A 105,512-nucleotide genomic window follows, 5' to 3' on the forward strand; every position below is an offset into this window, starting at 1 on the left:
CTTCCAACCCAAACCATTCTATGATTCTATGGAATATTTCTAATGGATGATGCTACTTATATCCAGAGTCCTCTGGTAGCACTGCATATTAAGCATTCACTAGTCCTTTGCAGCTGTACCTGAAGACAGAAAGACACTGAGAACCTTGCCCTAAGCACCAAACTGAAGCCGAGCAAGACTGAGCTTGAACCTCCTCCCGCCACATCAGTTGTTGGTAACAGAGAACAGGTTTCCTCATTTCGTTGTTTTAAATCTTGGGTGGGAGTGAGTACTGCTCCGTCCCTGGTTGCACACCAAGTGCTCTGCCTTGGAAAGGCCATTTACCCTTCTGATGGGTGGATTAGCAAATCTCTCCTCACCTGGGGGACAGCCAGAGGGGCAAATCTGGGTGTGCTGATGGTTTGGGTGCTGCTTCTCAATCCGTGCTGAAATCTTGGAGAAGCCCAAGGGAATAAAACACTTGACTCCCATCAGACTGAAAAGGAAGTCACGTGCCTAATCCTATTAGTGCCTGTGAAATTCCCAGACCTAATATTAGCTCCAGAGTTTGCTTTGCTGAGAGATCCCTCTGAGAGTAAGGGGAAAAAAAAAAAAAAAATTGCTTCAGTGCAATTTGTTCTCCCTAACCACGTTATCGCATTGGAGTTAACAGGAATAATTTATGTTCCATTATGTGCGGTACTTAATTTAGCTAGGCCAACTGCCTTCTTGTACGGATGCCAGCAAAAGAGTGGATAGTCTCAGGAAACAAGAAGTTTGCAGGTTTCCCATCTTGCTGCAGTTCTGGGCCAGGGATGGTGTGGGGATGCTATTTGTTTGTTCCCATCCAACAGGGAACTAACCCCGCTCTGGGCAAGTTTCCCTCCCCTAAAACACAGGGTTCCACTCCGCAGCACATGGTTGTGTCTTGTCCACACCTCACAGCTGCAGAATATTCAAAAGCCCTTTCATGGAAGCATTTCTCAGCAGTCGGATAAGGTCTTTTCCACCCACTAACATTAAATTAATCCTATAAGAAATATGGGATTTGCCAGGCAAACTCTTCTCTCAGTGTTCCGTTAGCAAGACTTGCTCTGAACTTCCCTGCTGGCAGAGACAGCGCGCAATGCCTCCCCTTCCTTCTGTACTGCAGAAGAGGCAGATTCCTCCTTTATAACCCAAATAAATGCTCTGCACTGAAAACCTTCGATTTCTTTAAAAAAGGAAAAGAAGGGAAAAAAAAAGGTAAATATAGACCTTTGAAATACCAGAGATTTGGAATAAAGCTTTGTAAACGATGAAAATTACATGATTATGTGCTGGGTGTAACATGGGAAGAAGAAAGCAGCAAAACAGGGAAAAAAACCTAACAAAGAGGGAGAGCTTAGTTCGCCCATTCAGCATCAATTGCATTTTCCTTATGCCTCATTTTTGTGCAGTTGTGCTTTAAGTAACACCTTACAGCTGGAAGAAAGCCCACTTGGGCGTAAAACGAGTTGGCCTCATTTGCTCAAACATGACGCTTGCAGAGGTGGTGTGGAGTATCCGCAATGGGAAGGATTTTCCCCTGGGAAGCCTCAGGAGAGCAGCTCAGCTCGGTGGACCCCACTTCTGCAACCTGCAAACCCGGCCTTGCTGTACAGAGGCGAAGCACAGAAGAGGGTGGCTGTTAGGTCTGAAGTTCTCCATCCTCTGTCCTCTCTTGCCTACAAGGAGGTAAGAGTAGCTGTAGCAGCTGTACGGGGCTCTTCACTGGCTGCAAATCTGTAAGGAGACAATTACACACACCCCAGTCACTGCCATGGTCTGAACAGGATTTCACTCTAATAAACTCAGCATCCTAAATGTCACCACACCATGGAAATGTCTGATGGCCAAAAAAGCTGCAGAGACCATATTCCGCTCCACAAGTCCTGCCTGGCTGGATTAGAAAGTGGAGAGCTTTGGCCAGATGGAATAGGGTGCAGCGTTATCCTCCTTTCTGAAAACCACCACGAAAGGGCTCACGCTTCCCTGGAGTGAGGGGGAAACACGAATGCCAGGGGAGAGCCCGGAGCACTGCCATGAGAGCTTTCTCTCCACAGACTGGAAGCAGCAGCCTTCTTTCACTGTATCTGCATGGTAGAAGTCTACAATTAAAAGATGCAGCTTCCAGCCCTCACATATATATAACTTCACTACAGCTGAATTAAAAGATGGGGAAAAAAAGAAAGTGTACCGCTTCCCTGCCTTTGCCAAGGAGCTTTGGGCTAATGGGAAGCTTACAAGAAATAGCGTTTTCCAGAAAATACTTGTAGAGTTTGTATTTCATTGCAGCTAAAGTAAGAGATGTACACACATTCTTAAACCCTGCCTAGTTTCTCTCTTCTGCTGATTTTCTTCATAAAGGGAGCAATGACTAGCATGTAGCTGCTTGTCTCATCACTGGACAAGTAAATAAGAGAGTTGTAGATGAAAAGCTGGACATGAGCCAGCAATGTGCACTTGCAGCCCAGAAGGCCAATCGCATCCTGGGCTGCATCAAAAGCAGCGTGGTCAGCAGGTCCAGGGAGGTGATTCTGCCCCTCTACTCTGCTCTTGTGAGACCCCACCTGGAGTACTGTGTCCAGCTCTGGAGCCCTCAGCACAAGAAGGACATGGACCTGTTGGAGCAGGTCCAGAGGAGGGCCACGAAGATGATGAGAGGGCTGGAGCACCTCTTCTATGGAGACAGGCTGAGACAGTTGGGGTTGTTCAGCCTGGAGAAGAGAAGGCTCCGGGGAGACCTTATAGTGGCCTTCCAGTACCTGAAGGGGGCCTACAGGAGAGACGGGGAGGGGCTGTTTGCAAGGGCATGTAGTGACAGGACAAGAGGCAATGGTTTTAAACTAGAGCAGGGCAGGTTTAGATTAGACATTAGGAAGAAGTTCTTTACAATGAGAGTGGTGAGACACTGGCACAGGTTGCCCAGAGAGATGGTGGAGGCCCCATCCCTGGAGACATTCAAGGCCAGGCTTGATGAGGCTCTAAGCAACCTGATCTAGTTGAAGATGTCCCTGCTCACTGCAGGGGGGTTGGACTAGATGACCTTTAGAGGTCCCTTCCAACCCAACACATTCTGTGATTCTATGCCACGAGGCAACTAGGCCACTGCTGAATTTGACTTTTGCAAAAGTTGCCCTACATCATCAAGATGAAAAACAAAGGCAGTTCACATCACAAGTCACAGTGAAAAGACAAACAACCTGTCAGTCAACTGTGCTGTTTGCCATGTTCACAATCACTCCCTGCCCGTTATACCCTGTCAGTTACGTGCCTGTGCCCCTGCAGAGGCATTTCACACAGATGGCAAGGTGGTGTCTGCTTTTGGTGGTCTGCTTTCTAGCAACTGGCTTGGGAAGCAACTGATTAGCCTTTCCAGTGGTGAGCAGGAATGCCTGCACCAGCCATGCCACTGCCGGCGGCACAGCTCGAGCCCCAGCAGGCTCACCATGTAGCCCACCGCAATCCTGCCCCTTTGGCACATACCTTTATCACAGCAGGAACATAATGATGTTGGCATTAGAGGGGATATATCTATCTATTATACAATATATTGATCTCACACCATGTATCATGATACACTGATATCATATATGATGTTATTGCAGCTGACCAATAAACCCCTAGAAGGGAAGGCGTTTCAGTGGAGATGGGCAAGGGTGATACATCTGTGAAGCTCAGGGTATCACAGAATTGTTTGGTTTGGAAAGGACCTTAAAGATCATCTAGTTCCAACCCCCCTGCCCTGGGCAGGGACACCTCCCACTAGACCAGGCTGCTCAAAGCCCCATCCAGCCTGGCCTTGAACACTTCCAGGGATGGGGCATCCACAACCTCCCTGGACAACCTGTTCCAGTGTCTCACCACCCTCACAGTAAAGAATTTCTTCCTCATATCTAATCTAAATCTCCCCTCTTTCAGTTTGAAACTGTTACCCCATGTCCTATCACTACACTCCCTGATAAAGAGTGCCCCCCATCACTCCTATAGGCCCCATGGGCGTGGGATGTGACTGACCGCAGCCATTGCAAAGCAAGCTGACTTTAGCTCAGCACGAAGGGGATGGGAGGGCGGCCTTTGTTTCAGATAAACAGCAACCAACAGTTGAGTGGATCAACTGGTCGTGTAAACATCTCCCCGAGTTAGGCAGACCAGCATAGGGGGAATGAATACATAGCTCAGCCCCACGTAGAGTATAAAAACTAAATAACCAATAAAAGGATTTCAAGGTGAGCAATGGGCTTGAGCTGGCTTCAACCCATCTATTCCTTACCAGTGACGAGGGATGCCCAGCATTGTGACCATGAACATATTACAGGGACTGGTGATGGAGGTCACGCTGGCATCATGCTTGAGCTGTGTATTGCAATTGCTGTATTTTGCTGAGCATAACTTACGTTTGTATTGTCTTGTGTTTTCAGTATAATTTGTATCACGCTGCTAAATCGGAAATCCCACGTAGCAACTATCTTCAAATATCTTTGATATTAAACATTACGCCCTCCACATGTGGGATATCTAAAAGAACCCAGAGCGTATTGGACTCTGACACACACACACACATATATATAGAATAGGTTCATGGATGTGAATCCATAGGGTGGCAAAATCTACACGAGTATTTCATTAAGCCATATCACAGTTATTAAGATTAGATCTACCCATAAAAATCTGTTGTACTTACACAGTTTTGTTTCCTAGATGCACTCAGTCCGTCAAGCCTCTGGGAAACAGATGCCAGTTTCAGCAGTATGTAGAAAATGGAATCACCCGTTCCTGCCCCCCAAAAGCCCCCTGCCCAACGTAACTGCAGTCAGGAGCGCAGCACATCTGAAACATGAACTCACTCCCAATGCAGCAGCTCATCGTGTCTGCTGTTGAGGACACGGCATTGCTTTTGTGGAATTCCAGGCTGTTTTCCCAAATATATTAAAGCAGTATTGGAAGAAAAAGGGTGGGATAAGTGAGATTGAGGAATCTAGAAAAGCTACACCCAGAGCATGCCACCACCGCCACCAGTCAACCATCTACCGTGTTTGCGATTTAAAGAGAGGATGTGCAAGAAGCTCCCACAACCTTAATACAGAAGCAAACCACTGAACAACGTCCCCTCTGCCTTCATTCAAGTAGCAGAAGTTTCCTTCCACTTCCAAAGCTACCTTACACAGTGCTGCCGTGACGTGCCGCCCCATTAACCTCCCCGTGTCCATACACCCCACTGCCCGGCCGCTCCTGCTCCTCCAGTACGTGTACTTGTCACCACTGACACTGGCTGGTTCAACCAGAGAAAGCAGCTCAGGAAAGAGGACTTGCAGAAGGGCAGCAGACATGCAATGAAAGAAGACAGGTACCTCTGAGGACAAGAATTAACAACAGAAATGTCTCTTCCGTAGCGCATGGCAAGGCAACAGACATTAAGGAACAGAGCTCTGCCATCAGCCGGGGCTTTGCTTTTGCATGCCTGTAACTAAGGATCATACCGTCTTAATCAAATGAATTATTTATTAAATGCTGTAGCCATAAAAACTTCAACCCATATTTTTTACCTTAAAGCTGAAAAATAATAGTCCTGGAACAGAGCATGAAAAATTCCAGATCAAAATCATCGGCCTTTAAAAATGAATTATGGATCCGAGGAGATTCAATGGAGGCACACAGATAAGGAAAGCTGTATTTGTGCAAACTAGAAAAGGAACAAAAAATAAGTTGCTGCCTGTGTACTCTTAGAATCAGAGCCCATTCTCTCCACACAAAGGTCTGCCTGTGCAGTGCCACATGGTGCAACCGAGCTGACATTTTAAGGCAGCTCAGAACAACCTAGAACATCCAAAGGAGCAAAGGGTCAGGGAAGGGAAAACCTCCAGGAGAAAACCTCGGTGCTTGCAGTCTAGCAAAAAGATGACAGAGGAACACAGCGTTGTCACACGCCTGTCATTTGTTACAGGCACAAATATCCTAAAGAAGCGCTGCTGTCTTAGGGGCCGAGCAGGTACAGAGGCGGGCCAGGGATACACTAGAGGTAGAAATTGTAAGTCTTACTTCGGTTGGGCACCTTCTGGTAAACAAAAACGCCAAGTGATCTTCCAGTGGGTCTTGGCAGCTTTCAGGTGGGAGTGTCTGACGCTGGCGTACAGCTGAGGAAGGGGGAAGGTCTTTATCGTCCAGTGAAAAATAGAAACTTAAAAAAGATGTCAGATTTGAAAAACTGGTTTAATCTACAGCAATCTATCCGTACAGCCAGCCTTACCCTGCTGGCGTCTCAACTTCTTAGATCATACAGCTTTGGGTTTACTTTGGAGGATTCTTCAGAAAAGGAACATCCCTCCCCCCGCAATCCCCGTCATTTGGAGGAACCACACAGAACTTTATATACTGCTTCTATAAATGCTACGGAAACGCACCGTCCCTCCGCAGCCCTCAACGACTGGCTCAGGGCGGGGAACAGCCGCAGGGTTAAGCTTGTTCTTTACTCCCAGCCCCCACAAAACGATCCACCCAGATTATGGCTGCAGACACGTGGCACGGATCACTTTGCAGGACCGAGACCAAAAAGCGTAAATGGAAATACAACCAACCAAAGCAAAAAGAAAACAGCCCTCAGTGCATCTTGAGTTACAAAAAGCAGAGCGGCAAATAGGAAAAGGATGCAGATCTCCCAGTACATTATCGGCTACTTAGTCAGTACCATTGCAAATAACCAGATGCTGGGCAGTCACCCTTTTTCATTCAAGCACAATTAAGAAGCCCTCTATGCCAGCATATTACGTACAAAATCACGCACAGTTAAAATAAGCAATTGAAAGCGTGAATGAGATTCTAATATACAGTACTTTCACACAGCCAAAGCTATTTTATTTTACAAGATGAATCTTTTGCGTCAATCTTTTTCCGAAAGCCCAGTAAAAACAGCGTGAACTACTTAAGCAAAATTTAAGAGACAACTTACAAAGTAATATTTGCATAGCACTGTAAATCTGCGTATTCGTTTGGGCACAGTTCTTAGTAGAAACTACAGCAGGTGACAGGGTTGGGTTTTCTTAATAGCTTCTTGTTTTTAATCAGATTCAGACGCATCTCCTCTGAACGTCATAAAACCAAGTGTAGGAAATAACTGTAAAAATGTACAAAAATATATATACATGCACAGTAAATGTGTACCCTGTCTACAGTTTTATTACTCGTTAGATTTGGCTAATAGTGATCATCTGGTACCTACACTTCCCTCCAAATGAGAGGTCTGTGACAAATCAATCGGGTTAAGGATGGTGAGTTTTCTGAGAGAAGGTTTTCATTAAAGCTACAGAACTTGCTGGTGATCTTTAGGAGCGAGCGACACGCCAGCTGACGGTGGCAAGTAGCATTCAGTTGTCACAAGGTACAGCTCTGACGAAGCTGAAGCAAAACAACGCGACGGGGCACAGCTTGGCCCTCTGCACGGATGCACATGCACGTTAATAAAGGAGGCATACAGACCCAGTTCATGCCTTGGGAAAGCAAAAAATTCATTCCCGAGTAGCCTTGGCTGCCCACTCTTCCTCCCTTTGCAAATTAGGTTTTCGTGTGACTAGTAAATCTGCGTGTTTTCCTTGAAAATACACCCTGGCCAAAATAAGAAACAAAATAAAACTTGCAGTCTAAGACTGAAAATTGGTAGCCATAGCCCCCACACTAAAGAATACTTCCAATTTAGATTTTAAAAGTACTAGTGTATTCCAGTTTCTGCTAAAGTGTCTATTTTTAAAATACATTTTCTCTTAGGATAAAATGTTGCTTCTGCTCAAGTTTTCAGAAATAGACAATCGGCAACACTCAGCTTCTCTCAGAAGTGGAAGTGCACAAATTAACTCTCTTCCAAGTTTCAGAAACTGAAGAGTGGCTTGTAACTATGGGTATAACACTTAAAGAAATACAGGCAGCTTTCCATAAACCTTGAGAGGCCAAGGACAAGAGAAACACGATATATTTGGCTTACAGATGCCAATCCACCGTCTTCCCAATTCCAAAGCGTAAAATATTTTCATGACATTTTCTGGTGGCTACCGAACGCGGCGCAGGCCCCGTAACACGGACTTCCAGAAAGTTTTCCCTCAAAACCGTAGCAGGTAAAAAAACCCACAACCAAAACCCGACAATGATCTTGACGCAGAGATTGCTGAGACAGTCAGATAAATTAGTCTTCCGGATAAGGAGGGGGAAGTGGGGCAGAGTAAGAGCTGCCATCTGTAACAAGGAGATAAAGCCCTTCAAGACAAATTCTGACCCCAATCACGTAAACATGGCAAGGGTTATCTTGTAAATTGTCACAGGGAGGTTTGACATTCGTTATTAGTGTCAGAGTTTGCCTGCCCACATACACGCTTATCTCTGGTTTGCAAAGCTCCTGGCAATCGCTCGATTTTCTCAGGGCAAGCATTTGGCTGGACCCGTCGGTGTTCCTCCTCCTTCCAGTGATGCACCTTGCAGTGTTCCGCCTTCCCTCAGCCATGCACCTTGCAGCTCTCAGCACGGCTGTTACCCGCTTCAAATCCCGGCTTCACTCAGCACTGGCAGCCCCGGAGCAGCACATTATGGATCAAAAGGTTCAGAAATACGGAAAAGCGTAGCTGTGAGTAGCAAGTTACAAATTCAGCATTACCATTATGGGGATGGGCTTCTTTCCACAGGCATAAACCAGAATGTGTAGTAAACGTCTGCTGTGAACCAGAAACTTCACACCAAGTGATGTAAGTGCACAGACATCCAGGAGATGGCGTGAGCTCCACCACTGCATCCGATTTTCAAAGGAAATCTAGGAATGGATTTTTCACTTTTATCTGCATTGGCCTCCAGCATCTGAATGAAACACGCTTTGGCCAGGTCTGTCCAATCCTGCCCTTAGACTTAGTTAATACATACTTCTCCAAGATGCCAAAATATGTGAATATTATCTGTCTTCAATCTGGAACACTCTGCATACTGTGAACTTAGCATTATTAAAAGCCTCCAACCCTACATTTCTTTAATCAAAACCAGATTTTGGGGTAGTCCCTAACAAAAACTGTATCTTTAGCAGTTATCAGACATTACAGCGACCCCTGCTTGACAGTTACTCCAACTGTTAGAGAAGATCTTGTCCCGTCCCTCTCTTATTGGCTTCATCAATGTCAGAGGGACCTGTTACCAGGTAGTAATGGCCTACGTGAGCAGGCCCGGGAAGGACTCCTCTTCCCTAAGAAAATATTGCTCTGAAGCAGCAAAGCTGCGTTACCGCTTAACACAACTATGCCACTGCAGATCTGCTGAGCACGCCAACCAGCACCAAAATGCAGGAAGACAAAACCCCAGCTGTGCGAGACGATTTCTATAGGACTGGCTGAACTGGAAAGCTCCAAGTTCCAGCTAAGAGGTTGTAACTGAACCATCTGCAGAAAATACAGGCAAGCAAATATACAGACATCAGTAGACAGAGACGAGTGGTATCATGTGGAAGTGAGCAGACACACTCACTTTTTCTGTGAACACTAGGCAATTAGGACAAAGGTAGTAGTTATATTCATTGGTCATCATTTAAGTGTAGAGCCCTTCAAGATAAGTTAAAGCAGAACAAAGGAACGTTGCCCACGCTCTTCGTGCCAGAGACAGATATTTTGCTCAGTAACACAAAGTCAACTGCAAGAGCAAGAGCTCAGCCCACAATGAGCAACAGAGAACTATGATCCCTACCGAGCCAAGACCTCCGGATACCAGTTATCTGGTTCTTCTTCAGCATCAGCTTTTTGTGCCTTCCTAACTGAGAGATGCCCCAATGCCAGCAGTCTCTGAGTTCTCCCACCAGGTTCTTAGATGTAGGTCAAGATGATGCTACCTTGGAACTGCAAATCCCACTTTGAGAGCAACATCGTTGATCTTCACGACAATGACAAGCGCTGCCAAGGCCAAGAGCGTAGCATCTGTCCATATTAGTCTGAGAACCATTCGTCTTCAGAGTCAATGCTGAACTCCGTGGCAGTCAGCTTGCAAGTCCATACTGGAGAACATGGCATTTAGTCTAAACAGTCAAGCAGTAAATTAAAGTTTTGAAAAGTGGAGAGAGAAAACGCTCCTATAGCTTTAAGTTTATTAAACCTAGCATGGTTGAAAAGCAAAAGACGAAAAACATGATATATTTTTATTTATTATTGCTCGTAAAGGGCTTGGTAGTCAAATATACAAGCTATGTTCTATTAAACCAGAAGAAAATAAGATATAAAATCTATGCTCACTTTTCCAATCCAAGCCACCTGCTAATCTTCATTAGTGACATAAACTTCAGCTATTTCCAGTCATTTTAATTTATACATACTCTGTGTACGTGTGTGCGTGCGTGTGTATAAAAACCCCTATTTGAGGAGATAAAATTCAAAATGCAGAGATTTGTGTTGGTTTTGTACTGTTTTGTGCATTGCTGTATATTCCAGTTTTCCAAATAGTTACTGATATGTCTGTTTAGAAGAGCAAAATTTAGGTAACGGATGATGTATTTATTATATTTTCAAAAAGAAAGCATGACCAATAAGTTATGATAAGAAAATATGAAATGTTGATTATTCTCCCCTTGATGTACATGCACTAATCCCATGATTCCTAACAGGGAGTTACATGCACTAAGAGGAGAAAAGGATCCCGTAAAAAGAAAGGCTATTAATTCCCTTCTCCTTTAAGCATCTCCCCTCTTAGCATTAAGAGGAGACTTATTGTGTGAAATTTTTGTCATGCCCATTAACATACTGCTCAAAATCTAAGTATAAAACATAGTCAATGGTCAGCCTGCTTTGCAAGCCTCACTCTGCTAAGCCAGTACAATTTATACATATTTAGTATCATCTTCAGGAAGCAAGTGTACAGCACCTGTAACATCTTTCTAAGAAGCAAGAAATATATCCATTACTGAATTACTTAAGGAAAAAAGAAAAAGAATAAAGAAAAGAAAGAAAAGCCCACTGCTTTTAGTCCTCCAGTTAAAAAAACAGGGAAAAGCCAGAGAGCTGTCTCTATCAGCATTTGGAAGCCTAACCATATTTAAGGACAGAGTACAAAAAACATCCAGCAAGGAAAACCAGAGTCACGGCTAGGCTCTGTTCTCCTCAATCCCAACGCATATTCCAAATTCCACTAACATTAACAACAGTGTTGCATCCCCTATCTTAGGGAAGATTTATTCCGGGGACAAAGATGACATACTAACGCTGGGGCTACAGGTACAATGATTCAGTAGAGGATGAGTTTAACAGGAGACAGACAACATAGGCCATCCTTCAAATCCTCCTGTTGAAAAGACCACAAATAAAAATCAAGTGCATGACAGAACAGCGCTTAATGACCCCAAGTAAAATATTTTTCTAAGTTACAAAATTGCTCTTCCAGTGTTTGAAAACAGAAAAATCTGTGGGTTACATTCCGACAGTTAAAAGTAAATATGAAGAGAAGGTAAATTATTACTCTCTTATCTTGGTTACTAGAGCAAAGATGAAAATAACGACCAGTGCTTTGATGAGATCTGCTGTTTACAGAAGTGAGATAAACATTCTAGTGGCAGCTGGGTTAAAAATACAGACCCCGAGGGTCACCTTCTGCCCTCAGCTGTAGATCTGCAACCCATTTCACCAACTTCTGAGTGTAGCCAAATGCAGATTGTGGCCTTCAGCCTTGACTATACAGGTAGTTCCCATCTGTTTGCAAATAATTCTCCAGCTATGCATGCAGCAGCAATCTACAAAACTCAGAATGTGTGTTTGTGAAAAAGAAAAAAAAGGAAAGAAAAAAAACCAAGCAAGAGACAAGTACAGCCATGATTCTGATCTCTAATTTTCAGTGAAAAAAACCCAAAGGTCAACAAGCAAAACTAAAGATATTTAAAATCCCTGAAGAGACCCCGTACTCTTTCTAACGCTTAACAGCACAGCTTACCTTGCAATATATTTCACATTAGCATCTAAAGCACGACCAAGTACAAAGTGCAGCACACTTTATCATTACAGCACACAGGGTAAGATCCTGGCCCCATTTGAATCAATGTCAAAACTCTTATTAAAAGTTCAAGAGATGCCAGTATTCGAAATCCGATCGATACAGACCTCTCCCTTTCAAATTCTTGTAAAAGAAGACATTTTGAAAACTATTGTGCTGGTTTCTGCTGCTGCCTCCCACTTTACTGAGAGAGGTTGGCTGAACTGGACTTTGGTGATGAGAGACGTGAACAGAAATAAAAGGAGAAAACGTCAGGAAAACTGAATAAATTTCCTTCTTTGCACAACTCCAAATCCCACTGTCAGCATTAATTCAGAAAACAAAACACGTCCAAACAGACTATTCAAGATTATCGTACCTGTATGATGTGAAACAGGGCAAACAACAGTCAAGACTGAAGTAATATTTTGAAATTAAACAGCCTTGAGCAGTTAGCAGGAGATATGATAAGAACTTTATACTGTTTTAATACTAGTGGATCTGTTCTATAGTTTGTGCTGATCAATAACGCACTGCTTCCAAACTCCACTATCCATTCGCTCGCATTACAGAAGTTTTAAGACCTTGCCTGAAAATAAAAGGATCAGTGTAACATACAAATAGGATTTAATCTGTAGCCATGACAACACAGCCTTTCCAAAAATGACTCTAACCCAATGAACATCGGTCAATTAATTTAAGAAGGGTTGTTTTTTCCTGGCTCATTAATAAAAAAAGTTGGAAATCAACAAACATTACATTGGCTTTAGCTAGAGGAAACATTCAATGGCTCCTGTTGTAAAAGTGAGTGTAGTGCTCTTGACAGAAACCAGTGTATTCAGTCATCTGAAGATGCACGTGGCCATGGCCAATGCCCTCGTTTCTCCCCCACCCCCAAGTCCCGCAACAAAGCAAGAAAAATTAGTTTCTTCTTACACCCCACCACAGATTTTCTCCCATAGTTTGACTACAGTAATCCTTAAACAGGCAGAAAGTTGATGTGTTCTCTTCAGTTGATGCCTCCAACTTCTTCATTCTTGGCTCAAGTTTTATTCATTAATATTAGTCATCAGTTATTAAGAAAAAGATAGTTTCTAAGTGTTTGTTGTTGTTTTTTTAACTGAAATTAATCGGATACCATAGTCTGGTTATATGTGCTGAACTGCAGCTGTCAGTTACTCCTTTTTCTTGAATTCTTGGTTGCCATAGCTGGAGCCTTTTTCTATTTCAGTTACTCCTATCAGTCTACGAACTCCAAAGGAAGCTTTAAAATATAACAGAGAAATGGGAGGCATATTAAAACCAGTTCAAGGATTTAGGAAGTTACATGTAAACACACAAGCAGAACCAACAAGAGTTAACCCAGTCCTGAAGACAGTACTGACTATAGACCAACAGTGAGGCTATAGACTATATTTTATATATTGACTATAGACCAAGTATGAGGCCACACACGGATCACAGGTCAGATGGCACTAAAAGAGCAGGACAATCCAGATTTAAAAATATAATTAATGCTTCGATGTTGATTCACAGGACAGGTAGTATGCACGCTGAAGCATATGTCCTCCCCCCCACCCTTTGGTTTTTGGGTTGTGGGTTTTTTTTAGGGTTTTTTGTTTGAAGGGGGAAGGTTGAGGGTTTGGGTTTTTTGTATTTTGTTTGCCTTTTTTTTTTTTTTTTTTTAATTCACAGATAAAGTGCACAGTAAAAGTACTTTCTCCTTCAGGCACCATAATAATGGGCTACAAGACTCAATTGCTATTGATTGCTATACATATTGCCTAAGATATGAAGGCAAGCCTGTCTGCATTAAAGCTCTTGAAATAATAAGAACGCTATACAACATAAAGACTACAAGTAAGCTCCAAGTACTCTTCTGCAAGCCCCATTCATATTAATTAATTAACATACAGAATTTATTGGAGGTAATGGATCCTGTTACATGTCATTTTGGGTGTAGCATCTTCTCTGCTTTTATTACCTGCTCCAACAAGTCCCAGGAATGCAAGGATAAGGAGAGGTGATCCACTTGCAAAAACTCCAAAGCCAAATGTGAAGAGAGGAGAGAGGAGAACTGTGGCCCAAAAAAGAAAGTTTAGGAGAGTCCATGGTCTCCTAGGAGGTTTAAACTGCTGGCCAGGAAATATGCCTTCCTGATTATACATCTCTTGCAAAGCATCCTGGGAGAAAAAGAAAATAGACGAAAACATGTTCATAATGTTTGCACCAAGCAATCCAAGAATAGTCAACTCCAGGACAACATCAAGGACAGTATCTGTAGTAAACACCCATCAAGAGTTCACAGCATCGACTTCCATCTGCTGTCATATGTTTGGGCATTTCTGTTGACTGCCAAGGCTACCATATTAACCCTCTGAAGGCAATCTTGGCCACCATCAGAAACTGAAACCATATCAGCCTCTCCACTGCCAAATACCTTCATCTCTTCTCTTAATTGCTTAGGAATATTAGGGCAGCGTCAAGGCCAGAGGCCAATTCAGGCACTACCTGCCTCTCTTCTTTTTCTTCCCGCTTTCACTTCCAATAAGGTCAGCATGGTTTAGCAAAGGACAGCAGAAAAATCTGTATATACAGCCAGAAGAGGAAGGCAAAGCACAAGCTAACCAGCAGAGACATGTGCCAGCCATAAGCCCAGGACTTCAACAGAGTAGTTGTACCCTGATCTCAGCCTGCAGAGAGATGCAATCACGAGACACATGAGCCAAAGGAGCAGCATGCCCACAGTCTTCCCTCAGTTTGTAAGAATGTTTTGTAAGGTTTCCAAGCCATTACCAAGGATGGCTCAAGTTTGGCTGCTTCTTATTTTTCCCCAGTTAAGCTGTTTTTCTTTTACCTTCCCTTATAAAGGGCTGAGGAGCACAAGGCGTTCCTTGCCAATAACACAGCCTTTTGAGGACATACCCTCTGTGCGGGAAGAGCACTTTAAGGAATCCAGTTACAACATATTGCTAACACCATGTCGTGGTTTACGCTGGGCTGGCCACTAAACAAATGACAGATGCTCTCTTTTAATCTCTGTCTCTTCCCAGAAGAGAAGGGAGAGAGAATAAGGGAGAGAGACTTACGGGTTGAAAAGAAACTAAAACTACTTTAATGAAATATTAATAATAAAAAGACAGCAATATTAATAAGAAAATAATTAAATATATACAATATATACAAAACCAATATCGAGCTCCTAGGATGACAATCACATCACCAACAGGCACTGGGAAAGTCCAAGCCTGGACTCAGTGACAGGCAGGAACTGGATTCAGGAACGCACAGATCAGGATGAAAGGCAGACGAACAGACAGAGTCCTCCTCAGACGTCAGCCACTGAAGAAAAGAGGCTGATCCCTTTGACCCCTCAGCTTTTATACTGAGCATGAGGCAGATGGGATGTAATACCCTGTGGGTCAGATTTGGGTCACCTGTTGTGTTCACTCCTCCCCACATGTGCGACCCTTTACAGGAGGTCTGCTTCCAACCCTCCAATGTGGCACACAAAAAAGTTAGCTGACCTTGGCTGTTATAGCAATGAGTATAAACAAGAGCCTCTCTGCATACCATTCTTTGGTATTAACCGTAAACATCAGACCTTATCACTCTGTAAGCAGCAGACACTGTCTGAAAAATATGCCGTTAATTTCACTTAGTTAAAAGAGACTTAACTGAAAAGTAAAATTACTGAACAGAAAATTGGTTCTGTTCTACCTCAAACCAGGACACACTATAAGATCAATATATAAAATACCTACATATGTAAGTAATACCTCCCCAGCAACACCTCACACCAAAAGTTGAACAGAGGTACAACTGACACAAGCAAGGAACACCAAGCCGTCCCTCTGGAAGCAAAGCAGAGCATTCTGCCCAAAGAATGGCACCGAGCGGAATGAATGAATGCTCTGTGCGCCATCTGCTCTAGCTCTGCATTCACTATTTAACAAAGCAGGAGCCAAGCAGAGAAAGACCACACCTGGAACATACACCTTAACGTCTGCTCCTCCAGCCAGGCAACGTCAGAAGGAATTCTTACGTCCAGGAGCCTTTTCACAAGGGAATTACATGATGGCGTGTCCCTGATAGCAGGAGACAGGATTCAAGGAGCCCAAATTTTATTTGGGGTTGTTTGTTGGGTTTTTTTGTTTGTTTGTTTGTTTAAAGGTATCTAATCCCATATTACACTAACTGACCCAACAAGCTAGTTTGATACACCTGCTAATGGGAGGCACTGGGAGAAGATGATGATAGCTACCATTTTTTGTAAGATAACTTCACTCCCCTTAATTGAATTAGAGCTTAGGTATTCAAACAAATTAGGTTAAAATGAACCAAATGAAACTCAGAACAATCTGCTGCCTACCTACAGGCTAAGCATAACCTTGGAAATGCTGCAGCACAGGTCAACACAGCAGAAGAAAGCCCAAGACAGTTAAAGTTTCCGTGCTCCTCTGTTTTGCCACAAAGATAAGCAACACAAAAATCAAGATACACATTTCAAGTTCAACAATCCACCAATTAGGTCTGGGCTACATTAATTACAGTTCTCTCCTCCTCCTCCTCACAGAACTGTTAAATCCGTGTTGAAGAAATTAACCATCTAAGGTAAAAAAGAAAAATACAATACACGAGAAAAAGCTTTGAGCCGTTTGAAGGCATGCTGAGCATGTGCTACATCCGTCCCTGGCAGCAGATCCCACTGCAGAGGTATTACCAGGAGGCAGAAGAAAAGTGACAGTGGAAGAAACATGAAAGCGAAGGACAATTGCAGCTAAGAGCTGGACCGGCTCTCCCTGACATACAGTTATCACTCTTGTTGAGTGCCTAAAGACACCCACAGGGAAAATGAAGCTTTTAGAAATGTATGAGAGACCCAAGAGATGAAGAATATAAATAGACAGTGGATTGCTATTAGTCTTCTGCAACTCAGATATACCTCTGAATCCCATTGTGTTTCCCAGCAATTTGAGACCTATTCACTCACCAGCCCACTGTGGCCAAGGGGCTCTTCTGTACCGCTCTTTTCAGCGGTTAGAGGGATGGCTGCCAAATTATACATGATATTTCCATCTCTTCTCTCCATCCAGTGGAATAGTGTGCATTACTCAGTGCCTTAATACACTACCACCGTGAAAGTCCCAAAAGAGAGAAAAGAAAGCAAATCTGTTTACCTTTTCCTGGTAAAGCTTATGAAGCCAGTTTGCAGCTTCTTTTTCATCTTGAGGGATATCTTCCAGAGGAAATCTCCTAGTTTAGTAGAAACATTAAAAAAGGAAAAAAAAGAAGAGTTAAGGGGAAATCCAGGTATTTGACTTTAGACCTTTACTAGGGAAGATCTTCTATTCAGTGAAAGGCATAAGCTACAGATAATACTGTCACTGATGGCAGAGGTCTGAAACGCAGAGAACTGGGACTTAAGCAACACCTAAAACTCAAGATTCCTGAGAGAAAATAAACTGTACAAGCTCCTATCAATTTCAGAGCGCATCAGTAAAACAAGCATTTCCCATTCAAACACTGTTCTTCCTTCACCAGAACCTCACTGGTTGATTCCCAGTGAGCTCAGACTGAGGCACCCAGCGCTGGGAAAAGATAAGCAAGTGGCAAACCGCAGGATAACTGTTTGTTACTTTTTGTTAGTGAAAACCCCATTTTGGAAGGAATGGGAGGGGTGGTTAAAAATTCACTTCATACCAACTCTAAGGAAAGCATCTTCTACAGCAACTGCACTTCTCTCTCCTTGCCTCTCCAGCCCTACAGATTGAGGCATGCCGTTCCGGGTGCATGCAAAAATTACACCCAGCTCCAGGTACTGACCTGACCTGACCGAGAACAGGCACCTTTTAAGAGCCTCTTTCTAGTGGTGAAGAGCCAACCATTTTCCTGCATTCTTTTATTTGCCAAGAGAGGCCACTAACATGCTCACAAATGTATCATCTCTTTTCTCAGTGGCACACATCTCAGTCCTGGATCAATTTAGAAAGTTGCTCAGTCTGTAGAGGGCAGGCACAGACACCTTACCCTCAGCTTGACCATATTTTGGCACCACTTGGACTGTATCATTGCCCTCTTATAGCAGGGCAATAAGAACAGAAGGGTGACCTCTTGGAGGGCTCCAGACTCAGTGATTCCAGATACAACTTACTTGCTGCGGTTCAACCAGGGAATATATTTCTGCAGTATGAACTAAAGCCTTCAAGTCTGCAGCAGCAGAGGGAAGGCATTCTAATACATTTCTAATAATTTCTGCATCCCATAAACAAATTTAACACCGGATTTTACAGATTTACTTTCATTAGCTCTAACAGGAGAAGCCGCTCAATTAATATAAATAATGCTCAATAAAAGCTCAGTAAAAAGTCATTTGCTGAAAGCTCTCTGGTAAATTTATCGCTGTATTGCTATCACCACTAGAGGGTACTCACAGCAATAAATAACATTTGGTAATTTAGCTGATTATTTTCTCTGGAGCCAGTCAGGAGAAAGACTGGATCCTCTGCAAAGAGCTAAGCTTCGTACCTCTGCACAGGTAACTGCATATGCATATACGAAGAACAAGAGCTTATATTCTTCCTTTCTCTGAGCTAAGCAAAGTCTGCTGGCACATTAAGGACATGTTCAATTTTCAGCATAAAGACTGTAAAAATAGTTTCCTTATTCTCACAGCTTCCTCTCCAAGATAGAGAAAAAGCTTCAATCAGCTTGAGATTGCTGATTCAGCCCACAAACATCTTTTAAATCAAAATTATCTGAACAAAGTCATTAGTTTCTATAATAGGGTACAATTCGTAATTTTACCTGGCAACATCATCCTCAACAGAATTTTATGAACCCAAACCTTTTCTAATGACTATTGAAAACTACATTTTTCTTTCCTCCCGCTACCTCACCAATAAATAAAACCAACTTGCATCTGCATTAGCAATCCATAGGATATTTAACTGAATGCAGCTGCTCTTCAATGTCTAATTATAGAGATGTACATCCATGCATGTGTACCCCAGATCTCGCTAGACATGCTACATGCATCTGCCATCAGTATGGCATTACAGGTGGCAGCCACCTGACCAGCTGTTTTGCTAGCTGTAAGTTGTCTGCTCACTTTCCTCATCAGGAATATGTCTGGCAAGTGTAAATAGCCAAAATGAAACCCCTTGCAAACGAGTGACCTCACCTCTCCCCAGACTTCTGCGGCCTTCTTTCTAACTGAAGGCTAAAATGTTGTGGAAGTTGCACAACTGGAATGCACGTCCTTCCCTTCCTCACTAGGGCTGCAGCACTCTCCCCTCCCCTGAGGGAGCATTTGTTCCACAAAACTGTTGCTGCTATACCTCCACACAATGGATCATCAGTGTGATTCCCTACAAAGTCTTTCACCCTTGGAGGCTCTGGCAAGACACACCTGCCCTGTAGAAGGACAACGTATAGAGCCAGTACCACACATCTGCAATGCAGACCCATGGCCACAGGGGAAAGGAGTGGGGGTAGTAAGGCTTTTTTATTTTCCTTTTTTCTTTTAAATACCAAACACCAATCTCATCACCAGAACGTAGCAATGTTTTCCAAAGTGTGGGTGATGTGGGTGAAGTCCCCAGAGAAGAAGTGAACTGTCAAAAGAACTTTGGAGAGAACCACCACGTCATTTGCCAGGTGCAAACATAAAAGGGAAAAAGAAGAAATTCAACAGGGAAGGGTCGGTAGTTCTTACGATCACAAGGAAGCCTTAAAAGCAGAAGACAACACGGAGAAAGCAACAAAGAGAAAACGTGTGTGTACGTGCATGTGTGTACATGCTGTATGGAGTTAGGTGTTAGCAGTTACTCTTTCAGGTAAAAGAGTAATGAGAAATGTGAGGAATGTGCCACCTCATTCATACGATGTCAGAATTTCAGCATGATTGAACTTCTAATCCACTAATCAAACCATGTGAGAGAAGGAGAGAAACTGGCACAGTAAAGAGCTTTACACCATTTACTACAAGAGACTACTGACGTTGGACAGGCTATTTATACTATGCATGTGCTCGCAGGAGACCGGGAAGAGAGCAGAACAGTTGGTTTTCTGTTCCCATCAGAGAAAGGAAAAAAAAAATGTGGACTAGTGTCCTCACTGCACAAAATTTGGGGAAACCCTGTAATGACAATGCGGTCGTACCCAGGCTTAGAGTCTGCTCAGAGCTCTCTGATTTGCTGGGTGATATTACGGAATCTCACACATGAAAGCGAACTAAAGCAAGGGGGAAACGCAGAGGTCTTTGTAGCCTGCAGAGAAGCTTCAAGGACAAGGAAAAGGGACTACAGCAAAGGACATTACCCTGTAAAATCTGAATACAATTCAACATGCCAAAGCACGCACCTTAGGGCTCACCTCCATCATTATATGCTCACCTTACACACATATCTGCTTCATATTTCTTTCCATAAAGAATTCCTAATAAAGACGGGTTCTTGTTTCCTCTGAAATTTAGTGTTACATCATACACTGCTGAAACTGTTACAAAAAAGAAAATACGGTTGTTATATCAGCAATTCTAGCAACCACGTTGCCGGCATCCTTACATTAGACAGCAACAAGGCCTTGTGCGAGCCTTGCATTAATGACATCAGGTAGCAGGGTCCTTCACTACTTTGTGTTTACGTGTTGTATTTATCTCTATCAGCCACATGACATTCCCATCTACATAGTATATGTGTTACCAAAACACAAGACAACTTGATGAACTAAGCAACGATGACATACATGAAAGGTTTATTATTTTTTAAGACTGGTATCTGAGAGTTATGTGGCACAAATTAACGGCTGACATGCTAAACGCTTATTCCTGCCAACTCACTAATTGTAATGGACGTAATGAACAACGGTGTATACTACACTGTGCTACACAGGAGTATACTAAACAACACACTGCAATTAATGCAAAGAAAAAGTAGTAGTTGCAAGTACCTGTTCCCCTGAGACACTGGACAGCAGTGGTGAAACCTTTGGTTCTGGGCAACAGGTGGTATTTCAGTTTAGGCAATCCCTTGGATTCAGCTACCTCCATACTGATACGATGCTTGGTCTCTGTAAAACGAGTTCCTTCACAGTACAGGAGAAACTAGTACAACAAGACAAAAGGCAACAACGAGGACAACTTGAGATCAAAAGAAACCAAGCAGAATACTCAAAATTTGTGTAAGATAAACATACATCCACGCACGTGCACACACTTCAACTGTCTCACTTGATCATCAAGTATTAGGCATAAGCACCACCTCACAACTCATTTACACTTATATTTAACAACACCGGTACCAAATTTAAGGTGACAAAAAGTCTAAGTGGCTATAACTGAAACCTTTACTTAAAAAAATATCTCTGAAGGCTTTGGCTCGCTAACGGTGGACTAATCTACAAGTCAGAAAAAGCAATCCAAATACCAGTACACAACCACTTTAGGAAAAATACATATTAATCACTCGCTACCTCACTTAAAATGTGTACTGTACAACCAGAATTACTCATCTGAAGACAAACTTGTTTGTCTGAAACCTTTTCTGATTTTCTATTTCATTTGTATCATTTGTGTTCATAAAAAATGGTGCCTTTCCCTAAAACCCGTACCTTGTTCATCTTGTAAGGCACCAATCTGACTGTGGTATTCTAAGTGACTACTAAAGCCTTGAATCCTCCCATACTGACTTCAAGCAGCACAAAAGATCGACTTGTCCTTCCTCCGGCATCTATATTACCTTTGCTCTAGTTGAGAGAGAGAGACAGACCAGAAGCAATGCAAAGCCAAGAGAAGACAAAGCCCTTCTGAGGGCCCTAGGGCACCATTCCCATTGCACCAGCAATAGAAAACATTGCTGCATTGGAACACACAAACCTCTGCATCCCTGGCAAGCGATGGAGGGGGAGAAGGGCATGTTGCTACTACTGTCTCCCAGCAGTATCATGCAATGCTGTAACATTGCAATTCAAAAGAAAGACTTGTCGAATGCATCGCCAGGTATCTGATGTTTGTCAGTATTGCGGTTGCTTGACTTTTTCTCTGTAGTGTATCCACATACTGTGCACCACAAAAGGTAAGTTAAATGAGTGTTAAGACCATAAAGCCACAGACACGAGAGTTAGACCTGTTAGTGGGAGAACGGGAGATGGTGCTGCAATCTTCATTTGGCCCTTGAGAGCACATCCATTATGACAATCTGACCAACCACCACCAAGTGGTGAGGGCGGCACAAGATTCAGAGCGTAACACTGCAATCTCAGCCCCAGTCTGCAATGCAAGCTCTTTCCTCTATACCAAATTCTCACCCTCTTCTAGTCAATGGCCCGGTGATCCTTCTGGACCAAGTAGGCGAGGGAGGTACAGACTGCGCTGCAGTGCACATGTGAGAAAGACCTCACGAAGGAAGGGTGCACAGACAGCCCTAATTGTGGCACTTACAATGCACAAAAATTAGGAAATTGATTTACTCAAGTCAATTTTAATCATCATTTAAATTACCAAGCAGGAAGTCTTGATTTAAATAATCAATGCTAACTGCACTTTGCATTTATATTTTCTACTTGTTTTCCCCAGAGACTAGTCCTTGGTTCTCAATCGTAGAATCATTAAAACATATAGGTTTGCAACTAAAGTGCAGTCTTGAGATTTTTTAATTGGGCGGGTTTTTTCTTATTTTCTTTCCCCCACACTAATCAGGATATTTTAAATGTAGTTCACATCCATATATTCAAGCAATTATGCAGTTTAAAATACATTCTCCAGGTTCTTATTTTTTATATCTTTGTAATGACAGAAAATCACAAATGACGCATTCACAATGTGCTAGTTAAGGCTTACTATTTCACTATTCATTTTAACAAGCTATGCTGGATAATATTGAAAAATCACTTAAAATGCACAAAAAGCCTCTTAAAGTGTTTTATGAGCCAAATTACATGTGCTGCTGTAAAAGCAAACCAGTAAATTTATCAAAACGTTTGCATTCAATATTAAAAGAAGCTTAATAGGTTGATTATATTACTCTGTTGCTGCAGTAAAATCTAATAACGTTGCCCATAATGAAACATAGATGTTTCACCCTTGACTTCAAATAATATCAAAATAAAAAGGAAAAGCATAATTGCAAAAGCAGATGTAAGCTTACCATATACTCTCATAGACCCTTTTTGGGAAACCCGTCATTTCATAGATCAATGAACACACTAACAAGAACTTCCTATCAAAGCTCATGGTCTGTGTATTTCCACATCCCAATTCACTCACTTCTCCAGAAAAGACTTTTGTGTGTATGTGTCTTTTTAGCCTACCTCAGAAAACGTAGCTTAGGGTTATATAGATTTGGCAGTCGAATATAGGCTGTTAGTTTTTTTTTAAAGGTAAAAATAAGATCAGGCAAAATTAACAAGTATTATACAAGCCTGATTTACAAGCTTCTAATTACCTATGCAAGCTTCTGAACTGTTTCCCAAATGACTTCCCTTACCAACAGGCAAACAGAGCAACACTTTACCAGCGCACCCAAAAAGACCTCCTGAAACAGAGCACAGGTTTTCCTTGACAACACTTGAAGATGAGCAGACCTTTTCCTGATATATAAGGCTACAGTATCACATGAGCATCTCTGTCATCATTTCACTTCTAGCAGTCAATACTAGAGGAGGAACTCGGTACTTACCCACATATATTCAGGATAATCAGCCAAACGTTTTAATCCTTCAATAACCGTATCTCTATCTTCTTCCCATTTCCTTTTGCAGAAAACAATCTCAAGGAAGTACCACGTCCAGCCAATCAGGGGCACATATAGTAGCTCTCTCTTAGCAAGAACTTTGGAACTCTTGGAGAAAAACAAAAATAACAATCCAAAAATGTCATTTGCTGATTGGAACAATGAGATCAAACAAAGACATTAAAGTTGACAAAGAGTTGATGGACACTCAAATGCAAAGAAATTGTATGTGCATGGGTTTTAAATAGACCTATAGTCCTCCAGATGAAGGGAAAGCTCATGGCCTCACGTACCCCTAGCACTCCAAAGCGCTCTGTCATAGTCCAGCCACACAAGAAGTCGATTTCAAAGTTGTGATTCAAGATGATGATGACGTGTTCTTTCCCAAAGGTGTTCACCGTGGCCTCGTCTGAGAACAAGGTGCACTCTGTGCCTGACCACCATTCCAGCAGCATTACCAACTCTGACAAACATGATGAAGACAGAGAGAGGAGTTAGGGGTGCTGCTTACAAAAAGCATTTAGCGTTTCACCTCCAGCCCCATTCAGTGCTTACTCTCTTCTGACTCCAAACAACACTGCCGCCTTTTCAATCCAATCCACTAGAGATGAAATGAGAGCTGAGACAGGTATAGACCAAATAACATCACCACCCTCAAGCAGTATTTAGCACACTAGATATATGCATTATAGATAATTTAACAAGTTTTTAACCATGACAAGTTTGGGCATTATATTATGAATGTGAACTTTCATGATCACTGACAGAAACTCCAAAACTTTGTGCCTGAAAACAGACAGTTAAGCCGTTGATTGCTCCACTAAATGAGCACAGTTTCTCCCAGGTGGAATACAAATTATGCATAGATGCAGCCTAATGCTTTTACTCAACATGAAACAAGCTTTATGGAGGTAAACAGACCAATAAAGAGCTTTTAAAGGGACACAGTGCCATAGATCTTCTGCAATAGATTTTAATATTACAACACAGGACTCTAATCGTTCTGTATTATGGTCATCAACACAGAGTCAAAAGCACCACAGAATTGAGCTAATTTATCAAAATACCCAGGCAAAGCCAGGAATGGTAAATTGTGTCTTACTGCAAAAGAAAGAATGAGCCCTTTCTCGTCTGTCTTGTCCAGCTTTCCAATATCCCAGCATCTCTCATACTCCACCCTGAACATTTCCTTCATCACCCACTCTTCTTATTTTCCACCTCCCCTTTTTTCATCTTATAAAAACCCCTCCACTTAAATTCAGTACGCACTGAATGTAGATGCTACGGTTAGCCTATTTCTCTCATTTCAGTACAACCAGGCAGACGGAAGGCATTGCTTGTATCATGGGACAACTGTAGGAAGTATGAGAATAGTTCACCCTCCCAGTAGGAAGATTTGCTTCCATGCGAACTGTAGTCATTGGTATTTTCTCATTTCAATGAGATATGGATGCAATCAAAATTTGGTTGCACAAATATGGCAGTTAAAAAGTTCAACTCTTCCTGCACTACTACAACAAACTTGCAGGGTCAAAACTGGAAGGCACCCCCTCAGTTCTCTACATCAGGTTCTGCCACTCAGTATTTCAGCTTTCCATCGAGAGGCCCTGGTTTTGCAAAATGGAGCAGCGCTTTCCTGCAAAAGGGCTTCTGATCAGCAGGATCACGACAAGGTAATCTGTCCATACTGCCAAATAAGAGTGGGTCCAATTTTGGAACCCATCAGAGAGAAGGCAAACACAGTGTTTGAGTGAATGATAGGGAAAACCAATCCTGGTCTGCTCAAGATACATAACTTCTCCAGCAGTAGTTTTTTCATGTATATTCCCCATGTGACCACTTATCCACCACATTATTCCCCTGTGTCATTTCCAAGACTCACTCATTTGGAGGCACGACATAGTTATGCAACTTGCTGATGAAGAGAGTGTGACCCTGGTAAACTGGAAATATAGCAGAGGAAAGACAGAATAATAGTTTATACCAGCTAGAGGTTTCTATCATTGCTTTCCAGCTTTGTCTCCTTTGCAAAGGATGTGATCACTTACCTTTCTTGCTCTGGTTATCCTGGCTCAGTAAAAGGGAAAAGAGGACAGCAAGCGTGTCCTCAGTTGAGAGCTATGCTCTTCCAAGCAGGTGGCCGGCAAAATGGAGTAGTGGTACCAAACACAGTGTGGTACTCTGAGTGAGTTTCCCTTTCCATTGCTGTCTATGTTCTAAGGAGGAACATCTCCAGTACCTGCTACAGTTGCTGCATTTTCTTACCAAAAATAAAATAAAATGGGTGTGTTTCTTCTTCAAATTCAGAAAAAAAATTCCACAGAGCCAGGTGTGGATGATTTTCTGCAGAGCTTTTCTTCTACCGTTCACTCTAAAATAGCAGAGGACGCTTTGCTGAGAGATTTGCCAGAGTTCATACTGAGAGAGGAGGGTTGATGAGCCGGAGAATTAATACGAGGAAACAGATTGTCCTTTACAAGCGTACTGATAAATGATGTAATTATAACCGGGAGTGGGCTCATTTCCTTTTATTTGGTGTGTGGGTTACAGCTATTTTGCGTGGCACCAATCCTGCTGATGCTACAGCAAGCCCATCCTTCTGAATGAAGGGACAGGAACACTTGTGCTACTTGCGATGCTTCCTGCAGGGGACAAGCAACACCTCTCTACAACAAACCCCCTCCTGTAGCCGGGGTTCCCACACGCCAAGGCAGGCGGGTTTATAGCCTTGCAAGCCACCCCGAAACAAAGCAAACAAGAGGCATAGCCCACCTCTCAGTTTAAAGTACTAACATTTGAGAGATTATTTTTGCAACCGGACTAAAACAAATGTGCTGAGCTCTCCAAAGGCATAAGTCATCTAAAAGGAGCTGATGTAGGAGAGAGAGCTTGTAGTACAGGCTACCTGTTGTGAATTACATGCGTTGCAAAGGGTTTACGTTGAGCCCAGAGCCCAACAGACTTTTTTCCCCAAACGTCTGCCACAAACACCGGATAGAGTCTATCTCCTTCCCCTTCTGAAGGGGTGCTTTATGTATTTGAGAAGAGACAGGGTAAGAACAGAGCGTGGTTTTCAGCGGGCTAGAGTACATAGCCAGATACACAATCACCGGTGTACCAACCCCTGCACACCGATCCTCTGCCGGATGGGCAGAGCAGCTTCTGTTACAGACAGCTCTGATGAACGCCCTCAGCTTAAAACTAAACAGCTTGGAGTAAGCGAGCAAAACATCGCATCCAGAACAGAAGACCAACCTACAGGTTCATTGCCAAAAGGCTTCCACATAATGAAATATATTTCATTATGAATGGCAGCATTTGAACTGCCGCATTTACACGGCTTACTTAATTTGTTATAAATCAGAATTGAAGTGCATATTCTGTCAGCTCTTCCATTACAGGCCATCGACACTCTGCAATCCCATATAACATTTACATTAATTTTCATAGTTTAATTTCTCAATCATTTAATTTATATTAGGCTATACATGAGGGGTTATCCTAGGTACAACCCAATTATCTACTCAACTCCTCCAAACCTTTTTGAACAATAGTGTAGGTTATTTCCAGTGTATACAAAATAAAAGGTAACAGCATTTAAAATGTGATTTTTCCATGCACAATGCTAACTTGGTAGAAAGCAAGCATCTGAACCTACAAGCCTTAAAGGCACAAGCAGCTCATACCCTCGGGAAAGCCAGACTATTACTGCAACAATAGTTTTCAGGATGAAATGAGGTTCTAGATTATTAAAAGCACATTAAGAAATTCAAACAAGCAAATAAAAAACCCCCATTAATTTCCCATATACTCTCACTCCCCTCCAACCAAGCTAATTTTGAAGTTTCTACCTATAAGGTCTTCTATTACAATACCTTTTCTCCTGACAGTTTGCCTGCCACTCTCTATTTAATTTCCTTTCTCCTGTGCTTCACAGACAACATTCTCAATAGGCAGAACAAAAAGCACAGAAAGGACAAGAAGCTTAAAAAGAAACCGAACTAGACACTTTGGAGAGTTTTTGTTGGTAGTACTTCACATCAATGATTTAAGAAATGTGGGTGCCTGTCAGTGGACCGCTCAACTCTAAGTACTCATTTCGGTGACTCATTTACCCAAAGTGGGAGTTGGATGCTGAGCTGAGCACTAAGGTAAGTGGCCATGCATACTGGGAGGGGATGGAGAATGGAAACAAATTAGATGATTCACTCCTGAAACAGGAGGTGACATTTGGACTAAGGAGCCTTCTAAACATTGATTTCAGAAATCTAATCCCCTGTTAGGCTGTATGAGAAGAAAAAGAAAAAGCCAAACACAGGGAGGAAGTTTTGCAAAGGTCTGAAAGAGGAGAGCAACGCAGCTGCACTCACTCTAAAGCAATCCCATGGGTAGAAGAAGAAGAGAGTGACAAATTGCTCACAGGAGGAGACACTGGCATCACAGATGGACACTGTGGGGTGTAAGAGGACTCTGAAGTTGTCACACAGTTCAGCTATAGAGTCATCCACACTAGACGCTTTAAAGACAGACATCTCTCTGCAGATCACACAGTCAACTTGGGCTCCTAAGTAAGTGGTCAGTATCACACGTATGCTCACTATCTGAAGCAGTCTCTGTGAACTCCCCCTTCCCCATCACTTAGTACAGGCTCTGGCGCTGGATGAAGATGGTATTGAGACAGAATCAGTAATAGCTACCAGTCAAAATAGGGTTGGGGGTGGGTGGGAGGAGCTTCACTTCTCACATTTTTGAATAACAATTTGAATAATTTTTGAGTGACAGTACGTATCAGTCCCTTGACTTTTTTATGTTTTCCCAATATTTCAGAAAAGATGGCTGCTTTGGACTGCTCTGTGTCTAACTTACCACTTCTCTCTCGCGCGTCTGTGCACGTATACATATATGTGTGTATATATATTTTCTTTAATTAACAAAAAGAGAAACAAAAAACACTCCCCTCCCCACCCCCAGCCTTCACATCCCCTTCAAGCATACTCACGGCTCCAAAGTGAATAGGCAAGGCGGCAGTTTACTCGGCGATAAAACTGCTTGTTTATGGGCCAGAGGACTAGCGTGCATAGTTGAATGAAGTTAATGATCAGTCCACTCACAACAAAGACAAACCCAATGAGGAGGTGAACTATGAACTGGGTCTTCAGAAAGGCAATGAAGCCCATGATAACCACTCAGAAGCGCGTGCAAGGGCCGTCACTCAGAATAATTGTCCTGAAAGAGAAAGAAAAGAGTCAAATGGAGACTGGATTTACAAGCCCTAAGGAAGGGCAAAGCGAGAGCCCTGAAACAGCCCACGCAACTTCAGCAACAGGAACCCAATCCAATAAACACTCTGCTCTCCAAGCCTGCGTCATTCAGATCTTCACACAATAAACTGTTGATGGTGCAAATCACTTCCAAAAATAGGAAGGAATCATTATTTACAATTTACAGCCCGCTAAGAAGGTTATTGCTTGCTGAAGATGAATCTCGCACCTCTCTTCAAACAAAGACCATACAACTGGACTTAATGCTGGGAGGAAACACAGAGAGCCCTGCACTCACAAGTCAAGCAGTCGAGCCCCGATCGGTAACCAAGCTGCACCGTGACTGCTGTACCTTCAGGGGCTGCCGTCCCTGAACTGCAGCAGGAGCCTGAGGCCCCCGCACCCAATAAATGGCATGCCCAGCCTCTGGGGCTGCGTAAACCAACCCATGCCTTCAAAGCCACCGCTCTGTACACACTTCTCCCGAACAAGCACCCCGTGAGGGCTGCCGGGGTCTACAGAGACTTCATTACACATTTGCTTTGACTAGAATAGTACAACAGTCCACCTGGGGAGCAGGCTCTTCATCCCGCAGCGGATTTCAGGATGAAGAGAGCAGGGCTGGCCACACAGAGCGTCAGTCTGGCAAACGCTAAGCCATGGAAATGGAAATTAGGTTGCCCCACAACTGAAACCCATGCTGGAGCAAATTTAATAACTTCTCACTTTGTCAAGCCACAGTTCTATGATCAAATATACCTGTTAGCATGGGGGAAAAGAGTAAAATACTAGAAAAACCTTAGGCTATGTAGCAGTACAAACTTGATCTTGAAAGGGCTTTGGTGCAGGATCTTGATTCCACTGAGTTAGCCAGAGCACTTAATTCTGAGCACATGCCATACTTATACCAGGTGCAGAAAGATGAGTGATGTCTGAGCCAGCAAAAAGTCACAGTAACTTAGACAGACAAGTCTGATTCAATATAAATCCTGCCAGTACAAAGTTAACCCAATAGAATGTACTTACCAAGCCACCAGACTGAGTTTATTCCAAACCCTGCACTATCTGGCACTGGCCTTTTTGACCCATTGGGTACTAGAAGCCCTTCAACTAGGCCAGCCAACCTGTCAAACCACAGCCTCAACATCTCACCCAAAAAATAAAAGCACGACCCTGATTTTCTGCCAGAGCCAAAGCTTGCTGACAATATTTATGCTCAGCTTTTACAAGTATTGCAAATGACTAGACCAACCAGTAGATGGTAACAAATACTTCTGACAAGCCAAGCATATGAAGGTGATGCAGAAGTTACCCCATGCCCAGAAATAACGTCCCTGCCAGCTGTGAGGAACCAGAACATTTTCATTTGCCACCTGCTTACAGTATGGTGCTATTTATAAAACTCCACAGCAATTTTACTTGTGAAAGCTTGTTTTCTACCATCTCTTCTACAAATCAGGTACTGCCTTTCAAGGCACAGAGTGTCTAGCTTTTGCACAATTAAAATCTATTTGCATCGTTAGTAACTTACCTACTTCAGAAGCACATCACAGAGGAAATAAGTCAGTTTCAATACAGCCACTATTGTGCCTACCACAGAAAGCAAAGCAAGTTGAATAAGCCAATACTGAAGCTTATGATGAATAATCTAAATTCTCACATTGTTTTCCTGTAAGAATGGAAGAAACATTTCTTCCACTAGTAAATTACTTTAAGAAGAGCTGTTGGGAAGCAGAGACTTGTGTTTAAACAGAAATAAGTGGAGTCCTCCTTCCTCTCCCCTTCCCAAAGGGTTGCAGGGTACAGTTGTCTCATACAGACAAAACACTGCACCAGCATTCAGATGTATGGGAGGTAGCCATGGTATTCGGTGCTTGATTCCCTAACACAACAATGGGCTCATTTATCTTTTCTACAGGCAAGTTCTTTAAGTCATTGTACTAAGTACCACCAAACATTAAACACCAAGTTCTTCACTGCTAAGATCAGTCATTCTCTTCATCTGGTCTCTCTCAAAAAACAGTTCAAACAAAGCTGAAAAGAACAGTTGCCCTTTCTCCCTCTCCCCACACAACTGTTTCTTGAATCCCTACCTGCCTTCCATACAGCAACGTGCAGGCGGCTTTGCTGATGACTGTGTCTGTTGTACTCATTAGCCTAGTACTTATTGCCTTTCAATGTGCAGCTTGGCCCATCCTGGACAAGGGCCCAAAGTGCATAAATGGCATAAGGAAGAATAGAAATGTCAAATATTATCCTTAAATAAAATCGTTTGGCTCCACTTCCATGGCCTCTTTGCTTAGAGCAAAGTCTCGAGCACTGTGGTATTTCTCCCTTACATTAAAGATGCTGCCGTATTACAGACCCAGAAGGACACATCCCTTTTTACCAGACAGAAAGCTGGAGACATTGCAGCATGTTGCTTCTCCCGCTTCGTTACGCGTGGAAAACAGGATTTATCACTCATGCGCCGATGCCGTGCCCCGTTCACTGGGCATCGTCTCACTCTGGCAGGACTCCAGAGCCGCACAGCTCTGGCTGGGGACACGGCACAGCCGGCCCGTGTGCCTGCACCGGGGCTCACTGTGCCCCTGCGCATCTGGGGACTGCGAGTCTTACCAGTATTGCTACAGGGTAAAGAGAACAGCAGCCAGGGCACAGCTGGCTCCCCTCTGGCACCTTACAAGGGCAGCATTTGCCCAATTGCTCCCTAAAGCACAGCTAGTTTACTTGTACTTCCTCTTAAAATGGACAGGGATCAACTAAAAAAATGGGTTAGTCTGGTTGTCTGATCCTTCCAGTTTCAACGCTGGATACAGAACCTGCCAGCGTCCCTTTTGCCAATCCCCCACTTGATTGTATTTGACTTTTCAGACAATAAGAAGTTAATCTTAACCCAGGGATTTTTTACTTTTCTACATTCCTGCCCACGTAGGGCAGCCAGGCAATTCAGGGACAGGCCAACAGGCAAAGAGTGGTCAGCAGCTGTTTTGATGAATCCCACAGTTGGGCTGGGGAAAGGATGGGGAAATCGGTATTTGCTGGAACGAGGAGAAGCAACACTTCTTCATGTGCCACATACATTACGATAGCTAAATGACGTGTCTTGAAAGTAAACATCTGCCCTAGCTTAAGACAGCAAGTCTCAGCGCTATTCATTTTTTTCTTTTTCAAAGTATACACCTATCATGTGCATATTCAAAGACCTGCTGTCCAAAAATCTTTTTTTTTTCCTCCTTTCTTTTCCTAAAGCACCCTGTAACTTCACAACATTGATCTTCCACCACAAAACCTCCGTTTCCTCCTGTGCAGCCACACTGAGAACCGCAGGCAACTTTAGTACTCTTCATGCTTTCACATCCTCATCGAGTGCCTGCTTTTCACAGCCACGCTGCAGGGCAGCGCTAGTGTAAAGCCCAGCTCAAACCAAACAGCACACTCCCATTGCCTCTTAATGCCATGCCTTATCTTGGAGGGTCCCTTGACTTTCATAAAGTCAGAGACCGCACCCCATAGTATTGATCTTTATCTTCACTGATGAGAAAGTTCTTAAACACTTTGCATGCTTCTGGGCTCCCTCCCTTATTTATGTATCTCTCAAGTAAAGCAAGGGGGCAGATGTTCTACGGATTTCTTGGGTACAGAGTTGCATCTTGAGGCTCCACGTGCACATGGATTCCTTGGTATATAAAAGATACTATGTGCCTCTCAGTAGAAGGAGTAATATGATCTTTTTCCTTTACCCAGTTTTCTACGTTCATGAAAGTCCTAATGATTAAACTGCTTCGAAACTTCTACCTCTCTGTCAAACGCCACTGGAACGTGCCACCAAACTCAAAAGCCATTAGAAAGGAGAATGACAGAGATAGCGTGATTGCATCGGCCTCATTTCCTTAAGAAATCAGGTTAAAAATCACAGATGCACAAAGTGCACTAAGCATGTTAGCTGTTTCATGAAACATGTAGTTATTTATGAACTCAAAATTAAAAATTAAGCCATTAATCATTCTATAATATAGTATTTCCAGCTCATATTCCAGGTTTTAATTAATTTATTGCTGTCATGTGTGTACAATTCCTCTGAAGATCATGAGGTTTGCATGAATATGAGCATGAAATTAGAAACTGGTCCACTGATTCTAATATTCCAACCCAGTGAGAATTAATGTGCTCTACAACAACAAAAACTGCAGCAGCCAGTACTTACATCTTTAGCCTTTTGCCTTCCGTTTTTCTGAGCATGCTCTGTTCCCATTTTCCAGCTGCATCTGTTCTACTGTACAATATTTATCTCCACTTCGGAAACTAATCACCAGCATCTCTTGCTCTGAATGTGTTGCCCCCACCCTGAATTCTGGTGTTTTATCTACCTCATAACATTTTTGCTAGTTGGGGAATTGAGTGAAACCTTTATAATACTCAATTCTACCATTTACTCTCATATTTTAAAATACTGTATTTTCAGATTGAGCTTGGTAAGCCCCCTTGATCTGTATAAACTTAGCAAACCCCGTCTATGAAAAAAGACTAATAATATTGCAAGTTAAAAACATACAAAAAGGCATTCTGTTGGCCAACCTCATCAAGAGTTTGCCTGCCATTTTTCAGAATTCTACAAACTCTGCTCACTGAAAGCACACAAGGGAAATTAAAACCTATTTTTTATCCAAAGTGAGAACTATCTATTCGATGAGCTGCTTCATGTGCATGAGGCAGACAGGCACAAATGGCAGCAGCCAGGAGCTTCAGAAAATGCCTCTCCTGTCAGTATATCTTCTACCCTCCAGATTTCTCTGATGACCCGACTCAGGCTACTGGTCTTTTAAAACCAACTACGAAAATCACTAGCATAATCGTCTTTTCCCTCACCTCCCCTTACAAGATCAGAAAACCCAAGAATACTAACCAGCTAACCAACAGTCGAGGCAGAGACATGAAGGAAAGCTTTCAATACCACTGCCCATACCTGTTCGGTGTATAAATAAAAGTACAGGTCCCAGTCTGGTCATCCTAGCTTCCCTCAGAAGTACTACATTGCCACAGAGGTAGCAGATTATTTTCCTGGACATTTCTGGGACATACCACACAAAACCACATTGCTCATCTTATGAGTTGCGTTCAATGCTTAGAAATAATTACCTCAGTTACCTCTAAGAAATATTGTTTCCTTGCAGAATATGCAATACTTTTCTAGCTAAAAAAAGTACAGTGGCTATCCAGCTTTTAAAAGCATAATGATATATTCATAGCAAATACCCCTGATACAGGAAAATATTAGGAAGCAAGTAGATAACTGATGGTCTTCCACTTCCCGCACTGTACCGCATCTCTTTCTGGGATGAGGAATTTGGAAGCCCAACCCACGTGATGCAGAAGCCACATAAAACAAACAGACAGGGTATTTACCCAAGGCTTTGCCCCAGACTTCAAAAAAGCAACCCAAGGCTCCTGCCCACACTGCCATGGCACCACTAACAGCAGTCTCCACTCAGGCCTGATTTATTTAAGAAGTATAGTTTTAGAAGAACCACTGGCAACCCCACCTGTCTAAGTAGGCTAGAAAACACAGCTTAGATCAACAGCAATGAGTCAGTATAGCTAATAAGCAAATTAAAGGAAATAAGGTCTAACAACAGTTTTGGTATCCATTTGAACAGTCTGTACTCCAGATATGCTGTAAAAATAGACAACTATTCAATCGCAGCCCACACAGCATTACAAACTGTCTACTACAGACCTAGCCTTTTAAATCTAAGCATGACAGGAAGATTATCTTAGTTTCTCACACAATATAGGTCTAATTTCCCTGCACATCTCTCAGTGAAATTCTAAGCTGATTCAGAGTTCATTAAAAATCCGCTTGTCATAACTTTCTGAAATTGAAGTGCATGGAAGAGGACCTTAAGCCAAACTTAGGTCACAAAGATGCAAATTTGTTTCTGAGTTGTGAGAACTAGGAATATGATCTCAAAAAGTGTTACTGAGTTACCATCATGGAATTAGATGAGAATTTATTCCTTGAAGTTTTGTCAATCTTGGCTTTGAAACAGCACCACATCCAGTTTCTAGAACAAGTCAAGTCTAAAAGATTATCACCACTATCTGTCTGAAATATATTCATTATTTTGGTCTTGATCTAAAGCCCACTAAATAATAGAATCTTCCATGAATGTCAATAGGTTTAACTCAGTATCTGTAGGAAGTTTTTATGAGATTAGTCTATTTCCATCAAATAGGAAGCCTTTTGCTTGACTCATCAAGGATTCTAATAAGAGGTCGATACTTCAAGGTTTAAAAAAAAAAAAAAAAAGAGCTGTGCACATTGCTCCGACATGCATCATCATTTAATAGGCATGGAGTATGAGAGGTCCTAAAGAGTATTTAATTTTCTTCTACCATAGGTAAAGTGTAGGCTTTAATTCTAGGCATGATATGGTGGTCACTCAGAGCAATGACAACATGAGAAGCAAACATCCTGGACAGAAACACTAGTCCCTGTTCATGCCTCCTCTACTCTTTAGAAATCTTTAATTCTATTATCACAAAACTGTAAGTTTACCAATAAACTTTGGGAGAGAGGAAGTAACAAAACCCATACATGAATAGCTTCTGCGTACCAGCGAGCCCTATTGGCAAGTGACCACAGCAAGTCATCCTACAAATGCTGTGCTAGGGCATGGCCCTGCTGTGGGGAGCCCTATATGTGCTCAGGACACCTCCTGCCACAGCAACACCCCCCCACCCTAGGAAGAACACCCGTAACAGGTCCACACCCTACCAGGACTTCAGCCCCAGCACTCCTTCCATTTGAAAATGTGGGGAAGCTTCCTATCAAAATATGGGTTGCTCTAAAAAAATTAAATCAAGATAACTGGTTGTTTAACTCCTATTTTGTAGATAGAAGACCACAGAATATGTAAACAAAGCAACATTCAAGCAACTTGACAGAACAAGAAGGGGATAAACCAGCTCTTGATACTACCTATCACTGCACTTGAGGGGCAGTTTTCCCTCTTCCCTGCCCTAAATGAAGTGTTACTGACACGATTAAGCCTCCTCGCCAGCTGCAGAGACCACTGTGCTTATGCCTCTGCTAGAGATGAAATTATATTTTTCTAACTTGTTACTACAATATTACAGCTGAAAACACAAGCAATATTAAAATGGCTATTTTCCGAATTTAATTTCAACCATTTCCTTTTATCATACTCGGCACACACTAAAAGAGCAAGCGTGCACAAATTCAATTTCTTCTCAGCATTCAGTTAGCTCAGGCTCTATTTAAACAAATGGATCAGATAACCAAAATGAATCCTCACTTGCTTAGAAATCTGCCGGCTGCAAGGCAACCAACACAAGGAAGCAGAACTTCTTGAAAGACCTCCCTCACTGCGAGCACCTCTTCATCAATGAAGAAAACAATGGTATTTTCATAAAGATCCTCTGTGCGCAACAGGGAAACCAGAGAGATTCTGTCGCGAGTTCACTGGGTAAAACCAGCCCAGACACGGCTGAATTTCACTGATCTAGGCTGACATCATTTCTTCTGTAGAACAGACTCTCCCTACTTGCAAAACACTGCAGGATTCTGCGTTGAGCTTTCCAATGAAGGGGTTCCACTACTTCGAAACCCCGTTGTGCATGCGTGTAGCTTGTTTTTATTTCAGGAAGACAAACACTGCCTTATGGTTTAGTAAACTTAGGATAGCTTCTATTATAGTATGTCATTTACAACTGCTTGTAGGTGTTTGCATGCTGTTTCTCCCCTGTATACACGCACACCATTTGTCATCATTCAGGCTGCAGTCTGGCACTTTTGCTTCAGTATAAACAACACATAAAGTTGATTTTTCCTAAAGTTATAATTAAAAAAACCTTAATTGCATATTAAATTTAGCTTAGATAATAATTTGCAAGTTTGCCTCACTCCTCGTACATACAGATGGGTTTTGTGGGTACACACATATTTACAGAAACTTGGGAGAGGTCTCGTAGAACTCAGTCTTAACAAACCTTGTCCTAAACTTGAATATTACTGATTACAAAGATCTACCCAACTGCAAGCATTTGAGCTCAAGTTCTTTCTTTGACCTGCTTGCTAGCAAGAGGAAAAAAAAAAACAAAACCCAACCTCGTAACTTATCTTACTCTACATGGCATACAATTAGCCTCATTTTGAAAACCAAAGGCAGGTAGACACACGTTACTCCTGGTTTCATCTTTAGTGGAATGAGGAAAACTCAACAGTTAGGGGCAAAAAATAAGAGCTTTTCAATCCTGGTCTCCGGAACCAAAAAGAAATTGCACTTGAGTAAGCCTTACTGCAGCAGAGCTAAGCTAAACCACAAGTTAACGTGCACATTTTAATGCACCAGCTTCCCAAAAGGGTGCCGGTAACCCCAGAGCTCAACGGGGGTCCCACATCCCTCCCCAGTGCTGACTGCTCTTCCCGGGGGCTAATACAGGGGCTATGTGTTTGCCTTTCTTTGCAGCACTACAGAAGTCAAACCCCCCACTGCAGCCATACAGAGACATCCGCCATCGACCCAGGGCAAGGGGGAGCCGTCTTCCCACCATCCCGCTGGCACAGCAAGACACTGCAGGAACAGACCTGGCTCTTACATGGAGAGGGAGAAGATAAGCAAAGAAAGAGGGATGAAACCAGGGGAAAATACCAGCCCACAGCAAGACATTTTACGCCGAAATGCATGAGCTGGAACACTGTCATGTTCTGTATATTTTAGGAAATAAATAGGAACAATTATCCAGTTTTGCAAATTCCTTGTGGCTCCAGACAGACAGTTAAGCATGACTCACTCAGAAATGGCTGTCAAACACCTTCTGCCAGTCTTGCTCCTTCTCTTGGGAGCTTTTAAACCTCCCCCTGTCCCTTTTTCTTTGTTTGGGGGCAGCTATTCTCCCTCCTTTGCCAGTCTAGATAAAACTCTTTCAAGGGAGAAGCAGGATGCTAATCCTTGCTAGCTCCCCAGTTCCCTATTCCTTCCCTCATGTTACACACTTCTCTCTTTGTCACACACGCCGGTGACTTTCCAGGCCTGTGCAAGAGGCTGTGTGCCACAGCGGATTTATGCTATTCAATCATCGTGCACAGCGTTACAGGCATTGCCTGCCCATCTGGTATTCAGTTGGTATGTCAACCCCAAGTTCTGAAAAATGCTGTCAGGCTTCCAGCTTGCACAGGCTTTGAGAGCGGAAGCAGGCTGGGAGATGCTCTTGGACAACTAGGCACGCTCCAGCAGGTCTAACAGGTCCGCTCCAGTTCTCTAAAGGACAGCCAAATATTTTTCTGTCCTGCTAACTGCTCTCTGCAATTTCACTCTGAACGCCAACAGCAGGGTGTCCTGCCCGATTTCAAGTGTGGCAGATGATGGGCAATACTGGGATGCAATACCTGCCAAGCAGTACTAGGATGCTCTTGGTGCTAAATGCTCCCTTTCTTTTCCCAGCCAGGTTCACTCATCGGCGATATTTAAGAAAGGACTTCAGTGGCACCTTTGGTAAACGCTGTGCATCTCTGTACCCCTACATGCAAGGGAACGGATACTTGCGAGAGCCACCAGCTAGATGGAGCTTACTGCACAGCCTGGCAGCAGCTCACACATCATTTAACCATTGCACTTGCAATGAACAAAATCGCCACCGGCACCACAAGACAGTTAAGCAGTTTTGAATGCTCGTCATGAAAAATAAGCCAACAAACCTCTAATAACCACTGTATCTGCGTACTTCTGACTTAGTCCCAAAGTTACCCTGCAGGCACGGGAAATCTTTTTTCTTAATGACAACACACAGCTTTAGGAAGCTGCAGATGTAAAGCACATCCCCACAGGCACCTGTCGATTGTCCGCCTGCCTGTGCTGCTGCTCCCTAGGCCGTGACTTAGGAGTTTGTGTGCAGCACCACAGTGATGTGGCTTTACAGCTCCTGGGTCTCAGCTGGCCAAAGTGGGGGGTGGACAGAGTGGGGCAAGAGCCTACAACTGTCCACAGAGCTTTGCTTTGATACTCCCACCACCACCTCTTCCTTAAGCCTCAGGAGGAGCTGAGAGACCTCCCTCTCTCACAGAAAGGAAAAGATATAAAACACTTCTCCACTATGCAGCAGTAGCATTAATTGGCTGAAAGCAAGCATTCCTGCTCCTGGGGCTGAAAAAAAATAATCTCCATTTTCCCTAGGGCAGGAGACCCCAGACCTCTGGGCAAGGGAACAGGAAGCAACAACTTCTCCCTGGAAGGACAAGGATGGAGGGGATGACCCATTTCAGCCAGGTGTAGTGCTCACAATCTGGGTGCTCGGGAGGTCATGTAGATTTGGTGGGTAGCACCATACTGACACCCCCAAACAATGGTTCTCAGCTGACAGCAGGTCTCAGTACAGTAGAGCAGAATTCCACACAGGCATGGTTTTGAAAATCACCTTGCTTATACATACACGCACATATATATAACATGCACCGGACATATCAGCAATTTCCAGGATAGCAGTTACAAGCCTGAAGGAATTTCATTTTAGCACACTAGTTATGCTAGTATTTGTAAAGAAATGATCCGTAGAAAATTGGCATTGTCATCAGAGAAAGGGTGGGAAGTGGAAGCCAGGAGAGCGTGGACTCTGTGATTTACAAGTAATGACACAAGGCTAGGCTGGCCATAATCAATGTTTTTCTCAAATCAGCTCATTATTTATTCCGTCCCACTGCAGTTTACATACCTATGAAATTGCTACACAGTATCTGTGATCCCACAAATCTATGATAAAATTTGCATTTTGACAGAAGCATGAATCTTCCTTTTTCAGGCAACGTGGCAAGAATATCAAAACTCTTCCCTCTCCACTAAAGTAATTGATGCCAGTAGAATTTTTCCTGTTGAGCTACGACATAGATTATGCAAAACAGAGTAATAAGAAAATCCAAATGAACATTTTTTTTTATACTCTTTTCAAAAAGGACAGACAAAAAGAAGTAATTCCTCCCAGTTCTTAGCTGGCTTGGAACAGATTCTCACAGGATGGTAGGGATTGGAAGGGACCTCTGCAGATCATGTAGTCCAACTCCCCTGCCACAGCAGGTTGCACAGGAACGCATCCAGGCGGGTTTGGAATGTCTCCAGAGACGGAGACTCCACCACCTCTCTGGGCAGCCTGTGCCAGTGCTCTGCCACCCTCAAAGTTAAGAAGTTCCTCCTCATGTTTAAGGTGGAACTTCCTATGCTCAAGTTTGTGCCTATTACCCTTTGTCCTGTCGCTGGGCACCACTGAAAAGAGCCTGGCCCCATCCTCCTGACACCCACCCTTTAAGTATTTATAAGCATTGACAAGATCCTCCCATAGCCACCTTTTTTCTAGACTGAAAAGACACAAGTCCCTCAGCGCTTCTTCATGAAGAGTCGCCTAATCATGTCCGTAGCCCTTTGCTGTATCCTCCACAGCAGTTCCCTGTCCTTGTTGAACCGGGGAACCCAGAACTGGACACAGTACTTCAGATGCGGCCTCATCAGGCCAGAGTAGAGGGGGATGATGACCTCCCTCGACCTGCTGGCCACACTCTTCTTGATGCACCCCAGGATGCCATTGGCCTTCTTGGCTGCAAAGGCACATTGTTGGCTCATGGTCATCCTGTTGCATTTAACTTCACAAATGCTTAAGAAATTCTATTTGTGGTAGTTCTTTGGTTTCTCTGCAGGTTACTGTTATTGCTTCACAAACACCTTGAATACTGGGGGGCACTGTTGCACCCACCAGCCTGGGTGCTGGCACTGTTCCCATGGCTGCGACAGGCCATGAGGAGCTCAGAGAGCTGGGGACAAAGCTCAGTAACCCACCTCACACCCGGGCTGGCCCCAGACTCATCTTTACTTTATGTGAAGGTAGACATATTGTGAGACAGAAACACAACCCAGGTTTCTAGTTTGATTAAAGGAAAAAAAAAATTAAAAAACCGAAACACTCCAGTTGCTTAAAATTATGAAAGAGGACTGAGATAAAAATTTAATACTTATACGTATATACATACATGCTATATAATTACAAACATGTAATTAACCACAGAAATAGCTGAAGCTGTAAATTGCCTCAGTGAGTTTTTGCAATATAGCCAAAAAAAAAAAAGGGCATTTTTATTATTGTGAAGAGCTCAGGACTTTTGCCCCACCTGACTGGAGGTCAAGTCAATATTTAACCACCAGGAAATCACATTCTGCATCTAGCAGGTCTATTATTTTCAGCCTTTCCCATCGAGCAAATGCTGATATTGGCATTTTCCCCTCAAATGTAAGCATTTTCAGTTCCTCTTGCGAAGAAAGACTTTTTGCCTTAATTACTTCTGGTTTCGATAGAGCTAGCAGGTGTAGCGAGACTATTTTCTTCATTTCAGCTAGTTCATTCAAAGTTGAAAACCCAACTGGGAGTTGAAAAAGGAAAGAACCTCTTGGAATCTCTGAATAAAAAACAGGTGGGAGAAAATGAGGTCTGAATTTTAAATGGGGCCAGACTTTCCCTTGTACTCACATCTTGTTTTGTCCCTTGTAGTAGACTTCTGCTCTGAAAGGGAACACATTCTGGCTGTGGCTACTCTCTTTAGTGAGAAGAATACTGTCCAGAGTGGATTTTCTGAGTAATTCAATATCCCTCCAAAGCCCTTCATTCTTTCTGAAGTTATTAAGCCAGATAGTTTGCCTTCACAGGTGAAAATGCATTTTTTGGGATACAAAAATCTGAAGCTACTACAATTACGACTGGTACCGTAAAACAGGATTTGGTCAGCTTTATGTCTAGATGCTGATAGAGGCACTTTTTAAGCATTAAACGAATGCTATGGGGAAAACACTAACAAATATTTAAAGAGTAACACACTTAAATAGTTTGTCATCACTGTGACTCCTACTTTCCAACTTGAGATGAACATCTGCTTTGTAGCTGATAATTAAATCTCTCATTAGGTCCCAAATTCTGAAGTCTAATCAGGTTAAAAAAAGTTTTAATTGTTTTTTTTTAAAAAAAAAACAGGTTATAATATATTTCTGCGAGAAACTTTAGTATTTCTATATTTCGATGCAGGGATTTACAATTTGACATTAGTTGGAACACCCTTTCCTGGATCCCCTGCTCTGATTTGTACAACTTCTAAGTTGCAAAAACATTTCAGAGTGTCTCCACCCTCATTGAAGAGAGAGATCCACTGACAGCAAGTGGCCAGAGTGCTTGCCAGCTAGCAGCTAGCTGAAGCGGCAAATAACAAAGTAATCAGCCACAGTGACTTCTTTAAAATATTAGGAATTTTTTCCTAGATAGCCCAAATAGATTTCCTAACCCCAGTAATCCAGCACTTTTCAGCAAACAGCAAATGGTCAAAAGAAGTACAAGGTAAATATTGTATAAAAAGGCATCATTCAGTCAATGTCGCCTGTTTCCAGATCAGTGTATGGTTTTCTCAATGACGAAAGTACATGGCTCACAGCTGTCCCTTGGAGTCACTTCCCTGAATGGAGGGACGTCTTCCAAAGTGAACCATGCAACTGCAAAACAGAAAGCCTGACACATGGGACCGCCACTACTGAGGTCAACAGTAAGTTCAGTTCAAGAATTGCACAGGGGAGCACAAACCTCCCTCAAGATGGCAGCTTCTCCACATCCCCATGGAGCCAGGGGCAAGGGGGATGCCCAGAGTTGCAAGTGCTCAGGTAGGTAAGAAAAGGGGAAGATAGCAACCTTGAAGTGCAGAGGGCTGAAGAGCTGAGAGGCTAAGGTGGAGCGCAGGAACAAAGCAGCACAGGGGAGCAGACGTCACCACCAGACCATGCTTCCCCCTCCAACCTGTATGTTTGAATTCACAACATGTACAAGTCTTCCATCCATCACTCTCCACCTCCATGCCAGTATATTTAGCATGCTGTTTCCCTCCCCTCACTACCTGCAACTATAGGAGTTATTTGTATGTCAGAGAAAATGCTCATCACTTTAATTTTTCCCCCTACTAGCTGAATCAGCAGAGTAAAATGACAATCTGCGTGTTCTGGCATCAATTCGATAGCTACCTACTACCGTGCCACAGAGACACAGTTAATGTCACCACTACAATGCTTTGATTTAGTCAGGCAGGAGGAGCTTACTACTTGCCAGAAAAAGCTCTCAACTGGGCTATTTGTTTCCTAACTCATGGGGTGCAGGAAGGAAGCTGCATCCACACACATCACATCGGTGCAGCTCTCTTCAGCTCTGCCCCATGCATCAGCTTCCTTCCACCAGCTCCGCTCCCAGTGGATGAGCAAAGCAATCACTGGTCAATCCAAAAATTTCTCAGACACATCAAGAAGATAGTAAACCTAAAATATCCCTGACTGACTTTGTCTCCTTCTCCACGTAAATGTCTATTTTCAGAACTGTAGCTTCTATTATTGATCTCCTGAGAACAACAAAGGTTTTGTTTTTAATTCTCCCCTTGCCATGGCAATATATGTACCAAGTAGAAAGACGGTCTCTTTAGTAAAGTGCATTTGATGCTATTTTTGAACACAAGATACAAAACAGTATCCTAATGGTTCGCAGAGTTTTAGTTTTACAGTAATCTCCCAAGAACTCAAGTTCCCATCAATTTTTTGTCATTACAAGCCACTTCCTCAGTTGTTTTCTGCTAAAAAAATTTTGAACAAGGGCTGTTATATTTTAAGAACAACATTTTTTTTCTGACATTTCATTTCATACTATCATTTCTAGTTAGTTTTCTCTGCAAAGCTGCTCCCTGTCCTCTGTGTTAATGCATTCTTGATATCTACACTTTGACAGCGTTTTTGTCATCTTACCTACTCCCATATACACAGACAATTAGTCTCCTCAGTCTTTCCTTGGATGACAGCTCCTGCAAGCACTTTATGATCTTGTCTGCACATCCCAAAATCTTCCTTTCAGCTTCTAGCTTTATAAATATATTGTACTATGCAAAAGTGAACAGAATACATGCACAACAGTGATGTCGGGGAAATGATCTTTGAACAACTACCGATGAACACATATTTTGGACCATAGGGAGAAGGAGAGCAAATCCAGCTGCTGGTAACTTCTATTTCGCTAGCAGATTCCTAACACAGGATGAGAAATCAGCTCTTTATACAGACAAGGCCAAACTGCGGACACCTACATATGGTTTGATTCTCTCCTTTCCAGGCAAAATGGTCACCAATGAAGAAAACCCATGGGCTGCTTCCAGCTTTCAAGGCCACCAAACTTCAGATGTTAGCTTTGCATTGTGAACTGGCCTCTCCCAAGAAGTAGCCTCCAGAAAAGGTGACCTATCGCTCACCTTTGCACACGGACTAATAAGAAGGCATCTCAATTCCTGAAATTTTGGATATGTATGAAGTCATCTTGGAACATCATATCACAAAGCCCAACCACTGACACGGCTTCTCTGGCCACTTCACCCTCTGTTTGTCTGTCCTACCTGAACATGGCCAGTGCAAAGGGAGAAGTACTGGATCCACCCCACAGACATCACGTTGGGCACGTACAGGACAGCCATCACAGGCACACTCTCTGTATTAGGGGCCCAAGTCCTGCCAGGGCACACACATCCCCAGTGACAGCTCACAAGGGTCTAACTTAAAGAGCCCAAACACAAACATTGGGAAGATCAAGACCTTCTCACTGACAACAGCCCTTCACATTCCCAGAAATTACTCCAAAAGGAATTAACAGCAAAGCCTGCTCCTCACCAAGGTTTCCTTCCTTTCTCTCTATCCAGACATAAAAAGATAACACCGATTTGTACTACTGCTAGCTGCATTAACAACACACATACAGTGGCTCAGCACTCAAACAAGTTGCCCAGAGAGGCTGAGAAAACTTCATCCTTGGACATTGTCAAAACCCAACTGGACAAAGCCCTGAGCAATCCAATCGACCTGTGAAATAAGCCCTGCTGAAAGCTGCCTCAAACTCAAATGGCACATTCCAGAGGTCCCACCCAACTATGGTCTTCTATATTATTTATTTTTATAATGAATGCTTGTAAAATTACAAGCCCTCAATTACAACCTCCATAGAAAAAAGGATGCTGAGACCTCATATTTGACCATGGAAAACCATTCTGAGATATCTTTCCTCCTTGAAACGTCATCAAGTGAGCTCTACAGGAAAGCAGGCAATGCACTTTGAACAATAATAAAGTCCAAACTGCCTGAGTTTTCACTCCACTTCCCAGGTGTTTTTTGCAGCCTGCAGTGAGCTGTATGTTGCCATGGTTACTCTTACAAACGTTTCACCCCTCCTTTAAAACTAATCACTCCACTGCTGCAGTATACACATGTCCTAACAGGTAACTAAGCCACAAATTAATTTTTTCCTCTACCACCTCTGCAAATCTAAGATTTGATTTAAAGCAAGTTTATCCTTATTAAGACAGATGCAAGTTTAAGTATTACTTAGAGCATTTGTTTCACTAGTCTTAATCTCTTTGCTAGCATTCTCCTCATGGTATCTTCCAAATTCCAGTGTTAAGTCACATCTCTTTCACATCACAGTCTGACATCGTTTGTTTGCAAAGGGCATCCAAATCAGCCACTGGGGGCCAAGTGCCTGGGAACTGCATGCTGCACATCCCAGTGAAATGGGAACAGTGCTTGCCTCTCCGGAGTAGAGGTCTGCGGCAGAGCAACCACTGCAATGGGCATGATCATGATCAGCAAAGTCCCTGAGGTCAACTCTGTTTGTGTTCAAGAGTGAAAAACGGTCTATGTGGTGCTGACAGCTGCTCTTCCAGACTTTCCTCCAGCCTTTAATACCTCATCTTTTTCCTAAGCTCCAGCGCTAACCAATATATAGGATTCTCCATTTAGTTAATGCATAACAACTGCTCTGGTTACAGAGAAGAGCTTGAGTAACCAGATACTCATCATTACAAAGCAGCCTGCTAAAGAAAGGAATTTAACAAGTAGTTCCAAAAGCCTGGTTCCCTACAAACTTGTATTTTAATGTTGACTGACGCTAAAAGCTCACATCTGTGTAGAGACCCGGATATCAATGAACACCCAACTTTAAGTCATAACATTTCCCTAAATTGAGACCCTTAACAGCCCCTTTTTCCTCTCCCCAGCAACTTTCATGAAACTTGTAGGATTTCAGTAATTTTGGAGACACTGTCGCTGCCACCCACCAGCCAAGCATGGCTGTAAACCTCTCAATGGGTTAAAAACATATGGCTAAGCAGAGGGACACAGATAAATGTATTTGAACAGCACAACACTAAGTGCATAGCGAAGCAGGCTGGAATTCTGGCCAAACTCAACCTCTTCAAGTCATCAAATTTAAATGCACAGCAATGCTACGTTAGCCTGGATAAACTCATGGTTTATACACATGGGCATGGTCATAAAATTCTTTAGGTAATGATTTTTTAAGATGTTCAAGATTTGCACACTCGCAGATCCACGAGCGGCAGCCACAGCACAGAAAAAACGCCCTGAAATACGCATTGAGAACCCAAAATCCACATTGGGAACACTGCTCAAAGCTTCAACTTCTCTGCAAACTCATGATTCATTTTACTCTACACTCTTAAAATTGCATTGTTTGGTGCTACGGGTGCGTTAGGAAGACATTGGCTGTTTTAATCTCTACGCACTTATCTCATAGACAACTATCGAGTCAATGGGGGACACCCGCCTTCTCAGTGCATCAGTTTAACCCTCTAAGTAAAGCAGTGGAGCCTACAATGGCTTTTACACAAACGTGGTGACATTTCAAGCACAGCAGCCCATAGATTATGGGCACATTATCCACAGATAATAGATGATATATATATATAAATATATCATGTCGTGCTTTGTGTGTTGAGTGATAACCTGCACAGATGCCCCCCGAAAACTGAACTGCTCCTCTACCAAGCTCAGGCCCGTTCTTCCTCAGCCTCCCTCCATGGTGGCACAGAGAGCTGCGCTCCACAGGCCTGACAGAGAACGTGCCAGCATAACGCTCCTCTCTCCCGACATTTTGAGAAAAGCATCGGTGAAGTGGACTAGCATTCTGATACGTGAATAATATACTAGAGTATAGATGAGGCATGTATTTTTTAAATCTCCGTCCCAAGAGTCCCCCCACCTGTGAGAGGTCCCTCTCTCCCCTTCAGCCAGCATGGAGGGCAGGGCCCGCCAGCGGAGCGGTGCTCTTCAGCCGCTCTGCTGCTCCCCTCAGGGCTGGGGAACTGGTGCAAGAGCACCAACGGATGGCCTGGCTAGTCATTTTTGCCTGTTTATCTCCCTCAGAAGTCAATCTTGCTTTAAAACAATATTTTAATAGGCAGTCACTATGCAGTCTTTTGCTGCGCGACTCCGAAGAAAAACACAAACCAAGCACTAACTTGACCGGAGCAGGGCTTAAAGCTCACTTTTGACCAGTTTAGCATTTACATTGCAGTACTTCCCAGGGCGCTCAACCATCCCCAGGGCTTAACCACCCCACTGGGATCCCCGCCAACACCGAGAGACCTGCCCCTGGTGTGTGCAAATCACGCCTCCAGCACGTACAAATGAGGAACCTCCAGCTTATTCTGCCTAAAACAACAAACAAGACATTCACTGCAAAAATACAATGATGGCAAATACTAATAAAACCCAAGTGAAGATGAAGATGGACATCATTAGCAATCATGTGGTAAACTATTGCTTCAAACACCCAAAACCAAGAGAGCAAAGCACAATTACAGTCAATATGCAAATAAAATAAACGGGCAGTGAAATTACACAGCTCATTAAAACTGCTTGAATATACACCCAAGTCTGGCATAGGCCTCTCCTCTCTCAGTCTGTCTCAAAAAATCCTGAACTATTGCAGTACAAAATACAACAGTAGCCAAAACTTTGTCATCAAAAGTATTTTGCTCTTGACTCAAAGTGCATTAATGAAATCACAACATTCACGGCAAGTTCAGGTGTTTCGATGCATCACTCAAGCTACCGGGCTGGCAACATGGTAAAATCTCAGAGTTAAATTACCTTAAATTCTAATAAAAAGTATACCAATTAACCAAAGTAAATACATGTTAGTATTTTGATCTCCTTTGGTGACCGGAAGCTGAAACTTATAGGGTAGATTTGGGAAGGGGAAAAAGAAAGGAAAAGGCATTTGTTTCAAATATTTTGTAGCTTGGAATGGGTCAATTAAAAACCACAAACAAATTAGAGCAGAGGATTCTTATGAGTTTATCCTATATATTAAGTGATTACAAGAACAGAGAATGATAAATCCATTATTTATGTGCTAAGCGATTCGTCGATTAGTGAAAAAAGGCAATTCTTTTACGGTGTCGTGTTGGGGGGAGACTTTCACCAAACTCCCTGACTGACCAAAGGAAAAAACGTGATGTCTCATGCTCTGATAATTTCTGTGCACTTTAGTTTTGCGCTACGGGTTATACAATCTGTATATACACTGGATTGCTGCAGCGTATCTTGTGAGGCATTCATACCTGAGAGCAGAACAAGCTGGTATGTGGAGACGTAGACGGGTAGATGCCTTCTGGACTATTTCCTGCCTGTAACTTCATGAGACTGTAACTGTGGTGCCTGAGCACCAGCCTTCACATATCTGCACAGGGGTTTTTTTTGTTGTTGTTGGGGTTTTTTTTACGTGGTGGGTTTTTTTTTTTGGGCAGAGGGGGCGTGGTGGATTTCCTAGGTCATTTCTGAGGCTGGTGGCATTCTTGCATCAGACCCGCAGCAAGGGAGCAAGCCCCAGGCCTGCAGGGTGCCACGTAAATCCCAGAAGAACAAAGACCCTTCTCTTCCTTAGATGAATTCCGTAGACAGTACAAACTAAATTTAGCCCAGAAGGTGACCAATTTACATCCTGTCCAGCAAGCTAATAAGGGTGCTTCAATCCAGGAGAAGAAAAAAGATCACAGATGGAATTACAGAAAAAGCGGTTAATCTCTCAATATGCAAAGTTGATTCCCTGCTGAACTGGTGATCTCTGATCTTAATCACCCCAGCTCTGTCTGAGGATGTTCGGAATTGCAGCAGCCAAACTAGCACATTTAAGAAAAAAAAAAATAATTAGTCTTTCTAGTTAGTTCCTACAGAACAGACATACGTTAAAAAATGAATATACTAAAATATTTATCAAAGTCAGCTTTCTTTAAGCATCAACAAATTAAAGAATTAAAAGGAACCAAAACCAACAAAGCCAAAAAAGCACTCTGAGGTACTCACACTAGGTCTCATGCATATCTAATCAGAGAGGCTTGAATGAGCTTTCTTTTCACAAACAAATAGATGATGTCATTAATTTTCTCCTGAACCTTGAGGTTGTTGAAGAAGAGGATCTGACCTAATACCAGTTAATTCCTGCTGTGTGCAGAATTGTAATCTCTCCTGCAAACCAGATCTGACCTGGATTCAAGTAAAGAATTTTAAGAGTGAACAAAATAAGGGGGGGTGGGAAAAAAAAAAGAATTACAAGAGATGTACATGCTACGCCTATGTATAACATTCACACAAATTTATATTTGTGTCAAAAGCACAACTGATATCAGATGCATATACTGTACCCCATTATTGAGTCAAAACATGCAGAATTAATTAAAAACTACACTGTGTTCATATATATACCTACCACATGTACTTTCTTTGGTAAAAAACAAAAACATGTAGCAGGACAGCTGTTCAGTTATGTCCCATTTTCTTGATCATTTTCAGGACTAAGGAGGCTAGTAATCACACATATTGTAATTTTGTGCTACTGCACTGTATAGCTGAAAGCTTGTATATCCGCAGATATTCACTGTAAAGCTTAAACATAAATAAACTCATTAATACTAGAAGTGTGTGCGTACACACACAGAGGACTGTAGGCTTGTAAATAGCACAAGCATAATTGCCTGGAGCAAGCACTCGGCAATAACAAAGCCAAGGAGATCACCCCACAGATTTTATTTGTCTCTTCATTGCCTTATAAAACAAACAAACAAAAGGACCCACACTTTACGCTGGAGACTTGTTCTCAGCAACATCACACCCCTTAGAAAGTTTTCCAATCAGAGCCATATTAATTACAACTCCAGCAGGCTTTTTCCTTTTACAGTTGAAGTGACATGTAATTTTTCCACCACAACTAGTCAACAGATTGCACTCGGGTTTCTAAAAGTTGCTGTTTGCTCCAGACGCAGCTCTAAGAAGTTCCAAGATTTCTTTTGGCTGAAAGTCTTGGACATATGTAAAGACACGTAGAAAGGAAGCCCGCTCAGAAATCTAGGGCAGCCCTGCACTGCTCTGTCTTTCCCAAAGCCCACACAGGACCCGTGGCTATGTGCTGCTCCACAGCATGGAGAAAAACCCGGGTACACCTGGGCTCCCATCCCCACTGCTCCCTGCCACCACCCTCCCAGGGCCCCAGCTTACTCCTGAAAGGAAACAACCTGCTGAGCTCCTAGTGGGGAAAAAAAAACCTATGGCAGGCCTTAATTTGCGCCTGTCTGAAACATTTCTTTTGAAGTGCTGAAGACACGGGTGTCCCACAAACACCCCAATGCATTGTGAGCCTGTCGCAGCCTAATTTCCAAATTGCATGTCAAGAGAGACAGCCATGCAAACTCTAAGCAAGAGCATGAAATCAGAGTGAAAGAAGTTTTAAAAGGCTCTCGCAAAAAAACTGGGAAGACACAATCACCATCTCACCCAACGCATGCTGTAGCATCCTTAGCCACTATGCTCTCAGCTGAATAAAAACATGCAAAGAGTCAAGCAACAGCAAAACTGAGTCCCACGACAACTAAGACGGCACTGCCACGAATGAAGGAAGGTATTTACCCCTGGCCACATGCTAGTAAGCACGTTAGCTTCAAGAGCATTTCAAAAGGACCACCACCCTCCAAGCCCACCCCAAAAAAAGCATTTTAAAGGACAAGCCACCACTGCAGTAACAACTGCAAAATCCAACTTACCAATACAAATAATAGGCTAAAGCCAGGGCGATGAGCGTAGCACAGATTCCAGCTAGCAAGCATATACCCGACTGGTTTACCAACATCTTCCCAATTTGTTATTGATTAATAAAACCAAAAAAAAGGAAGAGGAGAAATGGAACGGCAAAAATGGACGATGCGAGTCTTGGCTAGGAAAGGAAATCAGTCTTGACATGGAGGAGGGATTATGATGACAAAAGCACATCGAGGTAAATCTGGAAGCGCTGCAGCTACTAAAACTGCCTGCTCAGCATCAGAAAAAAAAAAAGAAAGGTGTGTGTCCTCTCCGTTATGTGGCTTCATAAAACACCAAACTAAAAAAGCCCCTCTCACCTCGAGAATGAAGGTATGATTGGGGCATAAGTGGACTAATATTTAAAATAGGTAATACTTCTCAATCAATATCACTGTCAGGTGGTGTTGCTGACAAACCAAGCTTTTGCTCTAATCCAGTAATCTTCTTACAACAAATTACCAGGCTACAATCAACTGGATTCGCTCGCGCAGTGAGGTACGTATGCTCAGCCCTGCTGCTTGACACTTTTTTTTTTTTAAAGAGCTGACAAAAGATTTTAACAAAATCTAGATTTTTAACACAAAGGAACCTCCTGCCCCACCAAAGCCCGTCTCTTCTCCACGAAGAGCAAACATGAGGCTTGAGAGAACATCACGGCAGAGAACGGGTTTGGTCTGCATGCATAGCGCAGCCCTTGCAGCGCAGAAGGACCACTCGCCTTCCTGGTGTGATGAAGGGACACCTTTGAACCGCACAGACTGAAGAAAGGGGCCCTGCAGGCAGCGGGGGAGCAGGCTCCCAGGGCCAGGGACTTGTGACTCCACTGCCCTTAGCCTTTCTCTGTGGGTCTCTCTTTACCCAACTGAAGACAGTGGTATATTTTCTCTCTTTTCCCTGCACCAAATTCAGGGCTTTTGGGAGGCCTGAGTCACAGCGGGCACACTCCAGCGGCTTGGTTAACAAAAAGGAGATACCATACCCTAAAGAGGAAAGAAACAAGGTGGCAGTGATTACGCCCTACCCAGGCGGCGGGAACACAGTGCCACTGGAGTGATTAAGGCTCAGGGGCCCATCCGCTGTTCTGCGCCATAATCTGGACAGCCCAGATAAAGAGAGACTCGGGGCCACGTCCGCACAGGGACACAACAGTCAGACCGAAGAGTGGGATTCCCCTTCACCTACCATTACCCCAACACGGCTCTACCTGCAGATACAGTTTTCACTGGCATAACTGATCCTCACCTGGTAAGAGTTAGGCCTCTAAAAGAAACAAGAGGAAGCAAAGTCCAAACAAAATCTAGCCTTAAAGCCAAAGGGAAATTAAAGTGGTAGTCACAGCCCCCCGACGCTCCCATTTTCTGAACAAACTTTAACAGCAGCACTACAGAAACACACAACATGCTTGAACCCTTGGCTGCCCTCTAAATGAAGTCACAAGAGATTTTAGGAGATTTCAGTAAAGTGTAAAGAGTGTACAAAAACACTTAAGATACAATAAATAGAAAGTTTTTACAATCAAAGAAACAGACAATACTTGGAACTATTTGGCCAAAAAGGAAACAAGGAGGCTGCGAATTTAAAAATCATAGCCAAATAGGAGATTTTATCTGGTATGAAGTTCATCAGAGCTGGGTGGAAAAAGAATAGAGGAAGCTGCCTCTGAGTTTAAAAGCACACACAAAATAAATACGACATACTCCAGTAAGGGGTGAATAGGGCCCAGGGGAAACCAACTTCTCAACCAGGACACAAGCATCACAGTACTGATGAATTAAAGGAAAAATCTGGGTGCTCTCTATGCACCAAGTCAATAGGTCCTCCTGCCCTCTTATATCCTGCACAAAGTCCAGGTTTATTGTAAAACCTTTTCCTATAGTTCAACCTCATTTCTCAAGTGACTACACAGATAAAAGTCTTACTACCATCTACATCTTTGTTAGAGAAGGAGATAGCTTGTAACTAAATTCCTTGCTTGGGAATAAACAGTTTCTGTGGAGTCAAAAGGAATTTTTACTGATTGTGCTCCCCAATCCCATTTTGAGACTGCTCATGCTGTTTCTGTTCTCAATTACAGAAATAAAGTTTATGAAATTATATTAAAATAAACCCCAAAACCCAGGAGACAAACACGCATCTAGTTCAAAGCTGACAGGAGGGTTCCAGACGTGCAAAGTCTGTAAACCTGTAAAAGGGCACTTGCAATGTTTTTGTAGGTGAAGTTCAATCACTAGCTTCCAGGTCTGCTGATCAATGCATTTCCAGTGCAGAATATATATTCATTACAGAAAATGCACAGAAAGGAATATGGCTGGGCACAGGACAGCCTCAGGATTTTGTAAATAAAAACAAAAACCAAAGTAGTCATTATCAAGAGGCCTCATTTGGAAAAAAAAAATAAAAAAATTAGGATATTGCAATAATTGCCTACATTTGGAGCAAGGCTTACTTGGTATTTCTATTATAAAAGCAATTCTAAAACTATAGTGCTGGTATTCAAACACTGATTCCATAATACCAGCCCTTACATAACAAACAGAAAAGGAGTTATCTAACAGAAGCCCTATTAGCACAAAATTATTGAGTAATAGGCCTCTTGTATTGTATAAAATAGATCAATGTTATGTAATTATACAATGTTGCCAATCTTAGTCTCTGATGATTAAGAAAAACCTCAGTAGTGTCTACTCATCTCTAAGACTACACAAAACACTTCACTCCAAGTGGTTGAATTTTCAAGGGAAGTGGGAATTCATCCTTTGTATTCACATAAACTATGAAAGAAATTTCAGGAGTGTAAGCGCATCTACGCACCAACCTGTGAAACCCAGGAACCCGACTCCTTCTAGATGCATTGTGTGAATCTGGAAAATGCTTTGTGGCATAGTTTCCTTACTTGTTAAATCCGGGATGCAAAATAAAGGATAAACAAGAAAGACTCATCTGTGATCATCTGAGATAAGTGTTATAAGAAGACCGATATACTTTGCTTTCTGTATGGAAAATTATGCAAAAAAAAAAAATCCACCCTCAAACATCAGAAACAAAGAGAGCCAACAGGAGATATCTGTCAACATGCAAACGTGCTGTGGCTGAACAAGGAGAAGCTTCTGGCTGCTGCTAAATGAAGTCTCAGCAAACACCATACGCATGCCTACAAGCCCCTACCCAAGTTCAAAGCTTTTCTCTGACGTACTGCATGCTAATTGGGAAGAAAATGAAAGTCTGTCTTTTGAGAACTGCTGAGCTGCTTTATGTTTTCAGTATAAAACACTACCTTCTGCAAAGGAGGAGCAATATGATTTATTCTGTGATTGCATCCACGGTAACGTGTGATCAGTGGTGCAAGTGAAGCGTGAGGAGCAGGCAGGGTCTGGGGGCTGTCTGGTAGCAAACCCCCCACCTCCCTCCTCCCAGGAGCAGGCCAGGAGACACAAGACTCGGCACATCAGCTTCGCTTGCTTATGCCTCATGCTTCTGCTCCAGCATATGCTACCACAATCTGAACTGCCAGGATGGAAAAGCTTAAATAAATATAATTATTTATTATTATTAAATAAATCAGTAAATGAATAACACATAAAGCGAAGGCCCCAGGTGACACCTGAGCTATCCACACACTGTAAGAATCACAGCTGCAAAACCAAGGACAGACAGTGGCAAAAGTTTTCCCCCGCAAGTGCTCTGCTATACTAAATCCAGAAATTCCCCAGAAGAGCATTCACATTATTTCACCCTACAAACGTACCTCAAAACTGCAAACTGCTCACAGCTTACCACTGAGGGAGAAAGGCTGCTCTAAAAGATAGCTGAGAATCAGAATATATGCCACTCAATTGTAACTTTATGGTCCCCAGCCTTCTTGACGGATCTGTGACAAGTGAGAAAGACCAACCAGCCTACTGTCACCAGACTGACATTTGTCACATGGATACCTCCTCTAGACAGTTCTTTATAGGAAGTCTGTGCTTCCACCAGCAAATCTTGCAGGGTTTGACCTGGGAGGGAGGTGGAGGCCATGTGGAGGGGGAGGGAAGATGAAAGCCACTGTTCTGAAGTATCTGGGTTTGGAAGATCTCTGTCACAGAGGGGACAGAGAGAGAGAAGTAAAAATACTAAATTCCAAAGTGGTAGGTGTTCTGCTGGGTGACTGACACTCACCGAGGCAGCTTAAGACAAAACCCCACTGTTTTGCAGTCAGAAAGGAGTAATAGGTGAAAGATGTGGCTTGGAAAACCAACAGGTACACAACCCAGACAGATCCTCAGTCAGTTCACATGAGCCGAACTGTCAGCCTGAATTGCACCAGGGAGCTTGATCCTGCGGAGGAAGGAGGTGGTGGATGTTCAGTGCAACGCTGCTTCATACAGTGCTGTGTGCAGCCTCCTGTTCACCACCCAGAGGGTAAGAACGCAAGAAAGGCAGAGCAGTACAGCAGGGCAGGGGCCCACATCACCCCCTTCTTCCTTGTATGGGATCCAACTTTTATCCTCTTTCCTGCCACCTCAGCTGCCGTCAGCAGCGTGTTCCTACCCAAACACAATGGCTATACTTCTTTTGGGTTATTTCACTGACAAATATTTCGCAAGGCTGTTATCAGTCTGAATTCGTAATTATCCTTGTGGTCAGATCTCTTTTTGCATATACACAAAAGCAAGGACTTTTCTAAAAAGACAGGGCAGACTACTATCAAGCAGACTGATAGCAAAAACAAATACCTGCTGGACAAAGTTTTTTGTTCTGTGTTTTCAGACAAGATTGTACCAGCTCCTTCTGGCCTGAATACCAATACTGGCAGCAACCACACAGCACACAATCTTTTCAGTGTAAATGGAAAAAAACCCTCCACTCTGAACAAGAAGAAAAAAATATCCCAAACAAACCACCATAAAATGAAAAAGCCCTTCTCTACTACACAAATTTGAAGATCACATTTTGAACACAAAGCTGAATTCCATGCGCATGAATATGTGCTTGGGCACATAGTGAAATCTTTGTAAATTACAACCAGAACACTTTATAAATACAGTATCCCAGTCATTCAAAAAATTAACTTGGAAGTGGGAAGCCTGTGTGCTGTTACAGTTGAGGCTCTTGTTGGCCGTTCATCCGTGAAACTGAAGGGCAGCCGCTCTACGAACAGCCCATCTATTTTAAAATCCATGAGAGAGAAAGACCTGGAAAGAAAGATCTAGCGCTCTCCCCAGTTCTTGAGATCTTCCATCTCCTCGTAGCTTGGCATCCTATTGCTAAATAAGCCTCTTGAGTATATATAGTTAATTCAAACCATTTTGAATTCTGCACAGCAGGGGACCCTTGTGTGGTAACATGCAGTCTTTGAAAGATGCTGCCAACAAAGATCAGAAATCCAGGACTGGCTAGCGTTGTTGCGATTCAGTTTCACTTGTTCAGCTTCTTCTGAACAGTAGCCTTTTAACACAACGTTTGAGAGGGAGGTGACCTAAATATCCTTAGAGTGAAGGCTGTAGGGATCCTGGAAATGACCGGCCCATTAGAAACGCATGCCTGCCTTGCGCCAGCAAAATTCAGACAGCTACTTTGTATGAGTGCTGCTCCACAACTGACAGCAAAAGCACGGGAGTTTTCAGAGGCTCTCTGCTCTTTTTATCATGGTCTCATGTAAACTGGCTCTGACTGGACCTAGACAAAAGAACATTAAAATAATTCTGACCCTGTGAGCACCTTCTCAGTCCTACAGGTGCCACAGTACTGATACTAATCTGACTGTGGGATACTTCTCAGTGACTTAACTCGAGCCAGGTGGGCATCTGCCTGCATGGAAATTTCTACATCTCTGTACATCCCACTGCATCATTTACAGTTCCGTCAGAGATGCACAAGATCACTGAAGCAGAGGTTGTTTTCTGTTACCTGGCACAGTTACAAAGCTGTGAAAGAAATGTGAAATTATAGTATAAAAGTGGGCACCCGTTTCTCTTGGAGCTCGCAGCGTTTCAGAACAGTTGGACTGCCAAGTCAAAAACTGCTCCCCATCATTTGAAAAATTAGAAGCCAATTAGTAAAGAGAGGTGTTGCAAAGATTGTTGCAAAGCCCCATATCCAAAAGAGCCTGTGTGCCATATTTGAATTCTGGATGTCACCGCTGCTAGCTTGGCACTGCTCTTCAAAAGCTCCTCAGCCAGGCAGAGCAATGGTTTGAGAAGCAGTATTTGTGCTCTTATGATTCATTTTTATCTGCCAGAATAACCCTTAGCTCATCTACAATTATATGCCAAAAAAATAAGATATTCAAGGATATTAAAGACTGTCTGCAGTTCAATGCAATGTGTTAATATAGACCACATTTATAGACAATGAGTCTAGCAAACCAGGCTAGCTTCGTTTAAAATAAACAAACAAGCAGACTGGTCTAATTACCAGAACTAATCTAAAAGATTCAATATTTCTCCAATCAAGACACATAACAAGAATCTTCACAGTATTTACTCAGCAATGTATAATTGCTTCTTGAGTCTGTAGTCAGTGCTGTTCACTTTTAAGCCCATTAAACATGAATTACTTCTTTTGATTCATTCTATTTAAATTTCTTTTACCTTAACTATAGTAAGCCAGATTTTGGAAATACCTATAATAATTGAAACCTCACTGCATTAATAAGTATTTTTCTGTAACTAAGTTCATTACTTCCAGGCGACCGGGAGCTTACCCATTACTCCCAAGCACTGCTAAAGGCTTACTCTTAACTCATGCTTAAGGTCAGCACGTCTTGAGGTTTGCTTGTATAACTGCTTTTACAGTTATTACTCATCCCCGGTCTGTACCAACAAGATATATCTTAAGCTAAAATGTTTGGGTTTTAAAAATATTTTTGTTTAGAACTTTTTAGCCAATAGATAATTTCTGTAGACTCGCTTAGGGAACAGTTAACCTAGCAAAGCTGAGAAACTGGTAGTGGTAGGCACACAGGGACAAAGAGCCTTAACACAGTAACACCTGCAACTGGGCTGTAAGTTTATGTTACAAATATCCCAGCACTACACTGGCCCATGTTTATGAACGGTGAAGATGTTTTCCTTCTGGTGCGCACTATAACAAGTGGCATCGCTATACCGTCAGTACAGGAAAAAGAACTACACGAGGAGACGCTTAGGGCTTTTGCTCCCATCTTGCAATACAGATCTGAAGTACCCAGATGATTTCTGACTGAACCAAGCAAAAGCTCACAAATCCAGGGCAAGGTGAATCTGCCCTGACAGTCACGCAGAAGGGACCTGCAAAACAAGCTGCTGCAGCCAGGCCCTGTGGTGTGGGATGAGCAGCCCACACTCATAGCCGGCTGCTGTTCACCCGTCTGGCTCCGACACACATACCTGTTTTCCACCACAGTACAGCACCAGCAGTTGCCACAACAGTCCAGCAGCTGCATCACCTGCTCACACCGAACTGAGCTTCCTTCTCGCTGTTGTTCTCCTTACATAATGGCAGAAGCGAGGGTTGTTCTGGTTTTAGAGGGGTGTCCTTTGTTTGCCAGCTGTTTTAAACCACAAATGTATTTGGTTGTGTGATCTCCTCGGTCTCAGGTCAAGCCACTCATGTGCATCAGGCTACTTGTCCCATTAAACTTGAATACCACAATAGGTTGATGGTTGGACTCAACCATCTGAAAGGCCCCGTCCAACCTAGACAATTCTATGATTCTAAGTTGGAAAGGGAGGCTCTCTTAAGGAGACACAGGTGCAGAGATTGGGCAAATGAACCCTTGATAGAAAACTAGTCTTGCTAGTAAGGCATAATACTACCCCGAATCACATGCTGTGACAGCATTCGTATTCCCATCTGTACTTTGTGCTGCTTTAGAAAATACTGTCAAAGGTCCTGAATGTGTGGCCTTCACAATTTAAAAAGCATGTGAAAACAATTGCTCCCATGGCAACACTGACATTTTCAAAACAATTATAAAGGAGTTAAGAGTAAATGCCATTATAGCTTCTTATAAAGCTCTTTCAGTTTGGGGTTTTTTTTTTTCTTCTCAAAATAAACATCCCTAGGAGATCCAGTTTATAGGTCCTTGGTCCTTGATTTGTACTGGCTGATCCCCCCGGCTACAAGTGGTCCCTGTGCCGGGACACAGTGACCACCTTGGCTGGACTGAACAACGCTGGGTCCCAGGCACGAGCGTAGCCTGCATCTTACGACAAGGCTGCTCTTTCCCTAAGCTTTCTGGGGCACGTTCAAGTGTTTTCAATGTTTTCAAAGATCGAGAGGACCAAGCGCTTCACGGAACACCGATGTCATGCTTGCTTCTTCCAAATAAAAATAACAAGGAGAGCTGATCTCCTGGTGCCTGCCTCTTATACACAGCTGAATAGTTAGAGGAGATATACTAAAGTAAGTCAAGGACATGGAAACAATATTCGCCCCGTCCTGAAGAAGTTCAGAACCACGCTTTCCACCTTGCAGGAGAGTGCTCCATCCTATAACGCACCTAACACACCCAGACGTTCTCGAGTGTTTCTAGACTACCAAGAAAAACTAGTCCTTTCTCATTTTCATAGTGTCACGACCCAGTGCGCTATCTATTAAAAACTGATAGGAGAGAACATTACTTCTGCATGTTGTGCAAAATTGACTCTTACCTTAAAAACCACACTGCACCAGACTAATGGTGAGCATCATACCTCGGGTAGCAGCTTTTCAGAAAACCAGTCTGCCAGCGAAGAGGCCTCTGCCTTACAGGCTTTGAAATAGCCTATTACCACAGCCTCCACATTGGTAAATTAAATATGAAAGCACAGAATGTAACTGGTTTTCCCCATGTACTGTACACTTCTCCTTGCATGAACTATAGAAAAATCTTGAAATTGTGATTGCCATGACTGCTTTTGTGAGCTGCTTTTTGGTCTAGCCTGCTGGATCTTTATGTCCACAGGTGCTTTGCAAAGATTTTTTTTTTTTTTATTCCCCTCTCGGTGGCCCCCAACTAAGTTTATATGAAAATTGAAAATACCAGCAATTGTTACAAATTTTAATACTGGCAAGTCTGAAAAAGAGAAATCCCCTTGTGAAGACACACAATAAGGACAATAGCAACAGACGATACCTATAGGGCCTCTGCCCACGCATAAACCCCAACAGGAGGGGACAGCTGCTATGGCAAATGCTATCAACATTTGGCCTTCCCATAATTCAGTCCCTCATCTCCTTTCCTTGACTGTGTGCCTGTTAGTACCAGTTGTGCTTTGGTTCATGAAATGGAGATTTGTTCCACAGAAGAAGCATCCACTGGGACGCTGAAAAGCTCTCAGTACTATTTCTCTAATCCATATTAATATCCGTTGACCCGCTCAGGATTTATCTTAACAATCAAGAGGGTGAAGGCTGAAGGAATTATTCATGGAATTATTCAACCCATGCAGCTTCCAGCACGGCCATCCACTTCATTCAGAGTATTTCATTTCCAGATTATTTCTCCTTGCAGGTTCTAGCGACATGAGATAAGACACCCAGGCACACACTACAGGAGGGGGCACATGCACTAGGCTTGGCCGCCTGCAGGGCTGCGTACGAGAAGCCCAAGTTCCCTTTTCTCCAAACAGAAGCAGAGCTTGAAAATTCAAGAGCTGTGCACAATTCAAAAAATCCTGCCCCCCAAGCATATTTTAGCTTGTCAGTAACACACATTAATGGCCTTTTTAGGCCTCACACACAAAGAAGAAAAGCAAAAATTGCAGCCATGTAAGCTGAAAAATATGCTACAAAACAGCAAAAGCATAAAAACGGACTTCAGTGTATTTCTGGGGCATTGCTCTAACACCAATGGCAGTGAGCCCAGGCAAAAGCATTTTGCAGAACCGGTTTTGAAGTAGCTGGTCACCACGACACTGTAACAACGCTACTTTCATGAATCAACCTGTCGGATTTCCCTCCACCCACCAAAGATGCAGATGGTCAGTATTAACCAGATTCACCTGCAATAACTGATTTTTGGGGGTAAAATTTTGATCCAAGAATATTTGGGGCTCGCAGAGAGTGGTTATTTGCTCCCCTAATATGACCTGGGATAAATGCTTTAGCTTCCTCTATAGCAGGAAAATGTACATCTTCAGAAGGTATGTAACTTTGCGTGGGGTCAGAATACATGCCCTGAACGCAGACTGTGGCTGATCCATTACGTACTGCCCTGTGAATCAGAACTTTGAGAAATATCTTACAGAAATCAAAGTTTTTTGGGACACTACTTGTCCTATAATAGACCTTGAAAGGTTACAGAATACGAAAGGAACACTCTGTGTCTTTGCAAAATCACCAACATTAAATTACTTTCCTATAAAAAAAAAGCTACTAATAGCCCATGAAGGGGCAGGATATCAGAGATCATCATTAAAATGTCAACATCTGACACTAACCACTCTGGGGTTTTAAGATGCTGTCCTGGAAAAACCTTTCCTACTGCTGTTGTGTCAGTGGGGTCTCATCAGCTTTCCACTTTTACTGTCACTGTTTGCAGGAGAGACTACAAAAAAAAGGCAAGAAGGAAGTTTGCTGCTATAACTTAACATTTCTATATCTGGTTACTGGACAACGTTTAAGGATGTTGGGATTAAAGGAAGCCAAAGATGACCCCAGAGTCAGCATTCAAGAGATTTTTAAGAACTCTGCAAAGGAGGTCCTTAAAGCATTGTAAGGCCACAGTTCCCCTTCTACATTTAAGGGGGGAGGCAACAGTTAAGTATTTCTAGAGTCCTCTGGAGGTTTATTTGTGGTTAAGTCTTTGCTGCAATGATTACCAACAGATAGAGCATATGCGAGAGAGCAGAAGCAAACACTACAGAAGCAACAGGCCGAAGCGTTAGTTCTGTCCCTAAATTAAAATTCTCAGAGTGGGAGACTTCTGACGCCTCTCCCAGCAATTCATACAGCTCTATGAAAAGAACAGGATTTGCACCCCCATTTTTTTCTAAAAGCATCTTATTGCTACAGACAAAACGGAAATACAGAAATGTGGGGGAAGATTTCTTTCTTACCACCACTGGGGACCACTTCTGGCACCTGGCAACACTCAGAACAACAGGAGAATCCCCATCTCCTCCCTCCAGGGAAGTACCACTGTTTATGTTTCAAGAGATTTGCTTTCTCATTTGCCTATAAGCAAAAAAGACATTCTTCAATGAATGAAGGTAAAAATATTTTGTTTAGAAGCAAAATACAATGCAAACAACATGCAGCTGCCAACCCAGGCCACAAATACTTTAACTCAAAGTCTTCTTATTAAAATTACCCATCTTTCTCTTTTCTTTGGGGAAAAAAGCCCTACTTAATCCTTCTTCCCATGTACTAATACTACACTCCGCTCCACAAATACAACTACTATTGCTTTCAGATGGTCTAACTGGAACTTATCTATGAAATTGAAAGCAAGTGTTCTCAACTTATATTTAGTAATGAAATTGCAGCTTCTATTCAGAACAGAGAAAGGGTTTGCATACTCAAGGACCAACCTAGTTTTCCTAGCTTCACTAATCAGCATAACAATAGGTATTTCTTTTACCTACAAACCTTGTCTTGATAGAAGTCATTGAAAATGAAGCAGAAGCAATTATGCACTCTCAAAACACACACTTAATCCCTATATTTTATTAAGAGTCGTTTTTATGATCCTGAAGCAATTAAGTTAATCATTATTTAATTTTAGATTACTGAACTGGAGATTTACTTCAGACACAAGCTCACTTTCCACATAATTTAGTCACAGTAATTAGAGATGTACTTTACCCAGAGGTGGCTTGTTTAAAGTGTGTTATCTGATTTCACAAGCCTTATGCCATGGAAGTTTCATGCAGAAATCTACAACCCAAACTTCAAAAAGAGAAAACTCCCAAAGAAACTAAGATTTACCAGACTGCAAAGCTTTTTTTTTTTTTTCCTTTAAAATAAAAAAACTGAAGAAAACAATATTCTTCAAACACCTGCCCAAGAAGTCAGATGTATCTCAATAGCTAATATAAAACATTTCTTTAACCTACCACTACCTTTAGTAAAGTTTAAAGCCGTAAGAACAAAAATAGGCTCTTCTCACACAAATCGCCTCATTTAACTTATTTTAACCAGGATGTAAGGTCTACAGGAAAATGTACGTGTCTATTAGATGCCCAGCAGGTATCTGCCACGGGATGTAGCCAGTACTGAATTGTTGAGACACTTAACAAAGACTTCTGCGATGGTGTTACCAGAGGAACAGAAAGACAGACCAGGCACGTAGGTTCATACCGTAAATACACATTTACCCTGGATATCATACCATTTGAAAACTGCTCAATTCCAACGTACTTCAGACAAATTTGTGTAACCGTGTTGCTGAAACCAAACCATACCAGGAAAACACCAGTTAGCCATTCAGCTAGCTACTACCCATCTAGCTCAGCTTTACGTCTGTATGCATCACTAGCTGCTGGTCTGTCTGGGCTGGCACATTGCTCAAGGCCAGTTTTATGTCAAAACACATTTGCTGTTTTTTGGAACAAAGAGTATCATCTTCCACCGCTACCATTAGAGAAAAGAAAACAGATGACCAGGCAAGCATTTTAAAAGTGTACACCACTTTTTGCAACTCTTTGTCTTCAAAATTGTCCAACAAACACAACACATGCAATTGTTCAACACAATTAAAAGTCAACTACATTCAAACCAATAGAGAACTACCTCTATAAATGTGGAAGATGTAGACTCATTTCACCTTAGTGTCAGTACTTGCATGATCCGCTTTGACTCGCCGCATAGAAGAAAGGCTACAGAACTCATCAAAAGCACGTAAGATTTCAGCAAAGACTGACAAAGAGGAATAAGGATGTGAAGCTACAAAGAGATCAGGACACAACGGGTTTGCTATAGGGAGTTTACACAAAAATAAATGTAGGTAAATCTCAGCTATCTGGATTTTCAACAAACATTACTTAATACTTTTCCATGTGGTATCACATTAAACATGAAAAGTTGGAGACCAGTAGAGAAACTGTGACAGCAGCAAAGATCCTGCCCAGAAGAGATGATGACAGACAGCACAGGAAGAAAAAGCTGCAGACACCTCGGAAGTTACTAATGAAAACACTATGCAAAACCCAACAATCAGTCTTCTGCTTCATTTTTAACTGATTAATGGCTGGCTTGCATACAAAAAAAAAGTAATTATGGCAGCTGATGACAAAGTTGGGAAGCAATTTGAACATGAAAGTGTACTGAGTTGTTATACAACAGGCACCATCACCTTAAAGACGGGAGCTGTAAGACTGGGATGAAAGTCACTAATATACAATGCACAATCACATATATAAAATAAACAAACAGGTAGACACTGGAGGATGATCAGTGCCTGGAGCAGAAGAGCCTGGAGGCGCTCGCCCATCCTAGCACAAAATGGCTGTGAGTCACCGCTGAGATACTGCTGTGAAAAACGCACATGCAACCCCAGGATATATCCAGAGCAACATTTCCAACAGAGATAGGAAGTACAGGGAAGTACATAAGTGGCACTGCTAAAATCCCATCTGGAACACCTCACAAGAGAGGCTACCCCTGTTCAAAAAGGAGGCACAAGAAACATGGGAGGCTGAAGGAGGATTTCCAGCACTGACAGCGAGCACGGAGACCGGCACAGCAGAGGGATCCAGGGGCATTTACGGGGGATGGAATTCCTCCCTGTAAGACAGTAAAGATAACCACTAGGAAGGGAAATAAGCCATTTGAGCCAAAAAAGGCTGCTGATACCAGAATAAACAGGTATCAACTGGTCAGAAGTAGGTTTAGCCTGGAGCCTATCAGAAAACAGCAAAACTCCGGCAGAAACTTTTGGTGACAATAAACCTACGTGCTTAAGGAGGACCTTGTTATGAGGAGGACATTATGACACACTACCTGCTTTCTACAACTCCAACCATTTTTGTAGCTGTCCCATCTAAACATTCATTGAAGGGCCCTATAAAACTACCGCCAAAAGCAGCTGCTTCAGTTCTCAGTGCTGGTAGAGGAAGGTCGCACGTGGTGTGTGAGCTACAGGGGGGAATAAAATAAAAAGCTGATTTATGGGGAAACTGTAAATAGTTATGGTTATCTTCCTGCATACCTAAAAGGCAAAGAAATGTCCCCTAATTTAAAATAATAATGTTAGCCTTTTTGTTTACATTAAAATCCTTACACGCAACTATGGCAATAAAAAGCGTGCATTAAAAAAGCTCGGCGAGCCATGAACAGTATCTCATCCAACTTCCCAATATCCCACAAGAAAGAGATCTGTAGAACCAACGCAGCAGAGCATGCCACAGTTCAACAAATTGCATCGCTCAAGCCAAGCTGCTCCTGGGAACAAGCACGTTCGCTCCTCTTGAAGCAATTCTTGAACACTGCCTTCATGGCCTATCAAAGGGATCTTTGCCTTTTCACCGCCTGTGTATAGTGTCTCTCACGTGGACATTTTTACTGTAACTGATAAAACAGAGGCCAAAGTTCCCAGAATGAAACACTGAAACTGGCAGGAGAATAATTCCTGGTTCAATATTGAGGTGAAGCAGTGTTATGCAAGACAACAGGATTTGAAAGTAAGTTTTGGTCTGATGCTGTTTATTGTACTGGTGCCTGCATAAGAGGTACTTGAGCCCTAAAGAGAAAGAGAGAAGCTCTTCCTATTTAGGATCCTCATCTTCCCCGCTTTAAAAAATAAAACAAAAAAAACCCAGAAACTGCAAGTTGTATCAAATTGCTTTTCTGATGTCTTCTAAGATTGAACTAACATATTTAGGCAGTACATTGAGGATAAGAGTCACATTTAAGTACACTCATATTTTTTCCATTTCAAAAAAAGTTCCCCAATTAAATATAAATGCACATGCACGCACTTCAACACTTATGCAATTTCTCTCTTGCATGGTACCTTGCATTGAATTCAATATGATAACCTCTAAAACCATGTTTCCATTAGTTACTTCGATACTACAGCTTTGAAAATATTCTCAGTGCTCTAACATTTAGGACATACAAGACTCAAAAGTGAACACATACAACTCTGTCTTCAGCATCATCTCACAAGGGGAACATTTCATTCCTTTTTCTCTTTTTTATTTCTCCTCTTTTTTTTTTCTTTAATAATTAAAGCTACTGAAACCATTTCGTGGTCAGTTCTCTTCCTCACCGTAGGAAGTATCAATATCTTTGAATCTTCTGATTATTTGCTTGACCCACAGCTCGGCCCATTCCCTAAAGACCATCTTCCGTATCACATACAATAACATCCCAATGTTGATGGAGGAATGGCAGTCAGGAGGGAGGCCAGGGCGGAAACTTGATCATGTGTTTTTAAGCACAACTTAACTTTCCTCCTAGATGGTAAAACTGGTTTCATGGCAAATCTCTCTCCATGTCTTATGGAATCATACAGACGATATTAACAGAATGGCTTCAGGAAATTATTTTCTGCCACCATCCTACTACTGCGACAATCATTTCTTAGAAAGAGAGTGCCCCTAAAAATTAAATGTTTCCCAAATGATAATTGGAAATGATTGACTCTGAAAATGCTTTCAGAAAAAAAGAAGTCTTTGCTCATAGTAAGAAAAACCAGGAGAGCGTCAATAAATTATGACGGGTTTACAACAATCAGAAGTTTGCCCCCCCCTGCCCCAAGCATAGCATAACTGAACTGTGAACCTTCTTGCCATGGTTGTTAAGATGTGGCGTAAGGAGATTGAAAAGAGAAGAACTGGAATTATTAATGAAATGGAAATTAGGAGTGTATGACAGAGCAAATACCAGTCATGTGTTGACTGTAAATCCTTTTGTAAGGCATCCACTATAAGCCAGACTACTGACCAGATGGACCAATGACAGACAGACTCTCTCCCTTTTCAAGATGGAAATTAGACTTCTGCAGCAAACAAAACATTTAATTTTCCATTGTGACTTGAAACCAAATTCTTCAGACCCCCCCCCTTCTCTCCATCAGAGGGGGAACAGATAAGCAAGAATGAAGTGGATGAATTTATCTGTGGCCTCATAACTCTGCACAGTTCTCTGTTCACTTGTTGAGAGAGAACTTCACCATCAGCAGAAGAGCAGTTACACTTAACCCTGTCCATAGCCTTCTGTGGAGCCAGGGCTCTGATACATAAAACATTCTCCGGCAGGTTCAGCTGTGGCAGCCTAAAACATTACTGCCCCCTCTTGTCCATCCCAGCCTTCTGCTAGGGATCACTGCTTCATAGCTGGAACACCTTCATAGCCTGCACCTTCACAACTCAATTTGTTAGTTTAAACCCCCGATGAAGCGGTTGGTTGGGGTTTTTTGTTGTGTTTTTGTTTGTTTGTTTTTGAAAGGCAGCAAACCCCTCCAGAATTTTCCATGTGTGAACTGCTGGGGCTGAAGCACCTGCACATGGTCCTTTCCACAGTGCCAATGGTTGGTAACATCTGGAGGAGCAAGCAATGTCCCAGATGATTGCAGCAAGATTTGCTAGACAATCCTGGTCTGAGTTGAAGAGGTTCAGTTATTCCTGGTTAAAGAGTATATAATTCTTCTGATAGTTGAGACCAGAAACAGGGTAAATCCTCAGCAAGTTAACTCAGATGTTTGTATAGCACTATAGTGCTCAGTTGGAAAGCTTTCGTCTCACTCCTAGCTTCAAGTGTGACATACAGGAAAGAAAAAAATGGCCATATGAAATGACGTAAGCTGGGAAAGACACAGCTGCCCTAAACAACTAGGGCAGAACATCTTTGAACCAAGGTAAGTCTGCCCTGTCCCGGGAAATGTTACCCCAGTTGCAGTCCAGACAGGATTACTCTCAAGAAATCTAATAATTTATCTGCCATTTCTTAGAGACTAGTTACCTCTAAGGTTTTGCTGACTTACCCTTGATTAAAGGCCTAAATAAATACAGCATAAAAGAGTAAGAGGGGGACTTGAGTAGGCTCAGGCACCTATTCAGCACCTAAATACTAGAGACACAGCGGAGTGAGTGTGGAAAACATACACAGGAATGACCTGCAGGGTAAGGGATAGGATTTCCTAATTTCACTCCTTTCACTTTTCAAGTCTTAAAAAAAAAAAAAAAAAAAAAAAAAAAGAGAGAGAGAAAAAAAAAGAGTTGCAAAGACCCTCCACTGATTTCCTCAGTCTGACCTCCATAATGGCACATTCCTTTCACTAAGATGGTCTTCCGCCACATTCATTTTGTGCCCTGCCCCAAACCCTGGGGCTGAGGGTCCCCGCACTGTACTCTGGGGGAAGCCTCCATTGCGTAGCTGGGGCTGCACAAGCTCTTCTCCCATTGCTCTGATGTTTTCTTTGGTGTGCAATAGATTTACAGTTAGCTTTTAGAGCTGTACGTGTTTAAACAGCCTTCAGTCAGGAAAAGAAAAAATCCCAAAACACAATTCTTCGTAGTTACCCACTAGCAAGAAGCAATTGATCATTAACTTTCATGCTCTGATCCTCCACAAGCAGACTTTCCAGGTACTCCAAATTAATCATATTCTTAGGAATTCACAGATAAAGTTAATAGGAAGGAGTTACCTCGTGGGATTTGAGAACAGCAGCAAGTCTTTGGCAGAAATACCCTTCCTTTACCAGCCTCGAATCTGTAAGTTTCCAAAATGAAAACCTGTAGGTGAAGCGTTAGTCACATCAGCATTGAAACTCCCAGCAACCTGTACCTGCCCAGCACGCCAGAGTCACGTCACCTCCTTGAGCTCGCCCCCACACACACTCCCCTGTCCACATTAAGTCCCTTCTAGCAAGAGCCTGCCACCAGGGTCATGAGTCAAGCAGGCTTGGCTAAAAATATTCTCCACCACTGTCCCCCACCTACCTTGCCGTTGTCTACCTCATTCTCGGCCTTGATGCTGGATGTCCTTCAAGCTTCCAAGTTGTTCGCAAAGTACTGCTACCAGTGCCAGCATCAGCAAACCTCAGGAGACAGCCACATCCTAGCACTGGGCACAAACCTGCGTGGCAGGTATTTGTGGCTGAGGGATCCTCCTCCTCCTCAGTAGTTATTTTACTCCCACTGGTCAGACTAAACCAAGTACACAAATTTCTGTATATTCACTACTCATAATTCAAATACAAGTGAAATTAAAAGGATCTAGAACAGCAATCTAATTAAGAACAAATGTGAATAGCATTTTAGAAGTGAAATTTATTATAAAGCACTTGAACTAATTAGAAGTTTACTCCCTGCCCAAAATCCTTAGCATTCTGCATTAAGAAAGTAAAAGCCTTTTAAAGAAAGCTTTAAAATTCTGAACTGCTGCAGATAAGATCTGAACAGGCAACACCGACACTAGCCGCATTTGCTATATCTCCTTCAGTAGCACAAACAAGGAAAGAACAGTTAAATACACCCATATCCCAAGAAAAAAAAAAAACAAACATTCTTCTTTGTAACAGGTGAAGCCAGTTTGCAGTGAACATGGTGATAATTTTGGATGCATAAGCTCTTCAGGATCTCTAAAAAATTATTTATATTCTTACTCTTACTAGAGATATGCGTCCCCCTTTCCAGGTACATTGGCTAACAATAAAATAATAAAATAGAAAAAACACCACGCAATCTTCAACAGAGCTAACGGCCAAGGCAGAGAAGGCCTAGCTTATCTTCTCCAGGAGAACCCATGCACTGGACCTTTGAACTAATTTCTTTTTTTCCCTTGTTTACACAAGGAAAGTTTCTTAATACCATCTTAATAGCATTTTTAATTAATCAGAAACATACCTAAATAATAGATTTCCAGAAGCCTGATGAAGCTTGAACTAACTGTAATCTAAGATAACAATGTAATTCCTAAGAGGATGCATTATCTTTACATTGTCCTAGCTTGGTCTTGGTCAAACACAGCAAGAGAGTAAATTGCTACATTAGAGGTTAAAAGCAGAGGAAAAAACACAAGTCAAATAGAAGAGCACACAGCTGAGAAGACAGAAAAAACTTGTGATCAAAGGGTGAGACAGCATGGGTGTTTTATTAATCTTGCAGGAGCACAGCCAATGACCCTGCCAAGGGGTTGTCCACGCTCCTCCCCACGGCTGGGGCTTCTCCACCTGTAACAGGCGCAGAAAACCTCACCAGACCTCTCTGGCTCAGGCCAGCCCCAGGGCTGGCACGGGCAGCAGCAAGGCCCCAGCTCACCCCTGGCCAGCTCAACTCAAGCAGGTGCCAGCTATTTTTATGTCTAAACTGCTATTTACATCTGACCTGTTATTAAGTTCAAAGGGAGAAGCAGTCGCAGCAACATCACCGGGAAGGCAAAGTGATGTGCGCTTGGCTCACTGATGGAGCAGGGACGGCTAGGGCTGGGAGGGGGCATTTGTCATGGCCCTGAAACGCCCGGTGGGCTGCAGGAACGGTCTGCTCTGCCTGCTGTAAACCAGCAGCTGCCTGATGCTGCACAACTTGTGAGACGCCAAAAAGCCCTGACCCCTTCCCTCCCCATGCATCACACAACTCACTTTTGACAGCCCCAGGCCGTGGGTAGCACACATTTGCTTGATCTCAATGTTTCTAGGTACCAAAACCCGTGTAGAATTTGTAAATAAAGGAGTGTGGCACCAAATTATTAAATTTCGAAGTTCTACATGACAGGGCACTGAAGTAATAGTCAAATCTTAAACTGATTTAAATGTGTTAACTGATGCACCACTTCAGTCTCGCAACGCAGATCTCAAAGGACTATTCAGAACGCAATCAAGTGGCCAACTATGTGCAAGGAATCGTGTCCACAGCAGATCATCTGCAAATTGGTAATTACTTCGAAATCCGTTTCAAGTAAATCATTCTCTCGCTACAAAAATCTGTTTCTAAGATTTTTTGGAAGATTATTCATTCCCTCATCTCGCACTTAGAAGGATGCCAGAATTACTATACCCTGGATTGTAACTGAAACCACCACATGCAAGCAGGTTTCCTAACAAGGGACCATCTTTTCATTGAGCTCCATTATATATCTTAGGGTTTGATTGAGGTATTTAGTATCTTCTTTTCTTTTTTTTTCCCCCCCATAAACACAAGAGCTGAGCAGTCTTCTAATCTCTGAGATTGCAAATGCCCAGCTTCTACAGCTGCAGTAATTAAACCAACTTCTCATGCCGTTACCCACATCGAGTCTCTTCCTCGGCATCTGCTCTATTCCCACACTGCACTCTTAAACCAAACCAAGATAAGATATTTTCTAAGATCAGCTGACTTCTCTCCCTCGAAATCACTGCAGCCAAAACGATTCTGAACAGATATGAAGCATCTTGCTAAATATCCAAAAGGTCTCTTTTAAAGGAAAAAAAAAAGTAGACGTCAATGCAAGTGGTTATTTTTAGCACCTGAGTTGTTCTATATTTATTCCTTTATGTCTATCTAAAAAAAAAAAAGCATGATCTCTGATGAAGCATTACCAGAAAATATATTCTACTGCAAAGTCTGCTTTATGAATCTCAGCTATATGAGCACTGCAACAAGTACATCACACCACCCATTCAACCAACCATACAAGCGTAAGGGTTAGGAGTGTACACAGAATGTTTCCTCAGTTTCAAAGAGGTGCTTAAAAACCCAAAGAAATAAACCAACCCAAAAAGCAAACTCTTCAGCGTAATCTTTTTGTCATTCTGCTTAGATGCAATGCTTCAGCCTTATGTTTAAAAACTGCCACCTTGAAGTATTTCTAGTTGTCTAACCCTCAAAAAAACTCAAGATACTTTGTGGGTTAGCTGTTAGAATACAAAACAAACCCACCACCCCCAACCCCAGGACACACTGTACTTCAACAAAACCTCAAGTCAGCAGCAACAGCATCAGCTCAGGTCATACAAATATTCAGGCAATGAAAGACTACTTATCTCTTCCTTATTCTCTTTCCTTATAGCTGTCACCTTCTTGACCTGAAAACTCCTCCAATGTGTTTACCTTAATAACCTTGTGCCTCTGATCTTATGCAAATTATCTGAACATTTATTTTCAAGGCCAGGATACATATTATCAAAGCTGTGGGTTATTTGTGCGGGAAGAGATACGTCAGATAGACAGGAAAAGCAGAACTGTGTCAAGGAAGCTTCTCCTGGTTGAAGCAATCTTTCATTAAAAAGGAAAGAGAAAATAAAGTAGTTTAAAATAGGGTCGTACATCCACAAAAACTGGAAGATAACTTGTATTTTGAAGGTAACAGTATTTGAATTTCTTTCTCTAGAAAGATACCATTACCTGCTCACAGTTATTTTAGATTTTTGAATTATGCTAGATCTCTCAACACAGTCATCAAAACAGCAAAAGGGAGAGTGTGTGGGAAGATACTGGTAAAATACTTACCTCTGTATGTAAACTTGAAACTGTCTCCTCTGACCTTGAAGGACTTGGTCTTCCTTGCAGATATTCCCTACCTACAAGACAGACACGTCTTAGCACTCAGCCATACCCCACCAAGTATTTTTCCAACTGGCACTACCTACACATCCGTCAGCTCTCTGATCCCAGGGTAAACATCAGACAGTTGAGTGACTCCAGCGTACAAAACCATACCAGGAACATCTCAGCACACACGCTGATATCAAATGCCTAAGTTTGGTCAGTGGCAGGTTCTTACTACTTTCATAAAGTGCAAATCACTGGAGTCTGCAACTTGCCACAAGGTAAAAGAATGGATTTTCAAATAATCATAGGCTTTCCAAGTTACAAATATATATGCCTTAATTACCTCCATCGACTGACCCTTGTATATTTATTTTTGAAGACCTTGCACTGCATCACTATTGCACTATGGAAGGCAGCAAGACTTCAGGTTAATATTATGCAATTTTAAAACAAGCTGCTCTGAAGGCTTTCAACTGAGCAAACCCGCCTAGCTGTCCTACACAGTTTTGAACTGGTTTTCTACTGATTAAAATGTTTCCCATCCAGCTGTGGTCTCATTTTAGTCTTCTATAGAAAACTAAAGACATGGAAATAGGTACCTTGAATTCAAGAATCCTCTCCTCGTAGCCACACAAAATACATAAAAAAAAAAAAAAAAGGAAATTCTCTCACTGTTGCCAGCTTTTCCCCTACTACCGAAAAGTTCTTTCTTTATCATTTGTAAAGTGCCCCAAAGCAAGGCAACAGAAACATCCAAAACCTTAGAAAGGCAGAAATCGAATGCTGCAGATCCTCTCTGTTTATTAAAAACAAACAAAAAAAAATACATACTCTAACCAAAACAAAGTTAGGGTTTGCTTAAGAGAAGTACATCTGTGGGAGAAGGGACAGCATATCAAATGTATTATTTCCTGGATTAAAAGCCATTCAGCTGACATGCCAATTTTTTTTTTTTTAAGACAATTTGTCTACCTTTTGTGAATTGGATAATCCCTTTTTCAAACTGGATTAAATTCCAGAATAAGCACGTCAAGGAAAGGTTGTCCAGTAACATGCATTATGAATGAACTGGGTTTTGCCTCTGGCAATCTCCCCTTCTGCTATATTATTTAATGCTCAACTTAAGCTGTTTTGTGGCTTTTGCTAGTACTCGGATGTCAAACTGACCACATATAACCTGTGCACGTAATGGACAATATGCAGGTAGGTATAACCCATTTGTAACTACAGACAGAGAGTTGCTCACATACCCTTCTCAGCACTAGAGCTACCTGATGCTCTTCTCTGAGCAGACCCACACAGACACCCTGCAGATACAAGCTGGCTCCTTAACATGGGCCACAAAGACAAGATTCATAAGGACACATCCAAAAAACCAACTTGGGAGGTCACTCCCAGGACAGCCATGCTGCAATTAAGAGCACATGAGCTACAAAAATAGCTTCTTTCAGAGGAATTAAGACTGCAACAAGACCTCCAGCACCTGCCTCTGCTGCTGGAAAAAGCAACAAGGGAAGTCCAGCAAGAACACCACTGTGTCCTACCCACAGCCAACATCAAAGGCACCAGGGAAGCCGCAGACTCAATTGACCTACACATTAATCCACAGCACTGGCCTGCTTTTGAAGGGAATACCCTCTTGCTTCTGCAGCTTGGACCACAAGCCAGATTCCCTTTGGATGAAACCAAATCAGAAGATCCACACAGAGTATGACTCTAAACCCTGCTGGTGACACAAACTGGGGCCGGGGTCATCACACAGGAGATGCTGCAAGACAGCACAATCTCTATGCTTCTCATTCCCAGATGCTGCACAAAACTCCCATGAGGGAACATCAATGTTCAGGGAACAGACACTTCCCTTTGTCCATTCTCCCCCATAGCTAACACCAGCAACCTCCTGCATTAACACCTCTGATTCCAACCCAGGTAAGTGCATTGCTTTTCTATACCCATTGCTAGGGAAGAAGGATGTGTGCATACGAGCCTTCAAGCTGAATTGCAGCACACTGGTCTTGGGTCTGCAGAGAGTCAAACACCACCAGACGCCTGACTGGGAAGGCTGTCATGCCTTTAAAAGCAGTTCCACAGGGGCCGAAGATTGCGGTTGCTCATAGCGTAGCAAGCAGCCAAACTGAAAGCATCTCTCCACTCCTTGCCCTGTACAAACAGCCTTGCTCAGTCCTGCTGACCAAGCATGCCTGCACACAGCATATCCTGCTAACGCAGCCCACAAAAGGCCCTGAATATGGCCCCCTCCTTCTCCAGCATACTGGCACAACCCCAAAGCACGCAAGCCCAGATCACCCCTTGATCCAAGTGGGCTGTTGTGTGGCATAGGGCAGATTCACAACAGCTACTGATGGGATGCCCTCAAAGGCCACCAGATATTCCCAAATAGCTCTCCCTTCAGTGCAGGCCACCAAAAAAAACCCTAAGGGATCAACATTTTTGGGGGAGCCCTTTTCATTCCTTTTCGCCCTCTGCCTCTCCCCTTCTCCCTGTGCTCCCCATGTTTCTCTACCTTCCCCTGCTGCAAATTTGAGCAGGTCACGGGACAGATTCCTGTACTACAGCACTGGCCATAGCAAAGAGATAATTACCATGCATGGCAGGATATCGTATTCAGAGCTCAACTTCACCCGTTCCTTACAGGAGGATCTCCATCTCCTTCTGCTGATCTCACTACACTGCAGAAATCTGTCTTTACAGGCCTGGGGAAATTAGCCGGAGCCCTGCATTATATTGCTACAGCAAGGACCAAACAGCTTGTTTTTCTCTCCTCCATAAGGTCCTCTGACGTAGAGGAGGTCTCAGAGGCAAAGACAGCCCCTATTCATCAAACCCAGGCAGGGGCAGGCCAACCCACTGTAGCACCTCTAGTCTGAGGGGGTACTTAAGAGGGGAGAAGGAGAGAAGAGAGGATGGAGACCCTGGGCTGGCACAAGGACTCACAGCAGGCCCAACAAAGGGTTTTGGTTCAGCTCAATGCCAGATGGGAAGAAAGCCTGACAAGGCAGCAGCTCCTGCAAAGTCCTTCATCTCCATCCAGAGTCCTCACCTCATAACCACAGACACCAGCGGGTACAGCAGTGCAGGCACGAGGGGAAGGCTGTCAGCCCTAGTGACAGCTGACACATCCCCCCCCAATCCACAGACCTTCTACCCAAGTATGTAAGTTGGGCCAAGAAGACACAGTAGAACAACAGGCTTCAGATAGTCATGACTGACAAGACTTCTTCTCTTATCGCACCTCTAGAAGAGGTCTCTGCCCTTCTGGTTAACGTTTATAAAAAAAAAATCCTGGCCTAATCCCCCAAAGGCACACTTGGGATATGGGACACCTGTATAATTTGTCACATTCCTTGACTACCCTCATCCTGAAAACTCTAGGCACCACTGCCTTCCCTCACCAACCTCTTCTCTTGAGGTGCAGCAGCTAATACTGATCTTACCAAACTTGCCTTCCCCTTCCTCACACCGGCAAAGCCGAGAGAGGCTGCCCTTCAAGACCAATTCCCCTTCCTCTGAATGGCAAATCACACTGACAGATGAGGTCTCCTCAAAGGAACGTGACAGCAGTCACAGGCACAAACCTGGACGTGGGGAAGCCCCAAAGGGTTGGAGGCCCAGCAAAAATGCTGTCAAGACTAATCAAAAGGGACAAAAAGGGATGATTGATTTGAGTGCCACCAGGAACAGAGTGCACACACATGTGCATGCACAGGTGTGCAAACATGGGGAGAGCAGGCTAAGCAGATCCAGAGTGGCATCAGGAATCTCTTGCTTTTTATTCAGCACAGACATGTTCACACACTAGTAAGTCATGGCACATAGTTTTGTTCCCCCATTCCACTTTGGCTGCTTCCAGCCACTGGTCACGGTGGTTTTCCTCTGTGACAAGTGTCCTAAATGAGTGTCATGCTGGGTGCTACAACTTTTTGAAGTGGATGTGGAGGCTGAAATTACAGCCTCAGAAAAGGTTCACCCACATCCTCAGTGTCCACAGCAGCCACCTGTGATTCAGAGGGCATAGGAAATATTTGTGCCTCACCTTTTGTGCAGGCAGAACCAGGCAGCACATTCCACCTCTAATGCAAGACATAAGGCCATGGCCCGGAAATACCTTTCCGCGGTCCAAAGCTGGCAGGACTGCCTCCGCTGTTTACCTAATGGTGGTCTGAAGCCAGGCACCGGGCTGGAATCAATACTGCTCACACTGCTTGGGGATCCACAGAGGGCAAAGGCCCAGGATATCTTGTTGATAGCTCCCACTACACGGAGGTAAAAGGTTTGGAACATAGCCTTGGAAACCCTGATCATAACTACGCCCAGACTGGAATTGCTCACCCCATATCAGCTCACCACTAGTGGCAGGAACTGAGGGTCATGAGACTTCACAGATGACAGTCATTCGTTTGCGCAAGGTCTGGGCTGCCAAAATTTCATTCAGCGACAACAGACACGCTGTGCCATCTGATGGCAGGCGGCCTTGGCTGTGCTTCTTCACACACAAAAGCTCTGTGCCCACCACTAGTCATTTCATGTCTCAAGAGCAATGGCAGCCTACTGGACCAAACTTCTCCACCAGGGCCAGAGAAAAAGCAGCTGCAAAACTTCAGAGAAAGCTCTTACTTCTGCCTTTTTCCCCAAACAACAGGACATCCAGGAAGGTGAGAGTGTGGTCTTTTGGGTGTGTTCCCAGAGCAGCTGATGGTGAAAAACACCCATCTTCCCTGACATCACCAATCTCAAGAGTCAAGAGGGGATCAAGGCAGCAGGTTGCATAGGTCACTCTAGTGAGCAGGAAAAGAAATAAAGTTTGTTCCCACAAGAGGCTTACACAGACACTACTGACGGGGCAATGACATGCTAGCATCATCCCTGCGAAACGGGGAAGAGGACAATTTGACACCTCCTGAAGCAACACTCTGAAGCGCAGAGGTTAGTGGGACAGCTTTCCTTCAGCGAGCTCTGCAGCACACAGACAGGCAGCAGTCAGTCTAGGGAGTAGGCTAACTCAAATTCAAAGAACATTAAGTAGACAAAGTTCATAAAGCTGAAATATGATCTCCTGGCCTGCTCCTACTGCACTGCACACGTGGTTAAGGCAGACGCGGCCAGCCACAACTTCCCTGGCAAAGGCATTCTCTCCCCTGTAGTAAAGAATCCACAGAGAGCAGCTCCAAAATCCCAGCCAAAGCGCAGCATCATCACTGCGGGGAAGAGATAACTTCAGCTAAAAAGCATTATGAGTATTATGTGCCATGCTGCACCATGGTTCTGTTGCTTGGCGTTTTTGTCTGTCTTAGTAAACTTTTCCTTTAGATATCTGATGGACAGGTGCCTTTTCAACCTTCCTTTCCCTGCAATATGTATCTTTGTTATTGTGGTTCTAATCACCACACTGCTAGAAAAACCAGGGACTAGCATGTTTATTTGAGCAACTGTTAAGGACAGAAAAGCATACTGTATAGTCCTTTGATTTCCAGTTCGAGCAATATCCTGAGTCTGGACATTCCACGTAGGTGTATTTACCCCCTTCCTCCTCCAAAAATAACATTCAAAAACCCAGAGGCTATCAAACGCAGAGCTACTATTAATCAGCTTCTCAGGATCTGAATCCCATGGGCTCAGGGCAAATTGCTGTAGAAGCATATTTCTTCAGTGGACTTGGTGCTGATTCCTGGGCCACAATACGAGTGGCAAGGCTAGGACTCCATTTTGGCATACGCCCTGCCAGGCAGCACAGCCACTGCTACTTGAGGCACTACTCTATGGCTAGACCAATGCTGCCAAAGGCCAGAAGGCCAAGCCTGGTCCAAAACAAGTCAGGTGGCAAGCTAACAGCTAAGCAGGGTGGATGATAAGGGCTCCCGTCCTTATGATCGTTTTTTGGACCTTTTCTACTGAAGCGTCTTCTTGGGTCCCACAGCGGTCAGAGCACTCTAGCGAGTAACACCAAGTGCTTTGTGATCAACCCACTTGCTTCCCAAATGTGGCCCCTTTCTGCCTTCCTGTGAACCATCACCAGCCTCCCACACAGCGACTCCTCTACAAAAATGCACGTAAGAGGTCTACTGCCCTGGCCCTTCCTGTCCTACACAATTTTGGATGGGTACCTAGATCCTATATAAAGGAGATAGGAAGAGATGGAGGGAACGTTTCCTCACATCCAGGCTCAATCTGACATGAGGAAATTATAAGGGCTCTCCAAAACTGAGGAAGGTAAGGACCAATATTTTAATCAAGCGGGGAAAACACCCCAGATCTTTATCATTGTTCCTAGAGACTGGAATATTTTTTCATTAAATTTTTTGTTCTATTTCTGTGCTTTCCCAGCTCCTGCATGCTGACCTGTCCTCCCAACCAAGTGCATTTATCAGCCACTGAAATCTGAGATATACCAGATCTCACACACACTCACATTATCACCACCTATACGTAAATCCTCTGGTAGACCTCAGTGTTTGCTCCCCAAAGAGGGAAGAAACAGCTGCAGAACAAAAGGGAAAAACCTCTGTATCAGGCAGCTCACTTTGCTTCTAGGGGTTTGAGTAGCAGACAACAGGGAACAGTCAAATTGGGGGCCAGGGACGAAGTGAATCAAAAAGCTCAGTATAGGGAACAGACTAAGCGAATCTGGCAGCTGCCCGCAAAAGGGGACAGAAATGCCTCTACCTCCAAATGGGAAAACAGGACCCACAGAAACACAGGATAAATCCTGACCACAGCTGTAACACTAATACCTTAGTACCATCCACTCCTGTTCATGTTTGGAAAATACTCTGAAGCCTGGGGAAAGGACTAATTTGAGCACAGCTAATCACTGGGCTGATGAATCAGCTCACCAGTGTGCGTTCTCCTTAGGGAGAGAAGAGACAACTGGCAGAGGACAGTGCTGCAGAAGATAGCAATATGAGGAAACAGCTGCTGAATTTGATGCAGGAGCAGCCCGTCGTGTGGAAAACATTTTGGTGCAGTGTTCCTGGCCAAAACCATCATCCCCAGCCAAGCACATCCTACAGCACGTAAGGAACAAGCACATTCCCTTAGGAAATCCACAGGATTGCCAACTCCAAAATGCTGGAACAGCAAAACCCAAAGCTTTTGGTACTGTACGTGCAAGTATCAGCAACACAGAAAACATTCTCTACCTCATGGCAAAGATCAAGGGAAATCCATATCGATGCAGTTCTCTCAAGAATAGTATCAGTCATGCATCCAAAATCTATGAGCTTGTGAAATACATACATTTGTATTTCATGAAACCTGTATTAGTCCAAGGATAGTTTTTGTAGCAACTTGAGGTTGACTGGCTTAAGGTCTGCACTGTTAACTTCACTCAGTAACCTCTCATAAGATTAAACGTAAAATGAACTTCAAGTGTTTTCTATAAAATTCTTTCCTGAAAACCTTAAAAAGCCTTCAGACTAAAACAGGAGTGCAAAGCCCCAGGCAGGATCACTATGCATCCCAATGGACTTGCTGCAATTTGCAGAAGCCGTCTTCCTGCCTCTGCCGTGTGTTACGGAGGTTACTGCACCTCTTCTGCCGAAGGAGGCTTCCACCTTTCCCCTTTCCCACTCCCCTCACAGACAAGCTCAAGCGCCCAAAAAGCAGCCCTCAAGAGTGCCGCGCTAAGCCTTGCCATGAACACTGTCCCTACAGTCCTCCTGGCTGCCATCCGCCTTAGAAAACCACTGCCTGGGAAACAACGAAGTAAGGGGAATGGCATGAAGCCATTGCCCAGAGCAACCATAGGAAAAATGTCTTTCTACAGAAGTAGTTCTCGTTGATGAAGATGCTAGAGCTTGCGTAAGGATCCTGACATCACAGGCCTCCGCTAGTTAGCGAATTTCCAAAAAGATTAAGGCCAATTCTTTACTGACGCACCAGGAAGCCTGGTTGCGAAAGGGAAGGCTCAAGGCTAATGGAGACACTCCAAGACACTGTGGGAGCCACTGCTGTGCTGCTGCCCTCAGCATAATGCCAAGCAGCTCTTTACATCAAAAGCAGACACTGTACTGGGAAGCAACGGATCAGGAGTGGTGATACACAGCAATTTCCCAGGCAGCGGTGGCTGCACAGAGAGCCAGGCAGAGGGGAACTATCACATCCGTGTGCTCCCACGCAGAGCTGCCCTGGACCAGCACCAGCGCTGCCAAGCTGACCTTCAGCAGGCAGAGGCTGTGCTCCCACTGGCAGCTGCCCTTCTCCTACGCAGCTATCTCTCCCCATCAGGCCATGCTCATTTCCACATGCAAAAACATCTCCAGGAGAGGCTGCTGCAGGTAAGGGCAGCCAAAAGCTGCAGTTCAATTTCCTCCTCCACCCAGATCAGCCGAGCATCCGCAGCAGCAGCTGAACAGCCTGAGCAACCAGGCAGCGCAATCACACACACACACGTGCTGCAGCTTAAATATCTTAATGATTCTCAGGATGGTGCCACCAAGCAATGGTTCCACCTTGCTGTCTGACAGCAACCCAAGAACAGAAACAGAAAGGTTAGAAGAATCGCAGGAACCAGTATTTGAGCTCAACTGGCGAAAATCTGGCGTCCTTAGAAGAGCTTCCTACAACAAAATGGAGAGCGAACCCCAGAGCACAGAGACCAAGCAGCAGGTAAGTGAAGAGCCCACAGCTTGCTCATCTGGGAAAACCAAGCTACCATGCAAGTGAGTTGATTCAAAGAAAGGTAGGTCAAAGCCATCAGATGGACATATTCTGGATTATTTCACTTTGATGACAAATTTTATGGAAATACATGACTGCACAGGAGTATTTATGTGGAACAAGCCCTTTTCTAAAATATATTATCAGTACTTCACATGAAAATCTACCATCACTATTAAAAAAAAGCCTGCACAAGCTGAATTCTTTACTCATCACACAATACAAAGCTCCCAGGTACCCCTGCCTGTAAGAGGAAGTTTCATAAATAAGCATTGTTCTCTAACTGGCTCTTTTCAGATACACAAAATTTGATCAGCTTCCTCCTGCTCCTCCAGCCAGGTCACAGATCAGTTACAATAGACCCATAATAAAAGGTACAAGCCAGCTTCAGCTTTGATGGCCTTTATTTCCAAGCTGGCCTAATGGGACAGAGAAATCTTATGGAACAAAACTGCATTTCACATTTTTGTTCAACCAAATACTAGTTTACCGCGGGACTACCACAGTCTTCCCACATGCAACATTTTCAGTGACTGATAATATCCCACCTCCAGGACTGATGTACATGTCATGTAAAGGCAAAGAACCATGTAATGAAAAATTACAACCATGAACCATATGCTCCAAGGGCTTTTCACATAATATAACCTATTTCACCAAGCAATTTTAGACTTTGAGGAACAACAGTCGGTTTGTATTCCTGTACTGGACTGGCAGATCCTCTCCTTTCTTTGAAAAGTAAATAAAACCTGCTCTCGATTCTGTAAGCACAGATATAAGGAACTAACTTCAGTGAGAACTGCAAGTAACCTGACCTTTTAATTTTTCCTAATGCCTCACATGTGTCCCATCAGTGGCATAGTAAAGTTTTACTTATTTGTTCTTTTTCTGCACAGCAGAAAAGAGCTTTCAGTCTGCGTGAAAGATGATGCCTCAGGTGCTCCCTGTGGGCCTCTTATTTATTGTTCACTGTAACTTCTTTCTCCTGCTGGCAACTGGAGACTCATTCACCAGATTTCCGTGATGACAGGTATAACAAGAGACATGCAGATATCTTCTATTGCATCTCTGGACACCTGCTCTGAAAGAGTTTTCTGTTCTCGCATGCTGTTATTTGAATACGTAAATGACCTTTCCAAGGCGAGCGACAGTTTTCCCCAGAACAGCCTTGGTCTGACTGTCAAATTGAAGGGTGGAAAAAAAGCACTCGCTCTCCTCAAATATCTTCCAGTGCTACCTTTGTGAATTGAGAAATCGCCAGTCTCCAAGACTTATTTCAAGTCTTGGCACAAATTACAAGACTTAAGGCAGATGGGGCCTTACTGCTGTAGTACAAATAGAACCATTACACTCTGCCTGTCTATCAAGATTTTAATAATACAGAGTCCTCTGTACGAGCACTGTTGATTTTTTTTCACTGTTTTTCTTCCAGGTGATCCAAAGGACTACTTTTCCCACAAAAGCCTTAACAGGTACCTGGAAAAGCAAAGAGGTAGAGGGCTTTTTTTTATTTTTATTCTAAATACTGAGCCACTGAAAACAAAGGGAGGGCACTACGTACACAGCTCGTTCACAAGTCTGGTGAGCCTCATGACTTGGGATCGTTGCTGCCTTTAAAGCCAGCCTGAAGAGTAGAACCATACTAGCAGTCTTCCAATATTTGGTTCAATGGCTTTCAAACCAATTAGTCCCTCTGCCCAAAAGGCATAAAGATTAGCTCCTGGGGAAATGGTGAAGAGGAAAATAAGCACAACATCAGAAGCTGGGACAGTCCTTGAGTGAGCGGAAGCAGAGCAGGTAAAGGAAATTCCATAGGAGAGGCAGGAGAAGAAACAAGGTGAACAAAGATGACAGAGATGCAGGGTGGTGGTCAAGAAGCATGGGGAGAAACAGGAGAAAGAAACAGGGCCTTGCCATAGTGAGGGGCTGATACAAACAGGAGACGGGGTTGCCATGCCATCACCATGTCCAGTTCTGCCTTCAGTAGTTCAAGGATTATGTTCACAGACTGAAAAGTGTGCATGGAAGTGCTTCACAAATAATTTCAACCAACAGAAAACCAGTCTTCAGCAGGAGACTCAAAGACTGCTGTTTCAAGTTTAAAGAAAAAACGACAAACTTGATCACAGTTTAAGTCCCCACATGGAAACACATTTTACAGCATATTAAACCTCAGCCGCTGGAACTAAAGCTTGGTAAATGAGAACCATCAGCTTCTAGGTGAAACTAAAAAAATTCAGGTCACAAGCCACGTACTTCAGCAAAGATCATCAGCCACTGGAACCACTTACTGAGGGTCAGGGCAGTCTTCATGACTAACCGTTTTTTAAATCAAGTCTGGAAGGTTTCTCAGAGGCAAGTTATAGTTTGAGTACAGATTTATGAAACACAGAGTTAACCCTGGAATAATTCCTACATCATCTACCTTTGGCTTGTGACCTGAGAACCCAAGGGGTGGGTGTGCGAAGGGGCTGGGGAACGAAAAAAGGGCAGGAAAAGAAAGTAAGAGAAAATACAGAAAAAGATAGAGGGAAACAAAGAAAGCATACTGATAATGAAGTAGAATGAGTAAAGGCAGCCTAAAAAGAGAAAGCAAAAGGATGTACATAATAATTTTATTTCTTCTAGTTGAAGATGCATGGGAGAAAGAAAAACAGCACAAGAGAAACCAATTCTGTGGAGACTGGTGCTGAAGAGGGGGCAAGCAGGCGACATGAAGGAAAAGAAAACTTTTGTTTGTTTGCATGTTTCCTCAGATCACTGAGTATTTCAAGGGCGAGTTTTCCTAGTGCAAAACTCCCCATACCAGAGAACCCGGGTCCAGCTTGCCATGCAGTACCCTGACCAGCCTTGCAATGCGTAGGCAGTACACGATGCCACGTGACCATAAGCCAGAAAAACACTAAACCTAAAACATGCCCCCAGTCACACTCACAGTGAGCCTGATTCTTCCAGGTGACAAATCCTTACAGTTAGTTATCCCCTGTCCAGGTGAAACATGGAAGCAGATGTTTTTTTGAAGTCACTGTATTCCTTCGCATGCTGCCTTGATCAATACAGATGTTGTTTATTTACTTAATTGTTTCGAGCTCTGTGACAAGGTACAGCAGCGAAACTTTACCTGGACACCAGCTCTATGGGGGATCGGATGTGTGCAGGTGTTGTGATCTATGCGAATGGAAAGAAGATACCAGGAGACCAGGTATAGATAAACAAAAGCACGGGAAGCAAGGGACTACCTAGCTGGGCTCTTTCTGTTGCCTTCTTCAAGCAACAATCACAGGATCAAGTAACAATAACCAAATTAAAAGGGTCTGCCACATCATGGTGTAAGTTCAGATCTTTATAGTCAAGAGAGCTGAGGTGGTAAACTGTATAGGACAGATCAAAACGTACCGACTGATTCATTAGCCACAGCGGCTTTAAAGCAGGCTGGTTTGTCTCGCTTACAGCTCTATCAATGAAAGCAATCAGCCTCTCTGAACACAGCAAGAAAGTTTATTTAGGGCAGCAAGGCAGGCTCCTCTCACCTCTGCTAGACACGGGATGGTGACTTGCTGGGGGAGGCGGACAGAGGGATCAATTCCCTCATCAGATCTGAATGTACTCCTGTCTTTGCTCTAAAAAAAAAAAAAAAAAAAAAAAAAAATCACATCCAGCAAAACACACACCATTAATCCGAAATAGTCTCTTTACAACTTGTGTAATACTACTCTGGATCAGCTCAGCAATCCCCATGTTGCATGAAGTGCTCCCAAGCAGCGTTCACTCTGGAGGTATCAGGAGGAGAGACAGAAAAAACTTTGCCAATGTACAGATATATTCAAATTACTCCAGAATGACTCGAGGAAAGGGGAGTAACTCTTCCTGAACACTAAAGACAGCTGGCAGCTTACTCATGCCCCATGCAGAAAGGCTTTTAAGTGTTAAACAGCATAGTCATAGAGAGATCTGTTCCTTCTCCTGTGCGTGCTTCCCCCTGCTTCCAGTCACTCTGCTCCTGGGAGCTCCATTACTTGTGTTTAAGAGAGTCCTTTTTAATCTACCTACTGCTTTTCCAGATTAATTTCACAGCGTGATTTTTATAATTTTAAAATCAAAGAAAAAAAAACAAAAACAAACAAACACGACATCTGCCCGTAAGAAACTAACATTTTCCAAATAAGCCAGTTTTTAATTTTCATTTCTTTTCTTTCTCTGCATAAAATTTCTAAACACAAAGAAGGGCAAAGGAAAAAGAGCGAAATGAACAGTCAAATGCTAAGAAATCAGACTTTTATTTTCTTTTTATTTCAATTTGACAGATCTGGGTCCTGCAGTAAGACTGTCTGCCTTCAAGCTCCATGAAAGAGAGTCAATGGCATCTACATGTCAGAAGCCTGTTTTCACAACTCGTTTTCAGCCTAAGCATAGGGTTAGGTTTCCTCTCATTCTCATTTCCCAGATGCCACAGGAGGCTAAAATGGAACAGTAGAGCCGTGTCCTACCCTACTAAGAAGCTAAAAGATTAATAAATTAAAAACAAAAAGTGAGATGCCTCTCTACGTCCATCACGTTCATTTATTTCCATATATCATGGGAGGCAAAAGCTGTCTCCTTGCTATCATCATGGGAAACAGAAATCCATACATAAAGACAACTTTTCCTAAGTGGATGAGAGATTTAAAAAACGATTGCTGTTTCAGGAATATGGAACCTATAAAACAATAAAACAAGATGAATAATTAAAGGTTAAAATATTTACTGGCACATGGAAAAAAAAAATCTATGTTGATAGCATCCCAAGTATAGTGTGTTCAGCGGTAAATGGATTAAGACCTCATACACACTTCAGAGGAGACACCTAGGGGCGTTACAGCTTTTCTTTTACGAGCTCCCAGCTTCACCTTGGTCCCACAGCCCAATCATCACCTTAAAATATCAAGTCATAATCCACTTGTAGCAAACTGAGAAATAAGGCTGCACCACTCTTGAGAGGTAACAGGTAATCCCGCAGCACCGAAGACCTGCAGCTGCTAAGCAGGCGGGCTTGGTCCTGCAGAGAGGTCCTTGAGAAGCGCTGGTGGCTGACCCACTGTGAGGACTGCTGCTCCAGGAGCAGAAGAACCACACGCCACCCCAGCAGAGCCAGGGCCTCCAGGCACAGCCTGAGGAGCGTCCTCCCTGACTTCACCTACGCCCGCACCTCACACGGCTCACCAGGCTTCATCTCACGGGGGATGGCCTATTCTATCTTCACACATTCTCCTTAATCCAGGGCTCTTTTGCAGATGAAGCACCCCACGGTATCACCAGCAGAAGAGACAGCTAGCCAGATGCTTGTGCATTTGCACACCCTGCTACCGCCACATGTGTCCAGCTGCAGGCGCCGCTAGTATATCAAAAGATTAGGAAGGCATTGCTAAAACGGCGGGCGCCAGGCCATGCTGGTGCGGAGCACGTCCAGAGAGGAACACAAGTATGCACACCACCACTGACATCCTTCAGAGATCCAGCCGCCATCTCATGTTGCTTAAAATATAAATACCGTTTGGAAAAGTCACATATTCAGGGTAAAGTGCACAGGTAAAGCAAACATACAAGGGCCCCCCAGGTCTCTGAGGCCAACCCTAGGGCTGTTCATATGCAAGCAGGTGAATTTGAGAAATACTGTCACAGACTTCAACAAGTTTTACTGAGCAGCACAAGCCTGTATGAGCAGACTTCTCTTTTTGAGGTCACAGGGAGGGTTATGGATTTCTCACGAGTGCATTTCGCCAGGTGCCAGACTTGGCTTTTCAATCTGGTGTCCTGCCCCACTGCCCAGCCTCGACCACAGCACTGCAGACTCTGCTGCCCCCTCCTACCCAGCCTACATCCACCCCCTGGAAACATACCCAGTCCCATGGCCAGGGGTTTGTGACACCACAAAGCAGCATTTGATTACAATCCTCAAACACAACTTGAACTATTTAGAAAGCACAAATTATAGTATAGTTACCCATTTCATTATAATGTTATAACATGCTGTCATAAGTAAGACTTTTTGCTTTTCAACGTACGTACTGGTGAACAGAATATATTTTGACTCATATACAAAGTACTGGCTGTTTTTTTAGACAAAGAAAAATAGGAAGAAATAAGCACAGAGTTATCATCTTCTGAAATCAGAAACATTAACTACAACAAGCATTTTATGCACTCCAAAGGAAAGGAGGTTTGCTTTTCAGCAGTGCAATAACCCGGATTAAAAATCATTTGACGTGCTGGTTACTACAGAGGTGGACATGAGTTACCAAGCTGGAGGGAAGGTTTCTAATTATTTATTTCTAGGCTTAAAGCTCTGACTATTGCTTGATTCTTAAAAACAGCCAACTATGTTCCTGTCTTTCTCTTGGGCTAGGAAAAAAATTAAGAGAAAAGAAATATATACTTAAAAAAGACCCTTCTCTCCTTCCACTGTATGCCTTCCCTCCTGGAAGGGTATTTAAAACAATAAATGCTTACTCAAAATACTAAACAACTGATCTATATATACCTTTTATATGGTTCTACATACAAGAAGTCTTAATAAAAACTGAATGTTCAGTGACCAAGTAACTTGCATCACCTTAATTTCTGATAAGCATTCAGACACCAAGAACAACAACATTCAGGGACTCCCGAATCTTTCCCAAATTTGCACCATCAGCGTGACTGCCTTTCAGAGGCTGGACTTTCTCTTAATATGCACACTAATCATTCTTTCCACAGGTCAAGATGGCTGTCCTATTTTCTTACTCAAAGGTGGTTTTGCTACTATGGCCCATTTATCAAAGTCCAAAATACTCTTTATGAATGATGATAACAACAGTAATAAAGCAGCTTAATTCAGGACACATGGGAATCTTGAAATCAAGGGGACTTAAACATATACCCGAGTGTTTTAGTGAATAACAGAGGACTGGAAAGCATAGAGATGCAAGCCATTTTTGTGAGGGAATGACTTTGCTCTTCACATGACAAATATTTTTCCAAAGCTGGAAGCCTCTGGAGATTTTTTCTTTCATTTCTTTAGAACACCAGATTTATTACAAATCTATCACATAGTGTTCCAATGTATTTATTAGTTTGGAAGTACTATGCTAAAGGACAGTGGGAAACTAGGGGTGGCATGGTGGAAATCTCACCATACCATTCACTACCTTACTCATTCACCTTCATCATAGCAGAGGCATGCTATTTCATTAAAATGGGTATGGCACTGTGGGCCAGGAATAGGGAAGAAAGCAAACAATCAGATGCTACTTTGCTCAGCTGCCTAGAAACTATTTAATGCATAATAAAAATCTTGATCCTGCCAACAATGAAAATATTAAGGTTTACAGCACTTGCAGTCCTATAAGTATCTATCTTTGGAGACATACACTTACACACCTGCAGTTTTGCAGTCTTGAATCCATGGAACATTCCTTTATTATGGATTACTCCAAAATCTTCATTTCGGAGCAGTTCTAAAGACTCTTATAGCAATGAAATTACACCTTCACGAGAGTCAAATAATCTCAAACAGAATTCATACACTGACCTACGGGTGTATTTGCGTATTGGTACTTAAAGGTTTTAACCTTTAAGTGTAACCTATGGGTGTATTTTGCATATTGGCATTTAAACACTGAGGCAGGGAGGTGAAAAGACAACTGAAGGTTGAGGAAAAGTCTATCCATTATGAAGGCTTCTAAGGTTAACAGGCAGAGAACAGTTGTTCCTTGAAATCCTTACAAACACTTACGGAAGAGATCTAGGTTTCTAAACACATGCACCATGCATCATTTTTAGACGTTTCCAAGACGCATTTGCAACATCCACATGGGACTGGCAGATGCAACACCAGACCGTTGGGAAACCCACATCCTTTCAGAAGGGAGGCTCCAGGCCAGGAGAAATACCCTAGAGTGCCTACAGAGACATTAGATGTTCAGAGACCTGAGTCGTCCCACTAGACTCTACAGCATTTAATTAAAGCAGAGAAGATTACAACTGGGTTTAGAACCATCCTGGTCCCTCCATCCAGTCCCCTTCCAGACAGTTCATTTGGTGGATGGCTACATGATTTCAGCGTGCAGAAAAGAAGGCTGCTTTCTCAGAGTAAATATTTGGAATACTTTGCATGGTATCAGTTCAACAAATAACTGAAGAAACTTTTAGGAATAGTCACCACAAAAGGAAGGGCACATACTAAAAACTTAGCTGCACAGAAGGCAAATAGAAGATAGCAGCATGAAAGGACTAGGCTTTCACAACACATCAAGGGATTTACAACACTGTTTCCCACTATCGCTTTGTGAGACATCATGGCAGTTTCTCTTTTTATTAAAGGAAAAAAACCCACAACAAAATCAGGCTCCAATATGGAAGAGCATACACTATAAACTCAAAAAACACAGTTTTTAGCTATCAAAGACATTAACTATAAACATTAACTATCTGATACGCACACTTTTGGAAAATATTTTCTACCGGCACAGAGCTGCTCCTGTTCTCCAAGACCACTGCAATTGGAACCATCATGACACCATGAACAAAGGTGACACTAGCATGGCTTAAGACTCCAAGTACTCTGCCTTATCTTACTCAAATGTTTTATTAAGTTTACTCTGCTCACTGGCAGGGCTTTAAATTTCAAATTCATACCAGGAATGAAATAGGTCAAACCAAAACATAGCCACAGCTGATCTGTAGAAAAAACACTGAACAGAAAGAAAATGGTTTTGTTCCCCTTTGGGCTTTATTACTTTCACCAAAGTATTCTGTTTGACAGTCGAAAGTACATTTAATACAAAACAGAAATTAGTGTTCAGGAATCTGCAATGAAACCATGTCAGGAAAGCCAGTCAGCGCCAACAGGAAAGACCACGAGTAAAAATTAGTTTGAACACTTCAATTCTTCCAACTTCTATTGTGAGCAATGCCCAGCAACCAAAACATACCCATACAAAATAAATCAGCCTTGGCTGACGTTTGATTTTTGACGCGATTACATTCTTCTTCCCAAAATAACCTCTCATCAAACAACTAAAAAGGCTGCAGTCGAAAACTGTCCAATATATCCAGGGTCTTTAGCAAGCTTATGCAGCTCCATCCACACGCAGAAACTATCACTTCCATCACAGGAACTGCAAAGCTGTCTCTGCTAAGTTAACATCTGAACAAGCCTTAAGATAGGATCTCTACATAAATTAGGATTGCATCCAGACCTGAAGCAGGAAACTAGGACTCCCGAAAAAAGAGATACTGCCATCCTAAAAAACGGACAGCAGCTCTTAAACACCCGTGTGAGACCTCCAGAGAGCCACCCTGGCTCCTCATCCTCTGACAAAGCAGGGGAAAGTGCCTCGGCTGGGTACAGGAGGGAGGAAGAAGCAGAAACAACCCAACGGGTTCATGGTGGAGGCAATAAGGAAATTTGACAAACAGCAAATTCAAGACAGATCCTGGGAAGCAGGAAGTGAGGCCAGGAGAGATACGCTGTAGGAATCTGGAGCAAGGCAGGCAACAGGGGGGTCCCAGAAAGCAATGGGTTGAACTGATGAACCTGCACAGCCCCACCAGCATCTCCCCACACACCCTCCTCTATTTCGGCCAAGACCCTTTCCAAAAACCTGCTGGCTTAATTCACAGCTGAAATAACGGCGGCATCTATCCAAACATGGATTTCAGGTTACTGTTACATTCAGGTCTGCTGGCTATGTACATGACGGACTCGAGAGAGAAGAACTACAGCCCTCACTGAGGCAGACACACTTACACAAATGTAAGTCCATGAAAACCCAGGAATAGTTAAAGGCCCTTTTCACTCCCTTCATGCTCCTTTCCCTCCCTCTCCCACGTACTTCTAGTATAGAAGAAAAAGGCTTAGAGGTACAATAAAGAAAACCTGATGTGATTACACTGGAAGTACAAAAAAATGAAATAAGCAAAGATTAAGCGTTGCTAGTACTATTACTTCATCTATCGTGCAACACAGCATTAAACTTACCTGCTCGTTACTGTAATTGGACAACTGAATCAAATGCTTAAAAAAACGGCCTGACAAAACCCACAGTAAGTGGGATGAAACGAGGAAAAGGAGGGGGAGATGAACAAGAGGAAATTACACCAAGAGACCAAGGTAAATTGGAGATGCACAAATTCACCTGTTTGAGAAGATCCACCCTCTTCTAGCGAAGATCTGCAAGCTAAAGTTTCAAGCAAAAAACTCAGTGGGGAAAAAAATCCCCACTTTGTAATCAAGTTGTATGTGTTTAGCACCGCTAGAACCTGTAAAACACAGCTGCCATCAGACAGACAACCTTGCAGAGAGGGCCTGCATCAGTGCAGTGGGGTTTTAATTTGTCTAACAATTATTCTCAGGTTTAGAAGCACATGGCTAATGACATCTCTCTGGCTAGCCACAGCAAACACACATTGCAAAGTGCAGGTAAAGGCTTTCTGCGGTTTACACCCTCTCTCATAGTTGTAATTCTACCAGATTACGCCAGATTTGTAAACTCCAAATATTACAATATCTTCAAAAGACAGAGTCTTCCAAGATACGGGGCCCATTTATCAAACAGTAACATCCAAAATGCTTCCAACGTACAGAATCCCATTTTAACATTGTTCTGGAATTAAGGCAGAAATACAGCAGGGCTCTCCTCTCATAAGAGCATATGGCATTTTAAAAAGCAGCACGTTACAAAGTCCCCCAACAGCCATTGAATCATTCAATAGGGGCTTGATTTATCTTAGTTCTGTCTCTCCCACATAGGCACAAGCTCCACAGTCAGCGACAGGAAGACTGAGGTTTCTTGTAGTCATAAGGAGACAAACTGTGTCTCATTTATGTTAAAGATATACACACTTTTGACGAGTTTTTCAGACAGTCAATGACAGCCCAGCACTGCCGAGGTTACACACTGGCCGTTGCTGGGGAAAGAACTTGAAGAACAAGAAGTTCCTTGTGTGGAGCATCCCAGATCGCCTGTGTTTTACCAACACACAAAGACCATATGCCCTGCCAAACAATTTTAGGCATACCATGTACAAAAGAAAGCATTTCAGGAAGCTGCATGGTATTTCTTTTCTGTTCATAGAGAGTGACAGACCATCACAGTCCATAAATTTTCTGGTACTTCGTCTCTAATGCTTGCTAAGTGAAGCCTTCGCCAGCACAAGGAGCCAGGAATTTGACTCAGATTTTAATTCACTGCTTATCATTCTGCAAAACTACATCAGCACCCACCAGCTTCGTGCAATGGCTGTAATACCAAAGAGGCAAGCAGTACTCTGTTGTAGAGAGAACCCACACTTGCATTGAAATTCTGCGGGCACATACCAGCTAGCTTCTGAATGAGCTTTACCCAGCCTTTCAGCTTTTGTTTAGTGCCCTCCACGCACTGCTGGTAGTTACTGCTTCTGGCCGGAGCGACTCTAAGGTACTTTGGCTGGTCGTCAGGAATTAAATCTGTGCCACAGAAACTCACCAAGAGACGAATGGCTGAAAAATAGCAAACCAAAGGAAACGAGCACCACGGTCTTTGTTGGTTCAAGCTCCAGTTTTCAGGCTGATCTGTGAGGTCAACATCCTCAAGGCTTTGCTCCACCTTCTGCAGGGAACAAACGTGGACTGCAACTGAATTGTTTTCATATACTTAAAATGGAAGATATGAAGCAGCCACTAATTAAAAGAACCCCTTGTTAGAAAAGCTAAAATACCAATATACCCTTCCCAGGGTCATTCAGTCTGACGCACAGATTGATCAGTATATTGCCCTGTGCTGGAATTTGCAGCACACGAGGCTCTAAGAGCAGAGCAAGCTTGCAGCATGAGTCTCTACCAAAATAAAATCATTGTGTGCGCAGCCAAAGGGGATTTCAAGAGCTCACCTAACCCAGCTGTCCCCAACCTTTGACAGCTAATCTTTTCTGTCACCTTTAACTTCTTCATCACAAACACTAATTTCTTACCCCTCACCCCCTTCCCACCTTTTTTGTTTTTTTGCACAGCATCATAAAGGACGTGCAGGAACGGCCAGAACTTACATTCTGTGGCTCCTCCCTACCCCTTGCCCACATTTCATAAGGGTGCATCTCCCACAAGGGACCCAGCACTCCAGTCCCCAGTGCAGGAGCACCAAACCCGAACCCTTCCCACAGGCATCTGCCAGCATCTTTTATTTGCAAGCTCTTTCCAGCATCAGAGATTTCACAACTCCCGTTTGGCAATGTAAAGCTTTTTCCAAAGCTTTCCAGCTCTCCCTTCTGCATCTTAAATCCACAACTTCTTGTCCTCTCTACAGCAGGCACAGAGAGCAGTTCACTCCCTTCTCTGCAGGAGGCTTTCAGGTGCTCTCTGTGTAGAACAACCTTCATTCTGTAAACTTTCCTTTTGGTAATGTTTTCTAGACCTCACTGTGATTTTTTTCACTCAATTTTGTCCACGGGAAAAGGTGTTTCTTAAAAGGCGATGCCTTGATTTGCATACCGTAGTCCAGCTCATGCTGAGAAGAATCATTTCACGAAGCAAGTATGCATCCCCATCTAGCGTGCTTGCTTTTTTCTTTTGGGGTCAGAGAGAGGAGGAGGGTTTGGGGTTTTTTTGCAACCACATAAGACTGACTCACATTCGAGTTTGCAAACTGCTAAGTGGAAGCACTACATTTTTGGTTAATATCAAACCAGGTATTCGGTAGAAACACAGGCAAGCCTGGGGCTTTCTTTTCCCTTAGATGTTTTGCCAACCTAGCTGTGTTAATGAATAGTATTAAAGAAGAGACTCCAGCGTAAGTACAGAGGCACAAATGAATGATATCACCAAAACTGAGGCTGTTGTGGTTGATCTTTTCCAAGGAGAGGGATTAAGAGCACCAGCAGACTCCTCCCTTCCAGACTAAATTGCAATCCCACTAGAAAAGACGCTGCCAACCTTTTTTTCAGAGTTGATATTCCTACTGCACTGTGGAGGAGCAAAGAGCCAGCTAGATAGGAGGTAAGCAGCCAATTTTATCTGCCCTGTGACTAAACGCTCCCACCCAGGAGTACTCTGCTATTCCACTACTCCCCACGCTGGATCAGACAGGAACCTGAACACACAACAATATGGCTCAGTTCCCTCTTCAGGGACCCAGAATCTCAGGAAAGTTAAAGCCGATCAACAAGAAAAGGACAGGCCTGCCAGAGGAGAGGAAAAAGACAAAAAAACAAAACAAAACAAAACAAAAAAACAAACCCCAAGCTGTATTTTAGTGTTATTTTAGGTCACCCAGTAAAACCAAGGCATCTGCATAATGCTGCAAGGTTTGTATTCAGAACTGGACTCATGAGGTTCAGAAAGGGAGCTTACAAACGCCACAGTACGCTTCAGACCATTCTTAAAGCTTTTTTCCTGATCCCATCTCTTTAAAAGCCAGCAATTTTTTTCACCAAGCCCACCCCTCCCACACACGTCCTTGTCACAGAGCAGCAATACGGCAGACGTTTCTCTCCAAACAAATTAAATCCACTTTTTCTTGAAGAAGGAAGGTCAGGAGGATGAGGGCATCATACTTTTAAAAAGGACATTAAAAAATAATTATGCTAAACCATTTATCAGTACAAATTAAAGAGAGACAGTAAAATGCCTGCTTTCAACTCGCTTAAATATTCAATTAAAAAAGCCATCTAGGCAAAGTTTTATTAAAATAAATCAACTAAGGAAACGCTCGTTAAACCAATCCGAAACCCACATTCTTTTTGGATATTCCTTCCCTGAAAAATAAGTCTTCACTCTGCCATTATAAACCCAATCATGTCCTCAATGGATGTACCTTTCTTCACAGCAGCAACAGGTGTGAAGAGGAGCACCAGTGCTAATTTCAAATGCAAGACCAAGTGCAGGAAAGCTTCTGCCTGTTTCCCTCATACAAAAACACATCCTCTGCCTTTCTCAGGCCCAGCAAGCCAAGTTCTCCATAGATAATCCTTCCTGGTAGTTCATAGCTTCCATTGGGATCCATCAAGACAGCTTTTGAATTGGTGTTGGAAGAATTAGTGCAGATGGGTGTGAAGTACTGCCTTTCCACCTGAAATGCCTTGAAAGAAAACCAAAGGTTCAACCTTCAAATCAGACCCATTGACAAATGCTGAGATCACTGCATTTGTAGAAAATGTCTAAGGTTTAGGACATTAAAAAAATGACAGGGAAAAAAAAAACCTAAACAAAAACACAATGCAAGAGAAAAAGAAAGAAAAGGATTATATCACTTTCTTTTGCTGTAGAGAAAGGTACTGGCACATTACCTGAAAGAGGCAAGGCTCATAGTGGGTTGCATACACCAGGTCCTGTTATTTAAGTGATGATGAACACCGTCTATCTGGCTTTTACTATGAAATATAACCAAGATGATGCTGTGAACACCAGTTCACCAGGTAAACAACTAAACAAGGAAACTTTGTTTTTTCCAGTAAAGCTAATGATACGTTTGGATCCTGAAAAGCTACAAATGCTATTTCCAAGCTACTATATAAAATTCCCTTTACTATCACCACCCCTTCAGTCAGCTTCCTTTCTCCAGCATAATATTGCTACTGAAAAGCCAATATACTACTTCAGCAGTATACTGGAATATACTGTAAAAATCCTATAGTACACAATTAGACTAAAATGAAGCTTTTCAGACAGTAGAGCTTCCTTCCTTATTAATAAGCTTTTGCTAGCAACTTATAAATTAAAAAGAGAAAAGTACCATGAAGACAGCTTCTGTACAGGCTGTACAGCTGCATCCAGGAGAGCTTGCGAGCAGTGCACATCTAATAGCATACGCATACGCACATGTTTAACGGACACGTCTTCATTCTAAGACTATGGTCCAAACCTTTCCCATGAATAAAGTTACGGTCCCCAGTCCACAGCCGTGGGTACAGCTGCAGCAAGCAAGCTAAAGCAATGCCGTTTTTAACCAAAGTTTTAATGTCAAATGCAAGGCTGAGTGCCTTTCCCAGGGCTGAGCAGGACCCAGGCAGCAAACAAGCATGTCTGTACCAGGCCAGAGCCAAGGTCCACCCAGTCTCATGAGACATCCCCGGCAGCGGCCAGCCAACAATGGCCAGGGAAAAGCAGAGGACCAGGGCAAGCATATTGACACCCTGCTGCTGCCCAACTTCCCCGCGTCTAGCGATGTGCAGCCAAGGCACTTCTCAAGGAAGAAGTAGTGCCGCTGCCTTCGGAGCTCAGCTTAAGACACACTGCTATACAGTTGTGAGAAAATGAATGCAAACTCAGTCCTTTCAGAGCAGGCAGAGGGAAGGGGCTTGTTGAGTGTTCTCTGATGAATTTGGGCAGGAAAAGCCTGAAAGGAATCCAGCAGCGTTTGGCAGTGATAGCTCTCCTGCCATCACAGAAAGACGTTGGGGAAAAACGCAACTGGAGAGTTAAGCCAGCCGGTTAAGTTTCCACCATCAAAACCAATTCAGCTCTAGAGGACAAACCAGAGTGAATGCAGACTGCTAAAAGGCATGGCGCTCTGACCCTTGAAGGAAAGCTGGCTGTGGGGTGGCCAGGAAAGCAAGATTTCTTTGGCCAAGAAAACAAAGACAAGATCAAAACCTCAAAACACAAAATATGAAGAACACCTTGATCCCATGATCCCAGCGATAAGGGTATTTCATTGGAAACAGGGAGGTAAATCAGTAAGGATCTGGAATCTGGCCCAAATTCACACTGCTACTTATGATTTTATCTGAAAGCACTTTACAGGTGAAAGTGAATTTATTAAAAAAATATCCTTAAAATAGAGGTGAGAGCCTCATGCTCCTGAGGAAGATAGGGCTCCAACCCTCTATACTGTGAGCAACCCCAAGAAGCTGTCTGAGGAACCAGAGGCATCACCCTCTGCCGTGACCACCAGAAGGAAAACCAACACTGATCAGCAGGCCTGGGCAGTTTGGGTCACAGCATCTTCACTGGCTTCTAGAAATGAAAACCTTGCTTTCCCTTTGGTTTTAGCCCTCTCGCAACTCAAAGTGGAGGCTGGCTATATGGCTAATAACCCAAGGGCTAGAAGCACCAGACGGATGTGAGAAGAGCAGTTCAGCTCAGACACGCTGGTAGGGAGTCCGAGACTGCAGGAAGATATTTGGAGGGAGGGGGCCCATGGAAAGAGTACACACTGTGCATCATAACGTTGGATCAATCAATCAATCACCACTGCAACTAGGAGACCAACGCTTGCATTAGACATTAAAGATGCATACATCAACTGTATAGCCGCGCATCTCTGCTCAGCTGAGAGGAAGAACAGTGTTTCTCACAGAAACCTGATTGAATGCTACCAGTCAGGCTAATGGGTTTAAAAATCTACCTTTATCAATTAAACTGATTATAGCTGTGTTATTTACCCGTGTGTGAGCCATTATGAAAATCTGGGTCCATAAGCAGTCTAGCCTGTATCACTACCAGGAACCTGAAAGCTGACCCAGCCAGAGAAGAGTGAAAACTGGTAACACTAAACCACCATATGAATTATGTTAAGAGGAAAGACAGGCTGGTTTTGAACCAGCACATAATGCACACGTTTCCACTATTGCGTTCCCCTGAAAAGACCGAATCTGCATGTGAAGTACCAACAACTTCGAATCTCCAAGGAAAAAAGCATTCTTTGTACAGAGTCAAGCTTAGGCAAATCTTGCAACAGTAATTACAGACACTGCCTCCCCAAGCCATCTGCTGTGGCATTTATAACTCCTGGAAGGGCAGCAGGCAGAGCTGGTGGAAGAGGAAAGGAGACACACATACCTCAGCAACCAAAGCCAGGCTGTGCAGAAAAGCTGTGACGCTGGTCTGACCCGAATGGGAACATATGTCCTGGTTAGCCGGACCTCCTTCAGCTTGCAGATACCGCCAGTGTTCACGTAGCGGAGGAAACCGCTGGATCTGCAGCCTTTTTGGATCAAAGTGAGTTAGACGACCAGCCTCAAGGCAACTTGTAACTCTCAGCAAGCCCAGCCTGGCAAGAGGCCAGTGGAAAGAGTCCCACCAGGACCTCATCCCACAAATACGCAAACTTGTGCTCTGAAGCCAGTCTGAGCAACATAGCTTTCCCACACAGACAAACTTTACGGACACCAGCACAGCCAACAGCTCTGCACATCTCTCTTCCAAGAACTGATGCCAGTAACATGGGGCAGAATAATTTAAAACAAGCTACATTCATCCTTTATGAGGACGCGTAGGGTCCAGCCTGATGTACGCACCTGCATGCTGACGACCACTGCATCTGCAAAAGTGTTTTCGTCGGCACAGGCACGGCTAGAAGAAGAGGCACAAAGACGAGCTCACCCACCCCGTGTTCACACAATGACAATTTTTAGCAGCAGGCCAAGCCGCGAGCGCTTTGAAAAATCCCACTTTTCGCAGTACAGCTGGAGACAATGCCGATTAATTGTTTTGCCATCCATAAAAAATCACTACAATACTCACTTCATAGGGTTGTCACAAGGATTATTTAACATCTCTGAAGAGCTTTGAAGAAGAAATAGTGACTATTGTTCTGGGTACCATAGAATTTGGAAAAATCTCACATGAATTTTGCACGACCGTGCATGTGTGACAGTTGCAGCACTAATATATTATTTTTCTCTACAAAACAAAAAAGCCTCACAGAAGCTCATCTATTCTGGGCAACACTTTAGTCAGAAATGTATTTTGGTTTGCTCGTTAATATATCCTAAATAGATACCAACTTTGACTATTTAATTAATAGATTCAGGTGCTGTTTCTAGTCTTGCTTAATTAAGGGAAACATCGCATTTTTGACAAAGAACTCAGTTTAGGCTGTCAGGGCTCCTAACAAATACACTATAATTACCTAAGTAATGCTAATGCACAAGAACAACAACAGGAAAAAAAAAAAAAGGCAGCTAAAAATTTCCCTGAAATCCCATTTCCAACAAATGAGAATGTCTGCATGGAGAAGAGGTGCTACACACAGGAAGAGGCCAATGTCATACCACTTATGCCTGACCATTAAAGAGCTCAACTCTGATGCAGAAACACTGGAAAGGTTTTAAATAGGTTTTTGCCATGAATATGTAAATACCCAGGAGATGCTGCATTCTAAATGTTCTACCATATACTCGGATCCACCTCTTCCGTAAGGAAAATTTCTTACCATTTCACTCCAAATGTATAAGGAATCTATATGCCCTTTAATTCTCATAAAACATAGGGAGCTCAACACCTACTTCAAGGATAAGCTTTTTTTTTTTTTTTTTTCCTGAGCAATCTCAAACTACAGCAGTAATCACAATTAGGCAACAAGGCTGTACCTGGGGCGAAGACCAACCTGGCTGAGGGAACTACTGTTTCCACTACACAGAGCTTCAAAGGATCTTTAAACTCTTTGGGACACAGAACACATCTTTTGTTTGGAAAGCAAACACCACGTTATTGATACTACTGCAAGATAAACAACAGTATTAGGACTAGTCGGTACATCGGCTTTCATTCCCCATCCAAGATGCGACAGAAAGTTTCTTCTCTTATTTCGTCCTAGCTCTCCACCAAGAAACTGGCACCTACGGGTGCAGAAAAAAATGCAGCATTGCAGTAGCAAGTCTCAGAGAGCCTAGGGCCCCAAGTTCCCCAAGTCCCAGGGGAAGCGGCAGGTCAAAATTACATGCCTGCTGTCCCTACAAAATACATGAAGGAAGCCACACACCCGAGAACAGCAAAGGAGGGGCGGGGAAACTCCACGAGCAGCTGGGCTGATTTAGCAATACCCAGCGAGGAGAGGTACCATCAATCGCAGCTTTCCCCCCCCAGGCTTACGTCAGGTAGAGATCAATGACTTTAGGGGAAAGTTCAGGGTGCCAAGCCTATACCGACCCTCTCATAACACAGGCATGAAACAGAACAGCGTGACTGATCGGCTCCTTTGCCCATCAGTGTGATGGGCAGCATCCTCACATAGTCTGAGCTGTACATCATTTCGATACAGCTTTCCTTGCCTTTTCCCTGGAAGTTATCATAACCTCCACCCAGCATTTCCTTAGTAGTGCACCAGGGCACCCTGTCACGGCCAGTCACCACAGTCTCCTCCTGAATCTGTTTGGATACTGCAAGGGTTTACAGATAGAAAGAGTCCCTGTGGCTCTTGGTTCCTTTTTGCAACACTGAGTACTCATTTGGGCAAGGACAAGAACCCAAGCCTCCTGCTTCCCAAAATGAATGTCCCGTCTACTAAACTGCACAGTTATGCTGTCTGTCCCACGCAAGCAAGGTCAGACAGCTACAGATAGAGACACAGCAGAAGGAGGTGCTGTTGTGAAGGACGAGATCCAAAGGTAGCCCTCCTAGATTGGTCTTCACAAAACAGACAAGCATTTCTTTCATTTTTGCTATGACTTGTGTGTAACAGCTCTAAGTGCCCAGCTTCTCACCACTCCCATGTCTTGCACACTCCTAAACGTGTCCAGACTCAGAGGCACAAGGAAATTTTGCAGGTAAATCATAAAGTATCAACCGATTTTAGAAGCCTCAAAAAAAAAATATGTGAGCAAGGGTTTGTTTCCTTTTTAATCATTTGAAATTTGGACTTCTGCAAATAATAAACTAAAACAGGAAACAGAGATTATTGGTTTGGTCCACCAGCAAATTAAACACTTCCTAGGATTATCCTGATTTTACCTATAGGTGCCTGTGTTCTAGAGATAATCAGTCCCCAATTTAGGTGCTGACTCATTCCTGGAATCCTGACATGATCATGCATCAGATGGCAAACTGATTTTCATGTAACACATTTAAGAGTGTTCATCTTCATCAAGCACGCAGCAGAGGCCTTAGATGAGTGTTTCTTTCACTCATTTTATGTTGGTTAATATCCCAGGTAAACAAGAAATTTGGATAATGCCTTCTAGTGCCTCTCCATTCCATTCCTTTTGGTTTTACTTAAAAAGATGGTATGGATTACTGTCATGGTTTAACCCCAGACAGCAGCTAGGACCACGCAGCCGCTTGCACCCTACCCCAGAAGGATAGGGAGAAGAGGGCAAAAAGGAGGGGAAAAGAAAGGAAAAAAACCTCATGGGTTGAGATAAAGGCAGTTTAATAGAACAGTAACAGAAAAAGATAAAGTAATACAACACAAGTCACTCTCACTGCCCGGTGAAATGGTTTCTCAGCCCGCCCCAAGCAGTGATCGTGGATTCACATTTCCGTTTATATACTGAGCATGGCGTCTATGTTATGGAATATTCCATTGGCCATTACGTTGCTCTGTCTATGCCCCTTCTCAGCTTCTATGGGAAGCTGAAAAAAAGTCCTTGAACAGTATAAACATCACCTAGCAAGAACTAAAACAATATGCATTACTGACTTCCTTTCATACCAAATCTGAAACACAGCAACCGCTAGAAAGAAAATTAACTATCCCAGCTGAAACCAGGACAATTGCTTATTAAGTAATTGTAAGCAAATTACAAGCACAAGTTCCCTGGTATTAGCAAGCATAGACAAAGAATCCTTATTACTAGAGGCTCAGCACCAGAAGGTGGTGGAACAGCCTGAGATACAATGAAATTTGGGTTCCTTTTTCATCATTTCTTTTGTTCTTTATCTTGTAACGCTCAAGGTACCAATAGCCTAGTCACCTGTTCTTTGTTCAGGAACTGACTACAGACTAATAAGCATGCACCAACATTCAGTATTAACACTAAAAAAAAAAAAAAAAGATCATTGAAAGAATAGGACATTTTTAGCCATTACAAATTATAATTATCTTTGTTTTTCAGTATCTTGGCCATTCCTATCAAGAATTATGTTCTCATAAACCAAGGGAACAAGACTGAATGCAACCTTTCTTGGTTTGTTTGGGGTTTTTTTGTTTTGGTTTGTTTTTGGGTTTCTTTGTATTTGCATAAAGCATAGAAACAGCCTACTGTAATTCATGGTTATCATAAGTTTAGTATAGGTGAACTGATTACAGTCAACAGCAATACTTTATTCACACCAGTTCCCCACAAAACGTAAGCCTCAAATCCAATTATTCCACAATAGTTTTGTAAGTAAACAAAACACCATTTATGATTTGAAAACAATGCATCATTCTGCAAACAGAGGCAGAAAGAAAAAAAAAAATGAAGCCAGCACAGGACTATGCAATAGTTTCATTTTGTAAGAAGATTAACACAGGGCAGAAAGCTTTGGCTCTGGCTGGGAAAAGAACATACACTTTGTGCTAACAGAGTTCCCTGTAATTTTAAGTGGAATTTTGTCCAGTTCGTTAATGCAACTCTTCAGAGATAAAAGAAATCACACTGGGAAGAGGAAGTAGCATCCTTATTTCTCTCCCACTTCACTTCAACCAAAGCCCATTCTGATTTCAGCCCTCGTCAGGTACAACTCACGCATCCTCCACTGAGCTATCTGTAATGTATTGTTAAACTGCAGTACAAAGTTTTGATAAGTGGTCCTGCCATTTTAATCATGCTCAGCAGGGACAGCCTGGTCAGGTTTTTTTCCTGTGCTTGTTGAATTCAAGCTATATTTGGAGACCAACTGTTCTCTATCCTGCTTTCACCAATTAGGTGTGTGTATAGGGGTGGAGAGGTGAAGGTGGGAATTAAAAGAGAACAGGATAACAAGACTTTCTTAGAGTACATAAGATTACCCTTTAAAAAGGTTGAAAAAAGGTATCGAATGCAATGCACATAATTTTAATCACGAAGGTTCAGTAACAACAGACATAAAGGGGGAGAAGATTAGAGTACACAGAGAGGAAGCAAAAGCCAAAGCTCCTGTGAAAGTTATAGGAAAGACCAGAACGTTTGTGTTTAAATCATCTTGTATACAGCTGCAATCTTGAAAGGAAACGAATGGAAACTGTATGGGTTTTTACTACTTGTAGAATCAAGCTTGAAAAAAAAATATATTAAAATACACATACCTATCTGCGATTATGTTGAACTTTGCCCAAACGACCTGTAGTTCAAGCAAAGAGCCTCAAGGGAAGAGTGTCCCCATGAAAGAAACACTGCCAAGACAAGTGGAGAGCTTACCACTTTACTCCCAAACATGCTTGTACGTATCAGCAATTCACTGATAGCAAACATGCGACCTTGGACTCTAGCCTATTTCCCTTAGAGCGGGAAAGGCCATGAAGTTTATTTTGGACTTGAAATTAATGAGTTTGATAACATGATGAGCTAACGAGATTTTTATTCAAGTAGGAGCGGCAAGATTACTGCAAACTCTGCCACTTTGCTTTCTGATTCCACACCTGCTCTCTGCCAAATCAAGGAGGCAAGATGAAGATTCAAAGAGGAAAAAATATCGGAGGGGAAGAATATATGAGGCATCAAATAGGTAGCACTCAGTCTCATCACAAAAGTTCCCTTAGAATGCAGCGTATTAAATGCAATAAGGGGATAATCAATATGCTCATTGATTTAGGTGCCTACACATTAGGTTAGCAGCTTATTAAACCCATCAGCATCATCTGAACAGAATCCAGGCACAACAGCATCCCATTCGGTTGCCGCTCTCAGATCAATAGGGTTTTTGCTCTTCTCCATCTTGCACTCGCAAGCCCCGCGCCCAGGTGCAGCCTGCCTCCTCGGAAACGGCCCTTCCTTATATTTTCGTTTGGTTGGTTTTCTTTTAAACCGCTCTCCCACTTTTTTTTCGCCCATCCTTTCCCTCCCTGCCTGCCTCCCCACAGGCTCGGCGGAGCGCCCAGCTGCCACCCTCCCGCCACTGAGCCGCCACCAGCCTGCGCCTCCTCCACTGCCCCCCAGGACGGCGTCCATCTCACCGGGGAGGGGAGGACGCATTTCAGCCGGGGCCCGGCCGCGCCGGCGGGACCATTGTGCCCTTCCCCGCGCCGCCGCCATCACATCCCCCCGCCCCGGGCAGCCCCCGCCGCCGGGCCCGGCTATGCCGCCCCCCCCCACCCCTCGCCCGCCGCCGCACAAAGGGCTGCGCCCGCCGGTGGCACCGTCACCGCGCCCGCCGGACCGAGCCGGGCCCCGGCGCGGCTCCTCCTGTCGCCGCCGCAGCGGGGTGGGGGGGGGGAGAAGGGGGGCGGCGCGCTGGGGCCTTCCCAGAGGGGCGCCCGGCCGAGCCGCCGCCACCACCAGCATCAGCGGCGAGGCGGAGGGCGCTGCCCCGGCCGCCGAGGGGCCGGTACGGCGCGGGCAGGGCCCGCCGCCCGCCTTCCCCCGGCACCCGCATCTCGCCGGCGGAGCGGCACCAACCTGCAGTCCCCGCCGCCGCCGCCACCTCCTCCTCGGGAAGAGCCGGAGCTGCCTCTGCCCGCCTCAGCCTCCAGCCCCGGGGCGGGCGGCCTGTGCCCGCCTCCGCCTGCTGCTGTCCGCGGTACCCCCCCCGCGGCGGCGGGGCTGGCTGGGCGCCGCTGCCCTCGGGAGGCGGGGAAGGGGCGAGCGGGGCGGGCGGCGGCTGCGGGAGCCTGGCTCATTGAGTGCGGCAGCCCCCAGCTGTCGCCGCCGCTGCTGCTCCCCGCAGCCGCTACTTCCTGTGCAGCGATGGTTCAGTTCCTCCCGAGCGGCGGGGGGCGGAGGAGGAGGAGGAGGAGAGGGGGAAGGTCGGGTCAGATAGCGGGGGCGGCAGCGGCTGCCGCCGCCGACCGGTCCTCCCGCCCGCCCCGGCACGGCTTCGCCCCGGCCAGCGCGACGGGACCCCCGCCGACCGCACCGCACCGCGGCGGCACGGGATGCGGCGGAGCCCCGCGCCCAGCCGCCGCCTGCTGCGACCCCCGCCGCGGGGCGGCCGCCAGGGGGCGCCGCCGCTCCCGTCCGAGGCGCCCCTCACAGCGGCACCGCTCCTCCGGCCACCCTTGAGCGGCGGGCTGAGGGGAGCCGGTGCGCCCCGCCGGCCTGTGCGGGGCCATCGCCCGGCCCGGGGAGGGCAGTGCGGCGCCTCAGCATCCCCACCGCTCGGCCGGGGCCGAGAGCCCCCACCCCCGCCTCAGGGAGCGTCGGCGCGCTGCCCCCCGGCCCCCTTCCTGAGGAGGGAGAGACGCGTGGCCCGGGCGCTGCCCCTCACCCGCGCCATGGCTGGTTTTGCCGCTCTCCGCTATGAGAAGGAGCGATCTGTGTCCTCCGGCAGCGCGTCCCAGCCCCACCGCGGCGGGGAGGTGCGGGGGCCTCCCCCTCCCCCCCGCGCCCGCCGGCCTGGCCCCGCCGGAGCCCGGCCGCGCCGCCCCTCGGGCTTGGGAGCGGGCGGTGGCCGGGGGCGGCTAGGGGAAGCTCTCGGGTACGTACAGGGGGGTCGGGGGAATCCGTGTGGAAGAAAGGCGAAGATGGCACCGTGAGGAGGCAATGACGGAAATTCTCAGTAGCGCAGGAAACCTCTGCGTAACGCTGTTAATAAATAAAGAGGCGATCCCGGGTCGGAATGAAGAAAAAAGGGGTGAAGTGGGGCTCTCGGCTGCAGGGGGGACGCTCCACACGCAGTAAATCGGATGTACGGCCAAGGAGTGGACTTGGTGGAAGCTCTTAATGAAAGAAGCAGGGTCTCACCTAGGTTATTTGATTTCAAAC

At 43.6% G+C, this 105,512-nt stretch overlaps 1 protein-coding gene across 10 annotated transcripts; it reads right to left on the reverse strand.

Moving 5' to 3' along the window:
• Window positions 1-12,236: 12,236 nt before the first annotated feature.
• Window positions 12,237-105,118, reverse strand: AGPAT3 (1-acylglycerol-3-phosphate O-acyltransferase 3). 10 transcript variants are annotated; one of them, XM_063344576.1, is made up of 12 exons: window positions 104,208-104,469; window positions 84,509-84,598; window positions 72,261-72,331; window positions 61,947-62,064; window positions 28,696-28,922; window positions 23,990-24,159; window positions 23,643-23,804; window positions 20,917-21,070; window positions 20,361-20,463; window positions 17,145-17,220; window positions 13,949-14,147; window positions 12,237-13,228 (listed from the first exon to the last, which is right to left on the reverse strand). In XM_063344576.1, the coding sequence occupies exons 5-12, from the start codon at window positions 28,871-28,873 to the stop codon at window positions 13,140-13,142; spliced, it is 1,131 nt and encodes a 376-aa protein (XP_063200646.1). In that variant the 5' UTR covers window positions 28,874-28,922; window positions 61,947-62,064; window positions 72,261-72,331; window positions 84,509-84,598; window positions 104,208-104,469; the 3' UTR covers window positions 12,237-13,139. The 10 variants fall into 10 exon arrangements, with proteins under 10 accessions (XP_063200646.1, XP_063200665.1, XP_063200699.1 ...); XM_063344595.1 differs by lacking the exon at window positions 84,509-84,598; XM_063344629.1 differs by lacking the exon at window positions 72,261-72,331.
• Window positions 105,119-105,512: the final 394 nt, after the last annotated feature.

Source organism: Chroicocephalus ridibundus, chromosome 1 (assembly GCF_963924245.1).
Source record: "Chroicocephalus ridibundus chromosome 1, bChrRid1.1, whole genome shotgun sequence".
Lineage (NCBI taxonomy): Eukaryota > Metazoa > Chordata > Aves > Charadriiformes > Laridae > Chroicocephalus > Chroicocephalus ridibundus.

Coding starts and splice junctions, on each gene's coding strand:
- AGPAT3 (XM_063344639.1), bottom strand. CDS start 28,873: ATGGGCTTCATTGCCTTTCTGAAGACCCAGTTCATAGTTCACCTCCTC. Junction 21,071..23,642: donor ATTATCCTGAATATATGTGG/GTAAGTACCGAG, acceptor TTGTTGTACTAG/TTTCTCCTGTACTGTGAAGG. Junction 17,221..20,360: donor GAAGCAGATATGTGTGTAAG/GTGAGCATATAA, acceptor CTACTAAACTAG/GAGATTTCCTCTGGAAGATA.